The 144179-nt window shown below is 46.6% G+C and overlaps 2 protein-coding genes and 1 non-coding gene across 3 annotated transcripts; all 3 read left to right on the top strand.

Moving 5' to 3' along the window:
- The first annotated feature begins 11903 nt into the window (after nucleotides 1-11903).
- LOC8050922 (facilitated trehalose transporter Tret1-like) lies at nucleotides 11904-13981 on the top strand. The gene is made up of 2 exons (XM_029987997.2): nucleotides 11904-12066; nucleotides 12786-13981. The coding sequence occupies exons 1-2, from the start codon at nucleotides 11919-11921 to the stop codon at nucleotides 13979-13981; spliced, it is 1344 nt and encodes a 447-aa protein (XP_029843857.2). The 5' UTR covers nucleotides 11904-11918.
- A 21866-nt stretch (nucleotides 13982-35847) lies between these two features.
- Nucleotides 35848-108749, top strand: LOC8030823 (facilitated trehalose transporter Tret1). The gene is given in 5 exon segments (XM_042290579.1): nucleotides 35848-36039; nucleotides 37351-37428; nucleotides 103189-103425; nucleotides 106879-107964; nucleotides 107967-108749. Coding segments are annotated over 5 exon segments (1542 nt in total). The 5' UTR covers nucleotides 35848-35969; the 3' UTR covers nucleotides 108038-108749.
- Trnas-uga lies at nucleotides 78110-78191 on the top strand. The gene has a single exon. It is a non-coding gene; the product is annotated as a tRNA-Ser (tRNA).
- Nucleotides 108750-144179: the final 35430 nt, after the last annotated feature.

Raw genomic sequence — 144179 nt, forward strand, 5'->3', positions numbered from 1 at the left:
TTTGATGATCCTCCTATGGATTGTTCCAGTCCACCTCCGGCAAAGTAAGCAAAGAGCGACTTGAGAACGTCAATTCTTTGTTGGGATTTTCCAGCCTGATACGTCCTATCTTTGAGGCTCGAGGTTTTTTGTTTTTTTTTATTTAATTGAAGACACTTCTCAGAATATTTTTTAACTAGCCAGAACCAAGCTACACAACAGGATGTGATGTAGCTTGGGGATGGTTTCACCTTCTTGCACCTCTGACACATTGGGTCAAGAGGAAGGCCAGGGGCTCCAATCTTTTGAGTTCAGCTATGTTTATCATGAACTTGAACCACTGCGTAACCGCTCCAGCGGATCGGATCCTGCGGAAGAGTACCACCTGCTTGCGCTTGAAAGGCCTTTCCGCAATAGGGTATTTGTTCCATTCAGCAATCTTTACAGCTTGCAGCAGTATTCTTTTATGTTGCTTAGACGCCGTGCGGATCTTCTCTACCGGGTCGTACTTGCAGGGTGAGGTCCGTCTTGATTCGTCGGACACCCCGGAGCCACTCCAGAGGGACGGAGACGTGAGGATACGCATCTCCTTCTGAGCCGCTTTATGAGCCGTTGAGTTATTCGGGATGTCTTAGTACCCGGGAACTCATCTTATGCTGACCCTCGTACCATAGGCACGGTACAAGGCTAGTGCTTCATCGAAATTAGATGTCACCGCGGGATTTGCTGTAGGCTTGAGTCTCTTCAGATCCACCAGCACGAATTGAGCATCCGTGTAGGTTACAAGATCCCTGGTCTTGCGTTCAGCCTTGGCATATGCCTTGAAGCGCTGCAAGGACACCCTTGGATTCAGCCAAATGAGTCGTAAATTCTTCCGACCCAGATTAGCTGGCTTCAGACCGCCATTCTTCATGCTCTTGTCTCCAGAAGCGAGCAGAGACCGCCCCGCCACGTCTCGTAACAGCAGCGTCAGTGTAAGTGACCTTCGTCTCCTCGTCAAAAAGCAGTTCTCCCGCTTCCTTGAAATTTTGTCGTTCAAAATGCTCTATCCTCTTCTGATACAGTTGAGCATTCTTGTACTTGGGCACAGGTTTAGAGGCATGGGTAAGATCGATGAGGTCCCATGGAACCCTCCGGGAAGGGAGAGGTTCCTTCTTCTGGATACGGACCCCTAGGAATCCTGCAACCTTCTGCCCCTCAGCTGCCTCCTGCTGGTACAAGAAAACTGTAACCTCCGAAAAAAAAAAAGATATTTCTTCAGCTCTTCTTTTCTAGTGTTCCTGGGGAACCTCAGGATGAACCTTCTTGCTTCGTTGAGCATCGCCTCAAGCTTCAACATGTGTCTTCTACGAAGAGGATAAAAATATCGCCGCGTGCGTAATCTTCGACACAAGGATGGCGCAGTCAAGCTTCCTAACCGTCTTCTACCCTGCTTCATCAAGTTTATCAGAGATTCTCCTGACCAGGTTTAGTCCCTTCCATTTAACTATGGACTCTTTGAGCCAAATGACCACGAGGTTTGCACTGTACCCGAAGTTCACCCCTAGAGTCTTCATCTCTACTTCAGCCAGAAGGGGTAGCCCGGCAAATCTGAAGTCGAGCAGCTTGTCTTCGCATCCAATAAGAAAGACAGTGTACTTCGTCTTCTCTGTAGCCGGAGCCATGCCGACTTCTTCCAGGTAGGAAGCAATGGTATCCAGTCCCCTTCGCAGAGAAGGGACCTGCCGTTCTTCGTTAAAATTCCAACCTTTATAATCACTAGACGCAAAGAAGACAGCTTTTATTATATTTCGGCCATCACGTTTCATACTCAGCAACATGGCGCATACCAAAACATTTAGCTTATTGTTCGTGCCGAATTCTTTTTAAAGGCCCATTCACACACGAACATCTGATCAGGTTGTGGGATTTCCCTTGCTGCTACCGGTCTCGGAGAATGACACAGCACACCGGTTCAACAACACGTAAACATTTAATGACCGCTATCGACTGCGCCGCGATCCCAACAGCCCCCGCGCATCCGCTGCGACGGCCTTTTATCAGCGGCGGAGCGCCGCTCGCGTGGCCAGTTGCCCTTGGCCCCCTCGTGGTCAAGATGACCACTTATGATTACCGGAGGGGCTACCTGGGCCAACCGCTTGGAATCGCCAGGTTGCCCACAAGGTTCCACACCGTATTGAGGACTAACGTCAAGATAGGACTGCAGGTAGGTGCGCTCCTATGCACATTCCCTGCTGGTTTATTTAAATTTTCTTTCGGCCTTTCCCAACTGGGCTGTCAATGTTGTTATTTTTTTTTTTCTTCCTTATTCTTTTTTTACTGAGAGCAACATTGTGTCTTGCTGTACCATCCGTTGACGGCACGTGGAAAATATGTGTTTAAGCTAACTTCGGTTTCGGTTTGCTCATTCGATGTTCCCGAAAAGTAAATCTATGCCGTTCAACGTCGCACTTTATGGCGAGCACTGAGATCTAGACATTTGTAATGAAGTTTGAATCCGCCCACTGTAAAACGGCAATTAAATCTTGAAATAAATATAATACCGAGTAAGGACTCCTCAAAAAGATTGACTTCCGGGTGCGACGTCCCGGTGTCACTGCATAGTACCGTGTTTCGAGAATTATATTACGACAGATATCTCCTAGGTTGTAGGCATGCAGACATTAATTAACCATGATCCCATAGAACGTTGAAAATTCGATAAATAAATATGTTTTATAACGAGGCACGGGCCAAGGAGACGCTACTCTCCCTATGGGAGTTCGCGCGCTCGACAGGAGTGCACCGCCGAATGTAAACTTTTCCTACCTATGTTCCCCTTCCCCCAATGAGGCCATGGCGCCACTCTTTTTGAAAATAAGGTTAATCATCATCATCATCATCATAAAGCAAGATCTACTGCTACTGAAAGCAGGGAAAAAACCTGGCACTCCAAAAGCCTTGCTGGAAACAAAATTGACAGGAATGTGATACGAACTCATTTTAATTAGGATGTTGGCATGACAATCCACGCATGCAGCTCTCTGGGAGGCATGTACTCAAAAGCACGAAAAAAAACAGGCAAAAAAATATAACTTGTTATATCTTTGCGACTGCTCGCGCAAACAAAGTACTTCGTACATTTTACGCTTTTCTGAGAGCGTAGCGCACAACGTCCGAGAATAAATATGGGCGACCATCGATTACAGAAAACTTCCAACGTATCTGTAAATTCAGTTGTTCCACGTTCGTCTACATGTGTTTCCACTATGCGTAGCCTTCGGCATAAGCGGACGGTTTTACGCAAGAAGCAATTGTTTAGTTTCATCCCTGTCGATTTATTGCACATTATACAGCTCAGTCTTACCAAGCACAACTTGATCAGATGCCCTGCACGCCAGTTACGCAGAGTCTCTCCTCCCTTCCACCGTAGAGCCCGGTCTCCAGAATCCCGTGGTCCGGCATGTACCTCCACGTTACTGAAATAAAGTAACCATAAATATCGTTAATCTTTACAAAGTACGTTACTCGACATTGAAATTTAAAAGGAACCCGTTACTTCAGAGACAAAGTAGCCCGTTTCATGTCTCTGAATGTTTCGCTGTACCCGCCTTTGAATATTGGGAGTCATTAATTATTCCTCGTTTTTTTAATGTATCCTATCAGAGAGAGCGATGGCATTTTGCCTTTAGATTCGATCGACCCGGCCAATGCGGTGAAAAGCAAAACTACGCTTTGTTTTACATATAGACGCTTTGCACACGCGCCAAATTACAGCCGCCATGGCTGACCTTCTCTTGTCTTACCTACTTTAGTCTTACCGAGATGCCGAGCAACTGAAACGGTAGTTGACGATCCTCTACAAAGGCCGATGCTTTAGAAAAGGACACAGTTGAATCTAATATGGCAATAACCTGGTCCGCTATGGTAATGATGAAGTGAAATAAACGAAATAAGAGGAAACAAAAACTGAAGGTTAGTTATGGCGGCGTCCATGCTCAGCTGCTGCAAAGGGTCTATACAAGGAGCAAAACGAATGCCACAGACGCGAGGCCAAAGCCATGGGAGGTGCCAATGCAGCGCGAGCGCTGCATTGTCAGCTTTTAAAAGGCGCTTCCTAAACTCCTAAGAGCACGTGCTCCATGCCCCTGCTCTGCGCCGTTATACTCCGACCCTAGTTTACCCTTAAAGGGATACTAAACCAAACATTTCAGTGTCCATAATAAGTGGCGCACGATCTTTCCGCGAGCCAGCAGCCGCCGGTTTGCGCGAGCACACGCAGCAAAAATGACGTGAAAGACCTCCATTCGCGGTTAAGATGACAGTGAAATGTATGCGCTTCGGGCCAAAGGGGAATAAAGACAGGCTTTTCATCTCTACAAGTGAAAGCTACGTGCTTCTTAGACCAATTAATCGCTTACCTTTTACACCAAACACCACTGTGTAGATGAAAAAACTTGTCTTTATTCTCCTTTGGCCCGAAGCCCATACATTTCACTGTCATCTTAACCGCAGATGGAGGTCTTTGACGTCATTTTTGTTGCGTGTGCTCGCGCACACCGGCGGCTGCTGGCTCGTGGAAGGAAAGTGCGCAACAAATATGGACACTAAATTTTTTGGTTCAGTATCCCTTTAAGCTGAGACTGCCGCACCGTGGATTGCAGCCAATGCCACGAGCACGAGGTCCCTACTTTGAAAACGTCCTTCCGCAGAACGAGCGCTCGTGCTAGAAATGAGCGTCTCAAGGACAGGAGCGCGGGTTAGCGCGCACTTGTCGCTTTGACTGCAGTCTCAGCTGAAGTGTGGCCGCTTTATATTGTACGTTCACACTTATGCTGAGGCTAGAAGCTCCGCATTCAGCGCAAGCTTTCTGCCCTCCACTCTTAAGAAAAAAAGCTAGTAAAATAGTGGTAACTGCAGGAGTTACTACCTTTTTCGGACCGTTTCACTAACCACTCACTACCTCAAACGCGCAATAGGTAAAAAAAGGTTAGTAACTGCAGCATTTATACCTTTCTCGGATCTTTGACTACCTCAAATGCACCATAGGTAAAAAAAAGTTAGTGAATCCAGCGGTTACTACCCTTTTCTGAGCGTTACTACCTTTTTACTAGCTATTCGCGACGAGAAGTTTGGGTGTCGCCGCCTAGCGGAATTTTTCCACAACCAAGAGTGAGAATACTTCAACTTCCTCAGCTGGTTCATGCGGGCGCAATGCCAAGCTACTATGTACTATGAAAATTAAAACATAATCGCGTGGGTAGCATGTGCACTACCCTTAGTGAGGAAAACAAAAGCCCCCTGCCCTAATGAGCGTCTCATCGCGAATTTACCACCCCAAAGGTGCGGACAAGATGGCGGCGTCTGCCGCATCGCTGATGGCCAGCATTAGCGATGCGCTTACTGCAACGCTACTAGAACACTCAATTGGGAAACGCACCACTGAAACCTGGGCCGCGGGCGTCCACCGAGACCGAGCTAAATACGACAAAGGTGCCAGTCCTAATCATTTCCTTTTCTGTTGTCGCCTTGAGCTTTCAAAAAGCATGTTTTTGCGGAAAAACAAACGAAAAAGAAAAACTATTTTTGTAGTAACTTTTATTGGAGTTTAGTACAAAATGACGGGCACGTGATGTTTTCTAATATATTTAGTTTACAGGGTTTTGCGGCACAACTAAAATTGTTTTTATACAACCATGTCTCAGCGCTGATTTCAGGTAGCGCGTCCCGACCTGGGCGCATCCTAACTTCGGTAGTGATTCCCGGCGCGTCCGCTTGGGAGACGGGGGTGGCACCCCTGAAGCCGCTTCCACCGTATATGTTTCGGCGCCAGAATGGCCGATTAAAGGAAAATTAGAAGTTACAGCGGACGCTATCAAATGCGTCACTCCGTGCAGTTCCTCGAGTGGCCGCTGCGGGTGAAATGGCGGCGCCTGCGATCGTCACTAGCTCAGTTCTCGAGTACGGATCGGTGCCACTTTTTCAGAGCAGGCTCTATGGCAGTTTCCCAACTGAATGGTTCTATCAATGTTGACTTACAGTTTCGGAACGCAGGGTGAGGTATCCATACACAATCATATAATCAAATATTGTGGGAGAGGGCATGCTTAGGGGTTGAAGCTGGACTTCATAATGATCGCAGCCTCTTTACCAGCACGTCGTGGAAGCCAGTGCTGACGCGAGCGCAGCCATCGCTGATGCAGTGGCCATGCGGCTTCCGACCTTCCTTCCCGTTTGGATTGCTTTGGGAGCTTTTATATTGTCATTTTAGTTATAACTGGGATAAAAATAGCCACGGTGATAAAACATTTCCACAAAAAAACAATGAAACAAAAAAGGTTAATTCTGTTTTTTTTTTTTTTGTATTCTTGTGTTATTTAAGATATGTTTCTCTTTCACGAGAGACGCTTGAAAACACTATACGACAAGCACGGCCAGTCGGAATTTGCGAAACGCTCATTTCTGCGAGAACCTGCCGCTTTTGCCGTGTGTCGTGTGCCATTCTTGTGTTCCCGTGTTGGTCTGCATACTTAACGTTCGTGCGCTCGACTGGGCGAGTGTGTGCACGGATGTGGACTGCTCCGAGGATAGGCCTAACATGCCGGATCCGCCGCTCGACGGCGATCATTCAGCCTATTCAGTGGCATGGGTTTCGACGTTCAAGAAGCTTCGCTGCTTCGCTGCTTTGCCCTCGTTTGTCCTGAGAACGTCTTCTTCACAGTCTGTGCTTGATCGGTGGTGTGATGATTCTCATGGAGCTGTCCTCGGTCGTGACAGAAACCGTAAAAGCGTAAAGTACCAGCCAGGAAGCTGAAATGCAGTGTAGAGACGATGCGGTTGCCACGGAAACGCGTATGTGCAAAATGGGCCAGTCTATGCGGGAAACCGAGAACATGGCTCCTGGAAACCTATGCGGACGCTGTTTTATAGACTCTTGCAAATAATTACTGTGTTTACCGTTGCTTCTCAGTGAGAAATACATCCCTTGGAATGTTAAAGGGGCACTGACACCCCAAAGGTCGTATTTATTTTTATTGTCTAAAACGATGCAAGTTGCAGTCATACCCACGCAAAAAAAACCGCATCGCGAAAAAAAATTTTCCCGCGCGCGCGCGCGCCTTTTTATTTTTGGCTGTTGATTTTCCTGCCTCTCGCCTCCTCGCTTCTTTTGATCGGTGACGTCAAAAATCAGGAAATTTAGAAGCTTTGTAGGCGACATCTCTATAACATTTAATTACGGCAATCCTAAAACATGTTTTTTAACGCAATTGCGAACGCACTACGGCCCTTCTTTTTGAAATACCAAAAATCGGGAGTTCGTTGTGGTGCCGTCTCCTGGATTTGTATCCTCCAACGGAAAACAGGCGACACCGCTCAAAACCGGTCCGCGCCGCCGCTCACTCCTTTCCTCCTCGCTTTGGGTCGCCATGGCAACAGCAGGGAGTGGTGAAAGGAAGTCGACTCTCAGGTCTCCTCAATTTTTGACGTCAAGGCACCGGCGCCGATCGCGCGGGAACTTCGAATTCGGCATTTGGAAATTGTTTTTTTACTTCACGAATACTGAATTCCCAAATCTCAAATTTTGTGGGTAATGTCCCGGCATCGTTTTCAATCGTTTCGGATAATAAAAAAAAAATATGATTTTGATGTGTCAGTGCCCCTTTAAGCAATAATATTGGAGAGCAATATTGGTGCGAAAGCAGAGCCACATTTGTAACATTGTTTCCGGACTAGGTGGTCCCTGAGCAACAGACTTCTTTTAAATTATCAATATAAAAGGCACATGGGTAGTCGAGGAGGGGGGGGGGGGGGGTAGTAATTAAGTCAGGTATTGTTGAGTGTATGTTACGCGTGTGTGGGTCTTGTGTGTTTAATGTATATTACGTGTGCAATTGTGAAATAAATGCTGTGCAAATGTGAATGTAAGCAGTGTGGGGAAAAACTCTATCGCAGCGACAATTATGTTTTGCCGATATTGAATTTCACGTTCACTAGCGCCACCTGGGTCTTGCGACAGTTAGTACCAGTTACAACCTAAAGGTAGCAAAATATACTAGGCTGGTTAATAACCTTGACCTAGTAACCGTTACAAGCTTGACCGTTACTACCAACGGTTACTAGGTACCTAGTAACATAAGTGGCAAGCGGTTGCTAGCTTTTACCTAGTAAATACTACTAGCTTTTATTAAGAGTGTTGCCAACACAAGTGTTAACACGCAGGCACAAGCAACGAAAGTGCTGCGGAAGCCAGCGAGCATGCGCTGAAGAGATGTCCGATCTGATACTGTTCCTTTGAACGCATATAAACCAAAAAATGAGCCCCCAAATTTTGTTGTAGTGTCGCTTTAAAGGGCTACAGAGACGAAATGTTTGCCCTTATTTCTTTGATCACTTTGATTATAGGTAGTCAATGTAGTGCCGGGAGCCGAGAAACACTAGCCTAGACTAGTGTTTCTGGGCTGGTGGCAGAGAAATCAAGAAAACTAATTTTAAAAAGAATTATATACTTAAAAATTACGTCTGATTGTGGCCTGTGAATCTCTTTTGTAATGCCGCCACATCATGAGCTCCCAAGAGGCAGCAGCAGTTCGGGACAGTATGACTCGCTTGTGGAGTTACTTAGCCCTAAATGTGACTTGGCGGATAAAGCTAACGGGTTTACTACGTCGTATATGTTAGAACTCCCACAGTACTTCCAGAATGTGTATGCCACACCATCAAGATCGCCATTCTTTGCAGACGTTAGGTCTGACGTCAGGCAGACGTTAGGTCTAGGCTTGATTTAAGGATGCGGGGGCCTTTGCACGGCCAACCACATCATACCCCCCCCCCTCCCCCCCCCCGCCTAAGATGCGCTGTCAATAGCCCTCCCAAATATGGCATACATTGAATACCTCATATACATAGCTTGCATGTGTCCTCACTGCTGGGTACTCACGGTTATTTCTACTTACTGTTTTTCTCAAGCTACTGCTTCTAGGTTCGAAACTAATACCCTTGTTACACGGGCACACTTAACTGCAGTTACGCTAAGCCACACTTAGCGCACAATACTTGCCGACAACGTTCTGCGGCGATGCAGTCAGAGCTATGGGCGAACGTGCGCGGCAGCATCTTGAGCACCCATCAAAGCAGTGCACGCGCTCTCTTCACTTCTTTTGAAATAGCTGTCCGAGGGTATAGTGCGGCATCTGTGCTGCCACGTAACCGCAGTTAAAGCTGAGTTAACCGCGGTTAAGTGTGCCCGTGTAACAGGGGTATAACACGGTGAACCGAACGCTCGAAGCACATAAAATACCAGCATGGCCGCGGATGACGTAACGGGCAGGCTATATATATGCCATAGGGCGTACAGTCCTCGGACATTACTATTAGACACGATTGCCACGAGTTGACGCCGCCAAGCGGTAAGGCTCGCAATTACAGTACCCTTAGCCGTGCAAGGACTATTCACGTCACGAGCGCGATACGGCTTGCGCTTGTCGCTGGTCGACATTGAGGCGAGGGGCTGAGAGCTCGCGCTCACATCATTTTCATTTCATACCCCTTTAAGGGTGAACGGATTATACACGTTTTCCACAAGGGCGCAGCCATTTTGAATGTCGTCACTTCTGGTCTGCGGTAAAACTTCGTTTTTTATCTATCCATGCCGCTGAAAGGTGTTTACGAAAAGTGTGTGATTGTCACACATTCCTGTTCTGCCTCAACTGAATTTTCTCGCATATTTCAGGTTAAAATGTTTTAATATTTTTTCGTCCCGCATACCAGATACGGAACCCACGTGACTGAGAATGACAGGGAACAGAAAACGTCTATTAGCCTCAAGATCGACCTAGAGTTGGCGCTACTGTCGCGCTATCATCATTATCAAAGCGCCGATTAAAGGATCATCATCATCATCAAAGCGCCGTTGAGAGCCTATGGGGCAGCCTATGGCTGCCCCATAGGCTCTCAACGTTCGCGCGCGAGACGGTGTAGATTCCTGTAGCAGACTATCGGTGGGTTAACAATTTTAGCGGAAAATGGTGAAGTACCGTTCGGTGCTTCAGCGAAGATCGAATCGTGTTACCAGCGTACGGCCTAAATATAAATCATCGCTTGTGTGGATGCGTCGTCTGCTCTAGGCAGACGTTGGGAAGCATGGATCACCCTAACGGATGCCTCTCTCCGGGTGGACTTATGTTATGTATTTGTTTCTTTTAAAATAGATGTATCACTTCACCAGGGGAATTAATTAAAACAATAAATTCCAACCCGGATAGCATAATACGGGTATTGTGGGCTCTGAAATCGCATGTTCTATGCGTTTTTGTTTTTGTAACTTTTAGCTTTTGCAGTAATATAAATATTTAGCATGAAGAGAAGTTAGTGCTGTATCGGAAATTACCGTGCTATTGAGTTCCGCTGCAGTCAATGTTACCCTTTACTGTGCCATGGCGTGGGAAAGTCTTTCGGAGTCGGAACAATTCCACTTTTTTGCGATGAGGGCCTCCTCTAGTTACGATCCAGAAGCTGTTCGTTGGCAGGACAACTGAAACAAGTGAAGCAAACTACTCCAATATATCGGCCGCGAGTGTAACAAACGGGTGTCACCGAGCAACGCAGTAGCGTGCGTGTTAATTATTAGATGCTTTTTCACGGTAGTGTGGTTTTGCCCGCTTTCATTTTCTCGGTGAGGGCCTCGAATGTCAAAAGGCTAATATTATAAATTTCTGGCTCAATAATCTTCTATTTAAACATAGTAGACTTTTTAACTACAACAAACGACTCGCACCAGGACACGGACGGCATGAGCCGCAGCGACACTCTTTTGCTGATGAGGTCTAGCGACACTCACGGCACATTCCGATCACCCTCCGCCCTCACCTAACGCATATCGGGACTGGAAAGTTCGTCGATTAATCTCCAGATTATTAAAGTAACGCTTTAATTGCGATACATTTCTTTGCAGTTTAATCGGAATCTTGCGGTGGAGAAAGTCAGGAAAAAGTAAAAGAAAAAAAAAAAAGCCTGCTTTAATATTTTGGATGTCTTTATTTCTTTTAGGACAAAGGCTTGCACAATAAACCACTTCAGCGTGCTTGTGATTGGTATCATAAATGGCAATATGCCATCTACGACATAGTTTAAATTGTAAAAAAAAAAAAAAAAGTGGTCTTAACGTCTTTGATACATTATGACCGGTGAAAAATCAACGAACGGATTTATCAATAGATTAATGTAATAAAGGGTAGCGATCAGTCGGATTAATTTTTTAATCGAACCACAGCTCCAATCAACATTCAATGTTTCATGAAAGTTATGGTTTGTGCGAGACAACCAGAATATGTGGGACTAACGGTTGTACACAATCCACAACACTAATATTATGGAAGCATCCGATTTAATAATAATCGCTTTGCTCATTTTTCGCACGCATGAAACGAAATAACACAACCTTTAGTAGGAAGAAAGAAACGAGAACAAAAGCAACAAGCGTTTAACGAAAAGGGCTCACAGCCGGAAACGGGCTTGCGTCGTCGAGATTCATGTTTCTGACGTGCGCCCGTAGCGATGCACGTCGGTATCCCCGCTTTCGCATGCTTCCGATTTCGGCCGCACGGTGGCGACACCGTTCGATCTCGAGGCGAATAGCGTAGATGCTTTGCCTCCACCCGTATTGTGTACAGATAGAATCGCCACGTGCCTCGTAGAGAAACATGGACAAACAAGCGCACACTTCCCCTAATTCGACCTGGTTTTCGAGACGAATCCTGTCGGGTCATGTGCATGCACATTTTTAATCTACTCATTTCTTATCTTGAAAAGTAAACAAGTAGTCCCTCCGTTACTTAAAACCTACTAAATTCAAGTAACGCGTTACATGAAACGTGTTACGGACAAGTCTGCCCGTGGTCAATGTGGCAGGAGACACCGCTGGTGCCGGGTGGCGCCTCTACCTGACCGTCGTGGCGGCGTACATGGCGTCGCTGTCGTTCGGCCTCACGGGCACCTACTCGGCGCCTGCCCTGCAGGACATCCGTAAGCACATCCACTTCACCGAAGACGACACCGGATGGTTCGGCGCGCTGGCTACCCTGGGTGCAGTCTTCGGAGGTCTGGTTGGAGGTAAGTGAAAAATCACATCTGTTGTTTGAAGAAAAAAATATGAAAGCCGTTTGCAACTCCCTGTAACGCCGGATTAGAGCGCAGCTCTTAGGAGGAGGATGGAAGGGTACTGAAGGATAACTGACTTCCTAAGGTCACGGGACCTCAGGGGGATCACATGACATCAGGGGAGTCACGTGACCTCAGGAGGTCACGTAACCTGAGGGGGGTCACGTGACCTAAATTTAGCGGGGAATTTTTCCCGCTTAATTTAGCAGGCGATTTTTTCCGCTAATATTAGTGGTGAAAATATTCCGCTAAATTTTGCGGGGAAAATTTTCCGCTAAATTTAGTGGTGAAATATTTTCGCTAAATTTAGCACGGAAATTTTTTTCCAGTAAATTTGGCGGGGAAATTTTTCCGCTATATTGGACGGAGAAAATTTTTCGTTCATTTTAGCGGGGAAATATTTTCCTCTAAAGTTAGCGGCGAAACTTTTTTGTTAAATATAGCAGGGAAATTTTTCCACTAAATTTAGCGGGGAAATTTACCCATCATAATGCACCGCGTAATTACGCCGACGGCGACGGCGACGCCGCTCAAGCCGGAAACAAAACGCCTAAAAGCTGCGCTCTAAAAAAAAAAAAAAAAAAAAATCTACGAATTTTTTATCTGGAAAACAATCATCTGAAGAATTATTATTAAGTGCCGACACAACAGTGCTTTACTGACGCACGCAGGGCAGCTTGTGAACTGGCTGGGCCGCAAGGGTACGCTCCTCTTCTCAACGGCTTCGTTCACTTCTGGCTATCTATTCATCATCTTTGGACCATCCACCATCATGCTTTTTGCGGGCCGGTTCCTGACAGGCGTCGGCATTGGAATAGTGGCCCTCGCGGTGCCCGTGTTCATCTCCGAGATCTGCCCTGCAAACGTGCGGGGACTCCTAAACGCAGGAAGCAACATGGTCCTCACCATTGGTAACCTGATCGTCTTCGTCTTGGGCAAATGGCTCGACTACAAGTGGTTGGCTGCCTGCTGCCTCGCACCCAGCGTCATCATGGCAGCCACATTGCCCTGGTGCAATGAATCACCGCGCTGGTTGCTGCAGAAAGGCCGCCGCAAGGCGGCCATGGAGGCCCTGCAGTTCTATGTGGGCACCGAGATCGAGAAAGAGCTTGAGACTCTGGAGGCGAGCATCAGCAACGTTGAAGTGTTCTCCTTGCACGACCTCACATTGCCGCACGTTTACAGACCCTTTCTCTGCACACTCCTTCCTATGTTCATGCAGCAGTTTTCGGCGATCTGCATTATTCTCTTCTTTGCGAACGACATTTTCGCGGCCACCGGGACGTCCATGTCTCCCGAAGACTGCACCATCATCGTCGGTGTCATCCAGGTGGCCGTGCTGCTCGTGGCCACTCTCCTGATAGATCGACTAGGAAGAAAGGTCCTGCTGCTGTTTTCAACTGCCGTGACGAGCTTGAGCCTCGTCCTCCTAGGACTGTGCTTCGACTTCAGGAAGGCCCAAGGAGACGAGTTTCTCAAGTCCTACGGCTGGCTGCCATTGGCCGTGCTCAGTGTGTACTTTGCCGGTTTCTCAATGGGGTTGGGTCCCCTTCCGTGGGTCATCCTGGGAGAGATGCTGCCTCTTCGTGTCAAGGGCTTTGCCACTGGCATCTGCACCGCCTTCGGCTTTTCTTGTGGCTTTGTGGTCGTCAAGGAGTACCATGATATGCAGGAGTTCATGGGAACCGATGGCACATACTGGATGTTCGGCGCCGTTATAGCCGCCTGTTTTTTTGCCGTCTTATTTTTTGTGCCTGAAACAAAGGGCAAGAGTTTAGAAGAGATTGAACACCTGTTTCAGAAGGCGTCTTCGTTTGAGGATACAAAGAGAAGTAACGGAGCCGCGGTGGACAGGTTAAGGGCTTAGCACGAGTCTGGGCTTCTTTGAAGCAGTGAGGCAGGTTTTATTAAAATGAGAAGACAGGCGGATGTTTGGGGCGTTTTGGTAGATCATACACAAGAAATTAGAGAGTTTTAGAATAGGGGGCCCCAATGAAATAGGGGCTCACCACTGCGCATGCGCAGAACCCAAACTCCGGTGGGGTTTTGGGTTGGCGCTTGCCCTTAACGCAAAATTCGAGAAATAGCGTGAGGTCCCTGTTTGCTTGGGGCCGGGTTGCACCGGCAAACATGACGGCGCCCTTTCCGCTCGCTTTGGAGCAAAGTCGTCATGGTCGCTGCAGTATTGGCCAATTTCATTGCTAATGAATGGTGCAACCGGCTTTCGCTTTGCTTTATCTCGCTCAAGTCACAATGATTGAGCGGTGGGCTCGCCCCATTTAAAAGTTCATCCACGATTCTGGCCGTTCCTAAGCCTAAAAAGACGCGGTAACCGTTGACATGGCAACGTATTGCTACTACGAGGCTCCGAGTGGATTTCGTTCATTACACGGCCACCTGCAGCTTGAAAACAAGTATTTCAAAGTCGCTCCAGCTCATTTCTAAATAGAGCAGCTGCTCGCAGAGTATGCTCGCTCGCGTTCGTCTCAGTTTCGGCATAGTTGAAGGCCTAAATCTGTGGCGAGAGACGGTAAACGCGCATACGAACGCCCAGAATATCCCAGAATGAGCGCAAAATAAGAACGCACGACGGATTGGATTGTTACGGCTGAATACAGCTAACAACCTTTATACTGATTTTAGATTGTCTTTTGTTTTAGCCGGCTTGATTGGCATTTACTTTAGCTCTTACTTGTAAACAAAAAAGTACTTGCTCAGCGCATATGTTTTATCTTTATTCATATTTTTCTTTTTGAATAATTACGCTCGTAAGCCGCATTGGCGCTGCAAGCGGGAAACGCAAGCGCGCTGCGCTGCTTTGCGAAACCTCTATTCTATAAGCCGTCGACAAAAACCTCGTTATGTTTGGGTCCCCCAATTTCTTAAAGGAGCAATGCAACAATTTTTGTACTTTGCGCAAATACCGCTTAAAACGAATCCCTAACGTTAATGACCTATGAAACACGTGTTCGTTTTTCACCCCACGCAATAGAAGGCCCAGAAAAAAATTTTAAAAAAACGAGCAGCGTTCACCCCCTCAACTCGCAGCCAGAACAAGCGGCCACGTGATCTGGAGCCGATTATATGCCGCCAGTGTTGATCATAGCCACGCGCTGGGGTCGGCAAAGCGCAAGACACGCGCTGAGTTCCAGACATTGTTATGGCTCGGCTGTTGTCGTCGTTGCAGCGATTGGACATGGGTCACAACCCGAATGCTTCTCGAGCTAGCAATTGTTACTAGCCCAAGTCGAGTGCCCACGCAATGCTCGGGTCCAATCTATGAACCGCATTCAAATATCGTCACTTGGGTGTACTGCGATCCCCGAGTTACGTCATCAAATTTTGCAAAGGAGAGATTGAATGAAAATGATCGCTTTTGTCCTTGAAATTCCACCGCAACAAAGGAGTTTCTTGGCCAATGGCGTTGCGTGTGAGTATCCTTGAGTCCCAGATGTGCCAGTAAGCTCGTGTAGAGAGAAAGATATTCCAATTGAATATCGTTGCACAGCTCCTTTAAGGGAACCAAAACGCTGGGGCCCCATATTCTAAAACTCTCTATTTGCGTTGCCAGTATGGCCCCGTGCCATTGCTTTCAATAGGAGCTGAGCAAGCTCCCACGCGGCCTGCAATTTGCGGCGTACGACCTACGAAAATTTCTTAATGCTACCCAAACGCCAAAACGTCACTAACGCGGCGGCAATATATATCAAACAGGCTATGCTGAACGGAGCGCATATCTCAGTAGAAATGTCATATCACTATTAGAACAGAAAACTCGATTCGTTCAGACAGAGTGTCCTACCTGACCGCAGTCATTGGATACGAGCTCCGAGCGTTGTGGTTCAGCGGCTGTGACCTCACAAGCGTTGGATGGTTGTCACGGTCCAAGTCACAGGCCGGGTCTTCGCATCACCACTCGGGAACTTTTTTTTTTTCTAAATAAATAATTGTAGGCTGTGCTGAGTACAACTGAAACAATCTTATCTTCGTTGCCTCCTCTCACTTCCTATTCACTGAAGTTCTGACGAAGCGCGTGCTAAATCAATCGGCTCATACGTATTGAACATGAACGTCTATGAACTTCTCAAGTGAAGATCCACCTGAAAGTTGGTCTGTGATATATACTATAGCATAAGTAAATAACTGTTTTTGACATATACAAACGCTATTCTCTGTCTGATTATTCTATTTTCTGGTGGCAGCCATTAGGGAGTTTTAGTAAACCGTGTTTCCCGCTCCGCTAGCCCTCCGCTATGAAGAAACCGCCACTGCGCCTGCGCGCCGATGGCCTTGGCTGTAGAGTTCCGGGTAGCGGAGGGGCTTAGCGGAGCGGGAAACACGGTCTACTAAAACTCGCTAATATTGATCAGGTTTGCAGCGGATCCTGATCTGTGTATGTTGTACGGTGCGGCCTGCGAAATTTTACAAGAAACGCTTCCGACTAAATTTAGAAGGAATCATACGAAACGTTTGGTCCTATCCAATATGTTTACAAAATTACAACCCAGCGAACAAAGCACGCGCTGCGTACTTTGTTCGCTTGCCGAAGCGAAGAAAGACGCCACAACTGGAAGCGGCCAGAATAGACCTTTCCGGAAAATCCCAGGAGACCTTGCAACGAGGGGAATTGTGGGGCTGTTCATATGTACGCTCGTGCCGGGTCGAATGCTTCGTATATCTTGGTAGCAACACGATTAATTCTTTCTTATCGTTAGGAGCTCAGAACGCACGCAAAAATTATGTAAACACGCAAAAAAAAAGGATCATGACTACTTTTTCTTTTCTTCCGCCTTTTTGGCTTTTTGAAGTCACAAACTGTTAAATCAACGTCAACTTTGCTTTCGCTTCTTGGATAATTTCAGCTGTCGTACATCTGAACGTCACAATGCGTAAAGCGGACGCCGAGGGCGCCAGATCTTTCCGGAAAGCTCTATTCCTTTTAGAGCGCAGCTCTTAGGGGCCCGTTCCCGGCTTGAGCGGCGTCGCCGTCGCCGTCGCCGTCGGCGTCGCCGTCGGCGTAACCAAGGTCATCCCAAGGTCACGTGACCCCCAAGGTCACGTGACCCCTCCCAAGGTCATCTCAAGGTCACGTGACCCCACGTGACTCCCAAGGTCACGTGACCCCACGTGACCCCTCCCAAGGTCATCTCAAGGTCACGTGACCCCAAGACCCCACGTGACCCTTTGAAGGTCACGTGACCCCCAAGTCACGTGACCCCTCTGAGGTCACGTGACCCCCGAGGTCACGTGGTCTCCTCCCCAAGGTCACGTGACCCCCAAGGTCACGTGACCCCTCCCAAGATCATCTCAAAGTCACGTGACCCCCACGTGACCCCCAGGTCACGTGACCCCTCTGAGGTCACGTGACCCCCGAGGTCACGTGACCCCCTCCCCGAAGTCACGTGACACCCCCCCCCCCCCCCCCCCCGAGGTCACGTGACCGCCCCCCCGGAGCATATTAAAGAATGAGGGGAGGAGGAGGGGTCTACCCTCCCCTCAGTACCCTTCACTCCTCCTCCTCAAGAGCTGCGCTCCAATTCGGCGTTACAGGGATTTGTAAACGGCTTTCACTTTTTTGTAACAATCATGACTAGACAAATGTCATTTGACATAAGGACGCGTGCTAGCAGTCGTCTATGTGCCGCTCCAGTGTTTCTACAAATCCGGAGACAAAAATTCAATATCAATAGCACAGCACGCTCGAGTTTGTCGCAATGCAGATTTAAGAAAGCACGAGGCATAGACAAGATAAGTTTGACGAGCGTGTTGGGTTAGTACTCATTACGAAAAAAAGCGAAATACAAACAGGGGACAGAGACATGTCTACCTCTGTCCCCTGCTTGTGTTTTGCTTTTTTCGTATTAGGCATATACAGTACCATCAAAACTGGCAAAAGCCAAAAGCACTTAATTAAAAAAAAAAAGAAAAAAAATCCTGGGAGCTGCCTACCTAAATGGTGGCGCGTCTGCCGTGCTTCCGTCTCTTGACAAGCCCGCGCCGCTCGACTGTTTTAATTGCACTTTGAAGTCTTACTTTTCACAAGCAGCGGAACGGTGAGTACAACGTTGCGGAAATGGCTTTTCGCAGGTTCCTAAACAATCACGAAACGATCTTACGCTCTAAATATGCGTACGACAAAACCTAAAAAGAAAGTGATAATCACGAAAGGAAATTTTTGTAAGTTTTGTGTAAGTTACGATTAAATCCTACGACAGCTCGAACTGTGTCTTACGCACATTTTTACGATCAAATGAACATGTCCGACAGTATCGCCCCGTCTCTTCGTAACGACGGCCGACAGACTTTTTTTTTCTTCCACGTGCTCTTCACGTGCGTCCTGACTTCAAGCAGCGAGAAAGAGAAAAAAAAAACTACTTGAAATCAACCAAGACGGAGATGAACGCTGGATCTACAGACATCCGGAGAAAGCTACAACGGCGACGATCCCACCGACCAAGGGACTGCCAAGAGCTAGCTCGGCATAATATAGGCCTTGCAAGGCATTCCGACCTGCTCCGATGGCGTGTTCCTCCAACGCTCCCTGGCCAAGACCATGCCCACGATCGGTATGCTGGCTGAATGAAATATGCCTGCGGGACCCTTGTGGACTCTTCCCGTATGAATAGCTCGATTGCTATCCCTTTTTATCTCCTTGTTCTCCGAGGCAGGGGTGACGAATGCTCTCGTCGAATAAGGAAACTCTAATTGATTATATATTCTCGTTTTGTATGATACAGAGCTCGAACAAACGCTTCATGGATTACCTTCGCAGCGTTCGTTATGAACGCTTTGTTTTAGTATGCCCATTTTATTCCGACACCACGGTACGTCAACAGTGTGAGCTATAGTCAGTTACAGGTTAAGAAGGTAGCGGCAAATGCCCCTCAAAGGGAATCGGATATCCCTCCGCCACCTCCGCATCCAATAGCGTCCCACTGTTTCCGTGACGTCGCGGCCAATGCGCGAGGAGGGTCTTGCCTTTCTGTACATATTTGCTTTACCTTTTGACTTTGACTTAGCATTGTGGAAGCCACGAGAGGGAGATTAGAGTTCTCCCCCACCGACGGAAACAAATACGACTTTCGGGGATTAGCTTCCCTCCCGATGGATACAAAGGCTGCTTTTAGGGGCTCGGTTCCCTCTCCGATGAATACAAAGGTCGCTTTCTTAAAAAGTGGGATTGGAGACAAGTGGGAATCCATAGAAGCGGAACAAGGAGCGTTTCCAGTGAACTCTTCTTTCGACTGCGGAGAGATTTGAAACGGGCGCATCACACTTGTGGGAGGAGCTTCTCCTACCTTCTTGACTTGTAACCGACTATTCGCGACTCCAGCGACCTATAGGGGGCGCCCCCACCAAACAAACATGGCGGCTGAGTCCAGGTCGCGGCGGCTCGGCCGGGCCGCCTGAACAGGTGGCGCGTTCAATTTAACAGATTTTCTTTTGTTTAATGCCCAATTTTATAGGTATTTGAACTGAGATGGTTAAGTGTAGCCGGTGCAGATAAACTTGCAAAGCATAGTTTTGTTTTGCCGGTGTTTTTTTTTTTGTTCTTTTCGTGTCAAACTTTCGTTTCGGAGATTTCGTTCAAAACCGAAACTATGAGCTCCGGAGAGACGGTAATATACTAATCAGTTTTGATCATCTAAGGAAAGCGGCGATGACTATAGAATTGTTCCACAGAGAGTAACTTTACAGCTAACTCGCATGCCTCGACCATGCGACTTATCTGTCCGCGAAATCGAGCTTTTGTGCGTATCCGCGTTTACAAAACAGCTCCAGTCTGCTCGGCCAACAACACAGGCTGCAGGAAAATTACGAAAATTAAGCAACCGCTTCTTGAGCCAAGGGCCATGTTAACCCGCCGGCGCCCCACTAAGCAGCTGATACTCGTATTTCAATTCAGGTTTTAGTAGCAATCGAGAAGTCATTTTGACGAGCGGGTTATGTATTATATTACGTACTATGTCCCACTAAAGCGATATTAGTATATTCTTCGGGTTGAAATATGAGCTTAGTTGACTAGCTATAAGGTGAACTGCTGGATAAAAGTATAGTTGACAGAAAGAGAGATACTACCTAAACTCACCCATATACAGGTTTTCCCGCTCATTTTAATCCAAGCGACGATCAATTTAATCCCGGGGTCACTCAATTTAATCCCAGTGCCATACAATTTAATCCAAGCGCCAAACAATTTAATCCTGGGGTCAGTCAATTTAATCCACAACATAGATATGCACTTATTGTGTTCAGTGGTCGTGTTTCGCTTACACATTTGGTAACTTAGAACAATTGTTTGTACAATTAGAATTTCTTTTGGGGGGGCGATTGATAATTTGATTACTAATGTGATTACTTTGAGTTACTAGTCCCGCTATTGACGAGGCTTAATTGATGTGTTGGTTACTCTTTGTAGAGCGCAGCTCTTAGGCACCCCTTTCCGGCTCGAACGGCGTCGGCGTCGGCGTCGCCGTCGGCGTAACCACGCGGTGCATGATGGGTAAATTCCCCCGCTAAATTTAGCGGAAAAATTTTCCCGCTAAATCTAGCGGAAAATTTTCCCCGCTAAATCTAGAGGAAAATATTCACCACTAAATTTAGCGGAAAATTTTTCCCGCTAAATCGAGCGCAAAAGTATCTCCAATATTTAGCGGAAAATTTCCCCCGCTTTATTTCGCGGAAACTTTCCCCGCTAAATCTAGCGGAAAACTTTCCCCGCTAAATTTAGCGGAAAATTTTGACCGTTAAATCTAGCGGAAAATGTTCTCGCTATATTTAGCGGGAAATTTTCCCCTCTAAATCTAGCGGATTTTTTCCAGCTAGATTTAGCGGAAAATTTGCCCCGCTAAGTCAAACGGAAAATTTTCCCCGCTAAATCTAGCAGAAAATATTCCCCGCTATATTTTGCGAAAAATCCCCCCCCCCCCCCCGCTAAATCTAGCGGAATATCTTCCAAGCTAGATTTAGCTGAAAATTTGCCCTAATAAGTCTAGCGGAAAATTTTCCCTGCTAAATCTAGCGGAAATTTTTCCCAGCTAGATTTAGCGGAAAATTTTCCCCGCTAAATCTAGCGGAAAATTTGCCCCGCTTACTCTAGTGGAAAATTTTCCCGCTAAATCTCGCGGAATATTTTACCCGCTAGATTTAGCGGAAAAAATTCTTAGCTAGATTTAGCGGAAAATTTGCCCCGCTATATCTAGCTGGGAAAATTTTCCGCAAGATTTAGCGGGGAAAATTTTTGCGCTAAATATAGCGGAGAAAATTTTCCGCTAGATTTAGCGGGGAAAATATTTGCGCTAAATATAGCGCAGAAAATTTTCCGCTAGATTTAGCGGGGAAAATTTTTGCGCTAAATATAGCGGAGAAAATTTTCCGCTAGATTTAGCGGGGAAAATTTTTGCGCTAAATATAGCGGAGAAAATTTTCCGCTAGATTTAGCGGGGAAAATTTTGCGGGGAAAATTTTCTGCTAATCTAGCTGGGAACTTTTTCCCCTAAATATAGCGGGGAATATTTTCTGCTAGATTTAGCGGGGAAATTTTCCGCTAAATCTAGCTGGAAAGATTTCCGCTAGATTTAGCGGGGGAAATTTTCCGCTAGACTTAGCGGGGCAAATTTCCCGCTATATCTAACTGGGAAGAATTTCTGCTAGATTTAGCGGGGAAATTTTCCGCTAGACTTAGCGGGGCTAATTTCTCGCTAAATCTAGCTGGGAAGATTTTCCGACAGATTTAACGGGAAGGGGGGGGGGGGAATTTTCCGCTAGATTTAGTGGGCCGCTAAATTTAGCGGGGAAAATTTTCCGCTATATATAGCGGGCGAATTTTCCGCTAGACTAAGCGGGGCGAATTTCCCTCTAAATCTAGCTGGGAAGATTTTCCGCTAAATCTAACTGGGATGATTTTCCGCTAGATTTAGCGGGCGAAATTTTCCGATATACTTAGCGAGGCAAATTTACCGCTAAATCTAGCTGGGAAGATGTTCCTCTAGATTTAACGGCGAAAATTTTCCGCTAGACTTAGCGGGGCAAATTTTTGGCTAAATCTAGCTGGGAAGATTTTCTGCTAGATTTAGCAGGGAAGATTTTCCGCTAGATTTAGCGGTGCAAATTTACCGCTAAATCTAGCTGGGAAGATTTTCCGCAAGATTTAGCGGAGAAAAATTTCCGCTAGAGTTAGCGGGGAAAATTTCCCGCTAAATTTAGCGGGGAAAACTTTCCGCTTATTTAGCGGGGCAAATGTTCCGCTAGACTTAGTGGGGCAAATTTCCCGCTAAATCTAGCTGGCAAGATTTTCCGCTAGATTTAGCGGGGAACATGTTCCGCTAGATGCAGCGGGGAAAATTTCCCGCTAAATTTAGCGGGGAAATTTTTTGCTAGATCTAGCGGGGAAACTTTTCCGCTACACTTAGCGGGGCAAATTTCCCGCTAAATCTAGATGGGAAGATATTCCGCTAGATTTAGTGGGGGAAATTTTCCGCTAGATTTAGTGGAGAAAATTTCCCGCTAAATTTAGCGGGAAAGTTTTTCCGCTATATCTAGCGGGGAAAAATTTCCGCTAGACAGCGGGGCTAATTTTGCGCTAAATCTAGCTGGGAAATTTTTCCGCCAAATTTAGCGGGAAAAATTTCTCGCTAAATATAGCGGGGAAAATTTTCCGCTAGACTTAGCGGGGAAATTTTTCTCCTAAAATTAGCGGGGGAATTTACCCATCATGCACCGCGTGTTTACGCCGACGCCGCTCAAGTCGGACAAGGGCGCCTAAGAGCTGCGCTTTAAAAATAGTAACCAACACATCAATCAAGCCTCGTTAACAGTGGAACTAGTAACTCAAAGTAATCCCATTAGTGATCCAATTATCAATTGCCGCCCCCCCCCCCAAATTCTAATTGTATAAACAATTGTTCTAAGTTACCAAATGTTTAAGCAAAACACGACCACTGAACACAATAAGTGCATATATATATTGTGGATTAAATTGACTGACCCCGGGATTAAATTGTGTGGCCCTTGGATTAAATTGTATGGCGCTTGGATTAAATTGAGTGACCCTGGGATTAAATTGGTCGTCACTTGGATTAAAATGAGCGGGAAAACCTGTAGTTCTAGCCGGCAGCACGAAGACAAACTGAAGAGAGTCTTCATCGGAAATTCCCGCAGAACCTCTCTGCATTGAACTTTGCTTCGAATCCTGAACGGAGAAAATTAGTATTTTTTGTGGCCGGTCAACCTGAGCATTGTAAACGGATATTGCTGCTGGCTTTGAAGGGGGTATAATATAAATATTGGGAGGCGCAATAGATCAAAATGCCGTGACAGCTTCTAACGTCGCGAAACTCGTCCCCCACCTTTTGAAAACGGATAATTTCCCTCATTAATCGTATGCAGCGAGAAGGTTTTCCCGAATCAAGTAATTGCGAAATCTGCCCAACTCCTTCAGTGTGGTCCAGAGGCTTTTTCGGCGAAAAGCAGCCAAGATGAATAGCCAACGCACAGACCGGCGTGGGTGGCTCAAACTTGAAGCCAACCGAACGCAACCAAACTCAAGAAAAACAGGTATCGAACCTTCCCATTTATTTGACTGCAGCATTGGTGTTTCCTCCAGTATCAGTTACTAAGCAGTCGTCACTTTGAATGTGATTCGAGACAGACAAGAAATCAAAAAGTTTTTCCGTGATTCCTCCCCATCCAAGAAATCGAAAGCACGCGACCGTGTGCTGTGGAGTAAACGGGCTTTCAAACACGTAATAGAAGAAAACAATCTACTGAGGCTTCGCCACACTAATGATCACTCAGGCAAACTTAAGGAATATTCGGACCTTCGTCAAATTACATCGTTCGCCACCGCGCCGACAACACGTCTCCGCGAAAGCCATCAGAGACGCGGAGGGGCGCGGAGCGACCTGGACCGGCTGGTTCCCGGTTTTCCCGCTTGGCGGCGTCCGTTTTGCTGGAGTCGCGAATAGACCGACACGCGGGCTTGACGTCACGGAGCTGCGGCGGCGCTGCGATCGCGCCGGAGCCGGGGGGTGTGGGCAAAAGCGCGCACGTTTCGCATGGGCGTCATAGCATTTCAGCATGCCGCGAAGCTGTGTTGCCGTTAATTGCACCGAAATGTACAAGAAAAGCAGCAGAGTGAGTCTCCACAAGTTCCCGGCAGACTCTGAAAGGCATAGAAGGTGGATAATATCCGTGGATCGAAAAGTATGGTCGCCTCGCGCGAAGGACCGTTTGTGCAGCAAACACGTTCTTGAAGGCAAGTGCGGCTTCCATTTCAATCTCCGTCCCGAGGCTTGCTTATGTGCAGGGAAACCGTTGTCTGATCGAGACCACCCGGATTTTGTTCCCATGGTGTTCGCGCACAAAGCACCGGCCAAGCGCTCGTCGGAGGCTCGTTACGCCCGTGCTACCACCCAGCAGAAGGGGAGCGGCGACAGAACGGCAGTGTTGTAGGCGTTACCGAAAAAAAGTAACGAAATACGTTACTCGTTACTTGCAAATAAAAGGTACGCGCTACTGAGCTACGTTACCTAAAAATAAAAGGAACGCGTTACCGCTACCGATAAAAAGTAACGCACGTTACTTCTGATTCTGCGTTACTTATTTAAATTATGACTTAACACATTTTACGGTTTTGACGATACAGGTAATATATCAAGAAACATTATGTTCATGCAGAAACTGAAAATAATTACTTTATCTCTTGTTACGGTTTCACATAAATACTTACGAGAAAAAACGCACAGAAAATCATGGCTTGACGCCTAAAACACGTAAAAAATTGAAGTGTAATTTCTTTAAGACTTGGGAAGTAGTAACGAGTAACGTAACATAAGTACGTCACCCGTTACTGTGTCAAAAACGTAACGATCTAGTGGGTTACTACGTTACTGAAAAAAGTAACGCCTTACCAACAACGCCTTGTGGTCATGAGGGCAGGGAAAATATCATGCCTTGACTTGAAGACGCTGTGGGTATTTAATCAATGAATGAATACACACACTTCCGCGGACCCACAGGCTGCTGATCCCGCCGGCAGTGCGGAAACCAACTCGAAGTAATCGTAGACCTCGAGAGACGTGTACGCCTGCACCGTGTCGGCCGTGAACTGGCTTGGCGACAAAACAAAATAAACGACCACGTGAGCCATCGACGTCGGTGGCAGCAACTTTACGTCGGAAGTCCAGCAGGTCTTGTTTATACGGCGCACGGATCCTCGTAGTCAACGCCGTCCGCGCACAGTTTGTTTCGATACCGCTGCCGTTCAGGCTCGGGCAACGAGCTCAAATAGTCGGGCATAGCATACGACATACGTTGTGAGGAAATACGACGCACAAATAAAGATACAAGCGTCCCTACAACGTCAACAACGAGCGCACGCCATAGAGCGCAATGGCGAAAACACGGAGAGCCGAGCTGCTTTTGCCCACATAGCTACCGCGCATGCGCGGCCTTCCGGCCGTGTTGGTAAACAGAGACGCTCCGCGTGTCGGTCTATAGAGCAGTATGTGAAAGATACGCAATACAGGTCCAACCTTCCTCTGCCGAGCTTCACATCAGCCTTGAGTTGCAATCGCAAAAGATTGGTGCCGAAGTGCTTACAAAGACTCAGCCCAACAGAGCGACTCCAGCACTTCGATCAAACACGCGCGCGTCCGCTCCGAATGCGAACAGATATTTACGTGGTCCTTACTTTCACTCTCGTAGTTCAAACGTATCTTCTTGGACGTCGGCTCACTCCTGCATCTCCAAGGCCGCGAAAAACGCCGCGGCGACTTGTTTCCATGTACGGCGCTTTGCAAACGAGCGGCGCGGGCCGTCTCCTTTTAGTAACTATGGCAGCTGTGTTGACTTCGTAGCGATCGAGTTCGTAGCAGTAGACGAAGGCGGTTATCCCGGCCTCGGTATTTGGGCCCGTTTAATTCGGGTAGCGTCGACATTTACTGCACGGACAGGATCCCCAGAGAAGTGTTGGTGGAAAGGCCGCCTGCGTGTTTTGTTATTAAAACTCCAAGTGGCTCCAAACTATGCCGAGCTCTCCCATTGATTGTTCGTGTTGCCGAAAGCACTGTCGTCATAGCAACAGCCCGCTCTCGTGGGTATCGGGAGCTTGCGAGACACCAGAAGTTCTAGTTTGCCCGTACGAGAACACAATTTTCTCCTCCCACTTAGAACGGTACGAAAACCAAACTCTACAGCTCATCGCTTTGCTCAGACATGAAACAGGTTAAAGTAGGACTTCATCAATAACATATTTCGCAGGATAACTTAAGAAAATCTGTTCTAAACTTAATAAAACGATAACCAGAAACCACCTCGTGGATGTCTGCATGTTGTCGTGACGACAACATGCAGGTAAGAGCAGCTACATAACTGGAAGCACGCTCACTCAAAGAGATTACTTAGGCCTCAATGTAGTACCGAGGCGTTTTGGTGAAAAAAGTAACAGCAGAGTTGGCCACCATTACCTTAAGTACCGGGTGGTCTTTCCAGCAACGCTTGTTTGGAGTGGTTTGAGGATTCTATACATGCGATGTAACGTCGACGCTACGAAATATCTATTTAAGGGGGCCCGAATTCCCACGTCTTCTGACGACGGAATACCCGCCTCGGTCGACTGCGACGAACTCGATCGCTACGAAGTCAAAACGACTACCATCGTTCCCAACAGGGGACGGCCGGCACGGCTCTGCAAAGCGGTGCCCATGTAAACAAATAGCTGCGGCGTTTTTCGTGGCTTCAAGGATGCGGGAGAGAGCCGATGTCCAGGAAGACACGTTTGAGCAAACAGTGTCAATAAGATCTCGGTAAATGCCTGTTCGCACTGGGTGCGGAACCGCACTGGCGCCGCGTTTGTTGTGTCATCGGCGCGACGTCTCTGCCGCGTGAACCACCAATCGGGCCCAGGCGGACAGCCAAATGTTTCGACCAGACACGGCTTTCCCATTGCACGTCCGTGGAGCTCCCAAAATTGGGCCCCCCTGGTTTACGTGACCCAGGTGAATTCCGAGCCGAGAGCAGCAGGGCGTCGGGTTGCAGTTCGCTGCGGAGGGGCCTCCTCGCAAGCGAGGCGACCCCGAGAAAGTGCCCGATAAGGGCGAGAGGCGCCCATTCTCCCCTCAGAAATGTATACCTAATGCAGCTCAATATCTTGTAACCAAGTTGAATAAACCTACGTATTATTTTTAACCCCACATCAGCCTTCGTATAATTCGGTATCTTCACGACAGGGTTGGGCAGTATCGCGATACAAATGTATCGCGATAGTATTTCAGAAATACATTTCGTATCTGTATTTCTGTATCGCGATACATTTTTTTCACCAGTATCTGTATTCCTGTATCGAAATACATTTTGAATGTTCCTTTGTATCGCGATACAATCACGATGAAGTGTATTTCGTTACAATTCTTTAGAAATACTCCCCCCCCCCCCCACCCCCCCGAAAAAAAAAAAAAAAAGAGAAACAAGTTCGAAAGCTTTTTTTTTAACTTCTAAGGGCACCAGAGTCAAGGAGATGCTGGGGTATTGTTAATATGCTGACCAATTAGTTCCTTTTGATTCTGCAAACTATTTTTCTGTTAGTCCTCTTCTCTCTTCTGAGAAGTGTTGCATAGTGGGAAACTCGAACCAGGTGGCGTGCCAGGAGTGGAGTCAGAGCATCTTCTGCCGCAGGTCTTTAGGTAGGGATTTCTTGAGTCATTGTTTCCTGGCATCCAATGCCCGCTGCTAACCGTCTCTCTCGCCTTAGCGTACAGAGTACACCCTGCCGGCAAAGCTGAGTCACATTCCGTTGCAGCACGAGCCAGGCGGTGGCTGATTTGAAATAGTAGGAAGACTCATGCTGTGAAGTTCAACACATATCCGAATGCATCTGCGGCTGCGCCCGTAATATTGCACGGCTCAAGGGTACGTCATCAGCCGACGTGAACGTGACCCGCTGCTCTGGTGATCCGAAACCCAGAAGGAGGCTAGAAGTGGCATCGCTGTGCCATCCCAGACTACGTACTCCCGCAACTAGTCTCGAGACCGCCGTTTCTTGGACAGCTCGCACCTGTGCCGGCAATATCAGCTCGCAATCCACGAGGTCTCTGTTTGGATAATGCTAGGCAAAACTTGAGGACTGCAATCCGTGCGTCAGTGGCGGAGGGTCGGTAGTAAGGACCTTCAGAGCAGGGATGCTACCGTATCGTATTTTCAATCGTAGCAGAAGATAAGACATGTATTCCAAGATTTTTCAGGTGGTCCACTATTCTCAAAAATTCCAAATGACACTGCATGCACGATCTTCAGCTAGGTAGCCTACTACGAAAGTGCGCATTGTCCTTTCATACAGCAGCGTGGTAAAGTTTCATGTTCAAGGTCACACCTACAGATAAAGAATTCTAGTTCATTCCGCCGTGACATAATGTGATCAATGTTGACAGGATTCCCTCGTCAGACAGACAGGATGTCATGGAAGGGACCGCGGTCAGCAATTGTTGGAATGTTTTTTCGGGCCCATTGAAGACTCCTTGTTGTCCGAAACCACTACCTTCAAGGCAAAGTGCCAAGCCTACGGGAACGTAATTTCGGGATCGAAAACATCCACTTCAAACTTCAAGCTTCATCTCAGTTGGCGTCTCAAAAAATTTGAAAAATGTATTTCAGTATCAGTATTTCTGTATTTGTATTTCTGCCCTCCCTAAATTGTATTCCTGTATTTGTATTTCCAAATACTTTTTGCCTCTTTTTAAAATGTATTTCCGATACGTATCGCGATACATTTTTACAGATGTATCTTAGTATCAGTATTTTAGCTACTATTTCAATGTACCCCAGTATTTGTATTTCCAAATACATTTTTGAGTATTTCTGCCCAACCCTGCTTCACGACAACCGGATAGAACGCTAGAAGAACCTGACATAGCGCAGCCGGCATCATCGGAGGCCACGCGCGGCCACACACTGTCGACAACGGGCGTCCATGAAATCCAAACCACGAGACGACGCTTCACGAAACAACAGCTGGTAGAAGAACTTAAGTTCCGTCAACTACCACGCTCTGGACCAAAGAAACAGCTAAGTTGGCGGCTCTGGGACGACAGCGCAATGCGAGAAGCCCAAGGCTCTGCAGTCCGTCCGTCCGCGTGTCTCTCAACGCACAGCAGTCGCGCATGGAGGACCTCTCCGCGGCCAACGACAAGCTTCAAGCCGATACCAAACGCCTGCGAGCCGAAATGCCGCATTTCGTGCAAGCTGTTTCTTCAACGAAGACGTCTCACGTTTCCTACGCAGATGGAGCAGCGGCTTCCGGTAGCGGCCCGGCAGTGCAAAATGGCCGGAGGCAAACATCGCTCCTACACTCCCGAGGTTTTCCCCTTTGAATAGGCCGATCTCACCAGCCAGTTGCGTTAAGCCGCCGCTGCCGTGCATCGAGCGGAAGTCTTTCTACAAGTGGGAGAACCCTGCTGGAGCTTTGCGCGTGACGCGACGACACGAGCCTTCTCGTGTACTGTCGCCTGCCTCCCGTGAAATAAGTTATGGCGGCGTCACGCGTTCGTGGAACGCTTAGTCAGATCGGTCTATTGGGACGATTGATGTCAACTATAGATGACTGTTGCCATCTATGGCAGCGGACACCTGGAGCCCTAGCCGAGACAGCTGTCTCTGCTCTTTTGGCCAACCCGGTTTCTCGGTGTGCCCACGGCAGCCCTCTCCCTTGGTGCGGCATGACTGCTCGACAGTGTGGAAGGTGTGATTCTCATGCATTCTCTCAGATGCGTGGTGTCTACACATGGGTGGAAAAGAATGTACTTTTCCTGGTAAAGTATTTGGTGACACCGTCAACTGGCATGCTTAAAAATGTCCCAAGACGCCTCAGATACATTTCGATGACTGCGTTTTATGTGCTTGCAAGAATGGAACATTGAATAAAAAATATAGCAATTCATTTAAGATAGATATCAAACATATTTTTAACGAATCTGAATATGCTTGTATTTAAATTTTATTATCACTGAAGGGTAAAAAAGTTAGTTGACAACAAATTTTTATTTTTTTTCTGGTTTTGTCATTTATGGTTCCTGTGCATCAGAAAAAGACATATAGGCGTAGTCATGTTATCACTCCAAAAGTTTGGGTATATACAGCATGAACTAATTATATTTTTGATGGTGATCATAGCAAAAGGTATCAGGTCGCTATTTCAGCGGTTGCGGCTTGTGAATTTGGGAGGCTGGAATTGCAGCTAATGCGACTTTAATATGTAATGAGATTTCAGCTGCTCGTCAGACTATGACCAGGTGATGAAAATGAATCATCAATCCTTTGGTGGGCGTGCTTGTTGGCTTAGACAATAAAACTTTCAAAACTGTGTTTGCCTTGCGATGTCAAAATGATGAAAACGTTTTTTTGTTTTTTTTTTCTTGTCAAGCCAGTATAAAACATCGTTTTGCTACATTGTGGCAGATTTGTCACCATCGTTTTTACATGAGGTCACGGGACCTACAGAAAAATTCAGTTTCTCCGCTAAATTTAGGAAGAAAATTGACGTCACGTGACCCTTGAGGTCGTCCTTGAGGTCATCCTAGACGTCGTCCTTGAGGTCGCCCTTGACGTCGTTCTTAACATCGTCCTCTAGGACATCGTCGTTGGCGTTGTCCTAAACGCCGTCCTTTACGTCGTCCATGGCCTCGTAACAAAAGGAGGTGAACATGACGAATGCTATCGCGATTTATAGACAGCCAACAGTAGAGATTTCTGCAGCTATTTTTTTTACCCATAGTAGAGGTGTATCCAAAGCTTAATATGTACATTGCCGCGTTTATCCAAGAAACAAAAGCATAAGTAATGCACTCTTGCCCTTTTCGGGACATTATGCCTGGAAATCAAACCGACTGATTAATCGATTAAATAATTTACTAAAGGAAGCGATTAGCCGGGTTAAAACTTTTAATCGAAGCCCAGCCCTAATTCTAGTGTCTACAAATCCGCAACTTGGCACGCAGTTTAAACAGCCCAACAGGTTCGTGTTCGTCCCTTAGGAAATTTAACAATGCACAAGCCAATACGCGGAAACGTCAAGGCCGTGGCAAAAGCCGAAATACCCTAATATCTAATGGGAGCTGCCAATCTAGCTGGTGAACGATATAAATGTTAGGGCGCAAAAGAGTTGGTGTATATTAAACATGATTAAAAAAAAACCGAGACTGCAGGTAACGACACACAGACTCGGTCTCAATAGCTGGTGATTCGTTTGCGTTGTTGCCTGCATGGTCACAGTGGGAAGTACGCACCATTCGGATGTTTTCATTGCACGTTGACCTATTCCTCTTCATTAACAGTGGAACGGTGTGCAGAAGGTTTCAAAATATGGCTTCTGGAATCTACCATTTCCAGCATTTGTATGCTGCCAGCTGGAGGAAACTCCATCTGCCATAGATTGCCACCATGTATTTAGAAAAAGAGGACATACCGGCTCAAGCGAATCAAGCAAGAAAATCCGAAGTGAAGCCGGAAGTAGAGTTCGCGGTCCGATGAAACACTTCCAAAGGTGCCCGAAAGGGCTGTTGGCACCAAATCACCTAATATTTTCGCCCATTAGCGTATTTTAGTTTTATCAGCCGTTGGGGACGTGTCCCTCCAAACCGGAAGCCTCCCCCGGCTTCGCCTTGGTGCCGTCATGTCTCCTCCAGGAGCTTCCTACCTCTATGACTAAACTTCGTCTTAACAAAAGTCAGAGCGCAGTCAAAGGCTAGGAGACATACAAACATAAAAAGATGCATAAAAATGCAAGTGCACGGCGTATTGCTCTTCCTTTGCGTAACCGATAGTAACAAACGCACAGGAAGACGAGAAGCGCCCCGACAATGTGTTTTTCGTGCTGCTTCATGGGCCGCATAGGCTCGTAGATCCAGCTGCACTCTGAGTTAAAATAAAACGAAGTCCAAAAGAGAGGGATTGCAATATAATTCGCTTTGCCCGACGACTAAAGCCTAGTTCACATGCAGCGGTTTTGGCCCTAGAGCGGCGCGATTTCTGCCGTCGCGGCGCTCTGGCCAGCACCAGCAATTCTGCGGCACGAGCGCCGCGACGGCAGAAATCGCGCCGCTTTAGGGCCAAAATCGCTGCATGTGAAACCCGCTTAAGAGCGGTGCCGCGATTCCGCCTACACAACATAGATACAGCCAAATGCTTTAGAGGGGAATACACCTAACTCTGCGGAAATACAAGAGCCTCGGCACTGACAGGATTTTGCGTAGTTCAAACAACGGGATGCGACATAATCTAAAAATACTCCCCTTAAATTTGGAGTAAAGCGCTGGATAGCCTTTTAGGCTGCCTCGACTGGCGCTGCTCCGACCATGCCGGCTTATTTTTTTTATTATTATTATTATGTATACCGTACCGCAAACCATGGTGGTTCAAGCAGGAGTGAATACAACAAAATATATTGTTCGCATTACAAGAAAATATACACCACGAAATTTTCAATATAAATGCGACAAAAACAAAATTATACAGAAGCCCACAAAGCAACCAACAGCAAAACTATCCCCAAGAAACCTATGCAGGCATGAACTGGGAAGAACAAAGTTCCTCAGTACGAAGGAAATTCCAGTCATTATTCTTCGTTGAAAAAAAAAAACACATTAAAATGGTTGGTGCGAGCAAAGAAAGGAGTCAGGGAATGTGGCTGGTGATGGCTGACCTTTTTAGTGCTGATCGCTTTTAGATACGCGTCGCAATTAATAGAATGCTTGTCGTTTGCAAGAACAACCAGAAACGTAAGTATTCCTATTTCTCTTTGTTTCTGCAGCAGTTCAGTTTCGTTCATTTGCATCAGGGAAGAAGGAAAGCCCGACCGCTTGAATTTAAAAAAAATCTAACTGCCCACTCTTTCTAGTTTATCTATGTCTTTTTTAGTAAAAGCATCCCACAATATGCTTCCATATTCACGTTTAGGACTCACAGACGTATTGTAGACTAATCATTTCAACTTAGTGGGTGTATTATGTAGTTTGTGCCTAATATAACCAAGCTTTCCAAAAAATCCAAATGTAATGCTATCGTCTTGACAAGTTACTGTCTATGTTATCTAATCGTAAAGTCTGTTTCGGAGCTCAACACGGGTGCCGAAAATTACGTATTTGAAGAGTTGCAATTATCTCTTGAGAATGGCTTTTCACTGAGCTCACACTTCCAAACAAAAACAATGGCGTTAAAAGACGACATCAGCAAGGGCCTTGATAACCTACAAACCCGTATAGCCAGGCTCCAGGAAACGGTGGCTAATCTTTTTGGTTCCGAGATGATGCTCCTCCAAGAGGTGCTGGCGATACTATCCGGCATGGCATCCTCGGATGCGCGAACCTGACGGTCTAAAGAACCGCATGTTGCATAAACTTTTGTTTTGATGATGGGCATTCTAGTGCAGTTCATCAGTCTTGGAATAACACCTTAAAACGAAATTGTGACTTTGTCCGTGCTAAGCTTCGAATTCATACAAGTGAAATAAAGGCCACTTCCAAAAATCCCTGTCCGCAACACTGCGCGCGTTGCCGTAGGGGACATATTGGCCCTGGAAAGGAGTGACATGGTTTGGGTTACGATTGCCCCGTTGACGAAGTATTGCATCTCAGCATTGCATGAAAATAAAGTCAGCTTTCGTTTGCAGCGCACCTATTCATCTTCGTGAGAACCCCCGTTGAAACACGGACCACCGGCGGCCGTAAGGACCTGCTTATATATATTTAGCGAGGAGTAGGTGTACGACCGGCCGCGTCCCATATCTTTCTGGCGGCCTGGCTGCGTGCAGTATAACCCTCCCGCCTCGCGGATATCTTAAGAAGCCCAGGACCACAGAACAGGATTATCGGTCCAGTCTACTTCATCTACCATGGGCTGTCATAGTTCTGTGTTTACCTGCGCAGAAACTCTGGCATTTCAGGAGTCCAAAAAATGTGCCCCCAAAACGTGCGATTTCGCAAGAGGTCTGTTAAAATATAGCACAGGTTGCATCGTGTTAATTATCGGGGATATCCTAGGCCAGCCATTGTTGAGTTAGTAAATATTCCAAAAATGTCGCTTGTGCTCCGGTCTACCTATTTTCTCAACTCGACCTACTGCCCTTAGAAGATTTTTCAAATTCGAAAGAAACATCTGGAGCCTCGGGAAACGCTTTAGTGATTGGGTCGTTTGAACGAGGCTTGCGTACGAAACATTGAGGGGGAAAGATGGCACCTCTGTTTAACAATATCTTTTATTCCGTTGTACCTCTGAGCAAACCACAGGCTCTTGCACGCCACCCCAACCCGATCCGTCGACAATTGTCATTTAATTGTATAATATACGATTATGTTAATATAAAAATAGAAATGGTTCGCACTATAAAAATTATAAGGAGTTGAAACGTGAAAATGGCTTCCTACCTAATGAACACGACAGATAAAAGCAAGTGAGCTTATCATTGCTCTTTATAGCCTTAAATAAAACAAAAATAATTAAAGGCCCCTAAAGAAGCAGTGAGCGGGCACGAATGATTAATAGAATACGTAAGTTATCGATTAATAAATAAAAAATAAAAAATTTGATACTTCAACCCCATGTTCCAGGTTAAAAAAAAGAACTGAGAGCCGGTTAACGAACAAAAACATACATAATTTTACTATGATATGGGTTAAAATGTTAGGCGCTGGAAATAATAAGTAATCTAGGTTCAGTCCTTATTTTAAGCTCTTTTGGCTCACGTTCCGCCCATTAGAAAACACAGCGAAATAGCCCAAGCACGCACCTGATCTCCCCGCAGTGCCGTCTTTTTCCGCACGGTTAAAGTCTCACAGCTATGGTCACCGTAACAACAGCAACGAAACGTCACCTGAAAAGACACACATCCGAATCGAGCGTGTAAACTCTGAAGCCACCCACGGCTGGTGCCATCTTCCTAACGCCGTATGCTTATATCAACAAAGCAAAGCTAGCTTGGGGATCCAGCTAGGCTTTCAAACAGACGGCGCTACGCAGTCGCCCATCGCTTCACTCCTTTCCACTCCAGGAAAATTAATTATAATCTCACGTACGAGCTTGCACCAAGCCTTGTCGAAACCACCAAGGATTCGGCAGATATCCCCCTCCCACTCTGAGCGCCGACCCCCACACCAGCGCCTCCGGTTATAGCAGAAATTTTCTCAACGACTACTCTAAGCAAAAGTAGACGAACAAGTACCATAAGTTTGTTTCAGTAAGCTTTAGAAGCGTAAGTTCTACTGCTAGGGACAATAACACATAACGCTTATTGCCCTTAAGCTGATTGGGTTTTCAAGCAGATACGAATTTTGGGCTTCATAATTCACTAAACGCGTCATGTAGATCATAGTGATTGACCGATGGTGTGCTTTATGGAAAAGTAGACGCGAAGGCCTTTTTTAAGATAATGACAGATTAGAACATATCCCACGTTGTTCCCGTTTCACCCGTTTCACCCAAAATCATCTGTGTGGAATGGCCCACAGAACACGTGCTTCGTTGTTCAACGACGAGTCACTGACCTCCAGCTCGAAGCAAGGCACTTTGCCCAGAATCTTGTCTGAAGAAGAATACAATTTGAAAGCATCTCGCGGACAGCTTTAGTGAACTAGAGACGCTCGCGATAGCCTGCCGCGTAGCGCACTTATCTCCCAGGCTCTTGAGACCTTGGCATCACGTGGACTTGTATCAGTGTTTTTGCGCGCACCTGCAGAAGCAAATCTTGGCTGGGATCTCTATGGGACGCGCACTTGGCCACCCAAGCCCACCCCCTTGGAGACGAACCTTCATTGCCGCGGCCTAGCTTTTTGACGCAGCCTCCCACATTCATAAGGAGTCGCCGACAGAAGATGGTTCTGAAGGACAACGGACGAAGGTCGTCGTTGACCCAGAAGCGATTCAGCCACCAGTTCGAAAAAGGTGCGTCGTTGGAGCCAGATCGCATTCTCAAATGTTCCTGCCTAACTACAGTCTTACGAAGCACTATATAGGAATATCAATCACTGCTCGTCTTTTAATCTGTCCAACCAATAAAAAGGGCTATTGGCGCGTGCTTCAATGATCATGCAGTCTTAGTGGCAATACATATGAACGCCCTTTTTTTGTCAGACAGCAAGATTATTGGTGCGCAATGCCACTCGCCCTTTTGAATGGTTAGGCGGATTAAACAAAGGCCATTGGTTAGTGCTACGAGTGTATCGAGAGGTGCTAAACACACCGAAACTTCTGAGAGTGTAGTGAAAGGAAACCCGCTAAAATCTTTAGTGTGATCCGTGCGTTGCTATCTCCACTGATAACTTTTGTCGCTTTGGGTTTGCCTTATCCATCTCGGTTTGCTTATATCGCTGTGCCGTATTGTGCGATCATATCGCCTGATCGTCAACGATAACACACCAATCACTCGAAATATTTGAGCTGGCTTCATTTTATTACACTCTCGGAGGTTTCAGTGTGGTTAGTGCCTCACGACGCACTTCTGAGACTGTAGCAGACAGCGTACAGAACCAGTGCAGATTGAAGTATCCTCACGCGCCTCAGTGGGGGCGCCCTAAGTAGCGCAAGAGAGGGGGGGGGGGGGGGGGGGGCCCACGTGGGCCCCATTTGGGCCCCACCTCTTCTGGAACTTGGGGCATTTACTGAGCGTCTCGTGAATTGGAGTTGCTAATTTTATATCATGACGGCCAGCCCTGAATGTTCCGGTAGTCTAGAACAACGAGAAACAATAATGAGCCCATAGTAATGCCTGCAAAACAGCTTTCGTTTTTTTTTTTCATCTTTGACAGTATATTACAAAGAAAAAATATTCCCATATACAGACTCAATTCCAAACCCTTGTCGACAAATGATTCAGGAGCAAATCAAATAGTAAGGGTAAATATCAGAATAACTCATGAAATATATGTTGTCCTTCCTGCTCATTATATTTTCAGAATTTCACATTTCGCCGATAATGCGATCGGGCTCGCCTCGCACTGCACTAATTTATATTTTTTTTTTTGTTTTTTTTTTTTTGTTTTTTTTTTTTTGCGTACGGTCATAGTGTGCGCCTAATTCGAAGAAAAAAATATTGGTACGAATCAATTTGGGAAAACCGGAGCACACTCAACATTATCTGACCTTTTCATGGCTGGTTTGTTATTGCGCGTATTAATGCCAGGAATTTTCATCAATCTAGTTGATTTCGATAAACATTTGATTTCTTTGTTGTTCTTCCTTTCTTGTCCTAATCAGGGCAAAGTGTCGCTGATGGTTGCGGTTTGCAAAATAATGCTTTCCAAAGCACACCCCCCTCGCCGACTTCCACAAGAGGTGAGGTTTTTATTTCCTGTAAAACGGCTAAATTTTTCCCATCGTGTTGACCCATGGTGGCGTACCAGAATTAAACGTTTGGAGCAACGCAGACAACAATTTCATAGGATCAGCTAAGGCAAATAATACACGCTCGCCTAGCTCCCGTTGTCGAAAAAAAAATTATAGATTTTGTTTGTTGGAAATCATAGTTCATTAAAAGAGATCGGTGTCCTTTCAGTTCACAGCAAGCTGGTCTTCGGAGCAATTTCTATTAATTATACGCTGCGGCAAGTTTGTGGTTGCCCACCCGCTCGTAACTATGGCCCCAACTGTCTAACTAGTTTCTCAGCTAAATTTCTCCAACACATATTATACTCTAACATAGTGACTCGCCTGCACGCCAACAGTTTTCTTAAGCCACCAGCATGGTTTTCGCGGGCGTTTCTCTTGAAAAACTCAGCTGCGTAAATTTCTTCACTAGCGGCACTCTAGCCTTGAACGTAAAACCCAAACCTCTAGTATATTCTTTGACGTTTCAATGACGTCCGACCATAAATATCTTCCTAGATAAGATCACCCTAAAAACCCGTTCATTTACTTTACTGAAGAACACGGAGACAGTCAATCACTGCGAACAAAAGATTGATCCCTGCGAAACGCAACACTTAGAATACCATTACACATGTGCGCAGAAATGTGCGCAGAAATGTGCGCAGAAATGTGCGCAGAATGTGCGCAGGAATATGCGCAAAGAGAATGTGTATGCGTTTTTGCTTGGTCGACATCCCAGCCGTCATAGAAGTTTTCCCCAACTGACTGTATTAAAAGCTTAGACAATAGCTGGGATCATTTTTTTTTTCTGCGATTGGGGTATTTCCGTGTCATTTATGAAAGTTAACCCGCACACATTTTTGGAGCGTAGTTTTCTTGCATCTGCGGTTTCATTTACAGCCATTCATAATTATGAATTATGACTAATAATTTGCCGCCTCAGAGCCCTGAGGGCACCACCCTTGGACCGCTATATTTTTAACCTGCAGACACCATTTTCCATTTGGCATTTTTTTTTTCCTATAAATCACCTTTTCAAATGTTTTTTCTATTTATAGCATTATCAAATTATTAAAAGATAATCTTCAATCTTACAGTGGTTCAATTAAAATTAACCACGTTGAGTGAAAAATGACTGGTGTCACTTAATAAAACAAAGTGTAAACAAATTAAATTCAACAGAAACTGCCTCCTTTATTGTGTCAATGTGCTCAATCCCCACCCCTGCCCGTTTCAATATGGATGAGCATCGAGCCGGCGTGCGGTCGTGTATCACTGTCGTGTGATGCACTTTAAAGACCCCAGGCTAGCGGTTCTACTGCACCGGCTAAATTTATCATCTACCGCTGAGCCAGACTCGTCACCCGTTGAGGCCGACCAAGTTCTAGGCTGTATAAGCATATACACTACACACTTTTGTTGTTCAATATGCTGTGGACAACAACGACTGTGATTGTTTCAGCGTATTACTATTTTGTCATAACACTAACATCTAACATTATACTTGGTAAGATGTTTTGGTAAAACCTTCTAAAACTCTCGGACCGATCGAATTAAATCTACAAGAACTCCCTTTCCTTTGTTCGAATGATGGCTAAGAAAAAACGTACGCATTACCAAAATCATTTCCCGTAGACCACGGCAGGGCTGGTATTGGCGATGTGAGCGATCGAAAGCGTCGCTGTGGTCGGCCCTCCGGGATTGGCCGAATGCTGACTATGACGTCAAAAAGGATGTCTCATCGACAGAAATAAGAGGAATGTAAGAACTTCAATGTTTACGGTGTTGGCAGTGTTGCTTTAAGAGCGCTATAATTTCAGGCTTCCACCATGCCTGTTACAAACACCATCGAACTTGTTGTTCACAAGGTAATGACGTCACGAAAGGTAACCGAACGAGGGCGCCACCGAAACATCTCGCCGCTAATAGACATCCAGTATTGCAGCCAACCTTGGTGTACAATCAATACCTTACCTGAGCGCAAAGCTATACAAAACGTTCGGTGGAACACTCGGCGATAACATTTTTTTTCTTATACGACATCTGGAACTTGAGAACGCAGACTCTCCCTCTGCGCCGGTGTAATGGCCGCCAGGATCCCAGTCCCAGTACGTCTACTCGATCATTTAACCAGCGAAGGGCGATTCGATAAAAAGAGAAACGAAGAGTTTTTATAACGTAAGTTTTATAAATTACTGGTGAATGTCGTACCTTAGTGATTACGAAACCGTCGAACACACAAGCACTTCGTATGTGTATTTTCCGGCGGTGGTAAACAGACCGCACTGCGGTATGGTGTTGACTGCATGCTCGCCATGAGCAACAACCGATGGTGTTTCTAAGGCTCAAATAGTAAATTTTTACAAGACACACAAAGTGTATCGTTGCAGACACACCAGCAAGTCTCGCATTATACGGATGTTGCCGCCGTTGCCGATTACAACTGCGGGATACACTAGTGAACCCAATCTCCCAGCACCTCCTGCGGGTCAAATCGCGGAAAACACACACAGAACAACGCTGGGACGTGGAGAGGTTTCGGATAGAGCACAGTACGGGCTCGGGCTTACCCGAAAGCCCGAGCCCGGCCGAGCAAGAAGGTTTTTTGGTGGGCTTGGGTCGGGCCCGGGATTTGATCCCCGGGCCCGGACTGCACTCGGGCTTTTGACTCCGGGCTCGGGCCGCGCTCGGGCAAGCACCTTGCGGGCCTGGATCGAACTCGGGGCTGCGGCCGAGCCCGATCACGGCACGCCAACGAATGCAAATAGTAGGTCTGGTATTAGTGTGAAAATTCAATGTGGAATTAGTTTAGCTCACTTTTGCTAATACCGTTCAACTTGTCTTAGCGACCCAGAGAACAAGAACATAGTTTTCTTTACGCTGGTGCCACTTAGTATGTTTACGTAGAACTTCGCCTGCGCGGCGGGAGAAATGAACCGCGATTATGTACGCAATCATAAATTATTTTTGAAGAAATCACGGCAACCTGTATATTGATGGATTAATACGTGGCAAGCATAGTACGATGATATGATAAGTACCATATGTATCGGCCAGTAGAGTACCAACTTGTTCTTGAGTAAAAGAGCAAACCAGACGCCCCCCCCCCCCTCCCCCCCCCCCCCCCCGGGCCGGGGCCCTTGGTATACCTTGGGCGCCGCCGGCCAGCGCCCCCCTTGCCTCCCCGGTAGGTATGCCCATGGTATCGGCTGCATAGCAAGCCGACACATATCGTAGCAGCTCTCCTCTTGCTCACTAAGTGAGGCATCTAGGCCTCTACAATGTTTTTGTCGTGTTTCTTGCGCATCACAAAACTCAACACAAGACCGATCGCGTGGTTTTCTATGCTCAAAATGAGGAGAAGAGCACGCCGCTTTCACTACTGGTTGATGCACCATAGCGAAATAACACCCAACGCAACACGCAGCGACTACATCAAGAAACAAATCTCACGTTCTCAGCCCGCTCCGGCGAAACTGTGTTCAAATGCCTCATCCTAGCGCAGCTTAGTTCTCAACCACCCACGGTAGCCTTGCTAGCTGCGCCATCGGTCATTACGTCATCCCTGACGCTGTGAAAATGTGGCACAAAACGGTGCCTAAACAATGTGCGCGAATCCACGTGAACGACCACGTGAGCGCGGTGATAATTCATCCTCGAAGCGACGTGAGTGTGGAAATAATTTATCTTGGTTAATACCGTTAAATAGTCCTGGAGATAAAAAAAAAAAAAAAAAAAAAAAACATCGAAGTCGCAGTTGTAATTTATTGATTAGGACTATGTGTCGATCAATTCATCTATACCACAATTTTTTTATTTTCTAATTTATTAGGCAAAAATCACTATTTGGGGGCGCAATGCAACTAGCCTAGTCAAATTTTCACGTGTTATTCCTAGATCCGTCAGGTACGGATACAGGTGAAAAAGTTGCGTAGCAGCAACAGAGTTCCAACGGTCGCTTTAAGTACATAAAATTACTTTGTTCAATATCTTCGTACTCCACATGGCGCAGGTTAGACAACACAGCATCGAATTGGGGCCTGGGCCGGGCACGGGCCACTCCTAAATGTGGCGGGCCGGGCCGGGCCGGGTAACGTTGAAATTTCTCGGGCTCAGCTTCGGCCTGCTTTCAAGTACCTGGGCCGGGCTCGGGCAAGTAAATTACCATGACGCCAGGCCCGGGCCGAGTCTGAGCTCAAGAAAAAAGTTCTGCAGATACACCTAAGACTTTTTACGTGTAGGAACGCGAAAACATTCCTACACGCAGCGCATTCCTACAAGCAGAGCGCCACGTCTTCCTATCGCATACAGCGCTCCGGAGGCGACATCAGGTTCTCCCACTGCGCAGGCGCGGCGAACCCCGCTAGCTTCACGCGTTCCGTGACGATGTATCTGCCTTGCTGTGCTTTTTTTTGTGCTTTATTTCTGAGGCGCGTCGGCTTTGACCTTGAGCGCCCCCGTCGGCTTGCGTGATGAAGCATCCGCGGTGCTGGGCTTTTCTTTGTGTTTTATTTCCGAACGCGCGCGCTTCATGAGTTGCATTTACAGGTGCCGCTTCGCTCAGTCAATGGGCCTTTAGGTGCCGTTACGCTCAACCAATGATACTAGGTGCCGTTTTTCGTGGTTGCAGACAACGCCGCTCCTCTCCATGGAACAGTTAATGCTTTCGCATTAAAAGGCGACCCGTGCAGTGCTCTAGTTACGGATGTCAAGGTGCCAAAACTTTACTCCGCGCTACATACCGAGATCCAGAAACACGGCCGCGGGAAGGGGCGAGCGCGGCCAAGGCGTTGCGGGCGGAAGCTGTCACTGCCAAGGATCTACACCTCTGTGCCAACGTAAAAAACCTCGATGTGCTAAAGGGGCTTTATGCTAAGGGATGGCCAAGGGAGGAGCGATCGCGCCCCCTATAGGTGTCAAACGCTCCCGACGTTTCTTGAACTGCCAGTGATTATAGAGTCACTCGTTTCTCGCTACCTTTGTACGGCCTCTCCACCAAAACCGTCACACAAAAAAAAATTTTGTTTAGCTATGATCCTTTTGCACTGCCAAAAGAAATATCTCCTCATTTATTTGGGTATTTCGTTACCACTACCCAGAACTCAAGAACGCGTTGCTATCACCCTTCGGTCAGATATCATATCGCTCTGATAACTCTTGTGTCATTACATGAATTTCGAAAAGTAATCACTTATTTAGCAAAATCGTTCCTTTCTCGTGCTGTTACCGACTAGAACCGTATTTGCTAACGCCTGAAGAAATGAGGGGCGTCGCCTGCTATGTACGCGCCTCTTGCTCTCTTGATTTGCTTTTCGGTGACCTTGTAGGTTAATGCCACTATGTGATTGTCTGCGAGGTGAGGATTACTAGATACTAAGGGAGTCGTCTCGCCCTGCGTTTCTGGGGCTGTCAGTCACTGCAGCCAGAGGCGTATAAACAGAGTTTTACCATTCATTGGGAAGTACAGGAGTCAAACAAGGCGATGCCATTGGCCGATAGCGTGCTGGGCGTGTTCCAGGGCGTTTTCACAAATTCAAATGAGGCCAGTCAGAAGCCGGAAATAATACCCTGGTGATGGTCGCGAGAAACGAAATTAATAAGTGCGTCGGAGTAACTCTTGGCGACCGAAAATGTGGTGCACGTGATGTTTCAGTCACGGTCATCACAAATCATGATGGAAGAGCGCGACTAGCGGAACGATAGACATAATTCGTACGCCAGGCGCCGAAGGCCGGGAATCTGCCGTCTGAGCTGTCACAATCTGTTCGAGCAAAACAGAGTTCAAGTGGCACACTCGTTTCTTACATCTTTCTGCATGATCACAATCGAAACATCACGTGTACCCTAGTTTCAACCAGGGAGGGTTACTACCCGGCACGTAGCCGGGGGCGGGGACATAAGGCCCGCCCTCCCCTCCCCCCCCCCCCCCCCCCCGAAATCTTCCATTTTGCTGGGACCTCCTCTCCTCCCCTCCCCTCCCCCTGATACAGTATTTGCCACGCCCCCCCCCCCCCCCCCCCCAGAAGCAAAATCCTGGCTACGTGCCTGGTTACTACATTTAACTCTTACGGGCCTATTAAAACCATATATCTCTGATTAAAACTGTTTCTCGCTACCACCGCTAGGGAAATCTAATCAACTTCTGCTTGGCCATCAGAACATGTGAAGCACTTCTTCCGCGTCTGGTGCACGCACTGCCTCTGCCAGCTCCTCCCATTGACTAAACTCTCTCTATACACGGCTCGGACTACAGCTGGTATCCTCCATTGTAACCATCAATGACGATACCTCGTTTTTACTGCCTATGAAACTCAATTCTGGTATGTGCTTTTTTATGGTACTCAAATTATGTTGTTGATTCATTTTATCGCTTATTATTTAGCGTTTGTTGTATTTTGCGTCATAATGCCTTCTTCGTTTTTTTTTCATTGTTATTTCTTCCATAATGGAGCCTTTAGGGCAAAAATAAGTTAAATAAAATGAAATATCGTTCCGAAATTGCACCCAATACTTCTGACCGTAACCTCTTCAATAACTTTTGTCACCAAAGCTGTGGCCGTTCTTAAACGTAATACGCAGAAACCACACTAGTTACCTACATTCGTGTACACATTAATAAAAAAAAAATTTTTTTTTTCTTTCATTCGTGAGCAGGGAATTGTGGATTGTGGAGCAGGGCATTGGAGCAGAGCAGGGCATTGTGGAAATGTTTGACTTAACACAATACGTCATGGAGGAAACGAGACTGTTAAATGTATTGGATTTGTTGTTATGCAACCTACCGGGGGCCATAGACATTGTTTGTGTGGTATTCGTGGTATTAGGTTGTAATATAAACTGTCACGTTTCAATGTCATCACTCTTGTCAACATGACCATAAAAGTGTCACTGCCATTTTCGCTTTGTAGACGAACAAAGACCAGCTCGTGTGTTTTTTTTTTTTCTAATTTTTTTATTAGACGTAAGTGTGTTCTACATCAAACCCTCCAGCAATTTCTCACTAACAATAACTTCGGACACACAGTTTGCATTCACAAGTAACCATTTCTATTAATATCTTGTTTATTTGGTATCACTTTTAACATCAAGCACTGGTGTCTAAAGCAGTATCTTTTTTTTCTTTTTTTTTACAAGAATACGTATGCGCCACGTTGTTTTAGTACATCCTGTTAAATTACCAGCGATCCTGAAATGTCTACAGTCTACATATAAATTTATCTTCATGCACGCACGGTGAAAGCTCTGTATTCTTCTTAAAGTTTCTCTGAAGAAAATTCAAGCTTTATATGGCGGTATTCCAATTCTCAGTTGATCACTGAAACAATTCAGGTTTAAGGGACCAAAAATTTCTTTCAGAAGCTTTTTTTTTTTTTTTTTCGAAAACTTCTCATTCTGGAAATGAGTTAGGCTAGGTACAGTGCTTCAGCAGCGCCAGGGGCATGTTTCATTGAATACACCGTTTCTTCCTCGATGTTCGCAAGGCTTATACCCCAAATCCTTTGTCCTCCGCCTTTTGTGAAAGAAACAGTAGAGATGTGCAACCTGTAAAACAGCGAGGGAGATAATTTTATTGATAATATTCTATTAATTTTCATCACGCGATGACAGGGACAGAAAAAAAGAAAGAAAAAAGAAAAGAGGCACCTGCAGGCATCTCTACTAGCCCCGACCCCACGTAGTAGGGGGTCGGGGCTAGTAATAGCCCCCCCCCCCCCCCCCCTTTTTCTGCGAGCTTAATTAAAATAAAAGACACGCACTCTGAAAAATGTTTGTGCGTCTGCTTTCACGCACAACACTCGGAGAGCCAATCACCGCAATTTACTGAGGCAGCTCAGCGAATGACAATGCAGAAACATATGTTTAGACCGAAAAAACGCTGTCTGAGTTGTGACATTAAGCAATGCAAAATGTCACGCTTGCATTGCTTAATGTCACAACTCAGACTGCGTTTTTTGGTCTAAACATATGTTTCTGCATTGTCATTCGCTGATCTGCCTCCGTAGGTTGCGGTGATTGCCTCTCCGAGTGTTGTGCGAAAAAGCAGACTCACGGGCTTTTTTTAGAGTGCGTAAACTTTACAGCCTTTGCAAAAACAGCTTGTATAAAAGAGAGAGGAAAAGAGTTAAAAAGAAATGAAGAGCTTTGACAATTCAGGACAGGAAATAATGAACCTCTACCATATGGTTGACTCACACACATCCACGACTCCTACGGAGTGCATTGAATCTCCGTTTCTCTGTTTTATATTTTCAAGGCCAGGTGGCGGATGATTTCACTGCACACTACAACAGGCGCGTGTTCCCCGTTTCTAAAAGTCACGTTTCTGCCGCTGCATGGCGTTGCCTCCTCTGTAATTGCACATGCAGGATTGCAGGAAGAAAGACATTTCATCAGTTTTAACTCTACAGGTGTAGTCCTACAAACGCGCTCGTAAAAACAACTGATCATGGAAAACGATGAAGAATTGTGGCTACATGAAATTTACCGTAAGTACACAGAAATGAAATAGGTCAATATTATTTTAAGTGATCCTCGTTTTTTTTTCTATTGAAGCTTTTAGCAATTATGTCACGTAATTCAACCAATTAATCAATAAACTACGATAACTTTTGTATCAAGATGAAAACACTCTATAATGCATCTGAATCCGTAGCCTAGCTCGCGCTGCAGAACCCAGGGATCCTGGGTTCCATCCCCCCCCCCCCCCTTTCCCGTTTCGATCTGGATGAGCATCGTACCGGCGAGCGGTCGTGTATCACTACTGCCTGATGCACGCTAAAGACCCCAGGCTAGCGGTTGTACTGCACTGGCTAAAATGCTCATCTACAGCTGGGAGACTCGTCGCCTGTTGAGGCAGACCAAGTTCTAGGCTGTATAAGCACGCCCACACAACCCAACCCGTAGCCTATTTACTTCTAGCTAAATCGTTCAGCCCTCTGAACCTGGCATTAAGGTTGAGTAAGTTGTACTCGTTTTGGTCTTACAACATAGATGCAAACCATGTGATGTTACATTCCGTGTTTTTCGTTTCCATTAAAAATAAAGCCATAGATTTACCTAATATTATGCTGGTGAACCTTTTTATACTTGTAATTGTCTTAAATATTTGCAAAGCGTGACAATCCTAAGGGTCATTCATTGCAAATAGAATGAAGGAAATTTTGTGCTTAATGGTGCAGCAGCATGTAAAGCTAAGTTCGCCGTTAAGAATATAATGTTTCGTCGTTTAAGGGTGCGGTCCCTCGGGCGCCATCTTGAACAAGGCAGTAGTTCAACCGCCAGGGCGGCGATGGACGCCCGTTCGCGCTTCTAAATGTTTGCACACGACACCGGCCTCCTTCACGTCTGTACTTCTCGGCGGCCGCGTGACGTGGCTCAGCTCCTCAGAATTTCACGCTGTCATTCTGCTCGGAGTCAGTGCGGCCGTGTTGTCACGCTATGTTAGATAAACAGCTTTTGTTATAAATAAAGGCCTCGATTTCCATTTCTTATTGAAATCCCTCCTGGCAACAAAACGGTCATTTTTCTTGTTTGGTGAATCGAATGATATCGCCTTTCTTTTGTTGTACAAACAAATATAAAAAGCAAAAGACGTGCAGATCTAGTCACCAAAACCAAAAGTTCTAGCAAGTTCATTTATTATCATGTAGAACATTTAGTAGCATAATTATGTGAACATGTAATACAGAATTGTATAAGACAGTGTAATTTATACATAGCTCTAGAGAATTCACCAACTTCAAATGTGCACCACTATTTTTTAACTAAAGATTTCAATCGTTTTACCTCTCCCCGAATCCCATAGTAACCATACCACCTATTATACGTTTTATTAAACTCCTTTTTAAAATTTTTATTCTCCTTGAGTCTTGTGCTGCGCACATTGACTCAGGTCAGGAAGGTATCTTCGAAGCTCTACGCTCGTGCTCGTGCCACGCACAACCTTTACAGAACAATACTCTGGATATCCCGGTATTTCTATCTATATTCTAGTACAGGGGTCGCCAAGCTGCGGCTCTTCGCGTGTTAAAGTGGGGCTCGCAGCTGCCTCCCTTGCCCCCCCCCCCCCCTACCCCGCCTCCCTCCCGCTCACGCGAGCACGTCCCCAAAAAGAAAAATGGAACCCGTTTTAAATCGAATGACAGGTTACGGTTCGGTAGTCTTGTGCTACAGCTACCTTACGTAGAGTTGGATTCCTTTTGACTCGAATAGATTGAAAGTAGTCCTAATTTCGTTCATTGCTCTAGACAAAAGTTTGCCCCCCACCCTGGGGCTCTTGAAAGTTTCGTGGCTTTGATTGCGGCTCTTAGGCCAGGTCAGCCTGGCCACCCCTGTTCTAGTAGATCATTTTGCTAAATTACCCAAGAATGAAAAAGAATACTGGGAACGTAGGCACAGGCGCTACGCGCGTTCGCCTTATCTGTTTTAAATATTCGAAGTAGACAACCAAATTAAGACGCTGATGACGGCGGGTGCGAAGGGACATTTGTTTTGAATTTCTACATTCGAACAGTTACAGCTGCGTAAGGCAGAACGCGCAGAGCGTATAACTACACTCACGCACGCTCCTTCAGCTTGGGTAATTCAGAAAGAGTATATTAGCGATGTTGAGAACTCCAGAGTTTTGATATCGTTATAATATCTAGTAGCGGAATTTATTTTGGCACATCTTATATGATATGGCATCATACTATAGTATGATGTGCTACAAGAAACATTGTCGCCATGTTCACGAAAAACATGATCTAAAAAGAAAACCCTTTCCTGCTTACCCAGAATGGGACACCACAGGACGTGTGCTTTTATAGCAGTGTAGAGTTACTTAGAAAAATAATATATTAAAACTTATATCTTGTACAAGCGGGGGTGTTTAGCGACGGATACTTTGCAACAGTTTACCAGAAGGGAGCCACTGCTACACAGGGCTTCTTCTGTGGGGGCGTATGACTGAACTGTACTGATCAAACGAAAATAAAGATTACGAAATAATCGAAAAGCCATATTTCTGTAGCCAGGATTAGAGCTTCGGGTTTCCTCATAGCCGAGGAGGTGTGCTAACCATTGCACCACTGCAATATTTTTCCACACTGCACCACGCCACCTTGTCATTATACATTTTCTGTCTCCCTTACACATGTTCCAAGAACCAAATGTATCCGACCAGTGGTGTTATAGAGCAGCGGTTCCCAATCGTTTGGCCGTCGCGAACCCCCCAACCAACACAGAGGTCATCCAGGGATTTCCGCGGAGTAGAATATTGACAACGAGAAAGCGCGCATAAAAAGGCACGCTAAGCAAGGGCCAGAAAGGGGTATATTCGCGGCCGCCCGGATTACGTTATAGGTTCTCCATATGAACTAGCACTCTCAGTACACAAGTTGTGTGAAAAGTAGCTTCGCGTGCTTTAAACAAGGCTGCTGCCATCAAGCTCACTGGAAGAAAATCGGAGTCGTAAGCGTGGCTCAACATCTTCCTGTTTTGTGACTTTGATCTGATGTGAACCAATGCAGGAAACGTAGCTTCACACAGGAAGGTCATCGAAGATGGCAGCTCCCCTTCGTCTTTCCCAAATGTGACAGAAGTACGAAAGCCCTCTCAATCACAAACTGATAAGAGGGTGTTGCGAGAAAACTTGTTGCAAAGATATGTTGCAGGAAAGCTCAGACAGCATTTAGTCTTCCTATGGCCTTTTTATTGTTATTATTAAATGTCCAGTTTGTGTTAGCACGGAGGTGGCGAAATTATTTTCTTTGTCCTGTTCTCGGGGACTGCAATTGCTCTTGATTCGCGGTCCTCAACTTTATTGGCAGCTTCTCTTCGGAGGGCTCGTCAAAATTATTCGGCCGGGAAAAGGAGTCTAACACCTCGCTCTCCATCCCGGCTGAACGCTCTTGCATTGAAGATTGTGACTGCTTTTCTGGTGGAAAGACAGGTTCAGCTGGCCATTTCAAAGTCCTCAAATATGCGCGGACCCCGCTGAACGCTCTCGAGGACCCTAGGGGTTCCGCGTACCACAGTAGTGGAATCGCTGTTCTAGAGGCGCATGAAGTCGCGTGGAACGCGGTACGATAGTTTTTGGCACGAGGTAAGTGTTCCTTGTGTTCCAGAAATCACCTTATTGCTGGCCCCGCCACATGTACATACACGCTCTCTTGTTCATCCACAACTTTCTTGGACATCAACGCGTCGGCGCACGCACTAAAAAAGTAATGTCAACTGAACAACAACAAACATCGCAACACTCCCCAGGAATAATTTAGATAGCAGTTTTAAAATATTAATAAGCAGTAATTAAACCTTTGGACGGGTATAGTCTTGTTCCACAGATCCACAGTATTTTTTTTCGTTGAGTTTTATGTGCCACGAGCATCACGGATACTTAATCCAAGGACGATTGAGCTTCTCGATTAAGCCTTTTTAATCTGACCCTGATCTCGGTTGTTGGCCTTCGAAGCCCGCAATCTGGACGCTCGTGGCTCTAGGGTTTCAGTCAATGAAAGGAAGGCGAGACGTCGCAGTTTCGGCGTATCTCTAGGAAAAACGGGTGAAAAGGCTGCCGCCAGCTGCGGCAGCCGCTTTTGAAATTCGTGCGTGGTGGCGGCGATAAGCATTGCCTCACCACACCTATCTATATGCTCTTGAGTGGTTTGTGCGAACTGTGATAAGGCCGGCATAGTAACCCCCGCTTCGGAGACTGGTGACCGCGAGCATTCATTTTCTTGTTTTACTTGTTTTACAGGCTCTCGATGCCACGCTCTAAAGAATGCTCTGTCGGTTTTCGCCGGGAACATGACAGCCTATCTCGGCGAGTGATTAAAGGAGCTCAGCATATAGCAAAACTCAAAATAGGATTTGAAAAAAGAAAATGGAATATGTACATCCGGGGATAATGAGCATAACGTTTCACTTTTTTATTGGCAGAGTTTACGGTATTGATTACAGGCAATCAAGTTACTCGTAATCGGTTACTTTTCTTGCGTATTTTTGTAATGAATTCATTTACTTTATTAGGAAGCAATCACAACAGTAATTTGGTTACTTTTAGAAGTACTAATGTTGAAGGTAACCGTTACTTTCTTGCCTCCCGTTTCTAATAACAACTTTTGTTTGTACACTCTAAAGCCCGTGCGACTACTTTCTCCGACAACACTCGGAGAGCCAATCACCGCAACTTACGGAGGCAGCTCAGCGAATGACAATGCCGAAACATTTGTTTAGACCAAAAAACGCAGTCTGAGTTGTGACATTAAGCAATGCAAGCGTGACGTTTTGCATTGCTTAATGTCACAACTCAGTCTGCGTTTGTTGGGCTAAACATATGTTTCCGCATCGTCATTCGGTGAGCTGCCTGTGTTAAGTTGAGGTGATTGGCTCTCGGAGTGTTGTCAGGGAAAGTAGACGCACGGACTTTCCTTAGGGTGTACAAGTTTTCTACCCCATAACCCTCGAATTAAAACTCCGACAGGGGTGTGGTACACCAGAATTGATTAATTAAAAAGATGAACACACTCTAAAAAACGTCTGCGCGTCTACTTCCAAGTTCCACGCACAACACTTGGAGAGCCAATCACCGCAACTTACGGAGGCAGCTCAGCTAATGACGATGCCGAAACATTTGCTTAGACCAAAAACCGCAGACTGAGTTGTGACGTTACGCAATGCAAGCATGACGTTTTGCATTGCTTAATGTCACAACTCAGACTGCGTTTTTTTGGTCTAAACATATGTTTCCGCATCGTCATTCGCTGAGCTGCCTCCGTAAGTTTGCGCTGATTGGCTCTTCGAGTGTTGTGCGTGGAAGTAGGCGCACAGACGTTTTTAGAGTGTAGTTCATAATTTGGGTTATTCGAATACAGTATTAGACAGTACGAAAAACTCCTCTTCGAACCGGCAGAAAACTCCGTCTTCTTGAATATCTGAAGTAATCGGAGAATTCGCGGTTACTTTTTCAAGTACTTTTCGTGTTCAGTAATCAAGTAATATAATTGTATACTTTTGAAACGAAAATAATTGCAACTGTAATCGATTTCTCTTTTCTTTTTCAGTAAGGTGTACAAGAGCGCTCATTGCATATTTACAGATCTAATGGTGCGATGAGCTCTGTCATTTTTTGTTTATCTCTTGCCGTGATTGGCAGTCTCCGTGTTCTGCAAAAAGCACACTCTCCGATTTTTTCTTAAGGTGCATTGTCGTGGACAGTGATAAATTTTCGATAAACGGAGGGCGAGGAGGGCATCTTCTTACCTTTCCGTAGCCAATAATATTGCTGCATTAGCCGATAAGAATTTTAAAGAGCGAACCTAGTAAGTCACGGCCTGTAGTATGCTTTCAGTGACCGTGGCACGTGCACGCTCGAAAAATGCGTCAGGAACTACTTTGTGCCGATCACGCTTCGTGTTAATCACGGTAGCTGCCCGTATGAAAATCTCAAATCAAAATCAGAATGAAAATTTTCAGATCCAGTTCGAATCTGAAATTGGACGTGAACAAATTACAGGTTTTAAACCGGGCAAAAGCTTTTTTATTGTTTTTCTTTTTCTTTTTTAGATTGGACGTTTCTTTCTGTCCGATTTTGATTTACTTTGAATCCGGTCTTCCGCGGGCGGGGCTTGGGAAGGGAGCTCTCTCAACGGAGCGTCGGTCGACGCCGAGCAAGAAACGGTCGCTTCGGCCGCCAGCATGCGGTGAGCCCTTGGGTGTTCTGATGACCCTTGGTGCAAGCACCAGCCTGAGAATATATTCCATTTTTCCCGAGAGGCTCGAGGGCTGATCGCACGAAGCGCGATGTGTTTGACAACCTATGCTCCCTTCACCTTTATGTTGACACTAGAAGCTCAGCCTTCGGCGCAAGCTCGCTGGCTTTCGCAGTGCTTTGGTTGAGCGCGCCTGCGCGTTCCCACTTGTGCTAGCAAGGGCAGAAAGCTCGCGCTGAAGCGGAGCTTCCGGGCTTCCAAACAGGAAACGGTCAGCAAGCTAGGCTGCCAAACAAATCGCGCATCGCGAAATCACCCTTGGCTTCGCTCAGAAAAACTCCACAATTTCAGGCCCGAGCTTGCAACAAGCCTAGTGGCTTGTTGCAAGCTCGGTCCGGCTGCCAAGCACCCACAGCATGCCGGCGGCCGGACCGACCGCTTCCCGGTCAGCGGCCACCGTCGCTCCCTCGGTGCACCGCCGCTCCGTTGAGAGAGCTCCACAAGTCGACACTGCTTTCAGGTTCAAACAAAGGCGCGACATGCCACCGGCAACACCAAGAACAATATTTTGTTTGCACGCAGTCGATTGAAATGTAGCAGGACAAACAAACACCAGTGATATGTCCTAGTATTATCCACACGTTTATTATTACATCACACAAAGCCTATGCCGCATACAAAAGCGAACTTTAAACCGCTCTGCGAAACACAAATCAGACTACGAAATGCGATTAAGACAGAATTCGATAGGAAACTCCGGAGCACGCAAGGCCACTATATCTCGTTTCCGACGTTGCAAGATCGAACAAGTCGAAACTGGGTTTAGTGTAAACCCAAGCGAGAAACATCTCTCGCGCCAAGACTTATTGCCACCGAGAACGCAAAGGGTTGTGTTAGTTTGCACGCGAATTTAAAATGCGCTAAATTTGCGTTTTAGAACGTAAAACAGGAAAACAAATGGACGCAAGTGATCTGTTTTAAGTTATCCAGATTTATTGTTGATTCAGGCACAGCCTATATATCACATACAAATTCGAACGTGCACAGCTCTGTGGAACCCAAATGGCGAGGCAAACAACATTAGCCTTATTGAAAGTTTAGGCACCACTGTGACTGTTCGCTAGAAACCGGCATGGACAAGGCGAACCTTCCGTTAAAAGCATGGGGCAGGTACAATGGACTCAATATGAGAACAGCAAACTCCAAACCTGTATTCCAAGATCGCTGGTGTACAACACAATCACAAGTGAAGCTGTCAGAAACACTCAACGTCGCCCGCACAAAACCAGCATAGACATCCTTCAAATGTAAAGTCGGCACGGAAACGAAAATCTTCATGCGGACGACGAACAATGGTGTCGCACCATGGTCGCACCAAGTCGCACCGTGGTTGGCCCCACCGCGCGACCGCGTTCGCAGGTCGTTGTACAACCACTGCGCGGTTCCAGCATTCAAGACGTTCGAACTAACATCAGAACTGCTAATAAAGGGTGCAAAGGTGAAAGACGTTAACAAATCTCTGTAACGCGAAATTAGAGCGCAGCTCTTTAGGAGGAGGGGAAAGGGTACGGAGGAGAGGGTACGCACCTCCTTCTTCTCCATGCCCTCCACTCCCCCTCTTCTCCTTCGCTCCTCATCTGCCCCTCCTTCTCCTCTCCTCTCACACTCCTTTTCTCCTCCTCCCCACCCCCTCTCATCCTCTCCCTCCTTTTTCTGCTTCTTTCCTCCTCCTCCTTCTGTCCCCACCTCCTCCCCTCCCCCTCTCCCCCCCTCCTCCATAGCCTCCCCTCCTCCTCTCACACTTCCCTGGTAAATTAGCCGAAAAATTAACGCCACATGACCTCAACACCAATTCAGTTTCTCCGCTAAATTTAGCGGGGAAAATGCCGTCCCATGACTTCGTGTCACGTTCCCTATAAATAAATTCAGTTTTTCCGCTCGATTTAGCGAGAAAATTGACGTCACGTGACCTGAACACCAATTCAATTCAGCCTCTAAATTTAGCGGGGAAACTGAATGCGCGGTGTTGCATTACGTGACGTCACAGATGTAGACACCAATTAAGTTTCTTCACTAAATTTAGCGGAAAATTGAGCAGGTGTATATGTCTGTGACGTCCCATAATGTAACGCGCGCGGTTAGGCCGACGCCGACGCCGTTTTAAGCGGAAACAGGTGCCTAACAGCTGAGCTCTAAAAAGGCAAGATTATACCGGGTGTCTCAACTAGCGGCCAGGCTCTTTAAATCAACCGCAAAAATCGGTTTCTTAACCTATCGCGCTACAATTTTGTGCAGCGTTGCCCAGAGATAGTAGATTTGTTTCTATAAAATTTGGAAAGATCGAACTTACCTGAGGAAAAAGTAAAAAAATAAAAAGGCTCGAGTCCTTAGAAAACGCACGAAACCACCGGTTTTCAAAGAATGGTTTGAAGACCGGTGGCTTCGCTAAATCGCCGGAATCGTTTGGGGGTCGACCGAAACCATTGAAACCGTTGACTGGACCCGGCACGATCTGAAGGCCGGTGCCTCGGATCGAGCGTGAATTGAATTCGGAGCCGCCTGACTGACACTGGACAAGACCGAACCTGACGTTGATCTGGCATTCACGTACGGCAGCTAAAGCGCGTGACGCGCCTGTGGGAAAGTGGATTGCGGTATTCCAGACAAGCGCTTGGAATCGAAAATGCAATCTCCGCAGAAAACAATGAACGTAACAATTTGTTTGCGCAGAATTTCAAATTGCGTACTGAGTCAAGCAGGCCTATTCACTCCATCCTTTACGATAGATTCTCTGCTGATTACAGTGAGTGATCCGGCGTCTGTCCTGCGAGGGTATTAATGCATCAATATTTGATTATATATAGGCTTCTGCCTTTTGCGAGTTTATTCTTGAGCAAAATTAAGCGGTCTTTTTCTAAATGATTTTTTTTTCTCTCCAAAACTAACGACTTTTCGAAGCTTTCGCTCAATATACGTGAAATTCTGAGTTTTTCGGGTGTTAATTTTTTTGTTAGCATAGGTAAACAAGCAGCAGCTTACGAGCTCATTAATGCCGCCATTCATGCAGACACCGCAACGAAAGGTAATTTCTGTCGAAAGTAAGCATGCAGCTTAATTAAACACGCTACTTTTTTTTTCTCTCCCGAAGCGAGCTCCCTTTAGATGGATACACCCATTGAAATTCCGCAACTCAGGGATCCCGACAGCGTCTCTTTCGTGCCCAGCCGACTTCTGCGCGGCACAGCCATCAGAAAATAATGTCGTTTCATGCAATCACTTCAAAATATAGTTATTATTTGGTTAATTACGAGAGAGCTTCCTCCTTCTTCCCATCGCGCGAAGGTACCGAAAAGGACGACTGAACCTTTTCAGTCCTTGTCGTCAACGCAAGCGACAAGAAAGCTCTATATTTCATCAAATGAAGCAGGAGAAAAGCGAATCAGCCTGTAGCAAAGAGACGTGCCCAAGAGGAAAGTTCTGCGTGAAGCAGAAGGTAAAACGAGACGTATTCGACCATGGTCGTAGAAAGGTTACCTCCTCTTTTATATAACTGGCCAGGAGACATTTCCTATGACCGTTACGAACAAGAGTGGAAGCAAAGAGGAACGAGTAAAGGCCTGTTCACACATGCAGCGGAGCGCTACAAGCATAGCGCTAACCTCGCGCTAAGTGCGTGCTGACGGCAGCGTTCACCAGCTTTGTATCGCACCGTCAAAACTGTTGCTCATGGCAGACGATAAGTAGCTGACGACACGTGAGGAGCGCTACATCAGCGCTTCGCTGCATGTGAGAACCGGCCTTAAGTTGTTCCAGGATATTACGCAAAGATAAAGACCGCGTTAAGGCTGTTTACAACTGGGAGTTCCCACGTTCGGAGTGTTCTTTAGATAAACCCGAATTCGCAATATTTTTTATTGACGATCGATTTTCCTGATTTTTTTGGATGTATTCGTTAACGAAGAAAGTTAAGAACGTCAATCACGCCAAGAAAATTATGCGCGTTTGCTGCGGTCGACAGAGCGTGTCTTCAAAAGACAAATCCAAGCGTCTTTTTTTTTCCTTTTTCATTATCGCACTTTATGCACCATCTATGGTCCTGATAGCTTAAGAAATAAAAGGCGTGAGTTATTGTGATAGGGGATCTTGCTTCGTGGTTCGGTCTTTGCTGTTCTTGTCGGATAATTGCGAAATCCCGTTGGCCACGGAGAGCTAAGATTATGCTCGGAGCATGCCACGTCCTGCGTTTCTTAAGCTAACATTCACTATACAAAAATAATGAGAATGCTTATTGTCGTCGCGCAGATTGCTTTCGAATCAAACCAACTTCTGATCTTCGTCGGTTGCTGGGCGCGCTTTAATAGTCAAAAACAACTTACGAAACACAGGGTGTCACTTATCATGTCCATGAGTCTCAAGCGTGTTTCACATGCAGCGATTTTGGCCCTAGAGCGGCGCGATTTCTGCCGTCGCGGCGCTCGTGCCGCTCAACCGCTGGTGCTGGCCAGAGCGCCGGGCGGCAGAAATCGCGCCGCTCTAGGGCCAAAACCGCTGCATGTGATACACGCTTCACGCTGTGATTCCCTTTTAAGCTGCCAGCGACTGCAGTACATAGCAGGGATTGACTGACCGCGTAACTTGTGGAAAAGTAGGCGCTTGCGGACATTTTTTAAGGCGTGTAAAATGTCACGGCTAAATAGAGACATTGTCATGGATGTGTGAACAGCTTGAAGGTGTTTTTCTTAATTTAAAGTCGCGTATGACGTGTTCGCTGTACACAGCGGATGGTTCCGCCAGTTCAGGACGACCACATATCTCGGAAAGTTTTTACGTGCGTTTATGACGGCACATTTTGCGTGAAAAGTTCACGCTTAGCAGTACAGAGAAGAGGCAAATGGCGGGAAAACTCACATCCACAGATGGAACACCTCTACACTAGGGGAGGTTTTCAAATGGGGGTTCATGAAGGTTTTGTATTGGGGCCACGAAAAACATACAAAAAAATGCGTGTGTGATTTATTACAGTATATTTTTATCTTTCGAGCAGATTTTAATACCACCTGCTGCACGTGTCGAGTGTTGTCTCATTGTCGATTGAACCATCAAAAAATATAACCCGAAGCTAAAAGTTGTGGTATCGCCGCTTCATCAATAAGTATCTAATTTTATTTTCACTTTCGAATCAAAAGTGACGTCTATAAATAAAGTATTGTCGCTCAAGAAAGGGACTAGTACCACGTACCTTAGCTTAACTAGTGACTGGTCTGGGAGCTTCGGCGGTCTCCGCCCCAATAAATTTTGTTACCACAAGCAGCGCAAGTTTATGCAAAAGTTTTTTAAAAAGCTTGATTTTAATTATTCCAAAATATAAGAGACCCTTATATGCCCTAAGTAAAGACAGCGTTTCCAATCATGTGTCTATTCGACGGGTACGTGGTGTTTTATGAAAGAGTGGACGTATCCTGCGATTTTCTCCGCGGTGACTTCTTTGAACCTACGTCTATTCATTAGGTCCTCCAAGCAATCTGAATGGTTGACTCGCAACGTCGGCAGCGCGCCTCTGGTGCTTTCATTCGTCCGCAGGAAAATCCTTTTTTCTTAGCGTGGCGAAAAGATTCCAGAATAGATAATCTAAGGACCGTGTTATTGGGTTCGCAAATATCTAGTGGCGAGATATTACAGTACTTACGACAAGGGTGAGCAAGTTATCCAAAATTAGCATCTATAAGTTTTTTCATCAAACAGGAGCGCGCTGGTTATTGAGATAAAACAGAGAGACACGCCAAGACAAAAACAGGACAAAAGGTTTCGTTCCTTTTCTTTTTGCTGCATGTGTTTGTTTGTTTCTCGTTCGCCTGTATTGAGGTTAATAAAATCTGTAGTTTTTTTTTTGTTTTTTTTTTAAAGCATATTTTAGAGGATTTGTTTCCGTTCCCGAATTCTGCGCTTCTAGGAAAATTAGTGTACTGTGCTCATTTACAGGTACATGGAGGAACGTTAGATCGTCGCACAAAAATCTGCGCCATACGGCCTAGTGAACACGCAGTTCCTGATTGTTTGTTTTTCCAGTTGCGAGCGCACCTGCCGTAAAGCACTGCCGTTGTGCAAGGCCTACCTACGGAGCGTGTAGTCGTGATCAAGCATGCACTTCGTTTTCAGATCTGTTCGTGTAGCAGGTGTTAGGATGATTAGGCACGCAAATTTCCTCAGAAGAACCAAGTTGTTACAAGCTCTGGTAAGCTCAGGCTATGCGGAGAGCAAGTCGTCTGCTTCTTACGCGGGAATTTCGGTGACGTCAGAAGGACGCCGAGTTCTGATTGGCTTCGATCGGAAGGATAGTGGGTAGGCCTGAACGCTAGATGCCTTAACATCTACCCCCTATTTTTATTTGTTTTTTTTTTCAAACAGCCAATATGATCTTGGCATTCTGACGTCATTGCAACACCTGTGCAAGAAGTAGACGAACTTGCGCTCCAGAGAAATAGGGTATTCGGAACCTCACCACGCAACTATAAGTGTACACTTAAAAAAAAAGAGGCCGCATCTCCACGTGGTGAATGATGTGAATGATGTTAATTGGGGCGAAGCTCTGGTGGTGCGGATGATACTGATGTTATTGTTCATAGGTTGTGCTGATGGTGCTGATTTTTTTTTATTGCTCATAGGTAGTGCTGAGTTCCGGGTTGCGTTTCGACTTCATTATTACTGCTTTATGGTCGGTGAAATGCAGAGCCAGTGGTTCTTCCAGCGGATCAGCTTGGATCCGCTAGAAGCCGTGGGAACGCATCTCCACCGCATAAGACAACGGTCCATGTCAGAAAGAATGTGTGGGATGGATCGTGGTACGCTGAACCAATGCATGCAAAGTTTAACGCGATTACATACGCATTTGACCGCAGCGCCCTCTCCTAGCTGTATAGACAGCTACATGCAACGTTGTAGTGTAGTGTAGTGGATTCAGCGCCCGGCAGTCGAAGAGTGCGGACGCGCGATGGCTCGCTCTGATAGCGAGGTGATAACGGCCGACGCCGGCCGCGGTGACAGGCATTTTTGCATCCCTGCCGACTACCGGATCGTGCTGCCGACGTTGCCGGTTGGAGACAAAGGAAAAAATCAAGTCTACCTTCACTGCGATGTGAACGCCAGGCCTATAAGGATCGTCGACTTCAAGGAGCCCTTGGAAAAAGCAGACCTTCGAAAGGATGTAGCAGGGCTAGGTGTGTGCCAAATGGGACACGTGTGGCTCTGTAGCCTAAAAAGTGCGGCAGCGAAAGAACGACTGCTACAGCTTGGCCGGCTCACGGTGAAGGGAAAGCTGTGCATCCCCGTAGACCCCAACCGGCAGGAAGTTCGGGCCAAGTTACATTGGGTCCCGTTCGACGTATCCAACGACACTCTCCGGAAGGCACTGGAAGAGTACGGCACAGTTCACGAGGTGACCAAAGAGAAGTGGCGAGTGGAAGGCTTTGAAGACATCGAGTCGACCACCAGGATCGCTAAACTGACACTCAAGGAAGGCAAGACGCCGGAGAACCTACCTCATCAGCTAAGGCTTCAGGGGGGCACGATCCTCGTTGTCGTACCCGGGCGGGCGCCGTTATGCCTGCGGTGCCGAAGGCAAGGACATATACGACGCGATTGCCGTGTACCTCGGTGCGGGCATTGCCGTTGCTTCGGACATGTGGCCCAAGACTGTGCACGCACGTACGCGAGTGCTGTAGTCAGCCGAGCGAGCGACGAGGGATGCGACCTCATCATGGATGAAGCGGAAGCAGAGGAGGCCGCAACATCGTCGACGCCATTTGAAAGGGCACAGCAAGACAAGGCGACAGTCGAAGGTCAAGACAACAAGAGAGCGGAGGCGACAGTCCGAGACGAAAAGCGCACGGTGACGGCTCCTGAAGCCAACGAAAACGAGGGGCAGGCGACAACGCCTGGAAAACCTTCACCGGATGAACTGGCTGTGACGGCGATGAGGAGCACCGGCACCGAGTCGGCAGCCATCGAGTGTGAGCCAGCCATGGAACTGGATCCCTCAAAGGTGAAACGGCGACTGGCCGACGAGTCTCCGAAAAACGGCGCACCGGTACAGCAGTGGTCTGAGGGGGAGTTTCAGCTGATAGGTAAAAAAGGTCGCTACGTCAGCAAACTGCGGTCCTCGTCGCTGACCCGCGACGGGGGTCTGTCGCAGTGAGTAGTGACCCTGGTATAATATGACGCAAAGGGTAACCGCCGGAAGCTGGGTCTGACACTATAAAAAACGGCACAACTAGCGTCTGGTCTGCGCATAGGGACCCTTAACGTTAGGGGACTTGCGGCACGCCGCCGACAGTGCCAGCTGAGTCGCCTTCTCTTAGAGAAGGACCTAGACGTTTTGGCGGTTCAGGAGACGAAGGTTGAAAGTGAGAGTCAGACCGAGTTTCTGGTAAAACCGTTTACGTCGAGGTATAATGTCTGCGTCAGCCATGCTGTAGGTAGATCTGGTGGATGTTGTCTGTTCTTGAGGAGAGCTGCTGGGCTCATCGAAGAGAACGTTGTATCGTGTGAATCGGGAAGGCTTGTTCTCTGCGATTTTGTTTTCCTAAATCAAAAGTGGAGGGTTATGTGCATTTATGCGCCAAACGTGGAGAGGGAGCGACGCGCCTTTTTTGAATATATCGACAGATTTGTAATTAGTGACCGATTTACGATACTGCTGGGAGACTTTAATTGTGTTTGTATGCCAGAAGACCGGACAAATCAAAGACGAAATAGTGATAGGTCTAGCGAAGTTTTAAATCAGTTGATTCAAGATAAGGGGCTCGAAGACCTGGCACCCTGCATAACACCGGGACATCGGGTCCTTTACACGCACCACCAAGGCAGAGGTCATGCCAGGCTTGACAGGGTATATGTTTCAGCGGATTTAGTACCCCAATGTAAGGATTTCGCGGTCAGTCATGTCTCGTTTAGCGATCACAGTTTGGTGAGTTTTACCTTGGGTCAGCGTAAAAAACAAACTAGCTTTTCGTGGGAGTTGTGGAAGTTAAACGCAAAGCTCCTCGAGGACCAAGAATTGATAGGGAAAATCGAAACTAAGCTAGGCAGACTAGAAGACATTTCAGAAAATAACATATGTGAGGAATGGGAGCTATTTAAACAGCAAGTAAAGATTGACGCGATTGAACGAGCAACTAACATTAAGCGGGAAGAGCGAAGGGTAGAAAACGGTCTTCGACAGGATTTACAAAGGCTTTATGTAGAGGAAGAGAGAACGCCAGGAGCCTTCAAAGACGACATAAGCACTATCAAGGCTAAACTTGAAAAAATAGATGAAGACAGATATAAAGGGGCAATCGTTCGTGCCCGTGCGATGAACTTGATTGCCGGGGAAACGCCCACAAAAAGGGCACTTGCGTTGGAAAAAAAGTATGCTAGCGGGAACCGGATTGAAGAAATAGAGTACAGAGGCGCAGTAACCCGAGATCAGGACAGTATTCAGCATGCTTTTGTGGAGTTTTATACACATTTGTTTGAAAAGAAAATACCAAAAGAAAAGGGGTTTGATACGGAATTTTTGCCAAGTCAGCCGAAGCTAGATAGCGATACTACGACGTTTTTAGAAGATCCGATTAGTTTATCAGAAGTCGAAAAAGCGATAGATGACCTAAGCGTAGGCAAGTCACCGGGACCGGATGGTTTGAGCACGGCCTTCTACAAGAAGTTTAAAGAGCGAATTGCACCGGTTCTACATAGGGTTTTTTCTCAGTCCTATCAGAAAAAAGAATTACCACTTTCTTTCTTGTGCACGCACACGGTCTTGATACCTAAGTGTAATGACGCCGATAAGCTCCGTAGTACTAGTAATTACAGACCAATTACCCTGGCCAACGTTGACTATAAAGTGCTGATGAAGGTTTTAGCCAGTAGATTGCAGCATGTTATATGGAAAATCGTAGGGCCGCACCAAACCTGTGGGATAAAGGGTCGTAGCATTGGCACAAACATACACATTACTCGAAGTGTTCTAGAGGTCTGTGACGCGGAATATCGGAAAGCAGCTATACTTCAGATAGATCTTGAAAAAGCATTTGATCGGGTGTGCCATGATGTTCTGTTTACCATTTTACAACATGTGGGAGTTGGATCTGTGCTGCTGGAGGGGGTAAGGATGGCATATGTAAACTGCAAAACTAAACTAGTAATTAATAAAACAATTAGTGCGGGGATTAACGTCCGCTCTTCAGTACGGCAGGGATGTCCCTTATCACCCTTGCTTTTCGCAATCTACCTAGAGCCCTTTTGCCGCTGTGTCATTCAATCTCAAGACATTAGGGGTTTTACACTACAGGAATGTGACATTAAAATATTGGCATACGCAGACGATGTTGCCATTTTTTGTTCGGACCCTCAAAGTGTGTTAGAAGCTGTTGAATTGACCAAAAGGTTTTGTGAGGTCACTGCCTGCGCGGTGAATTGGTCAAAGTGCGTAGGGTTATGGCATGGTGAGTGGACGACTGCTCCAGTTGTTTTTGGAAATGTTCACTGGTCACGGACGCCATCAAAGTACCTAGGTGTTCCTCTGGAACATTACCGTGAGCCCACAGATTACTGGCGAGAAGAAATAGCTAAACTTAAGGCCACTGCCGAGAGGTGGGTACGGAGGGACTTATCCATTTTCGCGAGAGCGACTGTGTGCAATATGTTTCTTCTGTCCAAACTGTGGTATGTCCTCCAAGTGCTGCAGTGTTCGAGAATCAACATTCAGCGGATTCACCGTGTATTTGCAGTGTTTATTTGGGCATCCCAATGGGAGCGAAGTCGCCGTACCAACCTTTTTTTTAAGCCCAAAGCGGGGGGTGTCGGACTGTGCCACGTATTTGTCCGACAACTCGTCTCACGCTTTATGTTTATCCGTGACCAGCGTGATCCTTTTCTTCGAACCGTTATTCAGACAAGACTGTTTGACGTTTTACCGGGATTTGTTGTTTCGTCCTGCCGGGTACGTTGCGGACCTCTGTCGGGTTTTTTGCGCGAAGTTGTATCTGCCTGCCGCTTTCTGTTCGTTCGTTTTTCTATGAACTATTTGTCTAGTGTATCACGCAAACATTTGACGCGTGACCTAGTGGCTACGTTGTTGCCCATGCCAACGTATACGGCCATAGGCCCTGGAGCCCCAGGAGGTGATGTGTTACAGCGAGTCAAGAACGCCATGGTACCAGCGGCGGTTAAAACTTTCTTTTTTAAATTACACAGCGAAACGTTGCCAGTAAAGACTTTTTTGGAGGCTAAGGGCATGAACCTCTACTGGTCGGTAAATTGTATTTTGTGCAAACAACCGGAGAGCATCGAGCATGTCTTTTTGGGATGCTGGGATGCTCTTCTTTTTTGGGACGTGCTTCAGCGCACCATAAAGAAAGAGCTCCCCCTGTCACCTCAAGGAATCCGGTTTCTAGCAATAGAACGTGAACCTGTGCCCTACGACATAATCATGCTCCTGGGGCTCCACGGCATATGGAAGAGCAGAATGGCGGTGCGGCATGCTGATGTTGACGCACGCAACCCCCGAGAGTACTTCATTGAAACTATCAAATGGTTAAGAGAATGTTATAAAAAGATAAATACTGATGTGGAATGGTTACCAGTTCTGGACGATTTGGCCGTGCTTAAAACCTTTTAAATTAATCATCGCAACGACCTTCAGCCAAGCCTGGCTGATAGGCTTTTAACCCCTCCATGTTAAGCAATTTCTGCTGTTTTCGGGGCACGTTATTTTTATCAATATGTGTATCATATGTAACCTGGCAATAAATAAAAAAAAAAAGTAGTGTAGTGTAGTGCTTAAGACGTCTGCCTCGTAAGCAAGCTGTCCTGAGTTCAAATCCCCACGCAAGCGTACGTTTTTTTTTTGTTTTTTTTTTTTTTTTTAAGTGGGCCGATCCCGGAGGCAGTGCAATCGATGCGAGCACGGACGCCGGACGAGGCTAGACCCAAAGGAGCTTCGCCCCTAAATAAAAAATCCAATGCTTCTACTTTTTTGTTAGGAAGTTGAGATGGCCAATCGCTGAAATTTACGGGGGAAGGGAGCTGGGCAAAATGGCAAGCCTGAAAGTGTGTTTAGTCACAATAATGAAACCGCCTGCCCTGTGACACTAAGCATAACGTAAGTGTGCAAAATGTGACCCTCAGTGTCATGCCGCAGGTTTTTTCCGAAAGCCGCAATCACGCTGCCCATGTGTGCTACAAAAGACACGGCTTTCGCCGTAGACGTGCTGACTAGTTATTTACAAACACGCATGTTTGAAGCATGTTTGGTTCTTACATGATTCGAACCTATCTGCAGACGGTTTTCGTACGACCAATGTGACAGGACCGCCATGCAAAGAAGAAACATGCTTCAGGCAGTGTCTGTAGAAGGTCGTATTTTTTTTGTGTGTCATGCATTAGCGGTATGATAGCGTTTTTAGGTCCACACATACTGCCAGTTTCGTCCCTCGACAAGCTCCCTTCGTATAGATAGCTATACCATTGACTGTCTCAAGTTTTTTGCTCGCGATTTTGCCACGCTTTGCGTTTGTTAAAGGAGCGGTGCAACGATATTCATTTGGAATTTTTTTCACTTTACACGAGCTTACTGGCACTACTGGGACTCAAGGATACTTGCACGCAACGCCACTGGACAAGAAACGCCTTTGTCGCGGTGTAATTTCAAGGACAAAAGCGATCATTTTCATTCAATCTCTCCTTTGCAAGATTTGATGAAGTAACGTGGGGATCGCAGTACACCCCAATGACGATATTTGAATGCGGTTCATAGATTGGACCCGAGCATTGCGTGGGCACTCCATTTGGGCTCGTGATAATTACTAGCTCGAAAAGCATTCGGGTAGTGGCCCGTGTCCAATCGCTGCAACGACAATAGTCGAGCCATAACAATGTCTGGAACTCAGCGCGTGTCCTGTGCTTTGCCAACCCCAGCGCGTGGCTATGATCAACATTGGCGGCATATAATCGGCTCCAGATCACATGGCCGCTTGTTCTGGCTGCGAGTTGAGGGAGTGAACCCTGCTCTTTTCTCCTGCATTTTTTTCTGGGATATTGCGTGGGGTGAAAAACGAACGCGTGTTTCATAGGTCATTAACGTCAGGGGTCCGTTCTAAGCGGTATTTGCGCAAAGTACAAGAATTGTTGCATCGCCCCTTTAAGCTGGCATTAGAGAGTTTTAGTAGATCGTTCCCACGACTCCGATAACGACACCCGATACTCCGCCACCGCCTTCCTCGGGCATGCATAGTATCGTTATCGGGGCTATCGGAGGTATCGGAACGATCTACTAAAACTCTCTATTGACTCTTCGCCTCGAGACCCAGATTTAAATTAGGGGAAGCGTGCTCTTGCTTATGAGTGGTCCTCTATGGGGCAGGTGGTGATTGCATCTGTCCACAGGGCGGATGGGAAACAAAGCACCCGCACTAACGTCACAAAGCACGGGCAAGGGTATAGAGAGCACGAGCTGTTAGCACTTAATTCCAGTGCGCGAACGTTGCATCGGCGCCTCCCATGTCTTCGGCCTCGCTTCCGTAGCATTTGTTTTGCTCCAAGCAAGCCTAAAACAAAGCCTAGCTTTGCTTTGCCACATTAGCCGTGCCGACCGAATTTCGAGGCGAGTAGGTCTTGAATGTAACACGATTCACTCAGAACTTCAATTATTGTTTTTTTACAGCGGAGCTGTTAAGGGCTAGTTTTCCGAGGATCGTGTCCCCCGCAAAGAAATGCCGACACAAAAACTCTGGTCAGCTACCGCCATCTATGAGCGACGGCGGCAGCCAGACAACCGGCCTGCCGGCCTCGCTCACAGATGGCGGCAACCTTTCCAGCCTGAAAGGCTGAATTTCTCTAGGCGTCATCCTAAATGTCGTCCTCAAGATTGTCCTAGACGTCGTCCTTGAGGTCGTTCTAAACGTCGTCCTTGAGGTTGTTCTTGAGGTCGTCCTAGAAGTCATCCTTGAGGTCGTTCTAAAGGTCGTTCTGGAACCCGTCCTTGAGGTCATCGTAGACGTCCTCCAGGTCGTCCTAGAAGTCACGCTCGAGGTCGTCCTAGACGTCGTCCTCTAGGGGTCGTCCTTGAGGTCGTACAAGAAGTTGTGCTTGAGGTCGTCCAAGAAGTTGTACTTGAGCTCGTCCCATCATATACTACAGCTTCGCTGGTCTTCTTTCTTCACCAGAGTGGAAAGGCTGAAAGATGTGCGATCTGCATCAGGTTAAAATGGTGAATCAGTATAGGTGGCTAAATGGAACGAACACCTTTAATTCCACTAAGAGCGCGAGACCATAGGGATTGCTATGTTCAATGGTTGAGAGTCTTAACAGCCAGATGGGTGTTTCCAGTACCTCCCAAGACAGTGCAGGAACTTCCAGAAGTGTAGGATTGGAAGTCACTTACGGGCAGGGGCGGCATAAGAAACACGGGTCTAGCTGCTCCTGTCGCTGCTCACTCTTCGAACACCGAACTCCGGACGCCTGCGTTCGGCGTTCGTAATCGTAGCTCTGTGCTCTGTCGTGCCTGTGCGCTCTCATCTTTCTCTCTATTTCTACCCGTATTCAGGACACTGAACTACGAAGAGTTTTAGAGCGCAGCTCTCAGGCGCCCATTTCCGCGTGTCGCGCCGCCGCCGTCACCGTCGGCGTAAACGCCCAGCTAAATTTAGCGGGAAATTAAATTTGTGTTGAGGTCATGTAACGTCAGTTTTCCCGCTAAATTAGCGGGGAAACTAAATTGGTGTTGAGGTCACGTGAAGTCAATTTCCCCGCTAAATTTAACGGGTTAAGTTTCCCCGCTAAATTTAGCTGGAAAATTTAGCGGGAGGAGGAGAAGAGGAGGAGGAAAGGAGGAGGAGGATGGGAGAAGAAGAAAGGGAGAGGAGGCAAGATGGGGGATGAGGAGGAAGCGGAGGAGGGAGAGGAGGGGTGTGTCCTCCCCTCCGTTTCCTCCCCTCCTCCTCCTGAAGAGCTGCGCTCTAATCCTAAATGAAAGGTCCTTTTTTATGTTTGGCAAGGAAACTCACAAACTCCGTCATTTTTATTGATATCCTTGTTTTTCTGTTTCTTCTAATTACGTATAAAAGGGGTGCCCTTAACGGCGTATCGGAGGACATCGTGTCATTTAACACCTGAGACTGTGGTGCAGAAATAGAAAAGTGTTTAGTCGAAGGAACAGACCGACACACGTTCCCTTCTGTGCCGTTCCCTTCTTTCGACTAAAAGTTTTCCTTTTCTGCAGCACAGTCTCAGGCGTCAGACGACATAATTAGCCACCAGCTCCCTTGCGACCTCAAAGTACTTTTCACAATAATGAAGGTCCTGGTTTGGAGTGCATACACAGAATCATCTCCGATTTATCGTCTGCAAAAAACAAATGTCTTGATTGTGTGAAATGCGCCTTTATTCTAATCATATCCAATGTGCATTCCACTTCGTCAGGATCACTGCTTTTGGCAAATGATAAATGGAAGCGTATTTTGAGTTATAGATTATTAATAATGAACGCTAGAAATTCAGAAGGCGCTATAGTGTCTACGGGACTTCTGGCTTCATACTAAAGTAGACCTCTAGTATACTTTGCGCTGTTCCTGTGCCCGTGGAAAAACGTTCGTGCATTTTGTCTCTTCGTCCGAGAATAAAAGAAATCACCTTTGTTACTTTGGTCTTAGGGAATAGTAGTTAACATTATTAACATTATAAAAGCTAAGTTGCTTTAGTTACAGTATTTTTTTCCTTGTTGATCAATGGGTGATGTTAAACTTCGTTGTATACTAGGCCTGATACTATGTTCCACAGCAGGTTCGTGGAGACAATCGACGAACCCATGCAAGAATAACGGTATAAAAAATGTAGGGATTCCTCAAGGTGCACCAACATCCCAATGACGCTAATATTGATAAACTGCGAGATATATATGCCACTGAAATTACCCCCATTTACGAGCGGTTAAAAGCACCTAAAACAGTAAAAGTACGCGGGCTTTAAAATCCGTTACTGTTTTTATTACTGTATCAGTTTTATTTGGTGATAACAGTTTTTTTATCTTCTACCGTTTTCGAAGATTTCTGGGCAGGTACATATGACGTCTTGAACGCTGCGAAAAACTACCGTTGCACCTATACATGCGCAAAGAGAATAAAGCTAAGATTATTTAATGCAAATTACGCTAATTACTGGTTTTCACTTTATTTATTTTTATTATCACATGCACATATAGTTACTGGCTCAGTGTTAGTGCGCAGTTCTTGACGACTTCTTACTATTTTTGAGATGCCCTTCATTGTTTTGGCACGTATCTCTCCCCGCAGTAAAGCACCGATGCCATGTCCGCGCTAAACGTGTCAAATAGCGTACATAAAGACGCGTAAGAAGCTATTTTTGCACGGGATCTAATGTCCTGACATCTAATGAATAAAAGATCAGTAACTGAAAAATATTTTCCTCTACGCGACTGAGACATATTCCAGGCTATGCTATATTCCGTAACAATTTTTCGTAATATTTGCTCTCCTAATCAAGCGGGGGAAAAAGTGCACCCACCTTTTCCCATGAGAATGCATTCCCGAAAGCCAATCCCAGACTGGTTGCCGTCTGCTTCAATTCGAAAGCGCACAATAGCGCCAGTGGGACGTCTAGCGAACATTGTAATAGTTCTGTGTTCTGAGGACACGCTGCGAAGAACGACCTCAGATAAGGCGTCCAGTGAGATGGCGCTGACACCATTTTCTATTGCGCTACCCGGTATTGAAACTCGACGAAGTTTGCATTGCATTGTTTCACATCCCCGTTATAGAAACCCAGTTCTTCACTCTGGGAGATATAGAGCAACTACTTTCCCGCAGAGCACTTTGGTGAGCCAATCGCTGGAGAGAGTTCGGCGAATGGTGCGGCTGATTATGGTGTTTTGACCTGAAACCCCAACCACACAGAACGTTTTTCTTCCTTTTTTTTTTTTTTTGACGCGTTTTGTTTGCGTCAGCGTCGGCGCGCGTTGCCTCAGGTTACCCACAACAATGCGATGGACGGGCAGACGCCGAGAGCTCGCCGGGACGCGCATAGTTGTTTCCTCACGGTATGAGTAAACAGCCAGCAGTGTTTCACGAGTACACGAATTCTTCCTCGGAAATGGTGCCGCCTTGCCTTGGAGATTTGCTTGCTTGCGGCCCTCCTGGTGCGTCGCGCCGTCAACCCTGCTCGGTTTAGTGTCACGCGTCGTCTTATCCTGAACAAAAGACGACGAGCGCGAAAGGGACACGGTCGTCTCCTGCTCGCCAAATATCCTGAAGTTCGAATAGGCCAAAAAAAGGCCCTGGATTTGCTTCATGGGAGTATTCTGTGAGGAAGTTACAATGGGGCGCCGCCGGGACAAATATCGACATTCAGAGACTCGCGCCGACGCAAACTGACGCTGACGCGGACGAAGCGCGTGAAAAACGTCCCATATAGTTGCGCCCTTAAAACAAAGCAGCGTGCACTGTGGCACTAGCATGACCGTGCTCAGTGCCACAGCCATAGGGGTACACTACGGAGGGGGGGGGGGGGGGGGGGCGTCGGAGCTCGTGCCCCCCCCCCTTCAGCGAGATCCGGGGGGGGGGGGGGGGGCAGTGTGCGGACCGTTGCGAGCTTGGAATTCCCATCCTTCGCCGAGTCGGAAACCCTGCGTTAAATGCTAACGAATTTCGTCAAGAATCATCGTAGCGACAGCAGAGATTTCGGTATAGTCTGCTTTTAGAGCGCAGCTCTTAGGCTTTTCGGGTTGAGCGTCGTCGGCGTCGCCGTTAGCGTCGATATGTAACCTCGCGCGTTGCATTATCGGATGGTTTTGCGCTAAATTTATCAGGGACGTTTTTCTGCTAAATTTAGCGGGAAATTTCCCCGCTAAATTTAGCTGAAAAATGTCCCGCTAAATTCAGCGGAAATATTTCCCCGCTATATTTAGTGGAGAAAATTTTCCGCTACTGTTAGCCGGGAAAGTTTCCCGCTAAATTTAACGGGAAAATGTCCTCGCTAACATTAGCGGGAAAATTTCCCCGCTAACTTTAGCGGAAAGCTTTCCCCGCTAACTTTAGCGTGTTAAGTTTCCCCGCTAGACATAATGGATTAAGTTTCCCCGCTAAATTTAGCGGGGAAAATGACGTCAGGACTTGGTGTCATGTCACCCTTGAACATATTCAGCGGCAGGAGGAGAGGAGTAGGAAAGGAAGGGGAGGAGAGAAGAAGGAGGAGGCGAGGAGGAGCAGGAGGGGAAAAGTAGGAGGAGGAAGAGGAGGGAAGGGGGAGGACGAAGAGTAGGGGCTTACCCGCCCCTGCGTACCCTCCCCTCTTCCTTCTCAAGAGTTGTGCCCTAGTTTTGCATTACAGAGATTTGTAAACGCCTTTCTTTTTTAGACATATTTTTAGTGTTGTTATTTCTAAAGATCTTTCCGTAGATTACAACGATTGGCTCTGCCAACTGCTTTGCGGGAGTGTAGTCGTTCCAACTTTCTTAAGAGCACGACTATTTTAGCGTTTTACAAATTACCTTTCTGATTGGCTAATCCGAGTAAATGAAGCCCGATGACTGATGTTCCAAACGCATTAAGGTGCGCAATACACTGAAGCACGTTTTAGTGTACGCACCGCAAAAAGAAAAAAACAAACAATACAGCGATGTAGTACTGAAACAAACCATTAAGCGTGTTCTAAGATTCCGCAATGCCTTCGTAGGTTTCAGAGACGATACGCATACTGGAGCGGATCTACGGAACCCTTCGTGCTACAGCGGTGCTCTACTCTAAAAAGATGGCGGAGTTTCATCCGCTGCTCGACGCACGTGCGTACTAATTGTGCCTTTATTCCGACCCCGTGACCCAGCAGGCCATCTACCGAGTTTCGTCGTTCCGCCATTTCCAGTCCTGAAATCACTGTTATAAAATTTCGCAGGGAATCTCGTTGATCCCACATTGCACCGCGGGGCGCGGAGAATTTTCGGGCTATTCCGATGGTCGCTCGTGTCGACTCGTGTACTGCACCTGTGCACCCGCACCAATGTGGGTTAAGAACACAAAGAAAACCACGCGAATACATAATTAGGGTGGAATATTATGAAATAAGTCAGATTTATCTTATTTGAATATATTTATTTGATTTAAATCAGTCTAGCTAAATAAAAGTGATTCCTTATCCCCAGATGTATTTTAAACGTGGCAGATGGATTGATTACTCAGTCGGATCACTGAAAACAGCCGAAACAAGAAATACTGGACATTTAAACTAGCTTAACAATTTTGATTGGTGTAAACCTTGCTACACCTTCCAGCGCTTATCACCCAGGCGAGAAATGCTGAGTCACTGTGCTGTAGACGCATGCGTGGCGTCTCACATTTAGTGGAAGAGAGCTCTGCGCGCGCTTAAAACGGCTTCCACAGCCCACTGTAAAAAAAAAAAAAAAAATTAATCGCCTTTGATTTGTTTGTCTTTGGTAACACGTCGTCGCACGCGTAGCCGGAGCCCGGTAAAAGGCATCAAGCACATGCAGGAGACGGAGCTTCCATCAGTCACCTCATGGCATACTCAAGAGCTCCAATATTGTCGATCTAATAGCTGTGTTAGTAGATCATGCTCGGCTAGATCAAGCACTATCGATTGCGTGAATCGAAGGGGACGTTCAAGGATCGTCATCTTTTCGCATTTCTGCTCTATGCTTTTGAAGGCTTTTGCTTTTTCTGGTGTGGAGAAGGTGCGTGGCGCCACCATTGGAGCGTCGGTTTGGCTCTGCGCAGGGTGGGTAGGCACACTTTCGGAAGGGGCCTCTAAGACCCGCGCCCCACGGGCAACTCGAAATGCCGTTCACAACGAATGACATTCGTGTGATCAACGAATCGGCTCGCGATCTGTCGCGCGTCGAACGCCCCACGCTCGGAGTGTCGCGCGCTGATTGGCCGATCGTTCAAATGTCGTTCGTTGTAAATGGCATTCGCGTTGCCCGCGTGGCATGCTACGAGTGTAGTTAAACGCGCTGCGCGTGCGTCTGCCGCAGTAACTGTTCTAAAACAATTTCCTAAAACAAATGGCACCTTGCACGCGCGTTCGTGAACGCATTAATTTGGTTATTTATTTCCAATCTTTTATACGGGGAAGTTGGTGAGCGCGTGTGGCTCGGGTATCTACATTCCCAGCATTATCCTTGATGCTTGGGGGATTTAACAATTATTTTGTATGTCACCAACTATACAAAAAAAAAATTAGCTTGATTTTTTTTCCTATTACCAGATATATATATATATTTTTTTTTTTATTTGCTCGCAATATGACGTCAGTGAACGGTGAAATGGAGGGTAGAAAGAAATCTCAACACTCTGAGTTGCTTAGAAGAGCACCACTTTTTTAAGCAAATGGTCAGAAAAAGCATTGGCTTGGTCGCTTCAACGTTTCATAACTTGAAAACAAAATATCCGCCAAGCTTGCTATTTGCAGTCTCTTTCATTTCCAAAAATGCACCCTTGAAAAATATTTTTTTTTCATAATTGAAAATTTTACTTTAATACCGTGCCTAAATTAAGCTGAAAAAGCCCCTATCCAGAGAGCAAGCCGACCGCTTCTTGAGCAGGGGTTAATGTGAAGTCAGAAAAACGCCGAGCTCTGATTGGCTTTCATTGAAAGAATAGTGGGTAGACCTTAAAGCTAGATGCCTCGAGGTCTACCCACTATTTTTTTTAATCAACCAATAAGAGCTCGGCGTTCTGATATCATCGCAACCCCCGTGAAAGAAGCAGACGAATTTGCGCTACGCATAGCCTTTTGAAACATAAGGAACTGCCTAGGATACTTTGCACCCGAGCTCTATAGAGAAATGGCGTTACTACAATTACTGACAACTTAACATACGCAGGAGGTGGCCAGTCCGACATTGCCATTATTGTTCCTCTGCCAATAGGATATATTGCGGCCTTAGCGCTTAAGAAATGCCGAACAACGAACCAAGGAGCACGGAGCGTGAACAGAAGAAACTACGCCATACGTTGTTTTTTGTTTTTTGTTTTTGGTCCCACCGCTAATAGACCAAACAAAAGAGAGTCTACAGACAATGTCTGAGGCTTGTTTCTTCCTTGTGCAAAGATTATGCCCGTGTTCCAAAATTTACTCGATCTTACTCCAGGTTAAGGGTTTGCTACCTTGGCATTCCAATACCTACCCGCGTTCGGCGCTTTTCAATCTGTGTTGTCACGTGACACGAACCACCGGAGTAACTCGGATCCATTTGTGTAGGATTTGGAACACAGCCTCTGTTAATTTGGTCAAACGAAAACTGTCTGCTTTGTTGGAAGCGCACAAAGCAAACATACTTTGAACATGCTTGAGGCGCGTCCGCAGATGATTAATGTCATTAAAGAGTTTTAGGGAACCGTTTTTGCCCAACCGATACGGTACGCATTAAGCCCTCCGGTACGCACTGCGCATGCGCCACTGCGGAAGACTCACATAGGCGCAGTTCGTACCGAAAGACCCACCGTACCGTATCGAACGTGAAAAAAAAAAAAACGATTCCCTAAAACTCCCAGTGTTTTCCGTGACCTTTGTAGGCGGTGTATAAGCAGTGTGAGTGCGGCCCGAAGCTTTCATTTTACTTCGGTGAAAAAGCAAAAGCTCGCCAGCGTCTTTTTTTTTTTTTTTTTTTTTTTTTTTTTTACTTTTATAAACACTTACATCGAACATCCGGCTTCTCCTGAAATTTCTGTATTGCAACAGACAATAGGCCTGTTAAAGTTGACAACATTCCCAATCATCTCGGTTCGTTTTGCAGTTCAAGAAACGTTCTGGCACCATATTTTCAAACTGCACATTTTTCACACATGAAAAACGTCCCGTGCACGTCACAGTTCGTTACAACAATTCCGACGCTTTCAAATCCATCACAGGCGCACACGGGCGTCGAAGAAACTCTGCGAGACGGATATTAATTATCTTTGTCGGCGTTTCCAAAAGTTCCGCGCGGTGACTTCATTGTTCGCTCCTTACGTCCGTTAAGAGTGACTCTAGCAACTATCGAGCCACTCTTTCATTCGGGTTCTCACAGGACTTGGCATTTTTCCCACCATCCGCACGCCGACAAAACAAAAACAAAAAAAAAATAAAAGGACCGGAGCGTTTTGTCATTGTTTGACACGCCGCGGAGGGACGTCGCACAACAACACGTTCAATACCCCCTGAGAGACAAGGCCTGACTTTTCTTCCCCTGACGTCATCACAAGTGGATCCACGCAGCGAACTTGCGTCAGCGTCGTCGCCACCGCGTCGTGCAGCGTCTCCCTATGAGCACGACGCTTGCACGCGCCAACGAAAAAGACGGACGCGTCTGCCGCTTTGCGGCGTGCCTGTCGTCGGGCTGCAGCGCGTTTGCCACTTGTGACAAGTCGGGGATCCACCAACGATGACGTCATGCGCAGGCCTTCTCTTCCAGGTGGTATCCCCACGTCACAGGTCTCTGTCGCGAGTCAGTTGGCGGCAGCACCTTGCCGGCACCGGTCTGAACTGGTTGGAAGCGCTTCGAGCCCTGCGAGTCGAGAACCGCACGTGTGTGCTCTTGTCTCGTTAGCTGAGCCGTTGAACGCCGGGTTCTAGGATTCCGCGGCAGACCTGCGCGATGCTCCGTCAAAACACGCAAGCTGCCTCGACACTCGAGACCTGACCGAGTAGTAGTGGTTGCGTTTTGTTTATATGCGCGAGTCTCGGCGTCAGTGCAAAAGCGCGGGTTGGCGGGCAATTCCGGGGTACGCGTTCCTTCTCTATGACAGCGATTCCTGATAATAACGATAATTCTAAAGCGTTCCAATAGCCATTTTATCGGAACGCTTCAAGGCGAACCTCTGAGCAAATCCTATTACAGGGCAAATTTCGGCCTTACCCGGCACAGGCAGCTTTCACCGCCAATGTCTTTTTCGACTTTACAAAAACCACGCATGCAAAATAAAAAAAAAAAAAAAAAAAAATCACGTTTTATAGAAAAAGTTGCGTCGTGCTAAAGATGTATATATATCTATATATATTTTCTTTTACAAAATTCTATGTATTCAGTTACTAGCTGACTGAATGCACGCTTCACTCTACTAAGTCGAAACATCCATAGACTCAAAGCATGCTCGATAGTCATGATATCCCAAAACGATAATCCGCGTGCCTGGGAAGCGCATTCGACTGGTGTGTTTAGCGTTCCATGCCGCCCCTTGAAATAGAAGTAGCCGCAGAGTAACAACAAATTAGATCAGAAGAGGCGGCGCATCATGCTGCCGAATGTCCTTAGAGTTGGTCGTAAAATGTCTGACAAAAATAAAAATAAAGGACGAGTGACAGCAAATGTTACTGTGGTCGCAGCAAACGTACCGGTACGTTGGTCGTAGCGTCCTGGCTGCCGAAGCTGCCGTGTATACTGTCAAGCCTGACAGCGACACAGCAGAGCGGGAGTCTACCGTATACGACCGTATTTACCGCCTCTGCTGTACACCGCCAGAATTCCGGCAGTTATCGGTACCACAAGGCCCCCCGATAAAATGTGCGCTTCGCAATTCTTACAAGCATGCCGCCGGGCGCCAACCATTGTTGCGAAGACCAACTGACTGCGCTGGTAGGTCACCCGAGAGCGCACGCTTAAGCCAGACGGTCGCACTGCAAATACACCATAGAAATCACAGTCTCAAGACACTGTCCGAAGCGTGTGTCTTCCTCGGATGACGGTCCTGGTTGTCACATCGATCATACACAAACTGCCAGCAGGAATCTATCTTCGATGCCTGCACAAAGGTGCGCAGCGCCACCCAGGCTATAGCCAGCAAAACAAGGCGCGGGCCGCCACAGGTCACGTGATACGCGCCCCGCCGGGGAATCTCCTCCGCGCTTGAACTCCAGTCCATTCACCGGGGACGCATTTCATCGCTTTAACGATGATATATTTGACACCACTCTTTTCACGGTCGTAGAACAGACGCAGAGCGCAGCGTGGGCTCGAGGTTGAAGCGTAGAGCGTCTTGGTAGCGCTGACAGTTCGTTCACAAGATGCCATCGATCTCCTTGGAAAGCGGAAAGAATTCCAATGAAAACAATCGATCAGAATGTCCTTTTTATTTAGGAACAAAAGAATACATTTTTTAACGCATATTCTCGATACATTCCAGAGGTAATCGTTTTGTCGTCCGAGATCGCTACGACTGATTGTTGAAGCTTTGAGAAATGTATAATTGTTCGTGCTCTTAGAGGCAAACGTTCTGCGTACTCGCTCTTTACTTGGAACATAAATTATTGTCGCTTTCTTCTTCTTCCTCCGCTCCCCTTTGAAATGGGAGACCGGTATAACGGTCATGCAATCTCAGTGGCGAAAGCGGTGTGCATCTATTTGCATCCGAACTTAGTTTGCCTCAACGGGCGATTTGTCTCTCAGCTGTAGATGGGCGATTTTGCCAGTGCGGTACAACCACTAGCCTGGTGTTTTTAACGTGCACCACGCAGTAGTGATACACGACTATATACGCCGGTACGATGCTCATCCAGATCGAAATGGGATTGAACCCAGGATATCTGGGTTCTGCAGCGCTTCTTGCATCCGAGACTGTTGGATCACTGCGCCGCAATGTTGCTCGACCTTCTCATTGGCTAAACTGATTAAAAAAAAGATTGTGCTGGCAGACACTTCAAATTTTCCGGATTAGAAACATTTGTAGTTTCGCGGAAGTTTTGTTAACAGCGCTGCCTATTCGCGTTTAAAACAAAAACACGTGTCGAAAATAGTATAACCGCGTCCAATCAACAACCAACTAGCCCACCTAATTGGTAATTTTTCAAACTGAAAAAGAAAAAACGCTGTGCGGAGTGCTCTATCTAGATCGGCAACCACGGACATGACTCGAACAGACCGGCATGAAAATGGCAGAGTCCGGAGATCGTGCTTGAAAATATGTGCATAACAATACAGACGTAAATGCGGTACTCAGTCTAGACACGCCTTGTGTCACTGATTATTGTAAATTTCGTGACATTCACTTGACCGGAAGTATGTAACCAATCGATCTTACTTGTTGGGGGAAATTGGTTTCAGAAGTGGTGGATGGCGAATATTTTAAAAGCATGGCGTCAACAAACAAAAAAACGTATTTAAATTTTTCACGTTACACTCCTTCCACAATTACGCCTGTGAACTCCTTACCACTTGTCAGATAACACTATTAAAATTATATTACTGTATAAATACTTAAATGTTCGCATCGACCCTGACCTATCATGGAAAATCCATACGGAGCATGTGATAATTTGTAAACAACAGTAATCGTATGTTTGGAAAAATAAGACGTAGTTTTCCTTTAGCCCAATCATTAAAATTTTTACTTTATAAATTTAGAATAGAGTAATCTCGAATATGCACGATCAGTCTAAGATCCTGGTAGAGTGATTTATATATCAGCTCTTGAAGCCGCTCAAAACAGGTTCCACGTTTAAGAGTCATACTCTCTAACTACCATCGTACATAAAGTGTCAAGTCAATGAAATGTAATCTCTCACTATCCCTCTTTTCTGTTTGGGTAGGATCTCTTACCTATGTCTAGTTCATAAAATCTATTACAAAAAATGACCGTATCTCCACGTGGTGGATGATGTTGGTTGGGGCGAAGCTCTGGTGGTGCTTGTCTGCGTAGACGCTGAGCCGCAGCATGCCGAGCCTTTCCTTCATTTTCATCCATGTCAGAGAATGTGTGGTATGGAACGTGGGTTATATACGCATTTGAGCATTTGACCTAAGCGCCCTTTCGTCAATAAATGTCGAGGCAATGCATGCAAAGTTTAGCGCGATTATATACGCATTTGACCGCAGCGCCCTCTCCTATATAGACGTTGAGCGGTTACATGCAACGTTTCATCCATGACATCCCCAGCTCTTGAGTTACAATCCCATCTCAGAGCCACCTACCCGTCCCGCAGTCGTGGTCGAGTGGTTAAGGCGATGGACTTGAAATCCATTGGGGTCTCCCCGCACAGGTTCGAATCGTGTCGATTGCGCAAACGTTTTTTTTTTTTTTTTTTTACTTAATTTCTTTTCTTATTTTTGCCCCACACGAGCACGTGAGCTCACGAGCACGATCACGAGCATGAGCACCAGCAAGATCCATGCGAGCACGGACGCCAAACGGACAAGGCTAGGCCCAACGTTACTAAAACACTCGGTTGGGAAACTACCATAGCGACTTTTCTGAAAAAGTGGCCCCGATCTGTCCTCGAGAACTGAGCTAATGACGAACACATCGCCGCCATTGCTCCCGCAGCGGCCACTCGAGGAACTGTACGTTACTTTTATTTTGGCTTTAATCGGCCATTTTGGAGCCGAAACAGATCCAGCGGAAGGGGTTACAAAGGTGCCACCCCCGTCTCCCCAGCGGACGCGCCGCGACTTACTACCGAAGTTAAAATGCACCTAGGTCGGGACGCGCTACCTGAAAGCACCGCTGAGGCATGGTTGTATAAAAACAATATTAATTGTGCCGCAAAACCCTGCAAACTAAAGATTTTAAAAACATCACGCGCCCATCAATTTGTACTAAACTCCAAAAAATTTCATACAAAAAGAGTCTTTTCCCTTTGTTTTTACGCAAATATATGCTATGTAAAAGCTCAAGGTGACCACAGTACAGACAAATGATAAAGAGTGGCGCTGTTGTCGTATTTAGCTCGGTCTCGGTGGACGCCAGCGGCCCATGTTTTGACGGCGAGTTTCCCAACTGAGTGTTCTAGTAACGTTGGCTAGGCCCTTCGCCCCTAAAATTCCAGTACTAAATTTCTACGATTAATGACCCCACCTATATATCTTAAAGAATCGATTATATTTGCAAATGCGGCATACCCACATGTAACACTACCTCTTTTACAGTTATTTCATCCACAAAACCTCTTGTGATTGAAACCGCCCTCCCCTTTTTATAGCCACAGAGATTTTACTAGGTTTAAGGGTGCACGAGGCCATAATTATTATTCTTGTTTTGAGCCTGTGTTACAATTTTTAATTATGTTTGTCTTCCCAAATCTCTGCCCCCTCTGTAATGTTTCTGCATTAGAAAAAATAAATGAATAATTAGAATAAATAAATAAATCACTATCATCATCTCAGTGTATAGCATCTGCGCCAAACTAATGGAAGCTTTTTTTAGACCGTTGAAGGAAGAAGTTGAAGATACTACTAGTTCGAGACGTCACCCCAACACGACGCCGGAATTAGATACAACGGCTGCGTGAGCGTTTATTTTGGAATGCGTTCCATTCAATCTTTTGGCACACGCTTGACTCTAACACTTCGCGATGGTGCAAATTATATCGAGGGTTTTACGGGTCGCCACTTTGTACTGGTAGTGTTCACACCATCGAAACGGAAACAAATGAAGGATGATTGATGAAGTGATCGAAAAACCAATAAGGAGTATTCAGTTGGTGCCATATTTGTGGGTGCTGTCTAGAGTGCACGCACAGAACGAGCCCCCATTAATAGGCTGCTAAGTCCGGCAATCCTGATGGTGTGGAATGCACGTTGCAAAACAACCATAGAAGCTCGCCATCAGCACGCGCTCAGCAGTCGCGCACACAACTATGACCGCCAGTGAATACTTCCTATAGACGATCTCACTAAGTGTTCGGCGCATGCGTGATGTCGTTATAACTTTAGTTCATGGAAGGCAGACGGCCGTGCATGCGAGGGCTCGTGCCGTCTCGTGCTCCTCGATCGCTGAGCTTCAGCAAGGTTACTGCACGTGCAGAAAGGCTAAGGTTCCCTCAATGCATTGCGGCAGCGGTGGCGTACGTAGTCAAACTGGCTGGTGAAATCGGTCTATTCTGATCTGCCATTGACGTGCTGGAGTGATGGTGCCAGAACAAACAGCTTTATGATCGCCATTAGTTGGTCGCAAATAAAACTGCTTTTTGAGCCACAAGATGGCACTGAAGTTTGAAAATGTTCTATTCCTAGCGGCCGGGAAGAAATTGGCGTTTTGAAGTTTGCTAAGGCCTTCTAATAACAAGTAGTTCTGTTTTGATAACGCTTCTGCGCCTCGTAAGCTTCGAGAGTGTACGCCCATTTTGAGCACGGCGGAGGGCAACAAGCGCGTTCTGGAGGCTGGGCGTCGGGGGTGTTGCAGAACCACTTGACAAGTCCTGCAAAAAAGAACAATTAAAATATTTCTTTCTGCGTGTTCCGGTATTTGAAAAACTATTTTTAACAAAACTAAGCTACAATAGTCGTCTAAACTTATTTTAAAAGCAGTCCTTGCTTTTCTTGCCTTATTAACACAATTTAATTTCAATGTCTCTCCATATGGTACAATTGAGCCCTTAACTCTTGGGGATAAAGGACTTATTCCAGAAGTGTACCCGTTAAAAAAGCATCACACTATATTACATAATGTTCAGCGTAATTGATTATAACTGACTAAACTCTAATTACATTCAGAAAACTGTCCACTAGTTGATCTCGCACAGAGTTTGAAGGATCGGCAAATGACGCAGCTACGCAGCATATATCCCAAAAATTGATCGCATAATGCTCGAAGTATTCCAAAATGAAATGTTCTTATATTTTCTGAAAGAAACAGGGCGCCCAAAAAGATCGAAGTTCGTGACACATACAAAAACAGCTTTCCTCGGAACAGCCAATTCAACGGCACACACCGCGAGATTTGTCGAACAATCCCCACGTTCCAGACAAACTTAACGGCGCAACAAAGGCGGATTTAATTAGTCAATCTCTCGCTCTTCGCCCCGCCGACTCCAAGATTGGTGATCACATCAACCGTATCTCGTAGCGAATTCAAACAGCAGCAGAGGCAAAAACTCTAAAAAGAAGAAGCACAAGCACTCGGCTGGTCCCTGACCTTTCTTCTTGGACCGGTGCCACCGGCTCAGCACCTCAGGCTCCCACCAGCTCATCTTTGTCCCGACAATTCCTCGGTATACTTTGCTTTATACCTCGGGTCCGAGCGCGGTCAAAGCCTATAAATCCGCGGTCACATTACAAAGGCATACTACAAAAGCATACCACTTCGTGAGGGGTTCTATAGCAACGTGAGAAAACGCGACGGCGGCACTAAGAGCCCATCGCCGCCCAGCCGACTAGACGCTATGCGACCCAGCAGCCGGGATCTAAACTTACGAGAGCCAAAGACCTGCCGGAGATCTGATCTCCCAGCATCCTGCGCAACACGCGTCGCCTCTGAATCCCCCCTCCCTTTCCCCTCCGGCGGATATATTTGCAGTCCGCGCTTTCGTCATTTCGCCGGAGAGCGGTTAAAAGCGGGCCCGACTCACCGGGCGCTCCGTACGGAAACGGAGAGAGCTTCATGTCAGAGCTCGCCAAGTATGTGCTCGGCTACGCCGTGCGTCCACAGCCACCCCGTCGCTTCAGCGGTAAAGAGAGCGCCTTTTGATACCCACTTTACGCTCTGGGAAATCTGGAGCGCCGAATTTCCAGCGCGTCATTTGGGAGGGTCAATCACCGCCATCTACGGAGTCTGCGCTATGGCACTGGGCATGACGTTTTGCTGTGTTCAGTGTCACAGCGCAGGCCGCGTTTTTAGGTCTAAACTAACGTTATTAGATTAGCCCAGTTACGGAACTGCTCATAGACGACACTACTTGCACGAGCAATACCCCCCCTCACTCACCACGACTCGCCTCCAGTCGTTCCACGCGTCGGGCGGCTGCTAGGGTAACTGCAGGCAGTGTATTCTATGGAATGCGTATACGTTTCGAAGCACAGCGCCTAGATGGCGCTGCAGCTCTGCTCTATGGAACAAACAGTTATGAAATAAAAATCTAGATGGCGCTTCAATCGAAGTGAGGCGCACTAAGTGAGTGAGGGTGGGTACCCCATTCCGCGAGAGTTCCACAACTGAGGTAATCTAGTAACGTTGGTCTAAACGTATTTTCAGCCTCGTCAATCGCCGACCTCCCCCCGAAGTCTGTAGCGATTGGCTCTCTCAAGTGCTTTGCGGGAAAGTGTTTGTTCCCGATTTTTTTAGAGTGTACTCTGAAAAAAAGGTAATGAGTTCACTTTCGAGGGAAGCACAAAACAGAGTCAATCACGGTGAACAACAGACGGATTCCAGTCAATGACGAAGCTGAGAATAGAATATTGGGCGAGAAAAAATGCAAGATGGGCAGCGATTATGGAGCAGAGACTATGGAACTATGTGCAAAGGGGCTATGAGACTAGGACTATGTGCGCAAAGACTGTGGGTCTATGAGCTCATTTGGCCCCTGCACTTTTTAAAAAGCCCGTGAAAGTAGACGCACATACTTTTTTAGAGTGTGCGAATATCGCAGTTATTGAATTTAATCGTATTCTGAGCTTCGTCATTCGTTGGGATGATTGTTCTATCGTTCGCCGTGATTGGCTGCCTTCCTGTTCTCCAGAAAAGTGAACTCACAGACATTTTATTGGAACACGCGACAACAAGTCACGATGAAGCATACCAGTATAACATCGAGTGGCGAAGCTGGGAATAAGATTAGATCAATAATTACCTCGATGTGCGCAAGGAAAACGAGAATGACGTTTCACGTGCTCAATTACCCTGAGCCATAGCCTCCTCTATATTTACAAAGCCTGCCAGTTAAGTTCGATGACGGAGCCATAGAGTGCCCGGTAGCACAAAACATTTCTCGAGGAACCTGTAGTCAGCGCACAGCTTTTGCACCGGCGAGGACCCGAAACATGGTTTTCAAACCCGACGACAAAAAAAGCCGTAGCCCGACGAACGCGAGATGCACGAGCGGACATTCCATTGCTCGGGACAAGTGTGTTTCGGCGTCTCGCCGCAGCGGAGCGCCCATTACATGCCTCTTGTCTGCCGCTCTACCTCTTCACTTTCGGCGGCCGCGTTTTGTGGCGATCCACCAGGCTTTGTCAGTATAGAGGAGGCTATGCCCAAGCACATCGCTTTTCTTATTTTTTTTTATGGACTAGTCGTATTATAATTTCCGTCATGCGCTGGTATTTTTGAACCTATCTCCGTGATTGGCTATACCCGTGTTTTGCCGGAAAGGGAACTCAAAGACGTTCTTCAGAGTGCTGAGCGTACCTCAATAAAAGACGAAATCTGTTCATTATACCTATATTATTCTCGTTAAGAGCCATTCGGTAATTGAACGAATGGATTCTATATCACAGTTCGTAAAGAAAGTGCCCGTGTTTTACACGTGCTTCCACACACAGCGAGGATTGCAGCCACCAACCCAATGCCCCAAACAAAAGTTTAAACATAAAACAGGTGAGGGCGTCTGCATTTTCACAGGAACTTCAGAAAGCCAACCACTGCATTCTACGCTTAAATACCAACCTAGTCACAAGGTCAAAAACTCAAGTTTTTTTTTTTTTCGTCCTTGGACGATTAACAGAATGCTGCGCAAAACAGCTCATCGCGGATCAGTGGTGGCTCATTATCAACCTACTTAATTGCACTTGACGTCTGAGCGCGGCTCGCCTAGTTGTGATTGGTCAACAGATTGCACACGACCATATGGGCCACACTTTAAAGATTTTCATTCTCGCCGTCTTCTACTTTTGCCTTCGAAAACCCTCCTTGCTCCACAGCTTTGCTCTATTCTTGATCGGTATACGAGCGTGCGAAAGTTCAAAGATGCAGCACTCGGCGTTCCAAAGAAGCTTTGATCACGCCGCGAGACCGGCGACACTTGCTTTCGACGAGTTGTACCTTTAGATACGGCTTCACGCACATTGCACACACAAAACACATACACACCACGTCGATTCTTGATCGGTACCCATGCGTCCGAAGGCACCGAGACACGACACTTCGGCGTGCCAAGAAAGCTTTGAACACGCCGCGAGACCGGCGAAACTTGCTTTGGAAGACTTGTGCCTTTTCTTACGGCACTGCGCTTTAGTAAAAATTTCCACGTGTTCTCAACGGCAAGTATTACGCCTCACACGCCGATCTTAAAGAACGTCTTCGGCAAATGATGACGAGCGAGTAGAAAACGTGTCTATAGCACGCTGGAAACCCGCAACAAAACGCTAGCAAAAGGAAAACATTTGCCATGCAAGATGGCCATCCGGTGGTCGCACTCACGGAGCGGGGATGCGCGATCCAGCAATTGTTATTGAGATCAGTGGCAATGCGTACCTTCTTCTGCTAGACAATGACTATCATCATCGGCAGCAGCAGTTTCTTTCTATACGTACGTTTACTTTATGTTGCCTCCATTCGGAGTCACTGTATTAACTATAACCCGCATGTAAGCGATTTGCCGAGAGACGAGACAGGTGACGTCGACCCCCTTCGCTGTCGCTCGGTCAGTTGCGCGATAAGGTAAACCGCATGAAAGTGGCGTGGGCAAGCGACCTAGGCGGTGAGGACGTTTTCTAGAAATCCAAAGACCGAGCGACGCGACGGGCGACAGTGAAAAATCTCCGTCGCTTGCAGTTGACTCTCGTCACTGTCGCTCGTCTCGTCGTTCCCTAAATCGCTTACATGCGGTTCAGCCTTTAGGGGCCGCTTTCGCACAAGACTGCTCGTGCACGCTTTCGGGAAGCGCGTCATGGAGACGTTTCAGAACTGGTGGCAACGGTACCGCCGCTCTGTATGAGTGAAGTAGAAATGGTAGAAGCGGGAAGTTGTCCGAAGAAAAAGTGCAGCAGAGTGTGGACGTTTTTCGGCCGTTCCCAGGCAATCAATTGAAGAAACCACAACAGCTGCTTGAGTCGAGTCTTTCCCAACACGTTTCATGGTTGTTCAGCTCTTTGAGTGAATGAAGATGTTACTTTTTGGTGGTCGCAAGTGCAACAGAACAACGCGTTTTCCCAGAATCTTCTCAGATCAGTGAAAACAAGGTTCCCGGACGTAAGCACACAGGCACATCACGCCCTTGCCACCTGCCTTGGTACTCGATTCAAAGACATCTGCTACAACAAAAGATAAAAGAGAACGTAGATTTCCTGCTAAATACAATGCTTCAGGATGTACCGGGCTCAAGCGAACTGGGATTATATGTTCACCATCCGCGTGAACCGTGATATTATGTTTAGCATTTTAATATTTTAGTAGCTTTTGTCTTTATTTAATTATATATCGTTGAACTCCAGCCATTATCGTCTAGTCGCGTTTTTACAATAAATTTAAGAAACATTTTGGAGCAATAAATATAATTTTATAATCTCCTTGCTCTTCTTTAGTAGCTGTCTACTTACTATTCGGAAACTATTGGAAAATTATTCGATTTGTATTCGTATTGGATTCGGTGCCACAATTATTCGATTCATATTCGATTCGGTTTCAAAAATCACTATTCGCACACTCCTAAAAATAGCTAATAGTTTTAGTCAGCTGTCAATAAAAGCAGTACTTAACTGAAAACTTAATTATATTTACACCTTAGCCTTTGAACTAACTAAACAAAGGAATCGTTTTAATTTTATTTTCGTACAGATATACATAAGGTATTTTTCAATATCGAGGTCTGAGGCTAAACGCAATTACGACGTCAGGGATCTTGACATAAAACCTGCTCTGTACATGTTAGGAATTATTTCAAACTTTGTGTTGCCACCTGCTGCGCTAACCGCATTTCCTATTTTTAAAACAAAGCTACAGTAAACTAAACAGTCAATGAGCTCTGTGTAAAAACAAACAAAAATTAACTTCATACCCGTAGATGGCAACTGCAAAAAAGCCTCCCAATGCGAGGCCTTTCATGGTTAACAAACAACAACAGTATGACAACATGTTTTCGTGTGACTAAAAAAGACGCAAGGGATATTTTTCCGTGTTCAATGTCTGAAACTGGGGACAATTACGACGTAAGAGCAACAAATATATTCTGCCTTGTACATATTAGGCACTACTCCATAGTTTGTTTTTCACCCAACTGCGCTAAACCAATTTTCTATTTTGTCAAACAAACTAATCAACAAACTCCGCGTAAAAAAAAAAATCTAAAATTAACTTTTTATTTGAAGGTGGCAACTGCTGAAGAGCCTCTTTCTCCCCAAAGCCTTTGAAGTTTAGCAACCCGTTCAGAAATGCCATATAGGGCAATCTCTATAATGTATAAGCCTAGTTGCCCATTTCTTGAGATGTCAACAGAAACTTTTCGTACATGGTTTTTGCCGTCCCGCAACGCTCTCCGCCACCCGCTACGGTACCCCGAACTCTACAGTCAAGGCCATCGGCGCGCAGGCGCAGCAGCCGCTTCTCCGTTGCGGAGGGCTTAGCGGAGCGGGAAACGCGGTCTACGTAAACTCCCTAATGTATTGCATTTCTGTGCTGGAAACATCCACGATGTGACACCATATGTTCTCGTAACTAAAGAATGCTCAATACAAAGCTTTGATACTACACGCACCTGTCTTTCTATACCGACGCTTACGCGGGGCCCCGATGCTGCTCCTGCGCACAGAGTCGTTGCGGTGCAGTTCCACGTGTCGTAACGGCGGCGAGCTCCGGCGATGTGTCGGCGTCACAGCATGCGTGCTCCGCGTGCGGTCCTTGCGTCATGGGCGCCCCTACGGTTTAAGTCGGCGACGCCCGCTGTTCCCAGCCTCACTTCGCTATTTAGCGGAGACGTGCATCGTAACAAAACAGTCTGCCACCACTCAGTGCTCAGTATACATCACCGGCGGAACCTACCCTGCAGATCATCAGAAGAGATACCGGAACGGAAAGGATGACCGTCATTCAAAGTGCGAGATCAGGTTTTTCTATTTTATTCTCATCGCGAATTCTCAAGGAGTTAGCTTCGCATCAATTATTGGTCTTTCTTTAAGCCTCGATCATCACTGTTAATACGTCGTCATACAAAAGACAGTCGGCAAACGCTGTCGTGTCCCTTCCTTGTATGACGGTCACATGGGTCATACGAAAACTGTCTGCTGACATCTTCAAGCATACTTATGCATAAAGAAAAAACTTATGCTTCGAACAAGCCTCAGGCGCGTCCGCCGATGATTCTGTCCTCATATCTGTAGCGAACGACGTGTTTTTTGTATGATGTACGAGCAGTGCTGTAACGGCATTCTTCAGCACAGCCAATGGTAGAGCCACTAAAGGGGCTAAGCTTGAGAGTAGGGAAACTTCCGCCATTTTTGTTGCTTAAAATCAATTGACATCTCGTAGGCCCTGAGATGGGGAACGCTAAAAAAGCGGACGAACACAACAAAATCTCATACATTTTGTTGTGTTTTTTATTGTACTCCATCTCAGGGCCTACAAGATGTCGATTGATTACCCGCTTGCCTGCACTCTATCAGTGCTTAAAATCGATGTTGCTAGCTATCTGAAGCTTTGTTTGAAATTTGGCAGAAAAAGCTTCTCCGTCCACCAGAAATGTTTATACAGTTTGTACCAGAGCAAAACGGTATTCCTTAAGCCTCCTGACACCGTATAGCTAAGATTTATAAAAAGAAAAGTTTCGTTTTTGAATTGTCACTATCGCAAATCGCACCCGCCTCGCAATAATAGGCTATAAAATGGTGCGCCAATAAGCCAGTCGAAGAGTAGAGGGCTGATACTCAAAGCGTACCTACTTTTGTAGTTCTAGCCATTGTGTTGGACAAGAAATATCACGCTCCAGGCCTCAACCCCCTTTATTAATGCATAAGCACAAACTGTCCCATGAAGCGAGACGACGTCATCAGCTTTGAAGCCGCGCCAAACGGCATCTAAACTCCTTTCTCGAAGTGAAGCCGAGATCTAATGGCTCCAAGCTTTGAAGCCGCTCGAAAAGCTCAGCCAAACGGCACCTAGTTTTCCTGCTCCCAATGGAGCGCACCGAAGCCGAAATCTGATGGATTTCGGCTTCAGTCCCATTGGCTGGCGCGAGTCATAGTTTCAAGGAACGAGGCTCCCATTGGCTGCTGCGCGTCAATTTCAACGACATGACGCTGCGTGTCCGCGCCGCCAGCGCGCCGGTAACACGTAGCGTCTGGCCGCCGAGCAAGGCAGCGGCCCTACGCCCAAGGTCAGCGCGGCGAGGAAAGCGCGCGTTCGGCCGTCGACACAAGTGCGCCGCAGACGAAATAAGGGAGTAGAAGAACAACATGCCTGCTTTCGCATTCGCAACTCATAAGAAGTGTTTAGGTGTACCTCGAGTCTTTATTGTTTAATGCGAAAGCATTAACTGTCTCATGGAGCGAGCTGACGTCATCAGTCTGAAGCGCAAAAACGGCTCCCAGTTTCCGCGATCCCAATAGGAGCGATCCGCCTTCGGTTCCATTGGCTGGTGCGCGCCGACGGGGCTCCCATTGGCCCTGCGCCATGGCCTCCGAGATCCCGAAGCGCGCACGCGCTAGTACGCAGCAGACGACACAGGGAGCGGGCGAGCGGCTTGCATGCTTTTGCATTCACAACTTTAGTAAGAAATGCTTAGATGTACCACGGGCTTTCTTTTTTTTTTATATAGTAAACGTTTGCGTACTTATTGGAGTACGATAGTGAACGCACTGCTGGTTAGTTGAACGCATTACAGAAAACAAATAAGAGTGATTTCGAGTGAATTGCGGTGCACGTTCCGTTCGCGGAGCGTTTGTATAGTTCTTGGGGATATATTGCCAGAGTTTCGCTTTAACCCGTACCAAATTGTTCTGTGCCGACATGCCCCTGGAATAAATGTGTTGCAAGTCATTCCTATATAAAGAGGAGGTTGGAAACTGGCATGTCCCATGTAACAGAATAGAGTTATAGCGGGTGTTTCTGCGAAGACTTTTCAAAAGTTCCTAAAACTAAGGTGGTTAAGAAAAAAACCTGTTTACGGGAACAAACTTTCAGCTACGACGGACGTCTGGGATTGCAAATAAAATATAGAAGTTAGGAAAATAATAACCGGAAATTTAGTTATTAATGTTTAAATTATTGAAAATAAAGATATGGTTCCGATTAAAAACTTGCCGAGCGTCATCGACAACTCGTAAATCAGTCAATTTTAGGACGACTCGAAGCACGTAGGAAGCGAGAGAGTACGCTGAAGTTACCACTCGAGCAGCAGCCGGAAGGCCGGCGATGCGCGAAAACGCGGAAGATATTCTTACCATGGCGGCATTAATATTGCGAGACGTCACGCGCTCTGTCTCTGCATTGAGCGCACGCTCCAGTTAAATTATTACACCATGGCCTCCTCCATACTCACAAAGCCTGGAAGTTCGACGACAAAGCCATACAGTGCCCGGTCGCAGATTTGAAGCGCAAGGATCTGGTAGCACAGAACATTTCTCGGGTAACCTGGACGTCAGCGCACAGCTTTTGCAGCGGCGAGGACCCGAAACATGGTTTTCAAACCCGACGAGGAAAGACGCGGTAGCGCGAGGAACGCGAAGAGCACGAGCGGACATTCCATCGCTCGGGAGAAGAGTGTTTCGGAGTCTCGCCGCAGCGGGGCGCCCGTCACGTGGCTCTCCTCCCATCCGTTGTCTGCCGCTCTACCTGTTCAGTTTCGGCGGCCGCTTCTCGTGGCAATCTACCAGGCTTTCTCAGTATAGAGGAGGCTATGATTACACGCTCGCAGAGGTTGTCTAGAGCAATTAATGAAATTCGGACTACTTTCAATCTATTCGAGTCAAAAGGAGTCCAACTCTACGTAAGGTAGCAGTAGCACAATATTACCGAGCCGCAACCTGTTTTTCGATTTAAAACGCGTTCCGTTTTTTTTCTTTTGGGGGATGTCGTCATGTGAGCGGGAGGGAGGGGGGGAGGGGGGGGGGGGGAGGGAGCTGCGAGCCGCAGCTTGGCCACCCTGATATAACCACTGCATAAAATACATTAAAGGCACCAGGGCAGCAATCGCACTGCACTGACGGAAATGTCCATATAGAGCGGAGAGCTGAGACGTTCCTTCAGGTAGACTAATACCGCTGACAGACTAACACATTAAAGTCCTTCAGAACGAACCGCTTTAACGAGTCGGCGAACTATCTCGCGATCTTGCGCTTAGCGACGTGCGCTTGTTCACCGACCCTGCTGTCTAAAGATGCATGAAACGCCATTACTCGTGATTGCTTGCCGAAGTTACTTCTTGAATTCGTTGCAACACGGCATATAAAATCAGTGTTCCTAATAAAGAAAAAAATTATTTGTTTTTATACCAAAGTAAATCAGACTTATTTCATTTAAACCAGATTAAATTTATTTAAATTACTGTACCTATAAAATCGTGTCTTTATTATTACATATATTATTAAAAATAACAAATTGATTGATCAATCCATTCTATCACAAATGGCAACTCAGAAAAATGTTTGTATATTTAAACTGCAGTTTAATTACTTTTTATTGGTGCAACCCAACCATTCTCGAATAAAGACAGCTTTATTTTTAGTGAGACTTTTTTTCGGGCTCGGATTTAATTTTAGTACGACATTTTCTTTTTTTTTCTAAGTTTTGTTTTGCTTCCACAAGGACGTAACGTACCTGACGAACGATGTGAAATCTATAAAGAAAGCTCAATAATCCGATTTGATCAAAGTATAAATGCTTTTTGCTCGTCTTCAGTGTGATATATATATTTTTTGCTTGATGTTTTGTTATTATAAAACGAATGCACCATAGAAAGCATAAAATGATATACAAAGGATAAACAAAAACTATATTAAATTATTTTTTTCGGGAAAGGTTTGATTTAAATCATCGTCGAAAAACTGGCCTGATTAAAATCAGGATTGAAGTTATTATTTAGATGATGATTTAAATCATCTAGAAATTTATTCTCCACCCTGTTGGTGATCCTAATGACGGAAATGTCTGAATCAGTCTCGTATGAATCAATTGATCCGGGCGATTTGTTCCTCTCATGCTTTGCGGCGTTGCAAATGAGTGCGCGTATGCATCTTCTCACGGAGCTACTGCGAGGATAACATTTAAAAGTCTACACGTGACTGCGAACCCAACGTACACCCGCCGGCAATATGAAAGTGAACACCTTACCTGGGTTCCTGCCCGTTTTACGGCTCCTCAAATGGTACGTGGCCAAGGGTCTAAAGACTCTAAACTTTGCGTTCTAGCCTTCTTCTCTTGGAGGAGCGTCAAAAACAAGAAGAGGGCTGTTCACCTTCATATCGCTCACGGGTGTACCGCGCAGTCAGTCACTTTAGCGCGTCTTCGGAACATCCACAGACATTCCAGTGGGTGTTTGCGTATGCTAGACTATAATCTAGTCTTGTGCGAATAGTGGATTTTGAGTTCGAAGCGAATTCGAAGCGAATACTGGTTTTGGCCGAATATCTTCGATTCGAATATCGAATAGTTTTTCCACGCCTTTCACTACCATTGCCTAATGCTTCGACTAAAACCCAGCTAACTTGTGAAGGTTGTTCCACTTGTTCATTTATAAGCTAAGTTTATCTATATTATTTAACAGTGTCTTCATAAGATCTGATGTCTTGGGATGGCAAGTAAACAACGAATTTGACATAAAATGAATCTTATAGAGATGGCCAACTATACCCAATTGTGTGAATTTACAAATTTTTCTATATAAAATAAGCCTTCTTTAGTAACGAGTTTAAAAAGAAATATTTGCGCATGTTGAACGCAAGTTGTAAGGGCATCTCTCCTAACATAGTATACTCTTGCAAAACAATCAGTTTAATTTTTGAACTTTTACTACAATCCAGATATACACATTCACAAAGTTACCATTTATTCCCAAATACAGCCGGCACGCGTGCACCATCCCGATTTGAATGTATGCTTTCTTCCAAGCACGCAATTGCGATATTCTTACTTCTCCAAGTGTTTATCGCGGCGGGTTACCCCGTTAAGGGCGCTTCTTACCGAGCACCGATGTAATGCAGAGAAGCAACACCCGCGGAGCTCGCTTCCGCGGGTATTGCTTCTCTGCTGTGCACCGGTGCTCGGAAAGAAGCGCACTCAACGTGGCTAACCCACTGCAATCGACGCTTCGAAGAACTCGAATAGCGCAGTTCTTCCCGAAGCGAATATCGAATAGTCTATTATTCGAAACTACTATTTGAAATTTCAAATATTCGCACAACCCTACTATAATCGATGCAGTTGATTCCCAATCTAAAGTATGCGCTTATTATGATTTGCAGGTACATTGTAAACCCCCTGCCGGTGCATATGCCAGCCAGCTCTTAATTAAACGGTGCACGACTCCCTTCGGACCACACTTTTTTTTTTCGTCGACACGCAACGTTGAATCGCCTGTTATCTCAAACAATAAGCCAGTGCCAAATTTTCTTCCCCAAAAAACAATTATTGACTTTTTTTTTTTACTTAATCTTATTTCAAATATTTCCACGTATTGCAACTCGAGCGTCGCGCCACTGCAGGTTCGAGTGGTAACTCGCAGTCGTACCTCGACGCAAGCTCCAGAATGTAGTAAAAACATCGCAGAAACTTAAGAACGGGGAACAAAAAAAAAACGAATGAAGCACAGTATTGTGTGCTTTTCCTTTTTTGTGTGTGTGTGTGTGTATTTTCCTCCGGCTTTGTTAAGTCGCACTCCTCGTGCATCCTATATAAATATATATATATATATATATATATTCGTTGTACTATATATGTATATATATTAAAAAAATATATATATATATATATATTCGTTGTAGATGTGATGACAAAATCACCTGCGGTCAGTCATCGAGTATATTCGAAGTATATTTGCTCAATGCACACGTGTGCTTTGAAGAGGTCTGCAGATATTCTTTTTTTCTATGGCCAATGAGGCAGGACCCCCATACAAGGAACGAACACAGCTCAGACAATGTCTGTACACTGTCTCTCGTGTGACCCATGAGCAGTGTCATCGCGTCATCAGGTTGGCCTCGGCTGGGTTTATGGCGTTGTTAGCTGTTCAGAAGATCGCTCTCGCTGCACTGCTTGTGTTTCCTGTAGTTTTGTTATTGTCGCGGAGTTGAGTGACACGCAGACGCATCGGATTCCAGTCGGCAAGTGAAGTGCTTTATTCGAGCCGCCGATTATATAGCCTCGCAACGGAGGAGCGACAGAGTGAGGGGGCGCCACTTGCGACCTCTACATCTCCCCTTCAGGGAAAAAGACACAAACTTGTTGTCTTTATAAATTAAGTCTCTCGGGCGTCTTGATGCGTCGCCCGAAGCGAGAAACTCTGCCCGGTTGCTGAGGGCACACTGGTGACTGCGGCGTGGGCACCGACGCTGTGCCCAGCACTGGGGATTCCGCCAGAGACCGCGGAGACCCAGTGGAGCGTTGTAGGGGTTGCGGAGGCGGCGAAGCATCATGAGGCACTGGAGGTAGAGTCGATGCAGCTGGAGTGTCGGAGACCGGCGAACTAGCAGACTCCACTGCAGGCTGAGATGGTGTAAATGGAACCAGATGACGACGGTTCCGCTCAAGTATGCCTGTGGGCGTCTGCACAACGTACGAGCGAGGTCGTCTTGCTGGCCCCAAGACACGCGCAGCTCCAGGTACATCTGCAAGCCAAACATCTTCGCCCGGAGACAGCGGACGAAGTGGACGAGCGGCGTGGCGCCTGTTGTAGTCCTGTGCCTGTCGGCGTCGTGCACACGAGTCTCGCTGGTGGAAGAGAGTCCTTGGAGGCGTTCGAGGGATCAGGGCCTCCTCAAGCTTCGGCACCGTGGTCTGCAGTCTTCTCCCCATCAAGAGTTGCGCTGGGCTCCATCCACTTACTCCCGGGGTGTCGCGATAGACGAGCAGGGCCAGGTAGGGATCCTTCGTCTTGGCCAGCAGGTCCTTCACTGTCCGCACCATGCGTTCAGCCTCTCCGTTGGCCTGCGGGTACCGGGGGCTGCTGGTTACGTGATGGAAGCCGTAACAAGCAGCGAAGGAGGCGAAGTCCCTTGAGGAGAACTGTGGCCCATTGTCGGAGACGACCACTGTGGGAATGCCAAAGCGGGCAAAAATGCTCTTCATTGCTGCAATAACAGCCGAGGAAGATGTCGATGATAGGGTAATCACCTCCGGGTAGCGCGAATAGTAATCTACCGTGAGGAGGTAGTGACGTCCACCTACTTCAAACAAATCAGCCCCCACCCGAAACCAGGGCCTGCTCGGAGTCTGGGAACCCATGAGTGGCTCGTGGCGCTGTACCCGAGTCTGAGCGCAGGTCTCACAGCCGGCCACCAGCTGTTCCAGTTCAGAGTTCAGTGTCGGCCACCACACGGACTCGCGCGCCCGTGCCTTGCAACGGCCAATCCCCTGGTGGCCCTCGTGCAGTCTGGTCAGCATGTCACGTCGGAGCACCGCAGGAACCAGGATCCGGTTGTTGTAGAGCAGCAGCCCCTCACAGACTGTGATGTTGCTCCTCGTGCTCCAGAAGCAACGTAGATGGGCAGGAACTTGCGACGCTCGCCGCGGCCACCCACGTTCGCAGAGACGAGCCAGATCCATGCAGGTTCCGTCTTCCTCCTGGTGTTTGCGCAGTTGCTCAAGACCCGGAGCAGTAAGGTCTTGCCACCCCTTCACAATGTTGTTTACGAAGCGCTCTACATCGAGGGAGTCGACTTCCAGACTGGCAACCTGCGTAGTAGCTGGAGCCCGGGAGAGGGTATCGGCGGTGGCGATAAGCTTCCCAGGGACGTAGAGCACCCGGAACTGGAAGCGAAGGAGCCTCATCCGCAGCCGTTGAATTCTTGGAGGGACGAGGTCTAACTCGGCGTTGCCCAGAAGTGTGACGAGAGGCCTGTGATCAGTCTGGGCGTCGAACTGGATACCCCGCACGAACTGTTCGAATCGTTCAACTGCCCATGCCACGGCGAGTGCCTCCTTTTCGGTTTGGCTGTATCTGGACTCCGTCGGAGTTAGTGAACGACTTGCAAATGCCACTGCACGATGCTCTCCGGAAGGTTGCTGCTGCAGGAGAACTGCTCCGAGGCCGTAGGAGCTGGCGTCGGCGGACACAGTCGTGGGGTAGGTAGGGTCGTACCGGGCCATGCAGGCGGTTGAGCTGAGCAGCCCTTTCAGTTTCTGGAACGCTTGCTGCTGTGCAGGACCCCAAACCCATGTACTGGACTTCTGAAGAAGAGCCCGGAGGGGTGCTGTCGTGTCCGACAAGTGGGGAAGAAAACGTCCCAGGTGATTGGCCATCCCCAGCAGTCGTCGCACTCCACTGACGTCTGAGGGAGCCTCGAGATCTGCGAGCGCTTTGATCTTCTCCGGATCAGGACTGATGCCTCTGTCGCTGACCATGACGCCCAGGAACTTGACTTCACGCGCCGAAAAGACGCACTTGGAGCGGTTGAGCTTGACCCCGGCTGCCTGGAGACGCTGCAAGACGTTGTTCAGGCGACGGTCGTGCTCAGCCTGAGTGCTGCCGAAGACCAATATGTCGTCGATCATGTTTACCACACCCTCGAGGCCTTCCAGGACACGGCTCATCTGTCGCTGGAAGTATTCCGGCGCCGAGCAGATGCCGAAGGGGAGGCGTCGGAAGCAGAACCGCCCGAAAGGGGTGATGAACGTAGTCAGTTCTTGGCAGCTTTCTGCAAGCTTCACCTGATGAAAGCTCGCCGTTGCGTCGAGTTTGGAGAAGACCTGGGCTTGTCCAAGTTGTCCCAGGGTGTGCTCGACGGAGGGGAGGATGTGTCGCTCTCGTAGGACGACCTGGTTGAGGCGGGTCAGGTCGACGCAAATTCGGTAGTCGCCAGACTGCTTCGGAACGACGACGATGCCGGAGCACCACTCTGTGGGGCCGTCAACGCGGCGAATGACCCCGTCGGCTTCAAGCTTCGCAAGTTCGCGCCGGACAGCGTCATGGAGTGGAAGGGGAACCCTTCTCGGCGTGCTCAACGAAAAGGGTCGTGTCCCGGGTTGGAGACGGATGACGTACTCCTCTCGCAGTTCGCCCAACCCGTCGAAGATGTCTCGGGAAAGAGGCGTGCGCTGCTGTGGCCCTTCGGAGCTTGTGACAGCATCTGCGAACCGGACGACGCCCAGGGCCTGGATTGCGGGGAACCCAAGTAATGGCGTGGTCGATGCTGGCAGCACGTATATACGCTGGACCGTGGTCGTTCCCTTCCACGTGAGAGTGGCGTCGAAAGTGCCCAAAACGGTCAACACGTGGTTTCCTGGTCCCGTGAGCTGGCCTTCTACCGGTTGAAGTTGTGGAGGGAGGCCTGGAAAAGTCTCGGGTACGGCTGTGACTTCGGCGCCGGTGTCGATCTTGAAGTTCACGGAGTGACCGTCGACGGAGACTTGCGTGAACTTGGCTAAGGGGCGCGGCGTCACCGCGTGCAGCTGAAGAGAGCCAAGTCGGTCCCGCTGTTCGCAAACGGCTGCGTAATGACCTTTCCGCTTGCAGCGGCTGCATATGGCGTCCCGTGCCGGGCAGTTCGCACGGGGGTGAGCGGTGCGGCCGCAGTAACGGCAGGGGCTGTCGCCGTCGTGCTTGTCGCGGGCCGCGTGCTTGCCAGTGCGAGTGTTCTTGCGCTGTAGGTTTTTCCCGGAGCGCTGTCGACCCTCGGAGTCGTGCTTGCGTGTCTCGGCGAGCACGTGGCCGGGAACAGACTCTGCGAAGAGCGTGTCACGTGCACGTCCGGCGTCCTCGTGGACACGAGCCTGGAGGCGGGCTTCGTCCAGCGATAGCTTGGGACTTCGGCAGAGTTTGTCGACGAGCGCCTTGTCGCGAAGTCCCACGACGAAGCGGTCCCTTACGAGTCGGTCTTTAACTGCGGTCGACGCATACCCACATTTCTTGACGAGCGACCGGAGCCCCGTGAAAAATGCGTCCACGCTTTCGCCGGGTTCTTGGATGCGACGATGAAACACGACGCTTGCGTATACCTCGTTGGTAGGATGCACGAAGTGGCGTGTGAAGGCTTCTTTGACGGCGTCGAAGGACAGTAGCGCTTCCGAAGACAGGCCGAATGTCTCAAGTACGCGCCGAGCCTCGTGGGAGCCCATGAGGAAGAGAAGAGTCCGTACCTGGACCTCGTCGGCGGCGTGGTGTAGTCCCGAAGCGAAGCGGAAGTCTTCGAAGACTGTAATCCATTGTTCCCAAGTGCTGGGGTTCGCGAAGTCGAACGGAGGCGGCGACGGGAGGGACGTGTGGGGACTGTCGAGCGGCTGTCCGCTAAGCCTTGTCTCCTGCTGCGTAGCTGGCGTAGCCATGCCGGCCGTGTCGAGCGAGCGAGCCGAGGCGAGGCGAGCGGGCGGGCGAGCGAGCGTTACGCCGCTGCTGTCGTGACCGCTTCTGACACCATGTCGCGGAGTTGAGTGACACGCAGACGCATCGGATTCCAGTCGGCAAGTGAAGTGCTTTATTCGAGCCGCCGATTATATAGCCTCGCAACGGAGGAGCGACAGAGTGAGGGGGCGCCACTTGCGACCTCTACAGTTATGTGCCTTTTTTAATTTATACTGGAGCAACGACAGAGAAGCCGGAGTTACAGTGCTCATCCATCGTACAAAAAACAGTCTGCAACAAAACACGAGTCACCGCCATATCCGTGGTTCGAATGCCGCGTGCCCGAGTTTTCTCCTCGGACTCGTTCCCACGCGGCATTCGAAGCACGGATCTCGCGGTGACTCGCGTTCGAATCTCTATGCAGATTGTCTCTTTGTATGACGTACGAGCAGCGTAATTTTTCGCTTTAGTGGAACAACCAAGACATCGACACGGATGTATCGCTAAAAGCAACGACAAAGTCGCTCGTTTCAAGTCGCCTTCAATTTTCGACTGCGGCACAAGCATGTAGCTCCCTTCCCCACACTCTTCCCGCTCTTTGACCAATGACAATGGTCAAGACTTACGAAACCCCCTTTTTTTTCTTTTCTTTTTTTTCTTTTTTGTTCCGACAAATAAAAGCGTTATCTGTTTCAATCACTCTCTCACACGCAACTTTGTGTGTTGACGTAGCAAATAGCCTTTCAGAAACATGAGTAGCATTCCAAATTATAGGCTCTTAAAAAAAAAAGTGGTATTTTGTGATCCGTTAGTTAGACTCTAAAGCATAAAGAAAGAAACTTGCGAAGAGGCTGTATTTGACACGTCCGCTGCAGGCCAGCCTCACGTTGTCTAAACATTCAACGTCTCTCTCTCTCTCTCTCCCTTGTATCCGTAAGAATGTTACTTGTCGCTCCGGGGGAACGTCAGCAACTATCAAACAAAAAACAAAAAAAAATCAAGCTTCCAAACGTATATTGAAAATAAAATTCCTTAATATTGTTTTCCTTCACAACGTCCGGTGAAAGCTGTCACGGATTACACGGGTGGAATCCCACACCGCTGCGTCCAATGAACTCGGTTGCCAACGCGCCCTTTCCATTCTTCGACGCACCCCGTAAACTTGGCGAGAAACTTTCGCGAAAGCTGCGCCGCTCCCTCCCGAACAAACAATGCTCCATCTCGCAAGCTGGCCTCAGCATACCCTTTAGGCAAAAGCACGGGCGCCAGAGCGCGTCACTGCACAATGCTTTTCGAACAGGAGCAGGCGCGCATAGAAAGCCCTTTCAAAAGCTACGCGCTCTCGGCCACACCACTGCCTGCACTGAAACCAACTTTGTGAGATCGACTTTACGGTACGAAACTGAGGGAGAGGAGGAGAGGAGAGCGCACGGGGACGTCAAAGCGCGTAGCTCTGATTGGAAGGATTAGTGGGTAGACGCAAAGGCTAACCGCCCTTGACTCTACCCTGTGCATCCCACCAATCAGAGCGAACAAGAGCGTCGTCTGCTCCTCGCGCAGTATCTCATGTCCGAACGCCGGCGTTCCGCGTTCGAACGCGTTCGGACAGTGAGCGGAGACGAAGGCAGCTATAGCTGGCCTTTACGTCTACCCGCTCATCCTTCCAATCAGAGTTTGGCGCTCTGACGACCCCATGCGCTCTTGTCTCCTCCTCTCCCTAAATTATCTATTCACCCTCCACCGCATGGGCGCCGCCATTTTGGAATCACGTGATGTGGCCGTCATTAGAATGCTTCAACTCGTCACCCCGCCCTTTCCACCGCGCTTTGCCGGTTGCGTTGTATTCGTGTTTATCGTCGCGTTTCGACGCATTGTTTCTTTTTTCTGCTATCTTACTCCGCAAGGTGTTGTCCGGTATTTATGTTTATTGGGAGTTGCAAGTAGCGCTGTGTGTTCGTTTCTTTTACGTGTCCGTTGTTTTGAGCGCTTTTACCCTCGGAAATATGTATCAAAGACTACAGACAAAAAAAAAAAACACTGAGGTTTTGCAGTAGGGCCAAGAAAACCCCGATTATATTTTTTTTTTGTCAGTAACAGGTACATTAGCTATTTTATTAAGTTGTACTACTCGGCTATAAAACTGATCGTAAAAGTTGGTACCGTCGGTTAGACGTCACGTCGCTGTACGTCGAACCGAACTTTCGGGGGTATCATATTGGACAAAAAGTGTAAAACAATACGCCTCTTTTTTTTTTTTTTTCTTTTTTTTTTCTAGTGTATACTGAAAGGATCCTCCTTTGTATTCATAAAGAATAAAAGCAAATACTTTTAATTTTATGGGGAAACTCATGGAGAAAATGGGCAACGTACATTTAACTTGCGTTTTATCTGATGCTAGGAGCAAGGGTACATCAACATCAATTACGATTTGTTTTGTTCATTATATCACACCCAGATGTGTTTAACTTTTTTAATTGTTTTTGCGATATAAAAACGTGTTTGCGATAAATCCTTTTTTTTAAATTAAAACGATACTTTACTAGGCTCCATGTCAACAGTCTTTCAAGTGACTTAATGATTTGGTTAAGATAACCAGTTCAATTTAATTAATATCTATACACAATAAAGTTTGGAACCCCCGCGTAAGAAACTGTCACAGACAGCTTCGAGGTGCCTATGGTTCGCGATATGGGACGCCAAAACAAAAAACAAAAACGTCTGCATAAAAATCAGCCGAGTGCAGCATTGTCAATGGCATGTAGAGATTTATTTTCAGATCTTGCAACGGCCGAAACCTATAAAGCTCATCTGTTCAAACAAATAAATATCTGTTTGCACTAGTCCAAGAAGCGACTGCAGGCGTTCGATTTCAGCTAAACTTGACGAGGTCACCTCTCTCGTGCCATTTTATTTTTGTTTGGCATATTTTACGGAAGAAACACGCGCCTGCCCTTATCCCATATATTTAGCTTGTCGTAAGCCAATGTATAACAAATAATTTATTTCCTAAGGTCAATGTTGTGAAATGATGCTAATCATCGTATTTTAGCGGGACCTACAACTTAAATACTGTCCTGCTCTGTCTAGGCCAGACTAAAGAAACATTTATCGAGCAGATAGTTTCTTTAAAGAACGCAGACTGAGAAAATATCACTTCCTTTTATAGATTGTTTTATCATTATAAGAGAGCTTTCCAGTCTCCGAAGTTCACAAAGAGTTGCTGTCCATTCGAGTTCATTTGTCTTCACGATTCAGCACATTGTTAGTTAGAATGTCGCCCTGTTTCTTCACTATACATTCAGGGATTAGTGCCTTCGTTAGTTTATTTTTCTGGAAACTAGTGTCGTCGGGTGCAGCCGTAGACGAAGGTCATCATCGTGTATCAGTTAAGTTCTTTCGTCATGTTTGTAAATATGTCAGCATTTAGGCTCGAAACCACTCTCAAAGCGGCTCAGCATTACTGTTTGATTGGGTCCCCACGATACAGGGGACAGATTCGTATTACAATATTAAGCGAAGACCACATAAAACAGCAAAACAGCCGCGTGCACGTTGAAAATGAAACCAACCAAATTGAAGCAACCTAATGACGACCAGTGCGTGAACGCCCTCTGTACAATCTTTAGGCAACTACTGAGATGGAAAGCTCCGTATGCCCTGCTTGTACCACGTCAATTCGCCATGTTGTCGTTAGGTGTCACTTGTTCTATAGAAACACCCGTTATTTGATTGGTTTCTCAGCAGAACTCCGGGTGCGTGTTCTGTATTGTGTAAGGACGTGGCCCTGCGCAAAAGTTGCGGGGAAAACTTTTCCCGCTTAGTTTAGCGAAAAACATTTTCCGCTAAATTTTTAGGCGTTTTTCTTCAATTTTTAGCGGACAAATTTCTCTATTTTACGGCGTAGAGAGAGAGAGTCAAAAAAAGGAAAAACAGGGAGGTTAACTGGGTAAAGTGGATAAATAATTTAGTGGGTAAACTTCATCCATAAATTTAGCGAGAAAAACGAACCCGCTAATTTTAGGGGGAAATCGTTTGTGTATTTTCCCGCTAAATTTAGCGCAAATGCACGAATATTGTCTGTGAAGAGCGGAGTGTACAGCAGAATAATTCGTGAGCATATGATTGTACTTCCGGTGATTGGATGCTGTACGGTTCTTGTTCTTTTTCTTCCTTTATCTCTCCCTCTTTCTCTTTCTATTGCTTTGTTATAAAACCACATTTTTGACAGTCTAAAAGGACCATCAATATTCCAAATAAATAAATTAATACAATTCTGGTGAAGTCGAAGACCTATCAAATAGTAGGCTGCAGCTGATCAAATACTGGCACCAACAGTCCTCGCGACGTTGTACACACGATACGTCAAACGCACCAAGGTCGGTCTCACACACACTAAGTCGATGAATCCTGATGAAAGTAGCGCCGTTGCCTGCTAGTTGGACAAACCTATACTAACATGCAAAACCAAAACCTCGAATGGTTATTGGTTGATCAGTCTCTGCTGCCTCGCCATTTCGGGTTTTTCAAATCTTCGAAGTTTCTAAAGGGTCGTCCATAACCAGCCGCACCAAGATCGCTATGTAGCTTCATCGTACTGAAAGTGTTCCTCGCCAAAATAAGCGCCCTTGGCACTGTGTATACAATCAAATTATCAATCATGCTTATTTTATCATATCTCTTACAATAATATTATTCTTTTGCGTATTTAAAGACGACAAAACTATTTTGCAATGCCACCAGCAAGGACGCCGTTTGCAGTGGCGCTGCTGCAAATCGCGCTTGTTTCGGCGGTGTGCGGTTAGAAACATTTCTGCACTATACAATAATTGTCTTTATAATGCAACCCATCAAGCGAATTTATATCGACTCACCAAGAATGGAGAGGTCGAGAGGAAACGGTTCATTCCATGCACAAAAAAATGGAAACTCAACGGGGAGCTTCGCACTTTTTTCTCAGGATTCACTACTTTAAAATAACCGAACGTCCCAAGGTGAACGCTATGCAAGGTAGCACCAAGTCCTCCTCCACCAGCCCCCTCCCCTCGCCCCTGTCACGTACTAGCGCCCGGTCCGCCATTTTCTTCCTAACTCGTCCACCAAGCTACTGTGTTCAAAATCATCCGAGTTGCTCCGGCGGGTCATGCCAAGGGGCAATTCAGATAGAACAACGCTGAATGCGGGTAGGCTTTCCAACTTCAAGGTACCAAACCGTTACTATAGAAAGTGAGATCCAGTCAGAACCGCCAAATTCTTTTTAACCGGAAAAGGAAGGCGAGCACGGACCATTGGGAAAGCGCGTCTGGACGTCGATCCCTTTCGACACTAAGCAAAGCGTTCACCAAGGGACTTTAACATAATCTGGCTGCCGTCAACATTTTTCGGCAGAGTGGTGACGAGAAAGAAGTTCGGTCGGACATCGTAGTAACTAAATCTACGACCGCCGTTTCTGTATGTTTAGTTTCACGTGACAACTTCATTTGAAAAGTAACTACAACTCAAGTTATTGTTAAAGCCGGAGGGGTTAGATTGCGTCTTCTACTGTGCGTTGCGTGACCGAATCTTATTCTCGTTTCTGTTGTTGGGCGTGTACACGTTTCCCATTCCCACGCCACCCTGACGACTTGGAGCTGAGAGGTCGGAGTCCGATCGCTGCACTTTCTTGCTCCGTTCGGTAGCCGAGGCACGGTCAGCACAGGTGTCCAAGTCAAGCGTTCAAAACAAAACCACAACGGTTTCAATTCGAGACGTTCATGATATATGGTCATCGCATTCGCAAACTCGCATGACGGTACACACTTTTTCTAACCAGCCATCGATATGCGGATCGATAAAGCGACCTTGCAATAAAGAGGTTCAGCGTGCTCCAGCAGACTTTGGTCTATGCAGACCGGTAACCAAGAATCTTTCGTTTCTCCCGTAACAGTACCCACTGCCCAGTTCCCCGTATTCCACACGTCGGGGGACACCGCTGGCGCCAGGCGGCGCCTCTATCTGACCGTGGTGGCGGCGTACATGGCGTCGATGTCGTTCGGCATCACGTGCACCTATTCGTCGCCTGCCCTGCCGGACATACGCAAGAACATCCACTTCACCGAGAATGACACAGGATGGTTCGGCTCATTGGTCACCCTAGGTGCAGTCTTCGGGGGTCTCCTTGGAGGTAAACAATCCACCTCTCTTTTTTTTTTTCCTCTCTTTTTTTTCCATACGAAGTGTTTCTGCCTATCAGGGGATGTACACCAGTGTACGCGACTAGGTTCAAGATTCAGTGGCTAGAAAATAGTAAAGAGCCCGTTCGCACAGGACCGTTTGCATGCATTTTCTATACGTTACGGCAACTTCCCTAAATGCTTACGTCAAGAGTCCCCGGGACATCCGTGCCTCGTATAAAGTGTGCCAAGCAACTCAAAGACTAGCTTCGCACTCAACATTCGAAGCACGGATGTCTCGGTGACTTATAAGCTAAAACGTAACGTAGGAAAACGTTTCGGCGTCGCAGTGTGAATGGGCCTTTAGCATACCGTTAAGCCTAGTTCACATGCAGCGGTTTTGGCCCTAGAGCGGCGCGATTTCTGCCGTCGCGGCGCTCTGGCCAGCACCAGCAATTCTGCGGCACGAGCGCCGCGACGGCAGGAATCGCGCCGCTTTAAAGCCAAAATCGCTGCATGTGAAACACGCTTTACTGTACGAAGCGGCTGGTCTACGGAAAGCTCACGCTGCACATTTGAAGCACATCCTTCAGCGCGCGCAAGGAGAGTTACCGTGCCTAATGGCCGTGCCCACGGTAGCCTCGCAAGGCATGTCCAATCCGTTCGACCGCGGTCTTTGGGTACATGTATGTTGCACTTGCTGGCTTTCGAGTCGCAATTCTACGGTATGAGGAATTTGAATTCCAATTCGCGAATGGACCAAAGTCGTCACACCCAGACGGTGCGAACCTCTCCCAGCACCACGATCTTATAGCTGCCAACAAGCCCTATTTCGCTGGGGTACGAGTCTATACGGCCCACCTCAGAGGAAAAGCATTGTTACAGTAGAACACCTAGACATTGTGAGGACAACAAAAAACATGTTTTTAATGATTTATATAAAACTAAAACATTAAATAAAAACAAATAGGTTCACGAAGTGAGGACACCACGACGACGCCGTGATTGTTGTTGATGTCGCTCGTTCCTTTTTTACTTTCTATTTTCTACTTCTATTTCTTGCTATTTCTATTTTTCTATTTCTATTTCCTATTTTTTTTTCGTCGATACATAAGAAGTTTCAAATACCGAGCTGGATCTAAAATGGGCCGTAAAAATCGATGAAGAGAAGTATGATCTAAAATGGGCCGCACTCACACTGTCGCAGCGGCTCTACGACTTGTTTCAACAAAGTTGGTATTTTGTCGCAAAGTCGTTGCGATCGCTTTCTCGTCAACCACTAGTGAGCCTACACACCACGCAGTCCGAAAAGCTTTCAGTCGTTAATAGCCAGCTCTCATCCCCGACAGCTGCGTATTCGAAAATAAATTTAGTCACCTAAAAGCTTTTGGTTTCATGCTTAATTATTAGAAATTTCTAGTTACATATTGTATTCGTAAAACATTTCTGTTTATTAAGAAGTTTTTGTTGTGTTTTATGCAGTCAAACGCGTCGCGTCCGCGTCCGCTGCAACTAACCTTAGGTAGAAGAGCCGGCCGCGCTGACAGAAATTGCGCGGTTGTTGGAGCATGTGAAGCCAAACATTGCGATCGCACTCGCTTCGTTGGCTGTGGCGCCGATTTTTTTCGCAAGTGCGTTAAAATGCGAATTGCATTGTTTCCGCTTCGCAACTTCTAAAAATCAACACGCTCATTTTCTTAACGCACGTCAACACCTCCGTCACCATGTGATGTGCTCTTGTCTTGACTGCTTCGTATTTGTAGCCTAATGAATTAATTTCAGCACACTGATCAACGTCAGCGAGCAGGCGCACGGAAAATCCCGGAGAAACCCTATCCCCGTTTCTTCCGTCATTTCGGAACTACAGCCCCGCCATCGACTGGACGTTGGAGTTGCGAATAGTGTTGATCTTGCGTTCCGATGTATGTGCGAACCAGCGTTTAGAGTAAAAACATTTACAGAGCTTGCGCACGTCTGACACACACGCGACGCGGATGACAGCAAAAATTTATGCAGGAACTTCTGAGAGCGTGCCAGTGTGGTGTAAACTGCTCACCCTATAGGCGCACACTTCAGAGGCTAAATAAATTAAGTGTTCTCAAAATTCTTGATCGAGTGAAAAAGCGGAAAAAGAACGTCGACGTCGCGTTCGCACTACCTCTGTAGCCTGGTGTAGAACCTTTTCAAAGAGGTCGTTCTACCTTACTTCACCCCGGAAGAAAGAAAACCAAACAAAACGGTGCCAAGTCCGAGTCCGCAATTCGTAATGACAGACGTCTAAGAGGAAAGAGACACACTTCGAAAAGACAGTATGATGAAATCTTCTTGCAAAGAAGGGGCCGTGCGGTAGAAGCGGATCGGCCTGCGGATGACACACCAATTCCGAGTGTAACTCCTCGCTTCCCAAAATAGTCGAGCCGTCTTTGCCGAGCGGGCGGACAGGGAAAGGCTGGAGGCGTTGTGCCCGAAAATTGAACGTACACTCTCAAAGGCGGGAGATGTAGTAATTGCAAAAAACGGGCCAGGGCGTTCATTCCACTTAAAGAAAGGGAAGGTGTGTGGTCGCCCGGCTCTGAGATTGTTTCTGCCTCTGTACTTTCTCCTTCGACTGAACTCCAATTAAAGACGCTGTCACGGGCCTCGAGAGAGGCGAAACGAAATTTGTCCGTTCGAGTCCCTTGTGTTGCCGCCTGGAAGAGGGCGTGGAAGATACTTTGAAGGGCGACAGCGTAAGCAGAGAAAGGACTCGTAGTGCCAATCTTCGTCTCGTGATGTAACCGTAAGATTGCGCGGGCCTTAATTATTGCGACGCTTCACCAGAATGCGTTACTTTCTGTATTTTTATTCAACTATACTTTATAACAGCCCGAATAAATTTAAAAGACGTCCACAATCAACAGACATAAGAATGACACGGGGCAACCAACGTTGATAAATGAGGAAAAGCGTATGATCTACAAAAAGTATAGAAATAAAATTTGTTTTATTCAGTCAAAACAACTGGATACTTTATGAGCAATATTTGTTAGAATTATAGCTCGTCTAGCGCCCCGGTGTAGAGGCCCAAAAAGCCAAAAAGCTAATGCAAAAGCTTATGCGTCAACTCAGGATTAAAGACTTCATCGTTAAACGAAAAAAAGCTTCTTTTTTTTAATAAAAGAAAATAAAGAAGGATTGTTACGGAAAAAAGTATTTTACATATCTATCTGTATTTATACATTAAAGTTCCTCTTCCACAAGCTGGGAATCTCTATAGCCATCGCATGGGATGCGTCATAAACAGCGCCTGCAAAATACAAATCGCATGTTTGTCAGTATGGCGCAGTTTTGTCTTGACGCACCCTTCGACCGTTGTCGGAAAACTTGCGTACTAAACAAATCATACAATTTCTTATCAACACCGATATGGCAGACCGTATAGCTACGTAAAACAACATTCTTTTTTTTATTATTGACATTTGCAGGACAGCTTCTCAACTGGCTGGGGCGCAGGGGTACGCTGCTGTTCTCGACGGTCTGGTTCACGGCAGGCTATCTCTTCATCATATTCGGACCAACTACCATCCTGCTCTTTGTGGGCCGATTCCTGACCGGTGTCGGCATGGGCATGGTGGCCTTGGCCGTGCCCGTCTTCATCTCAGAGATCTGCCCCGCCAACGTGCGCGGTTTGCTCAATACGGGAGGCAACATGGTCCTCACCGTTGGAATCCTCATCACCTTCGTCTTGGGCAAATGGCTCGACTACAAGTGGCTGGCCATCTGCAGCCTCGCACCGAGCATCGCCATGGCTGCCACGCTGCCCTGGTCCAAAGAATCGCCGCGCTGGCTGTTGCAGAAAGGGCGCCGCAAGGCGGCCACGGAGGCCCTACAGTTCTACCTGGGCACAGGGATCGAGAAAGAGCTGGAGACTCTGGAGGCAAGCATCAGCAACAACGTCGAAGCCTTCTCATTGTGCGACCTCACGCTGCCGCACGTCTACAAGCCCTTCCTCTGCACCCTGCTTCCCATGTTCATGCAACAGTTTTCGGCGGTTTGCATCATCCTCTTCTTCGCGAACGACATATTCGCGGCCGCCGGGACGTCCATCTCCCCCGAAGACTGCACCATCATTATCGGCGCCATACAGGTGGCCGTCCTGTTCGTGGCCACTCTTTTGACAGACCGTCTGGGAAGAAAGGTCCTGCTGCTGTTTTCGTCCGCCGTCGCAAGCTTGAGCCTCACCCTCCTCGGACTGTGCTTTCATTTCAAGAAGGTTCAAGGTGATTCGTTCCTCGAATCCTATGGCTGGCTGCCACTGGCCGCACTCAGCGTGTACTTCGTGGGTTACTCCTCTGGACTGGGTCCCCTCCCATGGGTGCTACTGGGAGAGATGTTGCCCCTGAGGGTCAAAGGCTTTGCCACGGGCATCTGCACAGCCTTCTGCTTCGGTTGTGGCTTTCTGGTCGTCAAGGAGTACCATGATATGCAGCAGCTTATGGGCACGGACGGCACGTACTGGATGTTCGCCGTCGTTGTCGCCGCCTGCTTCTTTGTCGTCCTGTTTTTCGTGCCTGAAACAAAAGGCAGAAGTTTAGAAGATATCGAACGAATCTTTGGCAATACAACTTCCTCGGTTTCGTCTGAAGACACTGACAGAAGGAACGGAGTCGCCATGGACCTGTTACGGGCGTAGCACAAATTCCCGTTTCTGTGAAGCACTGAAGAGTGTTCTGTTGACGTGTCATAATAGCGGGTATTGTTCTCAAGCTACGAAACGACGCTTGGTAAATAGCGACTCGTTTTGAACGGACTGCGCCTCGCACGGCGAAGAGCACATCTCAACGAAAACACCATACCGTTGTTCGAAAATTGCAATTTCCCTACTGAGACATCTCCGACTGCACCTTTACTAGAGCAACGAATGGTTCAGAATTTCGATGTCCACAAACCGGCAGTCTTCGGCTCACGATTCGACGACATTATTTTCATTGCGAGGTCTGTCGATTTTGAGTGCGAAACACTTTTTTTATTGTTTGTGTTCTTACGTACTGAGTTGATTGGTGTGTGTATGTGTGCGTGCGTGCGTGCGTGCGTGCGTGAAGGAAGAAAGTATTTCCAAGACGCCCTACTGTTCCAGTAAAGGCCCAGGAATCAAAGAAATGAAGATCCGCCTGAAAGCTGGTCTGTGATAAATGCGAAAGCATCCTGCGCGGCCTACTTACATATGGCAAGGACGAATAACTAGTTATTACATGTACAAGCGCCACCACCGCCCCCTACCCCCTTTTTTTTATATTGTTTCATACCTACTGAAAAAGTAAAGCTTTCGCTGTTTTGAATAAGACTTTTATACATATATGTCAGCTTTTTTGTACACTTTTTTAATCGAAGCTGGTGTCATTAATCGTCTGGAGACTGTGAATAAGTTTAGTGTCAGATGGTTTATAGCATATGACGCGACATTTTTTCGCCTATTTAGCTACAAGATATGGTATATTTAGGGTGGCTCAAGTCACCAGGCTCGATCTAAAATGAACCGCAAAAATCGACGCCTGTTGTAGCAATCTAAACTTTTCGTCAAAGGTGTATTTCACAGGTCGGTTTTTTCTTGTAAAATTATAAAGCGTAGTTCTCTTTCTGTAAAAAATAAGGCCAAGAAACTTGCCTGGGTCAACGGCGGGCGGCGACGCAGACGACCAAGTCGAGGTGCGGTGTGTGTTTGACGCTCTTATTGATAGATGGCGCTACCTTCTTATTTCAGTGGAGGAATGTGGAGGAATCGTGTCACCCGCCTCGGCACAAAGTTTGGAGCCTTTTGCATGAGTGATGAGCCTCAAGCTGAAAAAGATTGGGTGCGTAAAGTGCGAACGCAGATAAAGGCTGTCGAAAGGGAGCGCTGGATATTGGGAATGCAACAGTATACCAGCATGCATTTGTATGCATCTTTCAAGACCGAGATCGCTCCAATAACGTTCTGCAGAAACACGCTGGGAAGTCGCCTACTCATCGAGGCCCGCGGTGGTGCCCTGCGCACCAGACAGTACCGTCGAAAGTTTGACAGTAACATGACGGACATAAGATGCAGCGCCTGTGGAGAAGACGAAGAGACCACCGAGCGTTTGCTGCTCACGTGCCAGAAGCTCCTGCCAGCGCCCATCGGGGATTCCCGCAACGAGCAGGCACTCGGCTTCACGAATGAACATGACCACGTGGCCTGTTCCAGGCAAAGACTGGAGGCGTGGTGGAAAGTGCGACGGTGATTTGCGCACCGAGGAGTCAGCGCGTACCGATCGGACCACCGTGATCGTGTAGCTGTGACCCTCCGCCCACCAGGGGTCATCGACGACAGATGGTGGGCCCTGACGACCTCCCCCCTCCTTTCCCCCCTTTTTTTTTTTCTTTTCTTTCCTTTTTTTCGTTTTTTAACTTTTTTGGTGTGTCGAACTTCGACTCTCGTTTCAAAGAGATTGCGCCGCAGAATACAATACAATACAATACAATACAGTCAGAGCTCTGGTTTCGGTTTCTTTTTAAAGAAATATCGAAAGTGCCCGCGTCGACCGTGGTTTATTGACACGAGCATAATTTTTTTTTTTTTTTTGTAATCTACCTTTGGCTTGAAAATAAATACAGACAGAGATAGCAAACCTTCAAGTAACAAAAATAAAAGAAAACACGGTTGCATAATGACAACGCTGACGGCGCTCTTGCTGCCGGCTGATTTCGGCTGCGTGTCGTCTGCTTTCTTTCGCTGGTCGGTTGCATCCTTGGACGCCACTTCCGAGACCTTTTTTGTCGCGGTTGGTTGGAAAACAGCCACAATGCGTCACTTTGGACGATATTTAGACCGTACTTTTGAGACACGGGAGGTTGCCAAAGCAAACTCCAGATAAACAGAAATTAATGGCTCTGAAAAGAGCCTGTCAGCAGAAGCCCGCTGTTTTCACGGTTGTCAAAGCCGCTGGTCATATGTGAAAAATGGATAGATATGTGCTCTTCAGTTCTCGTCGTCTTCAGCCCACATGTCCACCTCGAACTTGGAGGCACTTGTGCAGTCTTCGCTCATAATCCCTGAAGGCAGCCTCCCGCATGTTGTTCGTGATCGCATCGAAGGCGGATAGAATGCGCTCTTTTAGTTCCGTCATCGTGCGCACGCGAACTGCGTAGACCTGGGCTTTCACGAAACCCCAAACAAAAACATCACAAATTGTCAGGTCAGGGGACCGTGGGGGCCAGGGCATTGTCGGTGACCCTCGACCCATCCAGTTGCCGGGAAAGGTTCTGTCAAGCCAGTCTCTCACTGTGGTGGCATAATGCGGGGGTGCTCCGTCTTGCTGGAAGATACACACCTCCCTTTGCATGTGCGAAGCTTCCAGCTCCGGCAAGACGTCCTGTTCGAGTACGCGAAGGTATGCGTCGCCAGTGACCATGCCCTCAAAAAAGAATGGACAGACAACGCCTTCCCTCCAAAGTCCACACCATACTACTACCTTTGGTGACTAGACAGCCTCTTCAATGATCCAGTGGGGGTTTGTCTCGGACCAGCAGCGGGTGTTCTGCTTGTTCACGTGCCCATCCAGATGAAAAATAGCTTCGTCCGTGAAAAGTAGAAACGGAAGGTGGTTCCTGTTTGTGGAGATGCGTCCAAGTTCGTACACGCAGAACTGCTTTCGCCGATCATAGTCATCTGGCTGCAGCTCGAACAAGACCTGTGGCTTGAACGGACACATTTGTTGGTGGATCACCCTACAGACAAAACTTTTAGTGACACCAAGTTGTCTTGCGACTTGCCGCACGGAAAGGCGTGGGTTCAATGCAAATGCCGCAAGCACGGCGTGACGTTTGTTCTGCTGTGGCGACCTCTCTTCGAGTACTCGCAGCCTGGCCTGCACAGTGTTCTCCGTGTTGAATCGGTGTACCCAATTCATGACAGTCCGACGGGTGGGTGGACGCCTACGAAAAGTGGCTCGAAACTTCGATCTCACTTGCCTCATACTCCTGGTTTCTGTAAACCAAAGGACAACCTGTGCCCTCTCTTGGACGGTCAGGTGACGCATTGTGGCTGTTTTCTCACCAACCACGAGAGAAAAAGTCTCGGAAGCAGCGTCCGAGGATGCAACCGACCAGCGAAAGAAAGCAGACGACACGCAGACGAAATCCGCCGGCAGCAAGAGCGCCGTCAGCGTTGTCGTTTTGCAACCGCGTTTTCTGTTATTTTTGTTACTTGAAGGTTTGCTATCTCTGTCTGCATTTATTTTCAAGGCAAAGGTAGATTACGAAAAAAAATTATGTTCGTGTCAATAAACCACGGTCGACGCGGGCACTTTCGATATTTCATTAAGAGCAAACCGAAACCAGAGCTCTGACTAAAACAAGAGCTTAAACAGGGAGGTAGCGCCATCTATCGATAAGAACGTCAAACAGACCCCGCACCTCGACTTGGTCGTCTGCGTCGCCGCCCGCCGTTGAGCCAGGTAAGTTTCTTGGCCTTATTTCTTACAGAAAGAAAACTACGCTTTGTAATTTTACAAGAAAAAACCGACCTGTGAAATACACCTTTGACGAAAAGTTTGCATTGCTACGTGCAGGCGTCGATTTTTACGGTCAATTTTAGATCGGGCCTGGTGACTTGAGCCACCCCAAATTTTCTGAGGTTGAAATAAGTGTCAAAATTGAAACAGATTGCTTTGTAACAGAAAGAAGAAAACAGATGTATCTAGACTTATTCCAACGGTAGATTTTAACTGCAAACCTCGTAATCACCTAATCATTATGTTCTGTATGCTGTTTCGTTTTTATATAGTCCTTCTGTGCAATTGGCAGAAAGACGAAGATGAGTTCACGTGGACAAACTTGACGCTACATGTAACGGAGGTATGACATACCATTAATATATAACTCCTACGGGAGCAAAGAGAAGGCGGCGGACAATCTAGTTTCACAAACTGGAGCGTATACTTTTTGATATGAATAAGCAACGTACAGGCGTGCGTTCGTATAAATACTGAACATGATGGTAAAGTCCAAACTGGGTAGAAAAAGGAAAACATAAAGGAAGAAAGAAAAACGAACAGACAACGTCTAAAACTCAGCTACAAAGTTTATTTCGCACACGCCTTATGTTCCATATCTCCGACGCCGTCACTACGATTACGAGAACCAACAAAACCCACGACAAAGGACACAATGAAGCAAGAGGGTAAAAAAAAAATTAAAAAAGAACACAGTTTTTAAACAAGAATGGCGGTAAACCTTCTCTTATCACCCCCTAACCTCAGCTACGAAACCTCTACAGTTCAGGGCAACCACCCCATTGGCGGCGTGTGCAAACTACCGGGGTCGCTTCTCCAGCTATCATCATCATCGTTTGTGACGTCACGGGTAGGACAGACTGGGGCAAAACGCGCGGATCTTGGATCCCTCAGCTTTTCAGCTCGCTTCGTGCGCTGTTTGGGTAACGCACGGCCAAGCCTGTTTCATGCGTTGTGTTTCTTTGGTAAGGTGATACTTAAAGCAGGACATTCACACAAGCTTGAAACCGCACGCGGCACGCGTAATCGTGCCAAAAAAAAAAAAAAACCTTTTTAGCGCCGAGGTGCGCAAGCGCTCGGACGGCGGTGTGCTGTTCTCTACCCCTGTACAAAAATCTGGATGATGAAAATAGAATATCCAGCGCTCCATTCCACTACAGCAGCTGCCACGGCGAATAGGGTGTATTTTTTTATTATGATTCTGACAAATAAAAATAAGCAGGGAATGCATCATCAATTTGAAAACAGGAAAGCGAAAATCGGAAACCTCTCGTGTGTGTCATAAACACTTCAGTGAAAGCGACTCCGTGTATCCTGTCGGTTCCAATCTGATCTGTGAGCGCTAGTCTCTTATTAGCTCCGAGTTGTTTCCTTTTCTCATTTTTAAACCAAGGAACAAACGTTTCCTCAAAATAACTGGCAGGAAGAAGCGGTGATTGGCTTCCTGATCCTGAGTCGTTTCAACTAAATGCCTGCTCAGAGACTTCCTCGCTATCGAAGTCTTAGATTCAAAAATAATTCTTAGTAAAAACAAAATAGAACGAATTAACCGATCGCCTGAATTTGCCAAAGCATATAGCTGACAATTTAAGAATTTATGAAAATTTCTGCTTCTCTTTAGAGCAGAAGTCGCGATGTGACAAACTTCTTTGCCATTCTATTCGGGAGGGGCTAAGTGTCAGCTGCTGGATAAAAACGTCGGCATCGGCAAGCTAAATGTAAGGAAAACAAATGTGCGGCGCTTTGCAACACAACTGTGCGCGCGTGCACAGCTAAAAAAAACAGCACGCCTTTTATTCTCGTTAATGCAAAACCTTGTTCTACAGCATCCTCCACAAATCTGGTTTTTTAACATTTAAAATTTTTACTAATATAAAAAGCAAATTTGAGGCGCTGTTGTTCATTAAAAATGTCCCTCACAAAAAAAAAATTATACATGCTTTTTTAATAAATAAACCGTTTTTCAGCGGCAAAGATGCAAACTAACATAGCCATTTCGTGCTTTGACATGGCGCGTCGTCTGCTCGCATCCTACCAGCTGCGACAAAGGAAGGCGCCCGCGAGGTGGCGCCACCAAACATCTCGTCCCTAACTGCTCTCCGCAAACGCAAGGGGTTCACCACTAAACAAAAAGAAACGACCTTGCCCTCCAAGAAAGAACAAAAAAAAAAAAAAAAACTGCGCTTTTCTAACAAATTACGCGGCCCAAAGACACACATATAGACACTGCTAAGACTTCAGAACTGCATGCTCGGATCCGCGACCTTGTAAGAATCTACATGACTCCTAAACCAATAGCAAAATAACGTCTCCAAGTGCAGAAATTGTTTACACTCGTTCCCAAACTGCAACAAGTTTTGCATGAAGACTGTACAATTTCAGGTTATGCAAACTTACGCCTCTTGTTCCTTGTACGTCGGGTGATGTGTATAATATCCCTCTTTCCTGTGGACGGGTCTATGTGGGGCAAACCGGCCGGTGTCTCACTGAGAGGCCGCTGCTCATTGCAAAAAAATGTTAACCCACCTGGCTCACCCGTTCACGCCGCTTGGCGGTGACAGTCTGCAGCGACTCATTGCACAGAAAAAGTCATGAAGAAAAGGAACAAAAGAACGATCCCGAGATGACACATTTCTCAACTTGACTCAAGGTTCTGTTCTGTGTAACGGGCTTTAGTTGAGCTTGTTGGTGCATAATACTATAATAGGGTCAGCTGAGCTCAGGAAAATAGAATATAGAGAGAAAAAGGGACAAACATACCACTGGACTACCAACTGTAGTTTAATACTTCCTCCACTTTTTGAACCTTGACTTCGTGCTTTTTTTTACCTTTTTTTTTAAGCGACGTAAAAACACAGTTTAACATAACTTAAATTAGAACCACCCGCACTTCACCGGGACATATTTGCGGTGTTTTTCGTCCTGGGGAAGTGCGGGTGATCCAAATTTAAGTTAAGTTGTGTATTACGATGTAAGTTGCGTTTTTATTTGGCTTAAAAAAACGCAAAGTCAAGGATTACAAAGAGGATGAAGTATTAAACCACAGTTAGTAGTCCAGCGGTATGTATGCACCTTGTTCTCTCTATATTCCATTTTCCTAGGTTCAGCTGGCCCTATTATATTATTCTGTCGTGTATTCGCCCTTTATAATTTGTATGTCTTGTAATTTAACAAGGGCGCTTTTTCTAGTCAAGCACAAACAGAAATTTAGGTCAAAAGATAACCAGAAACCACGAACTTTTACCCCGGACCGTCATTCAACCCATTCGATAAATCGCCCATTCGACAAATTGGCCGTCGACGCGTGTTGGCTTTCGAGAAATTGGCCGGATTCCGTATAAATATTAGACTCAGTGAACACGAAGGGAATTTGAGAAACAACGCTTCCAACTCCGAGTATGCCAGGCACCTTCAGGGATGGCATACTTGTAAGGCGAATTGGTTCAACAAGGAAGTAATTCACAAAGTACGTAATGATATGAAGCGTGTAGTTCAAGAAACGATTCGTATAAAGATGTCTGGCAACTGTATAAGTCAGCCGTTCGCGAACTGACGTTCGCTAACGCGGTGCTCTGTCCGTCAGCCGCCACGCGGGAGTACTTGGAGAGCAGGCAGCGCGAAGTGGGAAGGCTGGCCCTCGGCGCTCATGGGACGACACCAAACGAGGCAGTGCAGGGCGACGTCGGGTGGTCCTCGTCTGAGGCCCGTGAGGCGGTGGTGAAGCTCAGTTTCGATGTGCGCGCCTGGGGCCTCGGGCAGGAGCGGTAGGTACGTCAGATGCAGAGGTGCCTCCTCTACGCCGCGGGGCGGCAATCCGATGGACGAGGAGAGTTCGTGTGCTGTCGAACAAGTATGGGGTGCTACTGCCGTCGATCAACAGGCTGGCAGATACAAGCATAGAATTGAAGGAGCTGCGTGAGCAGGTCAGAGCTGTGGAGACCCGGAGGTGGACAAGAAGGGCAGCTGACAAGCCGGCCCTCCAGACCTACATCAGCCACAAGAAGGAGTTCTGCAAGGATCAGTTTTTCGATAACACACTGGGAAGCAGCCTGCTCCTCGAGGCTCGCTCCGGAACGTTGAGAACGAAGTGGTGGCAGGTGAAATGTGAAAGAGTCGAGGCGAGCATGGTGTGCGCCATCTGTGGAGAAGAGGAGGAGACTATAGAACACCTGGTGCAGATGCAGGATGCTACGGCCGCTCCAACCAAGTGAAGTGACACTGGAACAGGATCTCGGTTTCGTTGGCCAGCTGCAAGAGGGAGACATGGGAGCCAGTGATGCAGGGAGCGCGGCTGGTACGGCAGCAGGGGGAGAACGGTGCGAACGTGATTGAGACAACAAAGCGACGACTAGAGAATTGAGGAAGGAAATCCTGCGGGGGAGCGGAAATTTCTCATTCCTAAGGACAATTATTGGCAGGACACATCCGTACTGTAGTTTCCGCCCGTTAAGAAGGGAATAGCCAACAGATCCAGATCCGGATCCGTCGTTGCAGTTTGAGAACGAGTGTAAACAATTTCTGCGTTGTGTTTCCTTTTTTTTTTTTTTAAGGGATTTTTAGGTTGTTATTTACAACATTAGTAGATAGCTTGTGGGTTATGGGTAGGCAGTTCCGAAGTGTTTGCAATGTCTATATGTGTGTCTTTGGACCGCGTAATTTGCCAAAAAAAGCGCAGTTATTGGGGAGGAGGACAGACCGTGACGCCCCAAGCGGTTAACTTTAGAACTACACGGATGGGGACAACAAATACCATGACGCAGCGCTCGGCCGACATAACCGAACGCGGCGTCAGCGTTCGGCTGGAGTTCGTGTTCTCCGGTGAGGGGGAGGAGGGGCTCTTTTGTTTCCACTACGGCCTGCATGAGCAATGCAGCATGCACGATCCCAGCTCAGCACAAAAGCCGAAGTGGGTCAAGCTCGCATTCTGTGAGGATAGATCCGGCACTTACCGTCGCTTCGTCGATTGTTAGTATTTTTTAGATTAAACTGTGCCCCGCGCTCTATTTAGATTAAACTGTGCCCCGCGCTCTATTGTAGAAGATGACATGAACATGCCCATAAGGCCTGTCGGCATGTGCACAGGCCTTGTGTTGGGTAAACACCGAGCGTGGGGAAAACAAACGGGTCAGAGCGCCCCCTACAGTTCGATCTCCTGCCCAATAGCTTTGGTTTTTGAAGGGCAAGGTTGCTTTTCTGTGTTATTTGTTTCTTTGTTTTATTTTTGAGGCAAATGTAAAGGGGGGTCGCGACAAAATGTGAATACAATCATCTGACTGGACTCCCGACCCCTGTAGCAACACTCAACAGCAGGGCACAAATCAAGATATAAAAATTAAGAAAGCCAGCTGACAGCACAAGTAAAAAGGAAATTTATTCAGCCAAGTAAAGACTCTTCAGCTTACAAATACGATTTTAGAAAATCACACTAATTAATAATAACTAATATTATTCTCATAGGTTTTTTTTTTTTTTAGAGCGCAGCTCTTGCGCCTGTTTCCGGCTTGAGCGGCGTCGCCGTCGCCGTCGGCGTAACTGCGCGGTGCATTATGGGTAAATTTCCCCGCTAAATCTAGCGGAAAAATTTCCCCACTAAATCTAGCAGAAAAAATTCCCCACTAAATCTAGCGGAAACGTTTCCCCGCTAAATCTAGCGGAGAAATATCCCCGCTAAATCTAGCGAAAAAATTTCCCGCTAAATCTAGCGGAAACAATTCCTCTCTGAATCTAGCGGAAAAGATTTCCCGCTATATCTAGCGGAAAAATTTCCCCGCTAAATCTAGCGGAACAAATTTTCTGCGGGTCACGTGAACTGGGTCACGTAACCCCCCCCCCCCCCGAGAACAGGTGACCCTCAGTACCCGTCCCTCCTCCTCCTCAAGAGCTGCTCTCTAATTCGGCGTTACAGGGAGTTGTAAGCGGCTTTCATTTTTTTTAATGAAACATGGAAGTGATTTTCTGGGCCATCTCATACACGAAATAATGTTTGTTGGGATATGTGTAAGTTGGGATATGTTGGGATATGTGTAATTTTCATGTCTCGTGAAAGCTATCAGCATCAGTGTTAATTTGAGTATGAATTGAAATCGCCTCCTTTAGGCAAAAAAGGTTATCTAACATAAGTATTTTATGTTTTTTTTTTTTTACTATAGCAAGTCGATTGAAACCGGGGAAAATTATCAATTAGCCGAACCGCGCGTTTTTGTAATGTCAGTAACTGCTTAATATTATTTCCTGTGGTTGTCCCCCACACCAATAAACAATAACAAAGCCTCGAGTGAATCATAGATGTATAGATTTGTCGTTTAATCAGTTTGAAAGAAGTTGTCTGCCCCAATGGATCTAGAAATCTCTTTTCAGAGACCGTTTACTTGGGCAGTCCAATTCAAACTTTCGTGGAAACGAACACCAAGAAACGCAAGGGGTTCAGTTGTGAATCCCTTGCGTTCGCGAAGGGCAAGGTTGTGGTTGTGCTGAACTGTGCCCCTTTGTGTAAAGGTTTCCTAGCCGAGGTTAAGCGCGGTCAAAACTAACCCTCGAAACAGGAGGAAACGGGTCCCGGAGAAATCTGGAGTGACGTCAACGGTCACGTGAACGTGAAGTTTTGCGTGTCCAATGTTGAAAATATTCATCTTTTTCCGGCCCCGGAGAGAGCTTGAAAGCGCCGAGAGCCCTTGGTGGGGTGGGAAAGGGGGGAGGGGGGGGGGGGGGGGGCTGCGCTGGTCGCTATCTCGGAAAACCAGCAAAAGGACAAAGAAAGGCTTAAGAAGCAGTTGCTTTTGTTGTATTCTCCATCTCGAAACCACTCAAAAAACCCACAAAGGGTGTCTTTTCTCCCTGTCCCGCCCGTCATGTGCGTTCTTTCTTTTCCCCCTCTACCTTTCCGTCTCCGGCGTCCTGGCGTGCTGTACCTTCCAAGTTCTCGTCCACGCAATCAAGCACGCTTCTGGGCTAAAACGGCAGGCAGAAGTTATAAAAAAAAATAATTTAAGAAATGGGTTCCGCCTTCTTTAATTTTGCGGGCCCGTTTTGCGACTTGGTCTGGACCGCCCTTTAGGGGAGATAAGAAACCTTTCACTCCCGTTCTTGTTAAAAACTGTGTGTGCTTTTTATGTTTACCCTTTTGTTCCATCATGTCCACGTGTCATAGTTGTTGTTGTTATTCTTGTTGTTTTTGCTTTTGGTGATTGTAGTGACGGTGTTGGAGACGTGGTATATAGAGCGTGTACGCAATAAACTTTGTGGCTGAGTTTGAGACGTTGCCTGTCCTTTCTTTGTCTTTCTTTGCGTTTTCCTTTTCCTACCCCTGTCTCAGGTTTACCATTATGTTCAATTTACACCAGCTCTCCTGTACTTTGACTATGTTTTCATGTAATCACTACCACCTGGATCACGTTAAAGACACCAGTTCGGCAGTCCTACTGCGCTGGCTATATTGCCCATTTGCTTTTGTCCAAAATGCATATTTTTGGTCCAATAAGCGCATATGATCAAATAAGCTCACATGAGAACCGTACAAGCATAATATAAGATTATATAAGAAGTTATAAGAAACTTCTTATATGTTTCTTATATATGCTTACATATTCTTACAAGGTTCCAATGGGAAACGGAACAAATGGTCCCGGAACAAATGGTCCCGGAATAAATGGTCCCGGAATAAATGGTCCCGGAACAAATGGTCCCGGAACTAATGGCCCCAAGTACAAACTAGGAAAAAATGGTCCCAGATAAATATTGCCAATTTGAGTTCCGCGTTTTCGAATAAATCTGATAAAATCCAATAACACTCGCCGGTAAAATATTTTGCAGTTTCCAATTTATACGAAAAGCTCTGAATTTCGATGCTGCCGGTTGCAAGAACTCGTCCATTTTTTATATTTTTCTGGGAAGCTCAGAAATGTTTTGCGCTGATTTTCTTTTTTTTTTATTTATTTAAATTTTTGTGCTGCAAGCGTCATAAAATAATATATTTTTAGCCCATATATATATATATATATATATATATATATATATATATATATATATATAAGTTAGGTTGCCTCTTTACGACAATAATCGATTGGGGCGCGCTTATATAAATATACTGCTCAAAAACACTGTTGTATAAAAATGATGCCCAAAAACAACTGCGAGGCATGTAACCGGGGATTCAGCAGCATAGTCGGGTATAGCCATCCAACTGTATGGAAGGCGATCGGCGCTCTACGGGCGGAAGCTTTATCTGTCTCCGTAAGAACTGCTCAGGAGTTTGTACGGAGAAGAGAACAAAAACAGTGCTGGTCCAGATGCAGCGCCGACTGCATACTCTCTCCACCCAGCACGACCAGGGAGCAAACACGATGGAGGAATTCCTTCGATCTGTCAGTCGCACTGTTCACTTTTGAACATTAGGTGTAAGATGTTAAAGCACGTCCATATATGTGTTTTCAATAAATTGCATAATTTCTGAACATCTTGTCGTAAAATATAGTTTAACCTAGCTAGTGCAGTTGCTGATCTGGTTAAAGAGACATGGGGGAACACCAGATGTGCATGGAAACCTAACGCACTTATAAAGGCATCGAGCTCCGCTCGTTCTGTGTGCTACCATCACGCGTCATGGTGAGATGGAAGTAATTCGAGTTTCATGGTTTTAACAGAATGACTTAGGGTAGTAATTTTTTGCTTCAAAAGAGCCTACTGATACTATAAATATCCTAAGGCCACTTATATGAAAATAGTAATGACTCCTATAATATCGTATAGGGTAACTAAATTAACATTTAGGAAATAACTGCTGGACAGTATTCATTTCGAAATTATTCTGACGATTTTGACGAATATTAAGTTAGTTTACCCGACCATTTTCTTCGAAGTAACCGGCCTCAAAATCTAGACTACATCCTTCATTCCACCAGGAAATCACTGATTGCATAACGAATGAAGTATATTGCATGGTTTATCTTAGTTTCGAAACGATATTCTTACAGGACCATTTTTTCCTACCTTGGACTTGGGACCTTTAGTTCCGGGACCATTTGTTCCGGGACCATTTTTTTCCGGGACAATTAGCTCCGGGACCATTAGTTCGAGGACCATTAGTTCCGGGACCATTTGTTCCTACACCCGGTTCCAATGGGTGATTTCCTCTCAAATCGTGCAAGAAAAAATGACAGGCCCTCAAACAATTTTGAAAAAAAAAATATGTTGGTGGAAAATGCGTGACTAGAACAAAACTGCAAATTAGAATTAAGGAACATCTTTGTTCTTGAGTTTTTGGCTTGGAAAGGGCAGTAGGTACGTCTTACCATTTTTGCAGTTTTCACGAGTGACACCATCTGGAGTCTTGAAACTTTTAGATTATTTTTAGTTTCACAACAATTGTTACATTTTTTACTGCTTTAAGACTTCGTATAGAGAGCTTGAAGTTCTCTAGAAGTGTGTGTGTGTGTGTTTTTTTATTTATTTTTTTATTTTATAAAATAAATATTTTTGAACCGTGCAATAATAGGCCAAGTTTGAATCGAGCTAGCTTTCGATGCACAATATATTTAAGGCACAAGAAACATCAAATGAAAGCGTGCACCTAAGCCAATCTAAAAATTGCAAAATTGGTAATTTAGGTATAGTTTATATGGAAGAAACAACACTAAACGAGCAGAAAAGCAAAAAGTACAAACTTCAACGTCATTTTCAAAAATACGTTGTTTTTTTGTGTGTGTGTGTTTCAATTGCCTTGCTATATATTACTACTACTCTAAGACTTTTGTGAGGGACGGGGGCGCCGATATTATGCCGTCCCTTGGCAAAGATAAAACTTTCCGGCAGGCATCTGCAATGGTGGCGACAAGCGCCAGACGATAGACAGCAACCTGGCCTTCCCAAACGACCAGTGGCTGGTGGAAGCATTCGGCCTCTGATTGCCTGCTCCGGTGTCTGGGCCAACTGCGTGTGCGGACTGGGATGCTGTGGTTAACGGCTGTCATAGTGAGCACGAAAAGCGCCTTCCGCTCAGAACAAAGCACAGCGGGAAGTGCAAACAAGTAGCCAGCAATAATACAAAGTGGCTAACGACGCAGGGAAAGGTAAAAGTAGTTGCCTTTATATTATGGGCTAAGTACTAAATTCATTCATTCGAAACCGTTCGATTGAGACAGAATCGTCACAAGACCATCATTGTCACCATATGAAGGTATTTTGTACTAAAACAACTAACGTTTATGTTTTCTTTTTTTTTTCTTGTCGAGAAGGTTGGCGTCCCAGCAAAGTGTCAAAAAATTCCAAAAGAAAAAGTAAGCTTTCCTCTTTTGAAGGCAAGCGAGACGCGACACCCGCATGAGCAGATGCAACGGCACGTGTGACTTGCATTGGGGTGGGGTCTGAGACTTTTTGGCGTAGGGCGTTTCGGTGTAGAACGTTTCGGTGCAGATTTTTCGGTGCGGACTTTTCGAAGTACGGACCTTTCGGTGCACAGACGAGTCGGTGTACGCACTTTTTAGTATAGGGACTTTTCGGTGCACGGACTTTTCGGTGCACGGGCACTTGGTGCAAGGCCAAATAAAAACACGAGTTGTTTTGTTATGTTTTTTAACGTAAAAAGCACTATTTTAGCTAGAAATAATTTTTTTCCCACTTTATAACTTTGTAAACTCGGTGATCCATTTACGGTCGCTTACAGATAAACGACCTAAGTCACTTTGCTAGGCGCAGCACCATGTTGCGTGAGGACACGAGACGTTGGACGTTATGGTTTTGCCGGTGTCTCTTTTTCAACGTACGCATCACATCCTGCCTACGCGTTGGTTCGCTAGAGGCGTTCTCGGCGTCTTCTGCAAGGGCATAGGCTTTATTACTGGTGATCCGTGAGCCCCAACAGCAAGAAGCTTGAGAATCTTGAAAATGCCTCGAGCAAAAGATGGGAAACTTTGAGGAACTTTCGGACGTCCTTCTTCCTGTCCTTTTTTCTTCCATAAAGTTTCCCATTTTTTGCTACAGTCTCGGGTTGCTTTCAACATGATCAACATCCACCAGCTTGTCTGCACATTCAACCTTTTTTTGCAAAGCTTGAGGGGTTGTTTTTGTTTGATGTGGCGCGAGGAGGGAAACGTGGCTAAGTTTTCAGTCATGGTTTATTTTAGGGAAAATCACGGCACCCTGTAGATTGATGGAGTGATGGAACGGCAAGCATATCACGATACGAGAAGTATGATAAGATTTATCTTCACTGCAAGCTGACACATTTCGGACTTCTCGCCTCGCTCCCCAAATGCATCCTGTTGGTGTCAATGCTTTTTTAGGTCGTGTTTCTTGAAATTTGGGAAAACAAATCTAAACTCATATTTACACCTAAAAGTCCTTGCACCGAGGGAGGATCGGTGGCCGAGTGGTCCAGCGCACACCAGCTCGGAGCACGTGGAGCAAAAGCTCGCGCTGCAGGACCCAGGGATCCTAGTCTCAATCCCCCCCCCCCCCCCCCCCCCCACTGCCCGTTTCGATCTGGATGAGCATCGTACCGGCGTGCGGTCGTGTATCACTACTGCATGGTGCACGTTAAAGACCCCAGGCGAGCGGTTGTATCGCACTATCTAAATTGCTCATCTACAGCTGAGACACCAGGCGCCCACTGAGGCAGACTGACTCCGGCTGTATAAACATACACACAACAATTTGCTTGCTTTGCACCGAAAAGTCCGTGCACCGAAACGTCCGTACATTGAAATGTCCCACACCGAGAAGTCAGTGCACCGAAAAGTCCGTTCACCGAAAAGTCCGTGCACCGAAATGTCCGCGCACCAAAAAGTTTGTGCACCGAAAAGACCATATTGAAAGGCCCTACATTGAAACGTCCTATACCGCAATGTCCGGATCCCATTGGGGTGACATCGGCCGCATGGTGGTCGTCTTGTTGCGTCTTTCGTACGTACTTTCGAAGTTCCTGTACTAGGAAGTTCATTGTATATGTCAAGACGGTTTCGCTGAAAGGCTCGGCTTCGTCAGGAGACGACATACAAGTGAGGACACCAGACTGCGCAGAGCAGTAAGCGGCCAACTAGGCGAGAAGGACGTTACGTCAGAAAAAGTACGAGGTAAAAAGATATATAAAATAAAGCAAAAATATGGAAGCAGAGAGATAGAGAGAACATGTTTATTATATGTGATAGGATTACCGTCTATTAGTGGTGTGCTCTGAGACAAGGGGGTGGGGGTGGAGGGTTATAAGGAGGGGATGTGGATGACTATGGTGCTATTAAATGAATTGATGAGCCCCAGATTCCCTGATGAATTCAACCAGGGAGTCTAGGATAGCCTTTCGGTGTTGCTCCTGGCCTCTGGGGTGAGTCCAGTTGCTAAGCCTCTTTGGTTGGTCCTGAGCGGGTAATTTTTCCCACGCCGTTTTTCTGTGGTCTTCCAGGCATTTGCACTCCCACAGTTAGTGCGTGATACCTGCCACCTTATTTTCTCTGCAGGCCCTTGCAGATAGGATCTTCTTCCTCCAGTAGCCCAAAGGCTGCCTTTTTGGCGGGCGTTAGTGCAGTGCCGGTTCTGATTCTGCGAAGTCTGGTCGCTTCCCATATTCGGTATCCATTTGGTAGTGGGTCTTCCTCTGTCGGTACGAGTCCCCTGAGGTAGGCTTTCCTAGCTTGTCTTGCTAGTTCGGCCTTCTCCACAGGGTCTTCCGTTTCCTCGTTGTCCTCCTGAGCGGTTGAGCCTGTCGCGGAGCTGTTACTCCTGGCTGCCTCCACTGCGACTCGGTGAGCCCACTCGTTCCCGGGAATCTGCGCATGGCCCGGAATCCACTCTAATGTCAGCACGATGCCCTTCGCTTTTAGCTCTCTGGCAATCGCTTTAATTCTCTTGGCCGTTCTGCTTTTGGGTTTGCTGTCTCAACACGCCCGGAGTGCTTCTTGTGAATTAGTAAAAATTCTCGCTCTCCTTGGTCCTTCCGTATTTTTCAGTATATCAATGGTCGCTTCAAAAATTGCCATGAGTTCTGCTTCGCCCACGGAGGAGTTCTCAGGTAGTCTCGTGGTCCTTTCTCTCCCTGTCTTGGGGTCGATCCAAGCCGTGACCGTGGTTATGTCAGTCTAAAGCCTGGTTCAGACAGTTGCGTTTGACTGCGTTTGACTGCGTTGCGGCAGCGAGAAACCAGGACATCCCTGCTGCTTATATCACGTGCCAAGATGATTCCTTGGATTGGATTCCACGCTTCATACGAAGCACAGATGTGCCGGTGGCTCGCTTTCGGTTCTCGACGCAACGCAGTCAAACGCACTCAAACGCAAGTGTCTGAACCGGCCTTTAGGTGCGTCTGTGTATCTGATTTCCTCTTCGTGCGCGTGTTTGTCGCACCATTTAGCGTGTTGTGTTGCCCCTCGTGCTCTGCGTCCTTGGTTATGCGCCCTGGGCAGGGGTCGATGATCAACGATGTTTGAGTCTTGCCACGGTGGTGCTGGGTCTTCCAATGGAAGTCTCCCCTCTGCCTCGTAGCCCATGATTTCAAGTAGCTTTCTGCCGTGGTTCGTTCTCTCAAGCTTTTGAAAGTGCGCTATGCTCTGCACCTCCGCCCGGTCTTGGATCTGGTTCATTCCTGCATTATTCTTTAGGTCTTCCAGGGCTGTACAATTGGGAAGTCCTGTGACAAGTCTCATGGTGCGGTGATTTACTCGTTCTAATCGCTTCCATTCAGTTTTGGTTAGGTTGAGCCATTACCTTGGCCGTTAGTAGCGCGTTTGTCAAAATCCTGATTGTGTCTTCAACGGCTCCCCAGGACTTGGATGTCGTCTTTCGCACGAGATTTAGAGTCCGCCCCCATGATTTTTCTAGAGCTGGTAACCACTTCGTACTGCGGGCGGTTTCTTCGAATGTCACGTCGAGTATCTGTATTTGCTTTTCTCTCTTTATTTTCTGTCCTTGGATGTGTAAGTCTACTTAGACCGCGACGCCTTTTCGATGATCTCTCGGCCTGGCCACGACCACAAATTGAGTCTTTTCAGGCGACGCTTGCATGCCGGCATTCTGGAGATAGTCAAGGACTTCATCGATCCCTTGCTGCATGGTTTGTTCCTGGTTGGCCATTGCTCCTCCCTTAGTTCATAATGTGATGTCGTCGGCATATATAGTAAATCCAAGGCCCGTAACGCGTCTGAGTCTGGCTGGAAGACCAGCCATCACCATGTTAAAGAGGGTTGGTGATATTACAGCCCCTTGCGGGTCCCCCTTGCTGTTGGACATCTCTGGTCCCCTTGTTTCTCCGATGTTCACTTAACACTTTCTGTCTGTGAGGAAGCTATGTATAAACCGAAGCGTTTTAGCCCTGACACCACAGTCTTTCGCACCTTGAATGACTGCTCAGTGAGGAACCTCATCAAATGCCTTTTTGATATCCAGCGCTACAATAAGCCTTGGGTCTATCGCATCTTTCTCGGCCATCACTTCCTCGTAAGGAGTTTTAAACTGTCCTAGGTGCCCATTGCCTCCCTGAAACCAGTCTGCCTGGCATCAAGTCTGTCGTAAGTCTCCAGGTACCACTGAATTCTACGCAGTACTATCTTCTCCATCGTTTTGCATACGTTGGATGTCAGTGAGACCGGCCTGAAGTTTTCAACCTTATCTTGCGGTTTTCCTGGCTTGGGTATAGGTGTGACCCAGGACAGCTGCCAGTGGCTGGGCAGCTCCCCTGCATTCCATATTCGGTTATACTCTTCAAGCAAGCTCTCTTTAGCTGCAAACGGGAGGTTCTTGAGAGCCGTATAAGTGAGGCCGTCTGGCCCAGGTGCACTGTTCGTTTTGGTCGTGTGCACTGCCTCTAGGAGCTCACCCATGTTGATCGCTTCATCCATGCCAGGATCTTTCGGCGGGCGGACCCTCCAACCTCTCCGGTTGTGCCTCATCGTTCTGTCATGCAGGTTTGCCTGAGGGAAGAATAGCTGAGCGGCTTGGGTGGCAAGCTCATCTTCCGTTATGTTTAATCAAAGTGCAAGGTTCTGCGCTGCGTTTTTTGTGCGTATTTTCTTCGCTTCCATGCCGCGGTACGTGCGCCAGGCCTTGACGAGTCCGGTTCTTGCATTAAAGGACTCGCAGTGAGACCTCCACTTGTGTCGGCTGAGTTCTTTGCTGTACCTGGTTGCTCTTGCCGACGCTAGATTGAGCTTAACCTCGTGTCGTGTGGTTCTATTCCTTCTGAAACGTTGCAAGGGCTGCAGTCTGCTAGCCCACAAGTTTAAGAGGTGCATGTCTGGTGTTGGGTCTCCAGGCTTGAGCATGACTGTCGTTCGAGCCTTTGACATCGCCTGCTGGATGCTTGCCTCAATGCTGCTTTTCTCGTCAAGGTTCTGTAGTAGTATCTCCCTGAAGTGGTCCCATCGGATGATCGGTCGTGCTTCTTTGGTCCTGCCGTCCTTATGCTGCTCTGCGGTAACATCTATGGGGTAGTGATCGCTGCCTAGATTGTCCCTGGAGTCCATCGGAGAGGCAGGGACTTTGAGGCCCACGTTAGGTCAGGAGTGGTGTCATGTTGCCGGGCTTGCTTGGCTAGCCTAGTCTTAACACCACTTTCGTTTTGTAGTGTGAGCCCAATCTCCTCCATGGCTTCGGCAATGTCCCCACCCTTCCTGGTGTTAATACGGTAACCCCAGTCCCTATGTTGTGCATTAAAATCACCTCTGACGACCAGCTGACCTTTATCGGCCAGCTCTGTGACCCCCCCAAGGTCACGTGACCCCCCCCGAGGTCACGTGACTTCCCCCTCCGAGGTCACGTGACCCCCCCCCCCCCCCCCGAGGTCACATGACCCCCCGAGATCACGTGACTCCCACCGGGGTCACGTGACTACCCGCAGGTGACGTGACCCCCTAGTACCCTTCCCTACTCCTCCTCAAGAGCTGCGCTTCAATTCGGCGTTACAGGGATTTGTAAACGGCTTTCATTTTTTTGTTTCTCCTTCTGATTTGGCCTTAGGTCTACTGAGGCCACCCCAAGTCGCTGCTTGCCATTTTTAAGTCGCACCGCAACCTCCTCTCTTTCTTCTGAGAAGAGTTTTGATGTGTCCAGTTGTGCCTGAGGGATGTGTCTAAGTACACCCACAGCTGCCCAGCCTTTTTTCTCCATGGGGCACTTCTCTCTATAACTAGGACGCGTTCGTATTGTAGGTATGGTGTAGAAGTTATAGCACGGTAGCGTCATGTGGGGCGTTCTGGTCTCTTGTAGGAGTAAAATCTGAGGTGGGGATTGGCGTTCCAAGCGGAGCTTAAGTTCTGCCCCTCGAGCCTGGAAAGAGGAGCAATTCCATTGAGTGATCCGGGTCTTTTTCGTGGTAGTCCGTCCAATCGTTTGGGTTCTAGCGTCCAGGCAGTAGGTCTTTTTTCAGTTCAAATAGGCTTTGCGGATTTCTTCTAGCACTTGGAATATGACGCCGAATCCTCTGCCTACCTTGGTTTCTATTCGTTTCAGGTCGGCTTTGGTTGCGTGCCGTTCGTCCACCCTTGCCGTGTCTTTCTCTTTCGTTTCGGTCAGCTGCGGCTTCGGTTTCGGCTTCTTTTCATTGGCGATTATCTTGGCCCAGTCTAACCCAGTTCGTTGAAGCCCGTTCTTTTGAACCGGTCGGGTCACAACTGTTGACTTGGACCGTGGATTGTGTCAAATCGACTACTTTAATCGCATCCGCATAGCTAGTCCTCTGCGGTCGCAGTGGTTGTCCTAGCTGTGAAGATTTCTTCCCTGGAATCTTGCGCTTGGGGCAGTCCTTGCTCGTGGCGACATGAGGTCCGTTGCAATTTCGACACTGCGGTTCCCTTTTGCAGTCCTCCATATCCTCTTCGTGGATATAGCAACAAGATGCACATCGACGCTCGTGGCAGGGGCAGACGTCGGTCATATGACCTAGGCCATGGCAGCTATAGCACACTATCGGTCGTGGTCTGTAGGGTTCTACGTTGAAGATTTGTCCAGAGAAGACTACCTTTTTAGGCAGCCGGGTGCCCTCGAAGGTGATGACTGCAGCATTACTATCTTTTCCCATAAGCCTTGCGTAAACGACTTTTGCCGTCCGGCACTCTAGATCGGCTAACAGAGTCTCGGGGGTCTCTTCACTGGCATCTCCGTTGAGATAAATTACCCCTCTACGGTGATTATTTCCCATGGCTTTGTATGGTTGCAGGGCGTATGCTTTGTCCTTCTTGTTCAGTTCTGTGATTTTAAGGAGTTTCTCTGTCGTTTGTTCGTTGCGTGTGGTTATTGCGATCGTGTTCGTCTTGGGTTGGATTTGTATCCTATATTCTTCCCCGCACGTAATAATGTTTTGACATTCTCGCGGCATATAGACTTGAGTACCACCGTTTGTGTAGGTGCTTGGCCTTTTGTATTTTCTTCGGTCTCATCTGACGCTTTCACATCTAGATTTTCTGTTGGCGTCGTAGCTCGTTTGCGTCGACGCTTGTTTCTGCTCACCTACCAATTGTCTAGCTGGGAAACATGGTCTAAAAAGCCATTTCCTTCACCGGTAAGCGTAGCTTGCGACACTCCGGGAGAAGCGTTTGTTTTACCTTGCGGGTCGTTCAGTGCCGGAAAACCATTCGAAGGTGGATGGTAGACCATTTTGCAGTCGGGCGTTGGCTGGGTCGCTGTCCCTTCGTTTGGGACGTCTTGTGGGATTGCGCTTCTTAGATTCAACGTGCCTTGCGCGTAGTGGACCAGAAGTTCAGTTATCAGTCTTCCTACGTCTTCTTTTGAAATTCCCAGATGCCTGAGAAGTCCCGTGTCAAGTTGTATGTCAATAGTCGTGATATCGGACGTCGGTGACTGAGTTGCATTCGCCGGGGTCTGGGGCCCGCAGGTGCCAGATGTTAGGCTTACCCGCTGACTCCATCTCCTCTATTTCAGAATTTGCCGAAATGGACCCCACCGGGTTCAGATTCGGTGGACCGAGGGTCCCTTGATTGCCCATCGCATTCTCCTCGATGATTGGGGTTGCGCTGGGGGGCTGACACACCCCGAACGGAATGTAGAAACTGGTTTTGGTGGAGCGTTGAGAAAATCACGCCCGCCCGAAAACGAAAACTTCTTCTTCGGTCCTATTGAAGCAGAATCAGGCGTCCAGCATCGTATCTCATATAGCGATTCAACACATTTGATAAAAGAATAAATGTAAATCCAGGAACACTTGCAGGCGATTCAAACGCTGTCTTAGAAGTAACACTAAAGAAGGAACATCAATACTAAGCCTCATCAAGGTGCACCATTTGAAGTTGGAATTGAACCATAAATACTTCTTTCATTCGTTTTTTGTTTTTTTGTTTTTTGTACGAAACTGTGAGCTTTTTACACGCACTGTAGTACTCACTGTTTTCCTTTTTTGTTCAATTTCTCCATTCATATGCGAGAACCTAGATTATTATCCTACCGCAGAATGCTGTCCTGCTGCACGCAACGTTACTCTGTCTTGACCCTATAGGCATCCGTGTCTATTTTTCTTTTTTATCTCTTCAATTCGTGTTTTCAATTCTCGACGACTATCCGGAGTGTTACCGGATAGTCGTAGAGACGTCGTCGTACCCGACAGTAAATTAAAAATACAAATTGAAGAGATAAAACAAAAACCAATAAAGATACCTAGGGTCAAGACAGAGTAACGTTGCGTGCAGCAGGACAACATTGCGCGGTAGGCACAGATTTCCATATTATTTCAGTCAAAGATAATAATCTAGGTTCTCAGATATGAATGGGGAAAATGAACAAAGATGGGAAACAATGGGTACGAAAGCGCGTGTAAAAAACTTACTGTTTCGTACACAAAAAAAAAAATAAACGAATGAAAGAATTTATGGCCCATTGGCAAGTGTAAATGGAGTCTTTTGATCAGGGTTAGTATTGATGTTTCCTCTTTAGCAGGTACGTAAACAAGAGTTTTTTGTTTTTTTTAAGGGCGGCGGGAAAGGGGGGGGGGAGGGAGCACCCATGACAAAATGCTGTATGAGGGGGAGGGGGGAGAGGAGGTCCCAGCTAAATGGAAGATTTCGGGGGGGGGGGGGGGGGGGGGGGCATGCCCCCTCTGACTTTGTGCCTGCTCTTTAGTGTTACTTCTTAGAAAGCGCTTTAATCACTGCACGTTTTCCTGGACTTTCATTTATTCCTTTATCAAATCTGTTGAATCGCTATATGAGATACAATACTGGACGCCTGATTCGGCTTCGATATTTTTGCTTATCTTATATATCTTTTCAACCTTTTACTTTTTCTGACGTAACGTCCTTCTCGCCTTATTGGCCGCTTACTGCTTCGCGCAGTCAGATGCCCTCACTTGTATGTCATATTCTGACGAAGCCGAGCCTCTCGATGAAACTGTCGTAACATATACAATAAAGTTTCTAGTACAGTAACTCCGAACGTACGTACGTTTCACTTTTTTTCCCAGTCCATTGTTTTCAACCTACTTTAGCCTCACTTATATATACACATATATATATATATATATATATATATATATATATATATATATGTACTTTACATACCACGAACTGTGAACATATTGAAAGGGTGCATAAGCAGTGAGCGTTTTATTGCCCGATCCCAGACGCGCGATGTCCGAATTCGCGGTCAGCCGAAGGGCGCTGCAGACGTTCCGTTATCCCAGCTGCTGTAAACATCCGTCCGCGCCACGTCCCGCTTCAGGTTCCTAACCCTGCGGCTCGTCTTCACCAGGTGTGAGAGCACCAGCAGCAAAGAGCCCGTGATGACCACGACTGCGATTGCAATGCCTGTATCAGAAAAAGGTCACCCGTGGTCAGCCGTCTGGACGGGAGCACGCGGAGCGATGGCTCGCACTGCAGAACCCAGGAATGCCGCTAGGGGTGGGCGGAGAACCACTAACGATGACGTCATACACAGGCCTTGTTTTCTTATTGGTTCAATCGCCAGCCCCGCCCGCTTCAATCCGGCGTGCGCTCGTGCATCAGTGATGCACGTTGAAGACGTCCGCAAGCAATGTATCGTCTACGGTGAGTACCAATGTCGCAATACTTTTGTCGAGCAAACACCCACAGTCTAAAACAACTAACGAGTAATTTACTTTGTTTCGTTCGAATAGGAAGCAAGGATGTGGCCAAGGCAGCGCCAACTACAGGCTCTTTCCGGCCGCTATTCGAGGGTAACGAAAAATCGCATAAATAAGCCAATGAACACGGTGCAATTAAACTGTTTGTTTTTTTGTTTTTTTCTTTCACAAAAGTGCATTTAGGTGGTGCATTTAAAATAGACAAATTTCCCAAGTGTGGAGTTCTGCGGAAAAACTTTGAGCTATAAATATCCTGTTATTCCTGGGCACAAGGAGGAAAACAGATACAAACCGTCAAATACGGTATTTCTTTGGTTGTCGCTACTCCTCACAGTCACATATGACAAAGCATGAAACAAAAACTCAAAAGTAAGGGTGTGTGAACGCCGGTTCGAATCAAATTGTAGTGCGTCATTCGTCAATCATAACCTTCGCGGTGGAAGGGAAAGCAACGACAATCGGTTTTCTTAGCCATGTTAAAGCTTGGGATGAAATTGAACGGTATTCACACACGTCTACTGAGAAAACCTTTTTCAACTTCATTCATGTGTTGCACCATCTGTGAGTGGCAACATGAGCCGGACGGTTTGTTTCCGTTTTTTCTCCCTCATAGTAATAACGCGTTATTCTTTTCGTTGTCTTTTTTTCTTTTCTTAGGCATACATTAACACATATTTTAGTACGATAGATGCACCACTAAAGACGCCTTTGAGAAAAGATTCGTTGCATTTCATTTCGTAAATCCATTAATACGTTTTTATTTTCCTTTTTTTTTAAGCCTGAACAGCACTCGAGAACATCCTTTCGAAATATTCGATTATGTGTATCCGCGAGTGACATTGCTAACATTGCGAGACATTCCGTATTAGCTTTACTGCGTGCCCCAAGTGGTGTCTAAACGTTAATGGTGCTACAAATGCTTCATACTATCGACCTTATGACACGAGGGATTATAAAGGCTGGTCCGCCTCAACGTGCAGGTGTAGACGAAAATGGTAACTTCGCAAGGGCTAATAGTGTGGTCATTAAGAATAGCTTAATGTGTGAACATAAAATATGTTTGGAAACGATAAAATCCTAATTTTTCCTTGTTTTGAGCCCGTTATAATCTTCGAGAATGTTACCTGTTTACAATACGGCGGCAGCAATTCAAGATTCGACCCAAGTGTGAACAGATATCAGGGAAACTTGCATGCGCAAAGACGGACACGAAGAAGAGGACATGGACAAGCGCTATATCAAATCTCGATTACTTGGCTTCTTCGTGTTCGCCTCAGTTTACGCATACAAATTTCCTGACAGTACACGTATTTCGGGTTCGCCCCGACGGAGCTAGTCGATGGCGCAAGCCTCCACCCAATTAAAAAGAGCTCAGTCCTATACATTTATTCAACCATTCATCCAACACCAAACCGCCCCCCGCCCCCTCCCCTTCTTGGCCGCATGGCGTGTATCTGCCGCTTGGTGTCGTATTTATTTGGAGAAACTTCAAGCCCCTTGATAAAATTCACGCTTTTTAGAAAAAGCAAAAAAAAAAAAAGGAAGCCCCTTGATGTGTTTGGATTAAGGTACGGGCTAAGGGGGCTGCGGTTAACGGGCCCCGCCCTGGAAAGCCACATGCCATAGACCGTGATAATAGAATGTAAACAAAAATATTTTGGGGGAAAATTAAAAAAAATATATTTTCCATAATACAAAACAAAATATTTTACAAAATGTTTTCACGGCATTCAAGCGAGGCGCGACATACCCGATGGCACTATCCTACTAAAGCTGGTGCTTACTGTTATAGACCGTTCCATTTAGCGCTCTCAGGGAGGCTCCATTTTGTCAGACCGCAGCGCCTCTCCACACATCCGGGAAGTTCAGCAGGTTTGGCGAGGTAAAACGAGAGAGAGGGCACGCGCCCGACTCTGCTAGCAGACGACAAACCCGGAGGTCGCCGTCCTCCATCTTTGGTCTGTACCGGCGGGCTGTACCGAACATCGAACTCTCGCTCGTGGCTGCCGTTATGAAGCGCTTTGCGTTCTTACACTATTTATGGCTACTCCAAAATCAGGCTTTAGCGCTCTCTTGTTTTATTTCAGTAAAGGATCAACTAGCGTGTCTTTGTTCCGTTGCTTCAATAGCATTGAAGCCAGCCGGCACCTCAACCACTGCGTCTATTGCGCCAGGAGAGCACGTTTTTATTTATTATTCCAGACTTCCACTCATTGTCGCTAAAGGCCTACACCAGTACGAACTTCGTATAGTAGAATAGCTATAGCAACCGAATTTACTTTTCGCCTGAGCGACCGGCCACTCTGACAGTTTTTCCTTTTTTTATATATATATATTCGCACGCAGGTAACATCGTAGTTAGACTCGGTTTGTCTCTTTAGCGAACTTAGCATTACGCGATAACTTGCATATCAAAATCCGCGCATCTGCGCTTGAAATTTCCAAACCGACGCGATTTTAAACCGAGTTTGAACGCCAGCCGGATGTTAGGTACAGCCCACTCGGCGGAGCAGATGACGTTCGATGTGAGAGGGGGAGGGCATTTTTTCTCTCACCGCTCTTCCTAGTGGAACGGTCTGTGTTTTTGAAGCATGGCCTTCGATACTCCCTAGCAAAGGTCACAGAGCTGTCGTCTCCGCGGCGATCTAAGTGAAATTTGTCGTAATTGAAATAAAAAAAAGACCTAACCCTTTTTTTTTTCTTATGGGTACATATTACACGTCTGTTTTCGGAACAATGGTGGGCTTTTAGTTAAGTCAGTGTTTATGCCGAAAGCTGCACACGTGGTTTTACTTTTCCATGTGTTTTATGTCTTCATATTAAACCCTCGAGCAACGTAGAGAATGCTTTCTCGATAACAGGGGTCTCGAAACGTTTCGGGCTAGAGAGCCGGTTCGGGAAACTGCCGAAACCCGGCCGAAAATTAGACAATATAATATAAACGAGGAAATACAAAATAAATAAGTCTAAATAAGCGTTTAAATACAGAGAGATAAACTAAAGCAAAAGTTCGAAGGAAAAGTAAGGTGCACGAATAATTTAATTTATTTTGAAGTGCAATATTTAACTTTTTATGACAATATATAATAATTGTGACCCCGAAAACTCACCATGCCTAAATCAAAGCGCGTAGGAACTTTGGCATGTTCACACACAGCAGACAACTGATGAAAATGGTATACTAGGTAATATCACTATGCACGATATACATGAGAACGAAAATAATGTATTTTTTATATATAATTACGGCAGACGTGAAGCAGGGAACTGCGAATAATAAAACTGGTACTGACAATGTGAAAAAAAATTATATGCCAAAAAAAAACGGCGTTTAGATGCAGTTTTATAGGCATGTCCGAGTAGTGGATTTTGAGCTCGAAGTGAATTCGAAGCGAATAGTGGTTTTGACCGCATATTTTTCAATCGAATATCGAAGGCTATCCAAGCTTTCACTACCACACCTTGCCTAAACGAAAAACCATCTGAACCCGTATAGGTTGTTCCCAGGCTTCTACTTGTCTATATCCAAGCTAAGTTAACCTTTATCTCATTGCCTACATGGGAATGGCAAGTAAACGATTCATATGACATAAAATTAAGGCTATAGAGATGCCCAGCTGTACCTAATCGAAAGGATTTATAAATATACTTGCTATAGGCAAATATTCATTAAATCTAGATTTTTATCAAATAAAGCGGGCAAATATGAATTATGAACGTATGTCGTCAGGACATCTCTGCCTTGCACGTACTGTTGCATAATAGCCAGTTTCATTTTGACAATTTAGCTCTCGTGTAGATATCAAACATTCACAAAGTTTTCGCTTCTTTTTTTAAACACGCCACGCACGCGCGTGCACCACCCCGCTTTGAAAGCAACACTTCTGCACTATTTCTACTTTTCTAAGTGTTGATCACGACAGGTTAGCCCCGTTGAGCGGGCTTCCTGCCGAACATTGGTGCACTGCAGAGAAGCAACACCCGCGATGCTTTCGAGGGTGTTGCTTTTCCGCCGTGCACCGGTGCTCGGTAAGGAACGCCAACGCCCGCGGAGATTCCGCGGGTGTTGCTTCTCCCCAGTGCGCCGGTGCTCGGTAAGAAGCGCGCTCAACGGGGCTAGCCCGCCGTGGTGAACAAGTCGAAAAACACGAATAACAGATCATCTCGAAGTGAAGCGAAAGGGGCAGGTAGCCAACCAGAACACTTAATTTGTCTGCACCAGCTATTTCAGTGCTTTTGTTTGAGTCACAAAAACGGGCACTCTTACAACTTGTACTTTCGATTGTGCAGTTCATTTTACTTTGCAGTTCGAATGTCGGGTCATAAGCATCTAATTTGGGGGGAAAGGGGAGGGGGGAGGGGGTTAAGTGAAAAGCAGAGCCCAAAAAGGAAAGAAGTGAGAAAAGTTAGCAAAACTGATTAAATTCAACGAAGACTCTACCACCTAGATCAAAGAAACTCTGTAGACACTGAGAACTAAGTGCAAATCGTTGATCACGCCAAAGAGACTAGTAAAGATGCTGGTCCGTCAGCTCTGTCCTTCCCTCTCACTAATACATGTGAGCGTGAGCCACGGGCCATCTAGCAATCCGTCATCACAGCCACGGAGAACCTAACACTATTGAGCGCACTACTGGCAAAAAATTAAAAAAAATAGTTCGGCACCTTTATTTTCCAGCGCTCCCTGGAAAGCCTGCTGTGGCAGCCATGAGACTACCGCGTTTCGTTCGCCTATGAATAGTAATTTACTTGAAGTGATAAAATAATTTGAACCTTCTTTCAGCGATTACATTGCCCAAGGCACAAATGTGATTTTAAAAAAATAACTTAGGTTTTCCAAAAAGTATTGTGTTAACCAGTCATAACATCATCATCGTTGTTCATGTTGTCGTCGTCAACATCATCATCATGAGGGCCCCAGAAGGAACCTTTGCCCACGGTTCTGAAATCTATCAGTTCGGCTCTCACGACGCGCGCGCCTCGTGCAGCCCTTTGGAAGCAAATGGCGGCACACCACTCGCCAAGCACGCGTTTCGCGGGTCGGCACAACAATGGTTGCCGGTAGTTTGAAGAAATGCGAAGCATGAAATTTATCAAGGGGCTTTAAAAGAAAAGACGAAGCCTGAAAATGGCGGTGCACACAAAAAGATCGAAGAATCGAGTGCCAATACTCCAAGCAAAACGCCAAATCCTTTTCTTTTTTTTTTTTTTTTTGCGAACACACCACGACGTGGCGATGTGCAACGGAGACCATCGGGTCGTTGGAGGATGTCAGTGACCAGCCTAATTGTTTCTTGCACATTTCAGCCAACACGAATTAATGCGAAGCCACAATAGCTTTTTTTTAGCTAAATGATTATAAATATCGAAAATAGGAATACATCTTAGCGCTCAAAAAACAGGGACAAAGAGGCGAGAAACAGACAGCCAAACAATCTACTCTATCGAAAATCTACTCTATCGAAGCAGACAGACAAAACCAACTAGCCCAACAATCTACTCTATCGAAAATAGTACTCACATGCTCTTCCCAGGGCGCTAATAGAACGCAGGGCGGAACTTCCCTCGACGGAGCTCATCCTCTTCTTTCTTTCTACTGGTTCGAGCACTAAACCCAAATCTTAAAAACATTTTTTTTTTTTTTTTTTTTTTTTTGGGGGGGGGGTTTAAAAAAGAGCGACGAAACAAAAGTTGTATATTAAAAAAAAAAAACATGGAAGAAATTATGTGTGGATTAAGCAACATCAACCATTTTGCATTTAAAAAGTTATTTTAATCGCCTTTTCTCTACAACAATATAATCACAAATTTAGTTCTTTTTTATAATTTCATAGTTCTTGAATTATTTAACGGTTTATCTTACATTTCTCTTTAGTTAAATAATGCTACAATTTTCTTAAAGGGGCCATGCAACAATTTTTGTACTTTGCGCAAATACCGCTTAGAAGGGATCCCTGACGTTAATGGCCTATAAAATACGCGTTCGTTTTTCACCCCACGCAATAGAAGTCTCCGAAAAAAAATTAAAGAAAAACTAGCAGCGTTCACCCCCTCAACTCGCAGCCGGAACAAGCGGCCACGTGATCTGGAGCCGATTATAGACGCTTTGCAGCAGCTGTGCATGGACGCCGCCATAACTGACCTTCAGTTTTTGTTTCCTCTTATTTCGTTTATTTCACTTCATATTTGCCATAGAAGGCCAGGTTATCGCCACATTAGATTCAAATGTGTCCTTCTCTAAAGCATCGGCCTTTGTAGAGGATCGTCAACTACCGTTTCAGTTGCTCAGCATCTCGGTAAGACAAGAAAAGGTCAGCAATGGCGGCTGTATTTTGGCGCGTGTGTAAAGCGTCTATATGCCGCCAGTGTTGATCATAGCCAAGCGCTGGGGTTGCCAAAGCACAGGACACGGGACACGCGCTGAGTTCCAGACATTGTTATGGCTCGGCTATTGTCGTCGTTGCAGCGATTGGACACGGGCCACTACCAGAATGCTTCTCGAGGAAGTAATTATTACGAGGCCAAACCGAGTGCCCACGCAATGCTCGGGTCCAATCTATGAACCACATTCAAATATCATCATATGGGTGTACTGCGATCCCCACGTTACGTCATCAAATTTTGCAAAGGAGAGATTGAATGAAAATTTATCGCTTTTGTCTTTGAAATTAGACCGCAACAAAGGGGTTTCTCGGCCAGTGGCGTTGCGTGCGAGTATCCTTGAGTCCCACTAGTGCCAGTAAGCTCATGCAAAGTGAAAAACATTCGAATTGAATATCGTTGCACCGCTCCTTTAAATATTCGAGGTCCGAAGCAAAACAGACATCGGACATGCCTTTGCCATGGCGTCAGGGCTTTCCACCAGTGTTGTACTACACGTCCCTTACAAACAGGAAGGAAAGCTTCTTCTTCGCTCCAGTTCACTACTGCGTCATGCCTAAACGAAAATACTGTTTGTCTTGTCATAGCCTCCTCTATACTCAGAAAGCCTGGCAGTTTGACGACAGGGCCATAGAGTGCCCGGTCGCAGATTTGGAGCGCGAGGATCTGGCAGCACAGAGCATTTCTCGGGGAGGCTGCAGTTAGCCCAGGTGAAAATATGAAGTGGTACTTCAAGTGGTACCTCTTGCTTTCAAGTGGTACCACTTGCAAGTCAAGTGGTGCCACTTGCAAACCAATTGGTACCGCTTGGGTTGCAAATGGTCCACATGAGCTTCAAGTGGTACCGCTTGGTTGCAAATGGAACAAGTTTGCAAAATCACACATATCACTAGTAAAATAAGTGAAAGCTGTTGCTCAATCTGAAAAAAAAGTTGCAGGTGCCTTAAATATGTTTTTGTTACAAAAAGCCAAAATCGAATATGTTGACAAGATTTCACACGTGTATACAGTGTGATAGAGGTCTATGCATATTGATATGCTAATTTTTGCATGAGTACAATATTCTCAAAACACGCGAGAAGAAATCTTTCATACGAGATTCACTAAGCCATTAGAAATTTCGGAAATCTTTTCCGCAAACAGTAATGCACTTCCTGGAGGTAATTTCTTTAAATTGAAAAATTTGCAACAAGACGTTTCTTGAGCTCGAGCTCAAGAAACGCATGCAGGGCATGGCGAGTCATAAGCGTCTCGTCATGCCTTCACAGCCAATGATAATGCGACATTATCCGACACGACCGCCGGAGAACTAATCACGAACCAAGATAACGAGTCACTCCCAGCGTTTCTTAAGCTGTACTGTGTGTACCCGGTGGGGGTTGATAGACGTGCTGCGCTGCGAAGTTCTACAGAACAAACGCGTGACCAAAAGATTGAAAGGAAAAGGATGAGTTACATTGGAGATGAACAAACAAACAACAAACACGAATGGGCGCAGACTAACAACTGCTTATTATTTTCTTTTTTTTTTCTCCTTCTCAATGCATGAGTTTCCCTATGCGTGAGTTTGGAACAGAACGAAAGCTATGAAATAATGATAAATGTGTTCATGAAGATGTGTGGACTTTCGGTTTTTTGGGTGTTTTTTTCCTTTTCTGATAAACGTTCGGTTTTTTGTGGTGCGAGAGGGGACCTTGAAGCTGGTGCTGGTGTCCGCCTCATTATGCTGTGTAGTGTCTCAGCAGTTCAATTTCCTTTTCGTTCAGTGCAATGGATGGATCACTGACACACGTGCCGTGCTTCACTGACGCCTTCTGGGGGGATCGGTGTCCGAGTGGGCTAAAGCGCACGCCCAGCTCGACGCGCGTGGAGCGAAAGCTCGCGCTGCAGAACCCAGGGATCCTGGGTTCAAGCCCCACCCCTGCCCGTTTCGATCTGGATGAGCATCGTACCGGCGTGCGGTCGTGTATCACTACTGCGTGGTGCACGTTAAAGACCCCAGGCTAGCGGTTGTACTGCACTGGCTAAATTGCTCATCTACAGCGTGTGACTCGTCGCAACTTTAATGGCTGACCAACTACACACTGTATAAATATCCCCATAACCCAATTTTGTTTTTCTTTTTTTTTATGTCTTGTCGAAGGATTTTATGATTTGGCGCTTGTTTCTATTTTTCGACCTGTCCATGACTGATGTATTTCCGAATAACGGTTCGCAGCTGCATCTTGCGCAATGCGGTGCTAAGTTGCCAAGTACTTGCAATTGCCCGCATGCATATTTATGTTCTCTGAGTCTGTCATTTAAGCACCTCCCCGTCTGCCCGATGTATGAGTTTCCGCACGTCAATGGTATTTTGTAGACGACCCCTTCTACGCATTCTACGAACTTGCCTTTGTGCTTTACCCGACACGACGACTGACCCGATGTGTCGCCTTCCTCTTTGTTAACCTTTTTGCACAGTCCTTTTAGCTTAAAGGGGGCGGATAGGGCCACTTTGACCTCGCGCGTTTTGGCGATTTTTTTTCAGCTGGTGCGAAAATTTATGAATGTATAACATCACTACCAGTGTTTTTTTTTTTTTTTTTTGACCGGGTCCTTTTTTTTTGGTTTTGTGATTGCCTTTGACTGTTGCTATGCATTTTTCTGCCACAGCTACTAGCAGGGGTTCTGGGTAGCCGCTTGCTTGTAGTCTGGCGATTTGCCTTTGTAGGCCTTCTGACATATTGTGGTGGCAAGATTTCTTTATGGCCTGCCATACGCAATCACAGGCGACGCTCCTCTTCACCCACTTAGTGTGCCCCGAGTCGTACGGCAGTACGCCTTTTGCCCCTCTGGTCTTGTACATCCAGCATGTATGCTTTTCTCCAAATGCTATTTCGATGTCTAAGAATTGCAGCCTGCGTCTCTCCGGTGGTTCAAATGTGAATTCTAGGCCTCTGTGCACTTTCTTGAACTTCTGCTTGACCTTTTCGCACACGAGGTCTGTCATTTTGTTCATCGGGAAAAATACCAGAAAATCGTCTACGTATCTAGAGCACCTTGTAACTCCGATCTCCTGGAAAAATGGCACTAGATCTCTGTTGCCTCTTGCAAGGTATATGTCGCATAAGGCTGGTGCTATGCACGTAGCACTCTGAACTTTTCGTGAAAGGTGTATTTCACAGGTCGGCTTTATCTTGTAAAATTACAAAGCGTAGCTCCCTTTCTGTAAAAAATTAGGGCCAAAAAGTTTGCCACGTCCAACGGTGCACGGCGACGCACACGACCGAGTCGAGTGGTGGGGCGCGTTTGGCGCACATATTGATAGATGGCACTACCTCCTTATCAAGACTGCTTAAGACGACTGTGGTATTTTAAATTGAACGCAATCGTTTTGTAACGTACATTTTGGTTTACAAACAAATGCGGACAATGAAAGCAAAACTTAAAGTAAAACAATTTTAAAAAAAAACGCGCTTGCATAACGATGGCATTTTTGCTGCCGACAGATTTCCTCTGCGAGTCGTCTGCTTTCTTTCGCTGGTTGGTGACACCTTCCAACGCTGCTCCCGACGCCATCCGTCTGTACGTGTGCCAAACGCGCCCCGCCACTCGACTTTGTAGTCTGCATCGCCGTCCGCCGTTGAAATTGGCAAGTTTTTTGGTCCCGTTTTTTAAAGAAAGGGAGCCACGTTTTGTAATTTTACAAGATAAAACCGACCTGTGAAATACACTTTTGACAAAAACTTTAGATTGCTACGTGCAGGCGCCGATTTTAACGGCCCATTATATACAGAGCCTCGTAATTTTGCACACACTATGCACTGGAATTCCCTGGCGAATAATGATCATATAATGTTGCGCGTATTTTTATAAAGACGGAAGTTAACCTCAATGGGCGAATGGGCGTCTGGTGTCTCAACTGTAGATGAGCAATTTAGCCAGTGCAGTACAGCCGGTAGCAGGGGGTTTATAACGTGCACCACACAGTGGTGATACACGACCGCACACCGGTACAATGTTCATCCAGATCGAAACGGGCAGGGGTGAGGATTGAGCCCAGGATCTCTGGCATCTGCAGAGCTCACTCGGCCACCGATCCCCTCGTCCCTAGTGAGTCTGGCCCGACACCTGCAAGCTGTTACGGTGACCGGAAAGGAAGGGGACACTCAACCGGCCGGGGAAGCGGCGGAGAGAAGCTCACCGGAGATAAGCTGACCGAAGAAAAGCTTACCACAAAACTGTCCGATGCAAAGAAAAGCTCACCGGCCTTTTGACGCATACGGAGAAAGGCTCACCTACGAATCTAAGAATCGAGCGTTCTCTGAAATACGCTCACTCAACTGAAGTATGCTGGGGTGCCTTATGCGCATGCGCTCATTCTGCACTTCACTAGCGGAATTTATTTTTAAAAACTAAAAGCGTCCTGTAACACGTCAAACGTTGCCCAACAAAAAAAAAATAGCAGAACGAATATTTAAGAAAGATTACCTTTTACATGGTATACTGACACCGCATTGGCAAATTTTTACATTTCACCACTTGTTTAAGAAACAGTGGTTTCAATTCTTACCTCGTTCAAACGGAAAATAAAGAAAAAGGTCGGATTCCCTCCATCCCGGTTACGCCAGAATTAAATATGGAAACAAATATAATCAAATCAGAAAAATATATAATCAAATTAGAACACTCACGCGAAATCGTTTGACATAAAAGCGGAGCGAGGGCTACAGCCGGGGTGGAGAATAAAAATCAAGATGACTTAAATCGTGATTCATATCAGACCGGTTCTATTAAGATGATTTAAATCAAACTTTTCCCGAAAAAGGAAAAAGAAAACATTTAAACATATTTTTTATATATTATTGTTTGTTTATTATTTCATGCTTTCAATGGGGGGGGGGGGGGGGGGGGGTCATATATATTGTTTATTTAAATGAAAGAATCTTCACAGAAGAAAGATATATATCGAGCTGAACACAAGCAAAAAGCAGTGGTCTTCGGAGCATGTCGATGCGCCGAGCTTTATTTCCACCTCAGACTTCGTTCGTTAGTTACGTCACTTTTTTTTTTCTTTTTGCTATCAAATTAGAACGCAAAAGATAGGGGAAAAAATTGGGAAAGTAATGTATTGCAAAAAAAAATTAAATTGCAAAACAGAGCGATCTCATGTGAAGTGCATGTGCACCCTGCGTGAGAGTGTCAACATAAACGAACGATTTTTTTTCTTCTAAATTTTAGTGGTTTTTATCAAAACTACTGGTGGGGTGGAAATTTCCCATTCGGGGTACAAACTAACACTATACGAGTTTGACGCTGTTTCACCCCTTCTCTTAGAAAAATGCGAAAAATCGCTTCTCGCTAGTTCTGTTGCACGGTGTGCCGCCTGCGTGAGAGGCGCCTAAAACCTTTGTAGAACAACTGCTATTAAATGGTAACGACCACTTTAAATAATAAATTAATTCGAGGTGAGCTTTTCTCCGGGTCTGTCGAAAAACTGGTGAGCTTTTCTCCGGACCCGCACAAAAGCGGGTGAGCTTTTCTCCGGTGAGCTTATCTCTAGCGAGCTTTTCTCCGGTGAGTTTTTCTCCGGGATTCAACCAGGGAATAGTGGTACGGTGTGTGGTCTTAGGTTGTTCGGCTACCATTCGCTGAAAGTCGACCGTCGTCCGAGCTTGTCGTCGGGAAGCAAATAAAGCATACCCAACAATCTTTTGTTCCTCGTTCCCTCCCGTACTAGGAATCCTGTACAAAGAAACATTGGCAGCGACCGTTATCTCCAAAGTCCTATAATGCTCGAGGTGCAGTAATAAAGGTGCGATCGTTTAAAAATTGCTTACAAGACATTAAACCTTCCTTTCGGAGAGTA

The sequence above is a fragment of the Ixodes scapularis genome, unplaced genomic scaffold (assembly GCF_016920785.2).
Source record: "Ixodes scapularis isolate PalLabHiFi unplaced genomic scaffold, ASM1692078v2 PGA_scaffold0__279_contigs__length_252992795, whole genome shotgun sequence".
In the NCBI taxonomy this organism is placed as follows: Eukaryota; Metazoa; Arthropoda; class Arachnida; order Ixodida; family Ixodidae; genus Ixodes; species Ixodes scapularis.

Bases quoted from the DNA above. Each gene is read 5' to 3' on its own strand.
- LOC8050922 (XM_029987997.2), top strand. From the start codon at position 11,919: ATGGCGTCGCTGTCGTTCGGCCTCACGGGCACCTACTCGGCGCCTGCC. The intron at 12,067-12,785 runs GTAAGTGAAAAA...TGACGCACGCAG, and splicing joins CTTCGGAGGTCTGGTTGGAG to GGCAGCTTGTGAACTGGCTG.